The sequence below is a fragment of the Gymnogyps californianus genome, chromosome 3, assembly GCF_018139145.2.
Source record: "Gymnogyps californianus isolate 813 chromosome 3, ASM1813914v2, whole genome shotgun sequence".
NCBI classification, from domain to species: Eukaryota; Metazoa; Chordata; class Aves; order Accipitriformes; family Cathartidae; genus Gymnogyps; species Gymnogyps californianus.
Window position 1 is genome coordinate 30,582,047 of NC_059473.1, and position 144,179 is coordinate 30,726,225.

At 42.0% G+C, this 144,179-nt stretch overlaps 1 protein-coding gene across 2 annotated transcripts; it reads left to right on the plus strand.

Moving 5' to 3' along the window:
• The first annotated feature begins 410 nt into the window (after nucleotides 1-410).
• Nucleotides 411-82,036, plus strand: EPAS1 (endothelial PAS domain protein 1). 2 transcript variants are annotated; one of them, XM_050893901.1, is made up of 17 exons: nucleotides 411-548; nucleotides 43,953-44,143; nucleotides 55,199-55,350; nucleotides 55,953-56,037; nucleotides 56,364-56,426; nucleotides 56,538-56,656; nucleotides 56,763-56,965; nucleotides 66,982-67,088; nucleotides 72,300-72,447; nucleotides 73,216-73,424; nucleotides 73,749-73,936; nucleotides 74,471-74,581; nucleotides 76,288-76,772; nucleotides 77,906-78,029; nucleotides 78,119-78,236; nucleotides 78,763-78,948; nucleotides 79,689-82,036. In XM_050893901.1, exons 1-17 carry the CDS (start codon nucleotides 523-525, stop codon nucleotides 79,838-79,840), a joined length of 2,667 nt encoding a protein of 888 aa, XP_050749858.1. In that variant the 5' UTR covers nucleotides 411-522; the 3' UTR covers nucleotides 79,841-82,036. The 2 variants fall into 2 exon arrangements, with proteins under 2 accessions (XP_050749858.1, XP_050749859.1); XM_050893902.1 differs by lacking the exon at nucleotides 56,364-56,426.
• The last annotated feature ends 62,143 nt before the right edge of the window (nucleotides 82,037-144,179 follow it).

Genomic DNA, 144,179 nt, shown 5'->3' on the forward strand with positions numbered 1-144,179 from the left:
CCCGCCCGCGGGCGGGTGCCCCCGCCGCAGCCGGAGCGGTGCCGGTGGGGCGGGGGCGTCCCCGCTGACCCCCCGCGGCGCCGCCGGGCAGGCCGGTGACGGGGGCGGGGAGGCCGGGGCGCGGCGGCGGCGCCCCGCCGGCCCCCATTGGCGGGCGCGGCGGTGGCGGCGGGGCCGGGCCGGGCCGGGGCCGGGGCCGGGGCGGAGGGGCCGGCCCTGCCCCCGCGGCCGGCGGCGGCCCAAGGTTTAAAGTGAGAACTTTCTGCGGGCGGCGCCCAGCCGCACAGCCCGCCGCCGCGCCGCTCCTGCCCCGCAGCAGCAGCAGCAGCAGCCGCCGCCTTCCCCCCCGGGCGGGCCGTACAATCCTCGGCAGTGTCCTGAGACTGTACGCCCGCCTCGGGGGCGACCCGGCCGAACCGGACTCCCGCCCGCCGCCGCCGCCCGCGGAGCCCCCGCGTCCCGCGGGCAGGTGCTGAGCCCGCCCCGGCCCGAGAGGCGGCGCAGGAGCCGGCAGCCGCCGCGATGACAGCTGACAAGGAGAAGAAAAGGTGAGGGGGCCGCGGGCGAGGCTCCGGGCTGCTCGGGCCGCTTCATCCTTCTCCTCCGGCTCCCCGTTTCGCCCGCGGCAGCGCCGTCCCGCGTGGGGCCGCGGCGGGACTCCCCGCGGGCTGGGGCCGAGGGCGGCACCGCCGGGGGGACGGCGCGGCCTCGCCTCCCACCGCCGCGGCTCCTTGGCGAGGGCTCCGGACCGGGAGCCTTTGCAGGGTCCAGCAGCTTTTGCAGGGACCAGCAGCGGCCGCGGCGGGAGTTAGTTCGCCCAGCCCAGGCTGGGGCTGGTGGGGAGAGGAGCCGGGGAGCAGCGCCGGGCTCCTTCGGGGCAGCCCGCGCTCCGCCGGAGGAAGACCGGCGCCCGTCCCGGCTGCTGCCGAGCCGGGGAGCGCCTGCCCGGGGAGCTGCCCCCGCCGGGCGGCAGCGCGGCGAGCAGCGCCTGGGAGCCGCCGCTGCCGCGGCGGGAAGCGGCCCCTGCCCCGGCTGACACGTCCCGAGTGGCCGCCGTCACCCGGAGCGAAGGCGGCCGCCCGGCCCCGGCTGCGGCTGTGGCCGGCGGGGGCTGCAGGTGGGCAGGTGCACCTGGCGGGCACGGCCGGCTGCGGCCCCCGGGCAGCCTGCCGGTGCGGGTCCGCCGCTCTTGCGGCATGACTTAAATGCACGTCATGGTAGGGCTTACTCGCTTAGTATCAGTTAGGAGCTGGTTATTAGGAAATTATTTTTCAGTTGAGGACGGGGGTTTTAAAGGTGGCACCCTTAGCAAAACATGTTTCATAATTAAAATCGTGTGGATGTAAAAAATACAGGCTATGTAAACGCTTACTGATTGTAGAAAACTAACACGTTTCGACACGTTCTCGGTCCAGCCCAAGAAGCTGGCCGCGTTATGCGGGGGACTTGCATCTCGTGCGGTTCGTGAAGTTCCTCAACTGTCAGCAAGTTTTCCTAGAGGGCTGAGAGCTCGAGGAGCGCCTCACAGGGCGCTGCGCTTTGCCAGTTACTGCTGTTCAAAGAGGATGTAAAGCTAGACATTTCCATATTGCCATAACGAACCTTCCAAAGGGAACAGAAGTAACTTAATAGTTTTTTGTAGTTGCATCAGAGAGTATGTTTTCCTGTTGGTTCTTGAGATTGAACGTCAACATAAAACTTGCGATCCCTAATACAGAAGTTACAGGTGGAGATTAAGAAAAGAAGCATCTAGTTGTGGCTCCAAGCCTATAAACAATTCCCGTGGATGAGCGAGGGTGCTGACATGGTGAAGACTAAGCAAGTGAATAAAGGTCCACGAAGTCTCGTAACAGAGTATTTATTCAGTCTGTTTTATACAGCAGGCAGTCACAAGGCTGAGTCTATTATTGGCTCAGGTTGGTGTTCTGACTGTAGATTGTGTTCATAAACGATGTGATTTACAGACTAAGAATTTTATCTCGTTATTTGTCATGTGTACTTTCCAGCTGATGATGCACTAAACTTTAAACACTGTTTTTTGGTTTGTATAATAGCTCCTTTTTTATTGAGTCACCCTATGACGATGTAATAGGGGAAGCATTGTAGTAGTATAAACCATATATTTTCAATGTAGCTAGTCTCAGTTTATCAAACACTAATGTATTAAGGTTAAACAATTGCATCATGTATTTTGTTCTAGGTATCGATCTTCTGTGCAGGGAATAAAATATGGGTACATTTTGTGTCTTCTTGTGTTGAGCAAGAGAGTTAAAAAATTATAGTACAGTAAGATGTAGTTATAAAAATGTGTTATAGTAGTTTATAAGAATGAGAAGAATGAAATAGTGTACATATTGAAGATACACTGCATTCATTGTATCATCTCTTTTTAATGAGGCACTCAATCTCTTCAGTTTTAACTTCTTATTTTCAAACACAGTGAGGGATTGAGCGCTGTCTAATCTTGCAGGGCAGCATGCTGAAGTGCTTTGTGGAAATGCTCTTCAGATACAACATAGAAACTTCACAGGACTAAAGTTTGAACGCTAATCCCGGCTCTGTCACTGATCTTACATAAATCTCGTGACATTCCAGTGACAATTTTCTGTCTCTCTCAGAAGTAGGCTAATTGTTATCTGGCTCATGGGATTGTTGTGTAAATTAATGTTTGTGGAAGAACTGGGAGAGTATCAGATGAGGGATTTAAGATAGCTTGCTTGTGCCTCCCTGTCTGCGCGCGTACATACGTCCCTACTGGGGATGTACCCTATGTAGCCTACTGAAGCAAGATTTTTTTTTTTTTTTTTTTTAATTTTCCAGTACTATTATAGAATAGATTTACTGCCTCGAGTTCAACAGTTGTATTATTTGCTTGATTTCTATCCAGATATGCAGCTAGGAACTCTAACCTGACTGGCTAATAGCATTTATAAATCAATTTCAGGGAGAAAAGGTGGTGGGGGTAATCTGGTTTACTAGATTTGCAGGCAGCTCTGGAACATATGTTTAGAGGAGCAGTTCTTTTACTGTTAAACAGATGATCTATGGAAGATAATCTTTGATTCTTTTCATGGTCAATTTAAGTTGAAGAGCATCCTCAGGTTCTCATTTGAAGCTTTGTCTGTCAATAGAGAAGAGCAGTTGCTTCCTTTGGAACAAATGTTCTAACACTTTCAATAGGCTGATTTCCCACATTTAAAGTTAGTCCAAGATACTGAGTTGAGATTAATATGATTATTATTTTAACTTAATAAAAAATAAAAATCATCATCTACACAGTCTTAAAGACAAAGTCTGATGTTTCCTAGAATGCTAGTAATTAGAAACTGGGGAAAAGGAGGAGTAAAAGGGTAAAACACATTTTAACAAAATAATAAAAGCTAAGGAAAAAATGTCTGTGATCATTGTGCAGTACAATGACAATTAGTAGATAGGTCCCAATTTAACTAAGGCAGTCTTGTAGAATATCTTGGTGTGTTTTCTAATTGTTTAGTCATCTTGTGGTTTTGAATTGTTTGAGGGACATAGTTATTTTATTAGGAATGGATGGTGCGTTAAATGGACTGTTCTGGATGGACAGCAGCGTATGTCTGAGAAAAGTTTGAAACCAGGCTCAGGACAAATCAGGTACCGCTGAGTAGGATGCATCGTTTGGCTTCACCTTTTCATTTGTGTTGTTTGGGGATTTTTGTGTTTGTTTTCCAGTTGTATGAAAAATAAATCAATTTTGCAGCTCAGGGGTGATTCTCTACTAGTGGTCCCTGTATAATTATACAGTACTGTTTTGTGACCCTAACAAGGTAATGTTACATAAGTCTGTTTAACATCTTCTGGTCCAGATAGTAAACAAACGGGATTCCTCCCAGTTATTGACTAGGTAACTGACTGCTTTCAATTATCCTTTCACTTTGGGCTTTATTAGATGTTGAGCCCCTCTGAGACACTTTGTGCCTCAGTTTTCACTGACCTCTACTTCAGGAGAGTGATTCTGCCAAGCTGAGGTCACTCTTGGCCGCTCCTCCTCAGGAGGAGGAAACGATCCTGACGGCACTGCTCTCCAGCGCTCAGGTGGTCGCTTGCTCTTAATGGATGTAGTTCGGATGCCAGGAAATGTGAGCGTTTGGATGTGCCAAGGTGTTAAACTGCAGATTTCAGGAAACATAGTCTCAGTTTTGTTCTACCCAGTATGCTTTTTGTTTTAAGGTATGTCACTTTTGTCAGGTATACCACTTCTTGCCCGTTACTCTGTGATGGTGGTGAATTAGATGATCTTGTCCATCTACTTGCCAATGTAGGTTGTTCCTTATATTCTTGTAAACATCATTTTATGTACTTCAGCTGATGGAGCTTCGAATGCTTTCCTTTGCAGACTATTGCATAGATTACTTGACTTCTTAAAAAAAATTGTTCAAGTTTTGTTATTGCTCAACATCTCCCCACACATAGCCCACATATTTAATTTACTCCTGTTTGCTTCTATGTTAACATCTGCCCTTACAATTTTTCTTATTTGGAGTTATCAAAAGGAAATGTAATCTCCTGAATTCATGACGAACAATCTGTTGAAATTGGCTGTTTAGCACATGTTTATGGTATGTTAACATTAAGCAGCTTGGACTTAGGTTCAGCACCAAAAATACAGGCACTTCATAGCTTGCAGGTCTTCTTGCATGACTCTGGCCGCTCGTACTCATCGTACTTTGGTTTCGCCCCTTCTGGTTTCTGCATTCGCTGCCCTTTCTGTATTTCTACAGATGTGGAAAGGGCTTTTCTACCAGAGGGTGGCCCAAGGGCACAGGAATGAGGAACGACAGGCTGCACGCGTGCCTTGATGTCTCCCTTTGCCTGCAATGGCATGTAGCAGAGGTTGAGCTGAGCTCTGACTTGATGTCCTGGCCTACTTGGGAAAGCTTGACTTCTGCTGCCCAGCTGCTGTGGCTTCACCTCTATACAGCCAAAGCATTTGAGCTTAATGAGGGCTGAATGGCTTTCACTGTGGGAGTGGTGTGTGCCGTCCCCCGAAGTTACCTGGGCTTCTGAGGATTTGTGCTTTGCAGGGGTGCCACAAGGGCTGGCTCTGCTTGCCTTTAGCACTCAGCCCAAGAGCCAGGTAAAAATCTAACACCCCTTAGTATGCAGCACCTTTCTGTGTCATGTCCTTTTCACTTCATCTTCTGATGTCGGTCATCTTCTGTCATGATTATCCTGCGTGGGTCATTGGGAATATCTTGCATGGTGGAGGTACTCTGCTAATAGGAGTTTTGGGATCATGCTGCTAATTTAGGAGACGCATCATGAGTATCAAAAATGGATCTCTCTGCCTTTCTGTAATGTTTTTTATTATGGTGGATTCATAAACATTAAGTATTTTTGTTTTCAGGTTCCAAGTAGGAGCTGCTGTTAGGTGTGGTGGGGGCAGAACTCTTCAAGTATTGAACTTTTTGCTATTATTTTCAAATGGATAATCTTTTTATAACTGAGAATTAGGATAAACATTAGAGTAAGGAAATGAGCAATACAAAGATAGGTTGTATTTAAAAATAGTTTGGATATATGGAATGGTTTTATTCCTCTAAAGCTATCTGTGAAATGCTATTCTGTTAATTACTCCAATATTCAACTCCAATTCAAATACTCAATGTCATGTATACCTTAGTAGTTATAAATACTTTTACTCCTAGTAGCTGGCACAAGGTTGATAGAACCCTTCTCTTAAATTAAGCGAAAGTGCAAGTATGGTTATTATGCAGCTGGCAATTTTTTTCTCATTTATCATTCTTGTGCTCCATTTGCTTAAAAGGCAATATAATAAAGTAGTTATCTGCTGAGGATAAAATCTTGACTGCTCATGTAAGAAAAAATAATTGTTTTCTTAAATTTGAAGGCTACTTTTCATGGAGACTCTTTCTGAAGTATGTAAAATGGGAAACTGTATTTTACTGTGCATTTGGAAAGTAGATTAATGAAGTACAGTAGGCCAACTGGCTGATAAATAACTAATGTTCCAAAGTAACTCTCATTTAATTATGCTCTTTACTTCTTGAGCTCAAATCTAATTATGATTTTGATTCTTTCCTCTGTGACTTTATTTAGGTCTAGAAAATTTAGCTGAAACAAAGTACCATAATAAATTCTGATTAAATGGGCATATTTGGGTCTTAAAACAGTTAGACTTGTAACTTAATTTACTCGACTGTTATTACAAAGAGTTTGGAATTGGGTAATGTATCCATTATGCTTCTCTGTCCATTGCATTACATGACACAGCAAATATTCAATATTCCGTTCTATAGAAACTCATCAGATGTTTTGCCAGACAAGAAGCAAAGTTGCTTTAGCTGAATTTTTATGTCTGATCTTTAGTCAAAGAGGTGCCCTGGTCTTGACCCTTCCTCTGTGTGCGAATATGTGGGATCAGCAGTTTTCTTTGATTGGGGGAATGTTTAGGGTGTTGCCTCCAAAAAGGTTGTCTGAAAAATTCAGAAACTTTACAAATGCTTTATGTTAGCCTGTGGGTGTGCGATTAATACTGGCTTATTGCAGCTTTATGAACAAGTTCTATGCATCTGGGCAGGAGGAAAAAACACCACCTTATTTTGTTTCTGCTCTCAAGTGGGACAAAACCAGGATAATACAGCTCCTTAGCGTTTTTCATTCCTAATGCGAATATGTTGAACCATCCCCCAAGTTACAAATGCTTCTTCATTCTGCTGTGTATGTATTCATATAGTGATCTGCTTTCAAGCAAACATTAAATAGCATATGTTTTAATCTCACATATTTGTGGAGTATCTGTAGAACCAAACTGACTATTTTCCAAAAAGATCTCAACAACTTCTTGGTGTTTCCAACAAGATACAGGAGAAGTAAATGCATCTCTAAAAATGTGTCTTGGCCGTGCCTGGCTGCCCCTCCAGCCCCTACTGCTCGAGGCCTGTCCCTAAGTCCCAGCTGTGACCTACATGAATGACAACCCCAGGCCAGAATGCGGACAGGCTGTAAAGCAGGATTGTGATGGAGAGAACAACCGGGCTGTGGCCATTTACGGGATTTGTCTGGGATGTGTTTGTTTGTTTTTTTACTATATCATCAGTAATCTTAAGAGTTATTGCCCTGCTGTGATCTTAAGATAACTCACAGTAACTAATACGTCTCTTCAGCTATTTTTTCCCAACTAGGAGTAGTGGCGATTAGGTCAGCATTTGCTCTATAAACGCAGTGCTCATTTTACAGCATACCAAGATGAAGGTGAGGTTAACAGAATGATGATTCCGCCACGAGTATCTGCTTCAGTCCTTCAGATCTGTAAAATGAAGGATGTATTTATGAAATAGGTGGTGGGCAGATGATGCTATTTCTTATTGATCTGGGCTGATGTCAAACCTACCTTAAGTTTCTCTGAATTGAAAAAAAAAGACTTTCTGCTGGGCGCTCTCGCTGGTGTGGCTGTTAGCTCTTTCCTCCTGCGGGGAGGGTTGCACTGATGACAAATATATCCTGGGAGACGCCGTTTCTCACCTTCCATGCTGCCGTGCCCATGACCAGTTTAACGTCTTAGCTGTCTTGTTACTTTTGGCATGGGAGCTGTCCCTGGAAGCCAGAGGCATAGAGGTGGGGGACGTAGGGTGATGGTGGACACCTGGCCTTGGGTCCCGTGCTCTAGTGGGTTGCCCTACTCTCTTTTTCTACAGAAAAGCCGTGAGTGCTGAGTCCTACAGTGTGTTCTGTTGTCTACCTCAATTTTTTTCCAAAAATCACTCATTCCCTGGTGCTTTCACCTCCTTCTCTGCAGCCCCAGCAACAGAAAGCTGGAGCGCTGCAGCATCCCTTTATATTTGGATATGAAATACTGTGTACGTTCAACTACTTTTACAAATAACATTTTGGAGCTAGAAGAGTGTAAGAAGTCTGACCCTCTCTTTTTGTTTCAGGAAATTGTGTTATCTAAGGAGAGGCTAAAATTAGAAGGGATATGGGGAGGGTTGTGTGTTTTGTTTTTTTGTTTGTTTTTTTTTTTTTTTAAACTGAGCAGTTCTCCTAATGGATGAATCATGTGGGTGTAACTTATGGCAGTTGATAGCAAGCAGTCTGTCTGAAGGTGTATGTGTAATAAGATTACCAGGATCATTTAGAAACTACTTGGAACTACTGAAATGTGAACTTAATCTATTGTAAATATTTGTTACTCATTATCTAATATATCAAAATACGTTTGGTTAGAGTTAGGCAAATGAAGGTAAGATATAAGGTGCAAGTTTTGAACAATGGGTTACTGAGCATTGGAAGAGCTGCAGATGTAGTTGGTGGAGTGAATATTTTCTGTAAAAATAAATATTTTCTTGAAAAATAATTTTCCAGAGCACAAGGGAAACAAGAGCTAGTGTTAGACTAAAATGAAGGGATGGGATTGAGAAATTGTCAAAACATTTGGAGACTGCTGAAACATTTTAGATTTGGCTTCATTTTAATATACTTTCTGAATTCCTGTGTTGCACTACATTGTTAATCTAAAACTGGATGTTTTAAATCTCCTTTGAATGAGACTTAAGTAACTTTTAGCCTCTTTTCAATTTAAAGAAATCCCCCCCCCCCCCCTTTCGTTTCTGGTCTTTGACTCAGTTGGTTTGTTTTTTTTTTCCCCAGATCATCTTTGTTTTACTGAAAGCCACGAGACACATACATGAACCTGGTTTGGTGGCTTGACCTCAATCAGGTTCCTGTCTTCCTTTCAGGAAGACTCTTTAAGTTTATCTGCTAAACCAAAATATTAGGTATTCCTTTTACACTACTCGTGAAGCCCTTGTCACTTGAGGCCTTGAACTCAAAACAGTCCCAGTCTTTCAAAAACTGCAATTGCTTAAACAAGTTAGCAGGTCTGATGAAAATACTTAGTCGTCTTTGGATTGTTTAGGCAGGAAGCGTGACTCGGTGATGACAAAGGCCTTCTCTAGCTTTGGTTATGTGAACAGCTTTTTAAAGACAGTAGTATAATTGAAAACATAGCAATAAAGGCCCTCCTACCCCCTGGCCCACATCACTGGCTCCTGATACGACAAACAAGAAAGTCAGAATGTGGGAGAGATGAAAACAGCATGTTGCAGAATTTCTAACTTGGTTGTTCTCGAAGGACTGATAATTTCAGAGTCACGTTCTTGAAAACCTGCCTACGTATGGTGAGAAAGAGAAATGTTTGCCTTTCCCAGGAAAGCTATTACTTTAAGTAACAGATACAATAAAATCTTGAAATATAGTGATCCCAGGTGATATCCACCTTTGGCCTAGTGCATGCGTTTTCTTTAGATAGTCAGCTTCTGAGTCCCTTAGTATATATTATTTAATACACAGAAGGTGATTTGCTGAGTGACTTCAGTTTAAGAAGCCAATACAATGGCCTCAATAAGTTGCATGAAAACTAAAAAATGTGCCCTATTGCTCTTTTCTTGAAAGGGAAAGCTGTTGATGATTTATAGTGTCAGAGGCCTTATGAACTTCTAAAAATCTTAGCACGGGGAAAAATCCATTCAGAGGTAAAATTTTGGTCCAAGTTGTCTAATAGTGTTAAAAGTTACTGTATAGTATTTTTCCTTTAACATACATTCATGTGCTTATAAGATAAATATTTGCTTAGGTAATAAAGTGAAGGAAGTATGAAGTGGGATGGTTATTAGGCAGTTTTTATAAAGGTAGTGGAAGTGCTTTAAAGAACATTCCTTGTATTTTGTTTCAACCATTAGCATATCTAAGGTCTTTACTGCCATAAAAAGGTGCTTAAACTCTTGGTATCACAGTTGTCGTTTGCACTTGCATTTGTATGATAAACTACAAAGCAACCCTATTCAGTCATTGTGTAGGGGACATTCTTGTGGCTGGTGTTGGTCTTCGAGCCCTGTCCATTCATTCACAATTGTATCACCCTCTCTGCCGGTAAATTCTTGGTGTTATTGGGTACTTGTCACAATACTTCAAAGATCTTTGTGACGTTAACGAACACTAAAAAACCTGCCACCTCTGTCTGTATTTCTACATTTGTAAATGGGGAATGTTGCTAGGAAAGTGCCAAACTTTTAGCTGTCATGCAATTTGTATCCAAAACTTGTTGCAAATACCAGAATATCTTCTGAGATTGTATGCGTTGTTGTGCCCGGTTAGATTTTTGTATGTTGTTATTATGAAATAACATAGTTGTCAGCTAATGGCAATGACAGTATCTTCAGACTCTTAGGTAATTATGGAGAGTATTGACTTAAAGCTGATATGAAGCTTGCTTAGAACAAAAATGGTTTTTGAATGATCTATGGAATGACAGCATTGTACATACACATGTGAGAAGAAATTCAACTTTAAGTGGCTTTATCGTGCCATGACTCCTTAGGCAGTATTTCTCTGGAATACAAACCTAGTGACCAAATATAGCTATACTCCACTCCAGGATTTTTTTCTAAAGACTTGGTTGCCTCCAGTGTGTTTCATAACCTGTGAGAGAAGACTGGAAATTGGTAGAAATGCTTCTGGTATTTTTCCTGTGGAGCTTTTGCTGGGTGATTCTTCTGGGAAGGCTGCATTTGCCTAGTTCTCTGAAGGGAAGAGCCTTTGGGAAGGGGTGAGCCTTTGGGAATGGCCTCTGCATGTTGCCCTCACTAGGAGGGAAGAGCTGTCTTTGGAGGAGCAGCGGGGCTTTGCTTACTGCTAGCTCCACCTGTCCCAGGGTCTTCCCATGCCTCCTTAAAGGGAACTCTGTTGCAAAGGAAATCCATGACTAACGTAGCTCTTGGTTTACTTCTTCCAGTGTATCCCCATATTGACCCAGGCGACCCATTTCCCATCGTCCTTTAAGCTGACTCGTGTACATTGGGGAATGCAGAGAGTTGGAATTTGCCAACTTTTGCACATGAGATAGGTGACCTTCGCTTGCAGAGGAGGAAATCAATACCCCATCTAGCCAAGATGATGATGCCTGGTCTTAACAAAATAGCATTACTTTTTTAAGAAAAGGTAGACATTTGGGGGCAGTGACCCCCTTTATTGCTTAACGCAGCACTTTTACGTGCGTGATTTGGAGGAAGATTTCTCATTTGACTGATTGGAATGTAGCTTGGTTCAGCTGTGGATGGACTGTTTACGTGCTGCAGCTGTAAGATTATCAGTTACTGTTAATAACTCCAGTTCTTGTTTTTTCTCTGAAAATGACTTGAAGTATGTGTTTATTGCCATTACTAATCAGGGGGACGTTTTTATGGGAACATCCTTTCTGTGCTCAAGTTGTCTTAATGCTGCTACTGGCTTTTACATAACAGCAAAGCCATATTTATGTTCCCAATGATTCACAGAAGGGGACTATCCCATTCGTTTAGGCATGTGCTGGCTTGAAACTGAAATAGAAGCAAGTGCAGATATCTTGAGGGAAACTTAATGCTGGTGTTTCGAAACACCCATTATTTCCCATTTAAGAAACACAACCCCCCCAACGCTACTTTTGTTTGTTAACTGCACAGCTGGCCTGAACAAAGCCTCTTTGGCATGGGGACCTGGGCCAAAGCGCAGCGAAGCTGAATAAAATCATGTTTTGGATTCTGTCTCTTGAGCTTGTTCACTGCTCTTGGTAGAGCTGGCTGTGAAAGCCGCGTCTGGTTGCTGACCTGGCCGCTGAACAGCAGCTTCAGCAAGTGGTTCTGGCCTCTGCAGCTGCTTCTCCCGTTGCCTTTCCCCTCCACACCCTCTCCGAAAGCCCTTCTCGCTCAGCCCTGGCTCTTTGTCCTGCTGGGGAGTGGGGGCATTGGGTTGGTAATGTAGCCTGGACGGGGTGGCTGATCTCCATCAGTATCCTCGCTCCCCAGTCTGGAAAACTGGGATGGTAGTATATCCTTCCTTCCACCCTTTGTGTGTCTTATTTATTTAGACTGTAAACTTTTTAAAGTAGAGACTTTCTATGCCTAACAATGCTGTAGCGATGTTGGCAAGAAGCTTGTGTGGTAAATCTAACTTGAAAATGCTTAAAGAGGGGGTTGTCAAATGGAAGGAGTTTCATTATCTCTTGCTCTTCTTACATCGCCTCGTTAATTGTTTTCTTTACTGCACCACTCCGTATTATCCCTCAATATGTAGGTTACACCCATGTGCTGATGGGTGACCTACGCCTTCGTTTGCTTCACCTTTGAATTTGGCCTTCGTGTCATATAAGAGCCATGTGCAATTTAGACGCCCCAAGCAATTGAGGAGATGGGGTGGTGGTGGCAGGGGATTGCAGTGCCCTGAAAGTGTCTGAGAGATGATAAAACCTCTTATTCTTTCAGATTCATCACAAAGCAGGCAGGTGAGCAACCCGTGGGGCAGTAAGAATGAAAAGGAGGGTTTGACCGTCACACCAAAACCAGTCTGTTCTGCAGATGGGGAGTTCAGTAGGGTTTCAGCTGGCAATCATTTGCTCTCAGTTTCTTTGAACTGAGAGCTGTAAGAAAGCAAAGCAGCGCTGAATTACAGGGTTAATCTGACATGAGTTTAGAGGTTAGCGTACACAAGCTCCTTCACATACACTGCATAGACTGAAGCCTGTGGATCTTCATGTTAAGACTTCTCCTGCGTATGGGTGGCAGGGCAGGCCTGAAGAGGGAGCAGGCATGTTCTTCAGCGTAAGGAAAAGACATTGAGAAAAGCCTGACGTTTTATACAGGCTTTTACTGGCAGCTTTGCATGCTGTATACGCAGGCCCTGAAGAAGATAATGCAAGAAGCCGTGTTATCTGTATAGCACTGCTCCTTTCCCTTTGCCTGCCAAATCTTAGGACAATGTTCCCCACCCCCCAAACCTAAACGCCACCATAAACACGATGTAACTAAATTCCAGCTTCCCTAAAGGCAAGCACGAAGCAACGAACCACAGTGACCAGCACTATTGCTTTCTGACTTGCTTTTTTTTTTTTTAATTTATTTTAAAGGAGGCAGATGACAGCAAATGGTGCTTATTCAAAAAGTAGTGACTTTTCAGTGCTCTTCCAACCTAGGGAATATAATGAGCAGGGAGCAAAGTCTGCATTGCAGGTCACAGTAAGGATTTCAGGTGCAGTGATGGCTAATGTGGAGCAGAGGTCCACCTAAAGACAGAGCTGAAAGAGCGAGGGTGTCTGCAGCCTGACCTGTTAAAACCTTTAAGAAGGAATCATGCCAATATGAAGTCATTACAGAGCGTTCTTTCGGAGGGAGTCGATGTGATGAATACAGTGCAAGCATAAAATGAGTTCATGTTGTATTGCATTTTGAGTAGGTTACAGCTGTGGAATGAGCCTACTGAGTCATTTGTACATTGAGCTGTGTGCTCCTGTTGGTCAGGTTTCTTAGTTTCTATTTGTACCTTACTTAACAGATTGAGTGCTCTGGCTTTTGTACCAAAATAACTCCAGCTCCAAAATCTTTGAAGTCTGATAATATGTCTAGAACTTTTATCAAAATGGCATTCAGTTCCTGCCTGAGACCTCTGGGTACTGCTTTATGAAAATACCTTTGAGGAAAATACGATATGGACACTGCGTAGTGTGAACCTTTATCCCTCTTAAAAGGGAATTTCATGATCGTTCCACTTGGGTTCTACTTCTGTTAGCTGGTGGTTTAAGCAAATGAAATGGTCAAATACTGAGTAAGGTATGAGGAAAGCAGAGCAAGCATCTGTTCTTATACTGTTATTTGTGTAGGAAGTCAGTTCTGATTTACAAAGTTATAAGAAGGAAATATTTGGTGGGCAAATCTATTTCGGTACACTCTGTTTTGAAAGTATTTCGTTTGCTCGCATACCAGGAGTTGTAGGACATACAGTGAAGCTATGGAATATGAAATTACTGTACTGCAACAAAATAAAGAGAAGGCCCCAACCTAGAGATATGCTAGCTAATGAGAGTCAAAACATCTCCCCCTCCACCCCAGAGAAAGTAAATGCTTTATTGCTTGTGGTGGTAGCTATATTATAGTTTGTTGTAGCTGAATATGAATTGCATACAGGAAGTTTGGAGAAGGATTTTGGCTGGGTGAGCTACTGGGAAATGCAGTCATCAAAAGAAATTTTAATAGATTTACTTTTAATAGAAGATGAGACAGTGATTAGAAGAACTATCCTCTTCTAGCTTGTTTTCTTAAAGAATCAAGGCTTACACTGTTACAGGGGGTGTCTGTCTCCATTCCTAGCAGAGCTGTAAAGATCTCAAGGATATTAAATTCCTGGGAATAGCTGTTCAGAAACAGTGTTGTAATCGCTTCAGGAAAGGCTGCAGCACAAGCGCATTCCCCTGTAGAGACCAGAGACTTCCTGTGGCTGAAGAAGTCTCAGGTGTCCCCGCAGGGGCAGGAACTCCAGCCAGCTCCATGCTCGCAGCTCGCTGTGCCACAGGTACCAGGGTCCAACAGGAGTCTGCAGAGCCTGGAGAAACGTGGTTTTGCTAGTGCCCTTGTTCACGCAACAGCTCATTGCTTTTGTAGCATGGTTCACTAGTTAACCCTTGTGGCATTTTAAAAACTCACCGTGAGATATTTGCCTTGCTATTTGGTAGAAATAGATAGAGATAAAATGTTTTTCCTTACTCCGGGCATTTCCGAGTGTTTCGGTGTGCTTAGACCTTACTGGTTTTGGATGAAGAAACTGCTGTGCAACTATGATTAATACTAACACTTGATACTGCGAGATGTTTTAGACTGGCCACATTAAAACCACCGGTGTATGCTTGACTCAGGCCCCGAGAAGTGCAGCTGGACTTCTTTCTGCTGGACAGGAATTGCTGTCTTCAGCTGGAGAAACAACTGCACTTCTGAACAGCTATAACTCTGGATCCGGCTGTAGAAAGGTCTGTTTTGGCTGGAGAGGTCCAACTGTGTGTGCGTTTGGTGTTGGTTGTCAGTTCGTGATTAATTTTAGGCATTGTTATACCGGCGGTAACAATGAAGGCATTGTCACCACTAACATTTTCACTTTCCTGTGTTGCTGCGGTGCTCGTTTAATTATTTTTGCAAAAGCAGTAGGTTATGGGAACCTTTTCATGTGCAAACTGTGGGGAAGATGGGAATTTCTTGTTAAGAGTTGCGTATGTTTGTCGTTCCCGTAAGTGATGGTACTGATGAAAACTTTTAAAATTGGTTCATTGGCATTGACAATTTGTATCTACCAGAGATCACACTTCTCAGAATCACTTCCCCCAATCGAGGTAGTACTACTGTTTGGTTTTTGTTTGTATTATGTATTTTCTGGAAGGAGAGCACTATTGTGTGTTTTTTGAGGACGATTACAAACATAAAATAGATTCTCTTGAGAATGCTTTGTCTACACTCGTCACAATTGGTAATTGTTTTGTGTTGTGTAACACTTTGCATGCTGTGCTGCTTATTTGGCAGCTTGTGTGTGTGAACCTCAAAATGGATTCCCACCTCCAACCTTTTATCATTGATGTTTTAAAGGTGAATCCTAGAACAAAGCATAAAACTTCTCTGAACTCAAGTATTGCTAGATGGTGAACGTTTGCCAGATTAAGGCCAATTTTTTCAGCCATTTTAGAAACAAAGTTTGCTCCATTTTAATGGATGTCTTCTCCAAGTAGGACCTGGATGAGGTAGTTCTCAAAAATGCAAAAAAATCCAATTACTATCTACATGGAAGCGGATTAAAATAGTATAGTTGTGTGCGAGGTGGGTGTCATCTTTCTGTGCCAAGTCCACTTGCAGTGGTCATTCCAAAATGCCAAGGAAAAAGGAATCCATAACCCTCACATATCCTATTAGCAGAGTGCCTTGAGGTAGAGATGGGCAAGATGCGTGGAAAAAATGAGGCTTCTGCCAAACGTTTTCTTTGTAGGTCACTTATTGTAGTTGAAATTACAGGGAGCGTAAGAACAAGCGGTCTATTAGCAAAGCCATGAAAACAAACCGTTTGCCACTTCTAACAAATGTTGGACAAAAATATGCTCCAAATTTTAAAAATAAGTGAAGACTTGGCAAAAAATAAGACCTGGGTTTATCTGCATTTCATCAGGTACATGGCGTCCTGGAACGTAGCCCACTGGCAGAAACATGGGGAGTGTTATCCTTTGCAGCACTGGGAATGTTCTCTGCTGAATTTGGCGCCAATGACCGAGCTTTGCTTGTTAGCTGAAGTTCACACAGACTCCTTGCCAGGCCTGCCCAGAATGCTGTCTCCTCTGACTTCCTGTGGTCTTGCATAATATTTCCTTGCTTCTTGTATAACGGCGGCTTGATCTGGTCACTGCCCAGTTTATACGGTTGACTTTTTAAAAGGCCAGTCCTGCAAACGTGCGGCTGAGCCATGTCAGTGGCAGGAGGCGTCCCGGTGGTGACGCCGATGGAAGCACCCTTCCATGGGGAAACTGCCAGCGCCGGCGGCGGGGGCGTATGGCGATGCTGACATGTCTGAAGGCAATAAAGTTGACTGCCGCAGCCTCGTGACGAGATAAGCGTGAGGCACGACTTTGGATTGCCTGCGCCTTTGAAATATGCACCACTGTTGCTCTAATTTCTGTAACAAATACAGATGTTAATTAAACGGGGGGGGGGGGGGGCAGGGAGGCAGCACTGCGGGCAACGTATCAATGAATGAGCATGTTTTCAGAGCACTGTGAAATTCTCATTATTGCTAGTAGTCACTCAGTTAAAAGTCCTTACATTTGCCTTGAAAATGTGCTCCAGGTATCCTGAGTATTAATTTTAAGACAAGGATAGCAAGTCAAGGTATTTAAGAAAATAGTCTTTTTATTCGGCTGATTTTTTTTAATGCTTCCACACAAGTTGTTTCTGCAATTATCTGCTGTTAAAATATGCATTAATTTTGCATTACTGTTGAAGCAAGTGTATTTATTAACGTTTACCATTTATTAGCCTGGATTATTTGTATATATGTTTTGAAAGTGAATTTCATAGCAGTTTGTGCCACGTAACTGCATTTATACTGATTATTTTTCAAATATTTGTGTTTGCGCATGTATTTATACATAGAACACTGTGTGTAATTACAGAGCTTTGTCAGTAACTCATTTTCAGAAAGACGCTTGTCTAACATGACACTTTCTAGGACCCCCTTTTAAATGTATTTTTCGAACTGTTACTTGTGTTCTTTGGCAACCCCATTCCTGGCATGGTTTTGAAAAGCTGAAGAGTAGAGATTACAAAACAGTCGCTTCAGTATGTTCGTAAACTTACTCAATAGACTGTGCTGATTTGTCTGTTATGGTTCTCAGATCTTGTATGATCTTCCAGTTAAATGCTATCTGTTGTGAAGAAACAGAATCGTTTTAAGGGAAAGCATTAGAATTGACTTAGTCATCACGGTTACGCGACATTTTGTTTAAATCATCTCATACCGTCATCTCTTCCATGAATCCAGGTTATCCAGTTGTCATAGTAACTTTGACATCGAAAGGTTCATGCTGCCTACACATGACTTCTTGCAACACTGTCTATTAACCTGATTAATTTAATGGAAAATACACTTTTATGGCTTAACATGTGTTATGAGGCAGCTTTTCTGGTCATTTAAAAGTGGTTTATTACCTTGTATTCTTCGGATCAACATTTTAATGACTACAGTCTAGCTAATATAATGCTTGGAGAATTGTCAAAGTAATATAGTGGCGATACTACTGACATGTAGCAGACCATTTTATAGTATTGTGAACGCTAACACTTCTGGGGGTTGTGTATTAAATAGACTGCACTTTTGGTAGACGGATGCAAAGGCAGAGTTCCTAGGGCAGCTTGACTGTACAGCTCTAGCAGCATGGATGCCAAATAAGCCAGGTTCACCTCAGTGTGATTTTGCTGGTGATGGAGAAGCCACTTTATGTGCCATACCAAGCTTGCTTCTTACTGATGGGTTTGGAGTCCTGGATAAGCCATACAAATATGAATTGCATGGTAGAAGTAGACATGCTGAATTGGCACTAAGATTAAGGAAGAAGTGTAAGAATTACTAAAGGTGTTGGGTTGAGCATCATTGCTTAGCCAGCTAGAGAACACATTTCATGGTCAATAAAGAGGGATTTCCCCGCTAAATGGAAGCAGTTAGAGAAAAATTTTAGGACCCGACAGTCTGGTTCTTTTAAAAAGTATTTGTCTGTCCGATGTAAATCATCTGAGCAGTTTGAAAAGATTTCAGAAAAAATGTTTTGGCTTATAAAGTTACAGAGCTGGAAATTTACTCAGCATATAGAATTAACAAGGTTTAGAAACTCCTGTTCAAAATAGATGAGCTGAACCTTAGTACATGTATCAGCAATGTTAGAGAGGCACACACGCTCTCTGAATCCAAATGTAGCCGAGTGTCGGAGAGGTCCACAGTCACATGGGCATGTTTTTCCTGCTTTTCTTTTTGCTTTTCTTTTTTCTTTGATTATTTAGAAATGTGCAAATGGGTGCTGCAGAAGATTTAAGGGTTTAATCCTCAGCTGCTTAGGCAGACACATACCCACTGCGTTCAGTGGGAGTTTTTTCTGAATAAACAGCTCGGGATTGTGCGCTTGTATACATGTCTAAATATGGATCTCGGTCAAGTAAACAAGCGTGTAGCTGTATGCAGTAATCTACTTTAGAAGCTGGGGAACACCCTGCGTCGCTTGTGTGGCTGAGTACGTGGCCACGTCTCGAGCTTCATGCGAGCTCATGTTAAGGACGCTGATCGCCAATCCACATGTGTCTCACCACAGGAGGGGAGCGATAGATTTCTCTGAGGGGTATAGCAGCCTCCGTCACTCGGCTTTTGGTGCGATGAGATACCGCTCTCCTTTGAAGGACGTGTTAGGGCAGATACGCACTTTCAAAATGCCTGTGCTCACAGATAAAGGCAGAAGGGAGCAGCTTGCCTAATGCTGGGTGTTTTCAGCCCTACATGCCTGCCCCTTCCTGAAGCTGAAGATCTTGCTCAGTGTTTCTCAGGCTGAACTTTTACAGGAGCAAGAATAAACTTCTTATCTAAGGAAGAGACTGTGTAAAGACTAACTGGAAACACCAGAAACAGGGTTATGCTTATGGTGCCAAAGAGCATTAGAGTGTTTTTCATGAACGGCATTCTGCAGCTGGCAAAGTGGGCGACATCTGTAAACCTCTTCGTAGGTGTTGTGCAGAGGGGAATGGGACATGCTCCTGACTTTATTGAGATACTCCTTATATGGGTATCACAGCTGAGAAAGAGTTGCTGGTATTTATTTTATTTTCTTCTTATCATTTTAATTTTTTCAATGAAACTTGCCCAGAGGCTGTAGTCTTGTCAGCAGGAAAAGCCGAACTTGTGACATCACCATGAAATGCGCCACGTCTTATGCAATATTGTGACTTGCATGCTGTAATTAGGGAGCTGTGCACATGAGGGAATGCTGTAGGTGTGTAATAACAATTTTATTGTCTACTATAAAATCCGGTCTCGCTAAGTACCGAGGACCTCGGGAGTTTTGGAACAGCTTTTCCTCCTGTCTGAAGTAGTAATTCAGTAGACTTAGCCTCTTAGAGGATAGGTCTAATGACAATGATTAGTGCATTTGTATGTTTAAGTATGCTTAAAAAGCTTAAATGGATGCGGTTTGAAAAAGTGAAATGAAAGAACTGTAAAATTAACATTAAAACCCAGCATATGCTATGGTGAGGAAGTGTAGTCTTAGCCATACTACAAAAAATAGAGATCTGAAAAGCTCTCTGGTTGTCAGATCTGCCAGACCAAGCAGAAGTGAATAGTAAACGTTACCATTGCTTATGGTGCATTGGTTTTAGTTTGTGTTTTTCAAAGCATTAGGGAATGATGCGGGGGGAGGGGGAATAAAAAATATGAAAACGCACCTTTTCAAAATGTCAACAAAAAAGTCCCAGAAAGAACGATGACGTCTGACACAGTTTTCACACTTCAGTTTCTCTAAACAGCAAAAAAAAAAAGGAATTTCTCTTTCCTTGAATAAGTAAGGATGGGAACATTTTTGAAAAAAAGGCAAAGCAAAGCTTAATGCAATGGGAGCTTTAACAGAGGAGAAGTAGTACACTTTTCTTTTGCTGGTGCTAGCGCTCCTGCAGGCTTGGTGAGGTTGTCTTCTGGGTGGAGGCGGCGTATGCAGCACCAATGCTGCGTGGGGGCTGGGAAGGGACAAGGGGGCTCTGCCCTTTCTGCAGAGCCCTGTTCACCAGCATGAGTTTCTCCTGAGGAGACTGCTGTAGGTTACCTGCTACATGGGAGGGCTGGCAGGACAGGACCATGAGCTGTGAAGAAAGCTGATGAGCAGCTTCAGCTCTGAGTGTCATGCTGGCCTACCACAGCATGCAGTCTCAAAGGGTTTTGCTGAGGCTTGGGTATATGCTAGACTTCAGTCATCAAAAGCATTTGTAGCCACTAGAGGTTTGACTGAACCAGCTTTCTTGGGGATGGTGCTCAGGGGACGGTCTATGGGCAAACACATGGAGGCTGGGAGAGTGTTTTGGGGAAGCATCAGTCTGCTTTCTGTGTCCTTCTCTAGGTGTCTGCTGATCAAAGTAGGCTGATGGGAAGATGCTGGGCTACATCAACCTCTCACCTGGCCCACCAGGGCTATTCCTGTGTATTCCTCTGTAGACGAGGATACCCCAAGAGGGCAGAAAGGATTGAAGAAGGGGCAAACCAGCTTTACTTTCATTCTATCCAAATAGTCAGCAAAAACCCCTCCGGCTGATTTCAGTAGCCATACATGCTTTTTGAGCAGACATCCTCATCATTGTATATCTATCGTTAATATGTGTACGAATCAACTTTTGTCTGATGATTAGTAAGGGCTCTTACAAAATAAGTATTTTTGTTGCTTCTGCTTTGCTTGTTTTGCAGAAAAATAAACATTTGCTACTAGCAACCATAATTATTCCATACCAGTTATTCCGCCTTTTCTCCAAATGACATGTATTTTTTCCCCACAGCAAAGCACATTTTACATACCCTTAGCACAACTCTAGCCTTGGCCTAACACTGGGGGATTACAGAGATAAGATACTAGCCATGGCTAGCATCATCTCCTGATAAAGTGGAGCATCGTAGAGTGCAGAGTTACAGCCTTGGAAGGCAGAGAAAACAGCATTTAGAGCTCTTTGAAAGTCTTGGTTTAGGGAATGAATAGGAATCATGAACAAACAGATTTTTGCAAGGATTATGGGGACCCTGTTAACTTTTGCAGTAATTATTGAACTACTTTCTTGTTGCTTAAAAATTGGTGCTCTCATTTGTTTGTCACTGTTCAATCAATGGAGTGAAATACTTGGTAACAAATTGCAGCATGGGGAAATAGTAACATGGTGTGTTTCAAGAAACATTTGAATACTGGAAACATAGGTAAAATGAAAGGTGAAGGTTAATGATATAATAACAAGGTCCCCAGGACCGTGCCTTATGTATGGAGGGCAGAAATTTGCATTTGCTTCCTGTAGGGTGACTTTACTGAGGACCTGAGGGCATTTAGCATATGCTGATGCTGAGACTCTTCTATACATCTGTTGTTACTTGGAAAGTGTAAAGTCTGTGGTGGAGACTTGTAAGATGTTGCAGAGGAGGAGTGAGGCACTGACAGACAGGAGAGCACTGGTGTAGGCAGGGAGTGATGAGGAGAGGAGATGGTGATGTGTGCTCCAAAAAGCTGGGGGGGCACCAGGATAGCTAATGCGGGGAAATAGGCTCTGTTTAGGAGAGGGATGTTTATGTGCTAGATAGAATTGCATATACAGCAAAGCAAATAGCCTTAAATATATTTTGTGGTTACTACTACTTATATACAAAGCAAAACCATAATTACAATGCTGTTCTTGTTTTTGAAACATCATCGTGTGCCAAACAAGTTGTGGATATTTGTAGGGCACAGTAATGTCAAAGATCACCTGAGTGCGAAAAGGATAGGTTTACGGCTACCAACTATATTCACAAAACCAGCTGAAGCTATATTCTCATTTGCATCATGTTGTGAAGACTTTAACCTTCAAGTGTTTGACAACGGCTTCTGCAGCACCTGCGTGCCCACAGCAAATGTTGCAGGTGGCGGGTGGCTGGAGATGGGGCGGCTGGTGGAGCAAGAGACTTGCGTCCTCAGGCCCTTCAACTCTTTCCTGATCCTGGTCGGGCTGTGCAGTACGTGCAACGGCATCATTAATGTCCCTTTGTTCTTCCCCAATGCTGTATGAACAGCTTGGGGCAGAAAAATCTCCTTAAATTGAGTTTGCTGATGATGACAGTGTCTCATGAAACTCAATAGTTTCTCTTTGCCTTTTTGATCGTGCTGGTAGCTCCTTCTGGAACAATCTCCAGTATATTGGCTCTTTTATTTTTTTGAAGTGTTTCAAAAAGTTCAAGGAAAAGTTTGGTTGGTTTGTTTTGTTGTTTTTTTTTTTGTTTGTTTTTTTTTTAATTTTATTGGTCGATCAGAGACAGATTTAGAAGAATGAGTCCTAACTGCAGTTGGAATGATGATTTCCTAGACAGTTCAGCACACTCATTCAACAGCCCTCCCTTCCTACCAATTTCCCTGCTGTTGTTTTAAGATAAATTACAGATATGGAATAGCATACAGGTCAGATGCCTGGAGTAAGAGCCAAAGGCTTCAGCTTTGGCAGAGTGGCCGAGCTCCCACCGACTGTATGTCCCCAGGATTCCCCCAGGTTAGCCGTAGGGTATTGAACTTGCTTCTCCAATCCAGCTTGCAGAGCTCACGATCTCAAATTACTCAAATTATTCATTGGACCTCTGCTCAAAACAAAAAAAGAATGGGAGCACCCCCAAGTCCCTTTGTAACGCTTAATAATAGATCAGTAATCATTTTAATACATTAGAAAAAAATACACTATTGATGACAAAATGTTTCTATGTTTGCAGTAAAGGATTTGTTTTGTCATCCTTTCGTAGCACGTTTTAAAGAGTGTAAGAAACACTAACTTTTGCAGGCACAAGTAAAGAAACTAATTGAAAATGTGGAGATTTCATGCTCTCGCCGGCCCTGCTTATGCCCTGTTCAACACTAATGGGACTCTATGGGATGTAAATGGCCACAGCACTTTTGCTGTTATATATAAACTAAATTTGGGGAACTTTTAGTGTTTGTTATGCACAGTGAACCTCTGGGAAAGCTTCAACCTTTGACCTCTGTAGTGGGTTATGACAGGGAAGAATCGTAAGAGCTTGATTTAGACTCATCTGTGGAAAGCTGGTTAAAAATATTCAACTACCATGTTCTTCCTCCTCCCCCATCTCAGTAAAGGTCCTCTTGAAATACATTCTCTGTGACTTCATTTTTATCATTACTTTGGGAGCTCTGTAGCCAAGCCTGCTTGTAAGGAAATGATTGAATTATATTCATGTTTGTGCTTTGAATTGCCTTGGTCGTAGTCCAAGAAGTATTTTCTTGCTCTTCCAAATTTCCATGTGCTTTAATTTTAATCTATTTTCATCAGTGACCTGCCCCAGCAGTAAAATTTGTTTGTAATTGGTCATGTAATGATTGCTGAAGGGACACAAAAACTAAACTAAATTTATCTCAGGCTTTTAAAAACCTTATTCTAAGAAAAATAAAGTTTTTATTAGAAAATGAAATGGCATTTGACAGTATCAGTGGGTAATTTGTCACAAAACTGAATAGTCATTAAAGAAATTATGGTAGCAGAACTCTTTAATTTTGCTTTTACAAAGTAGAATATTCTTTCTTTGAAATACTTTGTCACTAGCTATTAATTTTGCATTATATGTTAATAAATGTTTATGCTTGGGTTGTGGTGGCAATTTCAGACTGAACAACCAGTAATGACATTATTTGTTGCCTTTGGGAAAGAACCCTTTTATGTGGTCTGTGTATCACAAATCAAAACTATACCAAATATCTAGAATTAAAGAATCTTTTTTTTTAATGATAGCACAAACGGTCATCGAAGCAAGCCAGCACATCTGGCTGTCAGTTCAGACTTTGAAATTCTAGTTTGCTAATATGGCTTTTTTTGTTAAGTAAAGGTGAAAGGATATTTCATGCAAGAACAGAAGTGACTTTATTACTTAGGAGAATGGCTATTACTAATGACTATTAGTTGCATTTTTAGAGCAGTCGATAACATTTTGTTGTTTTTCTTGCAAAATTGTTTGTAATCAAAGCCATTATACTATCACTTAAATGGAGAGGCCACTGTTTGCCCAGAACAGCTGTGTAGTTATATTAGCTTCTATAAATAAGTTATTATTTTAGATGAAAGTTATAAAGCAATGTGTTTACCTCTACTGAAGTAAGTAGAATAGCTGAAAACATGCCTAAAAAAAGGATAAAGAGGAGCATTGGAACAACATAACACCCTCCAAGGGTTCTTTATGCATATTTAATATTTTAATCAAACACAACTTCTCTGTGGTTTTGTGGTCTTAAGAAAACTGGAAGGAAGGGAAGTGCTATTTCACTCTTCAGCTGACTGAAATGTAGTAATTTCCTTGTTTAAAATATTGATTCTCCCCGATTGCCCTGAGATGTTTTTGGAGGCAGATAGAACTGAATGGGGAAAAAATATGAAATATGGAAATACGAAAACTTCCATTAACTGTGTGTAAAGAATAAAAGCATTAGCATGCACTCTGTTCTCCTTTAGAAACACATATTGGTTAGAAACAGAGGTTTCAGTACCACGTATGCTGAAAATGTGGTCTAAGAGCTTTAATTTACCTTCGTCTGTCAATGTTAATGGACGGAGCAAGTGCTGGAGCTGCTGTGAAACAAATCTGTTTTCCTTTTGTCTGCTGTGCCAGATAATGAAATAAAAGCTAAATTATCACTGATAAAAGTAATTTGCAGAAAAGCAATGATAAAAATATAACAGCAGAGCTTGCCATTAGCAGTTTAAATGGATAATGTTTCCTAGCGCTTGTAACCTACTTCTGTCCTCTGGTTTTTATTGTCTTCTCCCCCTACTTATGCTAGCAAGGGCCCTTTCGTAGAGGCTTAGAGCAATAAAATTATGGGTATACTAAATCCCAGCAGGGGTAACTTTCTGAGGGATACCTACAATTTTTTTTTTCCTTCTTTTTCTGTAGTACAGTATTGCCAAGTGAAAGCATGTACACAGTTTGAAGTGCGGTTATCAGTATAATTTTATCCATCCCAACTTGAGGAATGTATCTGCTAATGACAAAAACTGAGAAAATGGTTTATCTCATTGCAGCGCTGGTAACTCTTGTAAACTTATCACGAGTTATTACGATATTTACCGTGAAAGCCTTAGTTCTTGGAGTCGTGTGTTTAGGTGAGACTCATATTTTCCTTTCTGTCTGTCTGTATGTCTGCGTCTTTCTCTTTTCTTTTTTTTAATTTAATTTTTATACTCTAAGATACAGAAGTCTGAAGTCATGTCCCAGTTGCTCACAAAAACTCAGAAATGGGAAGGCAAATGTACAGACTTCTGAGCCCTGTGTGTTTGTGTATGTGAACGATGATTCTACTGTGTGCATATGTAAATGTACACACACGCACAAGCATTTAAATCTTATAATTTCCTTGTAAACCAGCCTTATCTCTCTTGAAATTGAGTCATCATTTTTTAAATGCTTGGAATTCAGATTACTTTTATGACGGGAAGCCAGTGTCCAGGGTAAAACATTAGCCATAGGGTACTTGAATGGTGATTGGTTTCTTCTAAGAGCTGAACATGCTCATTGGTACATTTGTAGTTCGTAAAAGTATTTATTTAAAGACATTCAGTTGTGAATGACTAAATAGGGAACAGCTGCTAAACTCTAGCTGCAGTACCTAAAAGTATTCTATGTTTGCAGCCTGGACGCTGCTGTACAGCGCTTGCCAGTTTGCAAATGTCAAGGACAGTTACCCTCTCACATTCCTAAATGGTTTGCCTCTGACCATCCTTCAAAAAACCTACCCTTTCTCCAGCACTCCTCCTCCAGCTATTGCTGCCATTTGCTGTTTTGCTGTGTGGCTGCAATGGCTGTAATCCTTGGGAACCCCGGGCCTTGTTGGTCCAGGCAATCTGGGAAGGCACATGAACTCCCTCTCCTTGCCCCCAAAAATAAGACAAGGGCACCTTGAAAGCTGGGGAAACTTTTCGTGTGTGTGGCTGTGCAGAGTATTAGCTAGAGCACACGGTCTTGCTGCTGCTGGTCAGACAATTCCTTATAGGCGCAGGCTTATACGATGTGCAAAGCTACTGTTGTTTTAATATTTTATTGTGCATTAATATCTCGATTTTTTCATGTGTAACATAAGAGAAAATATCACATGTTCAAACTTTCTAAAGTACTTTTATCTGACAAAAACCTTTGTGTTAATCTTGTAAGTGATATGGGTCTGTATTGTTCTGAAGTGCTTTACTATTTATTGTGGCGGAACACTGTTGTTATAAATTTATAATATTATAATACTTTGAGCTTTGCTTCTGTATTATGTCCATTCTGTGTGTGATGCTTTATTCCCTCTGCAGCTTCAAAGTGTTTAGGAAAAAAAGTGTGCTATTAAAAACGTATTTATAGCAGAACAGATAATTAAGTTCTTCTTTTGCAATACTGTTCAAATAGGTGAAAGTTGCCTTCAAAGATGCATTTAGTGGCATAATAATTAGATATCATTATAATGGAATAATAATAATGCCATATTGGAAGAAAACCTAAATTTTGGTTTAGTGATATAAATGCAAATTTATGGCAGTAACCTGGAAGCATGGAGGTCTGCTTGCCAGTGTAGAGTAGCAGCTGTACTCTGGCTTTTAACAGGCAGGCAGGATGTGATGCACAAGCTGGTTCTGTTCATGGTGTGTTAAACACAACTTCAATGAAGTAAAACTTTGATGAGTAATATCAAAGCTGTATCACCATAGCTGGATAGCAAAGCAGTGTAATGCGTTGGCACCATGTTTACGGACTGGTTAACAAAAACCTCAGAGAACAAAATGGAATAGCAAAACTGATGCTCGTTTAGAAAAAAAGGCCAGAGTGTGAACGCCAATGTACAAGCAGAAATAGGAGTAGCTCTGCTGTTTGTCATATTTACAGACATATTTGTGATCTTGTAGGTATGAATAGATGTTGGACAAAACAATTGCGCTGCAGAAAATGGTCCCCTGCTCCCTGATGACAGAATGAAATGGAGAGATAGACCACAAAACTACTGAAAACCACAGCATGAAGCACTGAGAGCTTTAGGGAAATGGTGTCTCTCTTGAAAGCTCAGTGTAAGATACATATGGAGATGCACACTACTGCAGAATTAAATCCTGAGAATGGCTGGTCTTAGGCTAAACTCTTGTTTGAACTTTCCATCCATCTTCAGGGAGGAGGTTGCAAGTGCTCAACACCTCCTGGCCTGCCATGTGAGTGTCAGAAGCATACGGGAAAGTTAGCCATTTTAGGTAGTTTAGGTGAGCAGTCAGACCAGAGATGAAGCATGTAAGACCTGAGATGTTTGGACAGACAGCCATGAAAAGAAGTTTATTCAGGCCAAAATGGGAAAAGACGGTGCAAAAGGCTTTTCGGTAAATGAAATTGTCTCTGCTTCAAGTGAGAGTTGTCCTCATTAGGAGAGCATGTACCTTTCTGAGAAGGGCTGGGAGTGGTCTTGAATGTGCAAGTGCTAGCATGGGGCTCACTGAGCATACAGTCGTGGGAGCTTCGCATGGGTGAGGACGGTGCAAGTTGGTGGGCAGCAGCATGGGGAAAAATATTTGAGTGAACAGAAGATAGATCCTGATGTAAGGTTTATTCTGGACTTTTTTTTTTTTTTGGAGGACTGAGTTGTGTCTGCACGGTTGTAGTCATGTATGTTTATATGAAGGTACTGCTTAATAGAAGGTATATTTTTGTCCTGTATATAAAGTTTTTATGCAGTAAGTTTTCTTCTTTACAGTATCCTTGTGGGGATGAGAAGTGGCTCCTTTAAGACCATTTCTGATCTACTAAGTCTTGATACATCAGGCTGATGAAGCTACTGGGCGGGCTGGGCCCTTTTGTCCTTAAAAGTATTATTCATGGAGTTAAAGAGAATTAATCTTTGTCCTTCTGACTGTTCTCAAAGCTTGTTTAATTAAGATGATCAGTGCTTGCATAACTGGGGCTTAACAGAGTCCAGATGTTCCTGTATTTCAGCCACACCTGCACCTTTTACCCTGTGTGAAGCAAGACACTTAAGGTGAAAAGTTCTCCCCTTCTCTCTTTATCTAATTCTAGGTCTGCATTTGGAAATATTTTCTATGCTCTTGGAAGTCTTTTACACCCATGGGATTTTTTTTTTTGGTTGTCTGCTTTCCCTTTCCTCTCCCTAAATCTGCTGACGGCACTCCCAAATCTTTCTCCCATTTTCTGAATTGTGATATCTACTTCCTCCAGAGATGGTTTGATAAAAATCTGGTTTCCAGTTCTCTCCATGCTTTGGGCCTCTGTGTGGTAGAGAACATCATTTAGTGAAGCTCTGTTAGTGGCCCTTCTTGCTTTCCTTAAAGTGGTATCCATTTCAAATGCTCCTCAATAATTTTATTAATTTTTCTATAATGAAATGGACTTGTATTGAGACGTTGGAAATTCTATATCATAGACCAGCTAGACATTCATTCTTTCTTGGCCTATGGAATTATGTGAAACTTTCATTGTTTTTTATAATAGACTTGTAGAAAGAGTTACTTTTTCCATGAAGACCCCTTGTTTTGTTTAAACTTCCCCCAAAACTTCCCCCAAAATTGTTGTTTCTACCTACTTTCTTTTTTAAATCTTTATGCTTCTTTCTTGGTAGCCAAGTAACAGAGCTGATGTGGAAATTTGGATGTTCTTTCCCATGCCGAACAGTCACTGCATACTAGTAGCTGGTCTGGTGTAAGCAGTGTGACATGTCCCAGGAGGATCTGAGAGCAAAGTATTTCCTGTTTATTGGCATTGACACAAGACAAGAAAACATAAAATAAAACTTATTTTGAAGAGCTGTCTTCTGATCTCCTATCCATGCAAGTCAGGATAACTCCATTTAAGTTGACGTGGTGAGGTGAGAATTGGTCCCGGGGATAGGTGTGATGTGGTCCCCATCTTTGTAGTGTTGCAGGCTAGTCCTTCATCCTGGACTCTGTTGTGTCCCCAGTGTGTCCTCTTCCTTTGTACCGCAAGTACCATTGTTTGGATGGAGTTTCAGATGTTTTTTGCTGCCCTTCATGTGCTTGGGTTCCCTGTTTGTGTGTGTGGTGATTAGTCTCAGTACTGGATCCCTGCTCTGAGTTGGAGTCTGATGGGTCAGGCATGGGACAACCCACTCCCCACATCAAGGCTGTTTTTCCCAGTCATTTTGTTGCTGTTTTGGTTTTAATGCTAAAATGAGGAAGTGAGGAGTTTAACTTTTCAAGATGATAATTTAAATAGCTGCAGCTCCCAAAAACATGGGAAGGATGTTTTGAGACTGGCTTTGCAAAGCTTTTTTGAGTCAACCCTAAATCGGAGGGTATGCTCCATGGCATTCAGTCTTTCCCATGTAAACACTGGAGAGAGGTCACACAGCAGCAGGCTTTGCAGCCGCTGCCTGTAGCCACCCTTTGATTTTTACTGTCCAGAGCAACTCGTCTGTAGAAATGTTCATGCCCAGCAAAGTTGTGTGATGGTGAGTGCTAGTGAACGGTCTAGTTCTGAAAGCACCCAAGTGATGACGTGCTGTGGCTGGTACATTCATAAGGCAGAAGGAGAAATAGCGTTCACCAGAGTAGATGCAAACACTGTATTTTCTGGGAACTGGGGTTGGAGAGTGGGGGTGTTTGTGTGGGGAGTTTTTTCTCCCCAAACCCCATAGCTTATCTTGCTTGTTTCTCTGTCTTTCCTTTCCCCTCTGGCCAGACTCCAGTTTGTAGTTCTGCATTCTTTCCTGCTCAGCGTGAAGTTTTCTCATGTTAAATGTTTGTTTTGAATTTGCACCGTGTTTCTGCACAGAACATATCAGTGATGCAAGACCTGCTGGTTAGGAGATTTTTTGGTATATAAAACAGAGGCTGAAAGTTAAGTGGTATTGGGTTGGCACGCCTATGTGCCCAAAATAACTTCAGACCTATGAAAATAGGCAGTAAGAAATAAATTCTTATGGAGAGAAAATAAAATCTGTGCAAATATTTTGGCAGTGAAGGTGACTGACCAGTAGAGCAACCTACTAAATGTTACAGTGGGTTGGTTCTCCATCCCTGAAAGTTGCTTAAATTGACCAGGTTGTCCTTTTAAAGAAATACTCAGATTCAAATTGTATTAATTCAAGCGAATCCTGCAACCTCTGATCTACAGGTTAGACAAGTTGTTGGCATTCTTCCTTTCTGGGTTGATGAGGTTTGACGCTGTCATTCATCCTTCTCCCAGAGCTGTTAGTAAGCCAGAGCTTCAGGGAAACATGTCTTCATTCAGGATTTTAATAAAACATGCTATAATCATAGTGAATAAAATCCCTGCATCTGCAGAGGCACAGGCCTACGCCCTACCTCCACTCTGATTCGAAGCTTAATTGAAAATAGAGTAGATCAGTGCACTTTCCTATTTCTTGTCCCACTGTGAGTCAATTCTACTCACTGTGCTTTCAGAAAGGTTTTTTCCAGCTTTTGTTGGTTAAAGCTAAACATCCTCTTCTCAGCTGTGGTAAACATGTATTGGTAGATAATAAAGCTTTATTTAGTATCATTCATGAAAATCACCTATTGATTCTTAGTCAATGATCTGAGATATTGGACCCCTCTAAGTGGAGAAAGTGTGGTTGAAATGTTCACCCATGTGGGTTTGTTCTGTTAATGACTGTTGTTCTTTGAGAGCCCTTGGAGATTTTTTCCCAATGTTTTCAAGTTTTCTTCGAAAGACTAGTGGGAGGGTCAACAGAAATTGGTGGAAGTCCATTACCTGCATGAGGAAATGATAATAAGAACACTAGGAAAAATTGATATTGGTGATCGTTACATACAATCGTGAATAAGATTTTTTAAAAAAATCGGGAATAAAATGAATAGGATGTACATAAAATGTATTCCTCTAAGGCTAGTTATTTTGTAAATGTAGTATTGACTAAAAACTATGTTAAATCAAGTTAAATCATATTTGTACAATTTAGATTGACTCCATTAGGTGTGCTATGCCTTGCTCTTTAATTATTACTGTTGTTTTCCGTACACATTGCATTATAAAGGTTTCTTAGTCTTAAATATATTTCACAGTAGCATATGGCTGTTGCAGTAAGAGAGTTAAATATTTATTCATGTTCTGTATTCTGTATGAAAGGACTTTTATACAGGACTTTTTTTTTTCTGTCTATGAAGGGATAAAAATCTTTTTATAACTACTCTTAGCCATAGCAGCATGTTTTGTACAAATGTAGCTACCTGTACTAGCATACAAATACAATTCAAAAGAAAACGTTAATGCAAGGAGCAAAGTTACCTTTTGGATTCAGCTTGTATCAACATGGGTACATGGTGCTCTCTCTGCGCCTGCCTCATCCCTCTTCTGCACTAGTGTTTGGGGTAGGGTTGTGGTACGATTGTTTCTCAGAATATCTCATCTTTGGCCTCTGTACCATCCCAGTTGTGTTTTCTGATAACAAAATCATCAGTTTTGGCAGTGAGTGCAGCTTCTTTTCTTTTTTACCTTTTTCTCCTTCTCCTGAGAAAGCAGTCATTTTTGGAACAATTGTGCAGCTCGGTTGATTAAGTTATTTAATTTAGGAAAGGACAAGAAGAATAAAAATTGCATTTTCCAAGAACTGCTGTAAGGAGGCACAAGGTGTGTTTACAAAACAGAGTTGATAGTTACTGACACTCTGCTCCAAACAGATGAGAGCACCCTCGCCCCTGCCTTGGGAAATACCATCTGTTTTGTGTAGCTCTTGTGACCCCTTATGCACGTCCTGATACAGTTGCATGCGTTTCAGCGCGCGTATCTTGGGCTTTCTTGTTAGAAATTTGGCTGCTATACAGTTAGAAACAAAATAGTGAAATATTGAGGTACCACACCCTGACAGATGCAAAGTTTTGATAGATGTCCAAGACCTGCCTGGTTGTAACGTGTTTCTTGTTAAGTAAGCTGACAATTGTGAATTGTATCAAATTAAACAAAAAAGTCTAGCTTCTTTTCTGGAAGAACTGAGTTTTACCTACCTACCTTTGTCATAAACAGAATTTATTACAGTTATTAGACTCTTACCCCCTGCCCTCTTGGGGTGATGGGACCATGATGGAGATGAGAATCAGGCCCAATATACACATTTGTGCCTTGTTTGCTTAACTTCAAGAAGAATAAAAGCTCCAGCAGGAACAATGGCAAAATGCCGATATGTTAATTCATAGTTCTGAAGTAAAAGCCAGAAAATGCGAAGAAATGTGGGCATGTGAATTTACCTTTATATACACACTGAATGCTTCCTAGCTTTGCTGCTTCCCATTTATCATCATCTTTTATTTTTGTCTAGAGTAACCATCCTTTGTAGATACATGGAAGTTTAAGGAGTTAGTAGGCAGTAAGAGGAAAGGAAACGATAAAGCAAGAAACACCAAAAGAGAAAGACTGCATCCAGTTATTTACTTTGTATTACAACACAGACTGCCCTTATATCAGTTCCCTTTGAAAATTTGTGTTTAATGAGTAATTATTCAGGGCGATGCATCGGAAGAGCTAGTGGCCATTTCCTGACAGAACCAAGCCTTAATTTTTAAAATATTTGAAATATTGCAGTTGAGTGTGGAGAGGACGCAGTTGTTTCCTCCTCGAGTACCGGAGTTTTGACGTCCCTCTGGCTTCTGCCACAGCAGTGGGTGCCGAGAGGCAGGTCAGCAGCGAGAAGGCTCCTCAGGGCTTTGCCAGGAGCCGAAGGAGTCTTTGCCAGGAGCTGAAGGGGGTGTGTGTGGGTGGACAGAGAAGGCACTGATTGCTCCCAAGTTACATCACTCCAGCCTCTGATTTTCGCTGTAAATTTAGAGGAATTGTCTAACTTTGCTGAAGTGACTGCTGGTTTTCTGGCCAGATAACTGAAGTAGCCTGACCCTTTGGTTCAATCCTTTTCACTTGTAGTAAGAGGAGAATACAGTTTACCCCAGCTCAAGGTACTAATCTTCGATTTTTATCGACTTAAACTAGTGACACACTTGAATCCTAATGAGAGATCAAAATCACAGCATGCAAAGTTATCACTATTCCAGTTTACCTGATGACTTAATTAAGAGAAGACAGACAATTATAGAGCTACTGTAAAAAACAACAGCCCCCTGAAAAGAAAGCAGGAACTAAGAATGAGCTGTGTCCCAGGATGTTTGTACAGACAAAACTCTCGCCCCAGAGGGCAAAAAATGTAGCCTGGCTCTCAGGATCTGCACTTGATCATTGTTGCAGGAAGTGGAGGAAACTGTGTTACATGGAACGGTCAAAATTTAGAGCGTCTGTATTGTTATTCTCCAGAATTATTATTCCCTGCTTGCCAAAGAAATGGCTGTTTAATCTGTCTTTCTGGACATCCATCTTCTTACTGTGAATGGCTACAAGTCACCAAGAGGTAGAGACGGAGAAACCATTAACTTCCATCATAACCGAGTGCACATTAAAATGATTAAGGTCCAAAAAGTAAAGAAGGGTTGGCATTATTTCATAAAGATTTTATTGCAAGAGCTGTTTTTCTTAACTTTATTATTAGAAGATTTGACACTTTGGATGGACAAGGCATGGCTTAACAGGCAATGGCGCAAAGTAATTTTAATGATCGTTTCGAGCGTTCTCTGAAGGAGACAAAACATTTTCATTTCGAGCTGGTGTGTGCCACCACTGCAATCTTTAGAGCATCCAACACAGAGACCCTGTGCTTGAAACAAAGTGACACGAAGGGGCCAAATTTCCTTTGTAGATGCTCTGCTGTCTTTATATACTTAACTTGGGAGTAAGGGTGCTGTAGAGAGGGCATCATCACAGAGCAGCCCAAAGCCTTAGGAGAAGAAGGAGCTTTCTTTGTGTTCCCAAGGCTGGTGGGTTCACCTGCTCGGTCTTTGCTCTGTTGGTAACCTCGCTGACTGTTATGGAGACAAGCCTGTGTGAGAGCATGGCCTCCATACCATCAAAGACTGGCCTCCAGTCTTTGACTATCTGCTGATTTCAGAGACCCATTTCATTATGGATTGGCTTTATTGCTCCTTTTCTGTCTTGTAGCTGTTTTATCTTAAATATTTTATTAGTTCTAGCTACAGTTTTAATGGGCAGAATTAGCAAAAAAAAAAAAAAATCACAGCTGAAATGCATTGTGGAGGGCCGTTGACTTATATAGCAATTTTTTAAACTGTGGCAATATATTTACTTTATGTTCTGTATAAATGCTCACTATTATTTATTTACCAGCCAATGCAGTTCTAAATTTTGATTACTTTACTCTGGAAATAAAGATGTCTAATTGAGTCAGCTTACACAGAGAGCCTGGAGATGCATGAGAGAAGAAAGGTGGTGGAGGAGGTTTCAGTGGATACTTGCAGACCTCTTACATGGCTCCCTTTGGTGAAGATTTCTGCGTCTTTATGGCTTGCTGATCTCTTTTCAGGGGTTGGAGAACCTATAACATACTGAAGGGTGGGCTGTTTATTTTCCCTGTGTTGTTTTTATGGACTGAAATATTGTAGTGAAAATAGCTGGGTGGGGTGTAATGAATGTTTTCAAAGACCTTCCTTTGAAAGAGGCTTTTTTCCAGCCCTTGGTGGTCACCACCCATTTTCCTGTGCTGTGCGCGCCTCTCTCATTGTTCCTACCCACAAAGGCCCCTTGTGTGAACCTGTCAGCAAATGTGCCAGCGCCACGAGATAAAATGTCGTGGGATATTGGTCCGAGCCTGCCGAAGCACCAGGGTTTTCACCCGCAAATGTCGGTGGGTATTGCCCAAGGTGTAACACAGCGTTAGATCGTAAAACTCGGGATTTGTCAACAATGTTTGGTGTGACTCTCTCAACTGTTTACGGTTGAGTGGGTTTGAGGCTGAAGCATAGGTATGCATACCGCTGATAGTAAAGTCATGTGGTGGCAATGTTTGTCCCTTAGGCTTGAAATAAAGCCTAATTGAAAAATTGTTCTTGTTTACCTGCAGTTGCGCCGTCTTGATAAATAATGCTGGTTGTGGTGTGGTATGGGCTGGGATATGATCAGTGCCCCATCTGAAAAATGAGGCTGGTTTTGAGTTTAACTTCTGGGTCTCCCCCTGGCCTGCGAATTGCACTTCGTTCACCTTTAGCTTTAACCCGCTGGTGACGAGATAAAGCACATCCTTTGGTATGTGTTTTTTAGAGTAGGTAAATAGTTGGGTTATCTGAAAACAGATCTTAGCAATACCTGCTGAGCTTCTGAGCAACAATATGTATGCACCTCTAGATTAGCTGTCAAAATTGACTGATTACTACAAGTAATGCCACAAGATAAGGATCTGTAATCTCTCAAACACAAATCGTTGATAGAGATCTCGGGTTGTGCATTGTCATAACCTTATCCCCACTGCTGCAGTGCGAGTCCAGCTCTAGCTGTGCTGCAGGGACTCTTGAATGTGTAAGTGGAAACTATGGAGAAAAGCAGAATGGTACATTTATCACCCCCAAGAATTTGCTGATTTGAAAGCAAGTTTGGTTGTGGCCAACGTTGAAACAGTCCTTTCTGTTGTATTGTTTAGTGGGTTTGGTGATGGGCTTTTTTAGTCTGCAGGTTATCTCTGAAGCTTGCCATGTCTTGGCTGGTATCAAAGAGTTCATTGTGACAGGGAAGGAATCCATGATCCCATATCTTGATGGAGCAGAGCAGTGCAAAACCAGTCTGGGGAGAGAAGACTGAGTTTAGATGACTTTGTGCTCCTCTGTTTGAGACTTGACCATATGCTGGGCTGCTTATTTCTCTCCAAATTTCCTTATTATTTGAGAAGACGGAGGAGGTGTTTCACTGACGTGTTTTAAGTGTGGGCTGCAGTAGCTTTACAAGGGTGATCCAGAGCTGTCCTGATCCTTTCTGTGACTAGCACTGGGGCTTGCTGAGCATGCAGTGACTTGGAGCAGGAAACAGCTCTACTTGAAAACTAAGCTGCAAGAAAAATCTCTCTGCTATCTAGCCCTAAAACAGGGAATGGGTTGAAAAGGCAAAGAGGCAATGCCTCTGTCGGCTCTAACTGCTGATCAAACAGCAGCCTGGCATCTTCTCTGCATGCCGTGGGCCTCGCGCCGTTCCGTGGGGCTGTGCCTTGCCCCAGGAGCAATGTGTTCAGCACGTCCTCTGAGGTACCAGGCTCGTGCTGGTGTGGCAACTGCAGGATGGGCTGCACTCACAGCATTGTAAAATAATCCAGGACCAGATTAATGGCTGCTGAAATCCTAATACTTATCTGGTTCAAGGTACTCATAAAACTAGAGAAAAAATGGTAGAACCTAAATCCTGTAGACATTGTTTTGCTTACTGTGATTAAATTTATCAGACTCTCGTGACATATTGTGAACCTAAATGCTTTAAAAAAAAGTAAGTGCTCCTGCAGCCTCAGTAAGGTTTTCAACATTAAACTCCCGAAGTACTGTTTAGTTGCTGTGACAACTTCAGTATTCACAATGATATTTTAAATTGCAAGTGCAAAGTGTTTTTCTTTTAGTAGCTGCATTAAATGCAGCTAGTGGTATAAGCATTTTAAAACTGTATAGGTGTAATGCTTTTTGTCTCAGTACCACCTTTTTTTCAGAAATAAATGCCAGGAATGTTCATGAAAATCAATAAAATACAAATCCAGTATAGCTTAATTAGTAGGACTAACAGTACCATCAGAGCTTCAGAGACTGGAGAAGTTAGTCTTACATGTAGTTTTAAAGTTCATATGGAATCTATCCTGTCTAAAGAGCTGATGTGTTTCCCATTCAAGAAAACATATTCCTGGCTGTGTTACTGTCAGCTGTGGTGGTCCTAGGGTGACATGGACTTAGTGAATCATGAATATGCTCAAAGACACCAAAAGTTTGGTATTCACTTAGGCGTCATCTCTTGATACTCTAATCGTACTAGCCAAGTCCCCTATCGTTGTGCCAAGCATCCTTTGAAAAGGCCTAATGAGAATGGAAATTAGTTCCTTGCCCTTAACACGAACTCTTCCCTCATCTGTCCCTGAGACACTCCTATTTCTCATTTTCCTGACTCTCATCTAGCCTTTGGTTTTAAACTTAGAGGAAAGGATTGCATCACATACTGATATGGCAGTGGGTGCCAAGCTTTACTGAACTAGCAGTGATTTGTTATTTAGTGGGTATGTACAGAAACACAAGAAATCCTCCAATCAAACCAAGGAGTTGTTGGTAAGTTACTGTAAGTTAGGGCAGCTTTAAAGGAAGGGTGGAAGGTATTTCATTTCCTTATTTTTGTAATAACCCTTTCTGTTAGTAGCTTTTCTTGTTACCTTCGAACTCTCATTTCCTCTATTAACGAATTCCCCATTTTGGCGTCGTTTGTATTTGTTTCGTCTGTACTGGGTACCATATCCCAGTGTGCAGCAACGCTGCTTTAGCACTTTCCCACCATGAGCACTTCACATATTTTCAAGCCTTTGTGGTTTTTTTTTTTTTCTCCTTCTGAGAATAACTCTGCATCCTTCTCCTTCGTATTACTCTTGCTGGTGTGCTGAACCTGGGCATCTGGTGTCTTCCCAGACTTCAGAAATAATTATTTTCACTGGAAAGAGGTATAAGGAGGGATCTGTATGGCACCGTGTATGGGTTTCATTCACAGCTTTCATAGTTTGGCCCAAGTTCCTGGTGAGCAAGTAAATTGCTGTTTGTAGCACTTTTTATTTACTGATGGTGACTTTTATTACTCTAACGGAGGGGCCTTTCAAAAGCACAGCATGCCATCCAGAATAAACTGCTTGTCAGGTAGAATGGTTACAAATACTTCTTAAAGGAATTTTAAGGCTAAGTAAGCATGACCGCTGGCTGCTTGGTGTCTGTGCAAGCACATCTCTGGGGCCGTCAAGGGGTGTGGTTCTGAGATACCTGTGGAGTACCTCACAGTCAGCAAAACTCCTTTTTAGATATCCTGGTTCAAATCACCTAGGGATTTGCTGAGCAGAAGGTAAAGCAAAATATAAACATGCAGCAAAAAATGGATTTGCTAGTTCGAAATAAATCTTTGTTGTTATCTAAGATAGTACTGCCTGTTGAAATATTTTTATTGAGTTTTTACAGGTTTGAATGGGAAAATCTTTTTTATGCTAAGCATCTGATGTTTTTTTCATTTATCTGTACTATAAAATATTTTCTTATCTTTGCATCCTTAGAATGTATTTTTCTTGTTCTGCAAGTTAGCATTTGAAGCTTTAACTCTAAACCATTTGAAATGAGCATTTACTACAGAAATTTCATGTGGCAGCTTAATTAACTGTGGATTCTTGACCTTTAAAGTGCTGGAGCTAGAAACATTTAATAACCAGCCATTGGATATAAAGTAATATGCTTGTTGTTTTACTAGCTTGCATACATGGCAGTTTCAAGCAAAGTCCAAGGGTCACCAAAATCATGAAGTAAACGAGTCAATCTGAACTATGTATTTCAAAGCTTTGTACGAATGTGTCACGCAGTATGTATGTACGAGTGAAGGCTACCAGGTTACATATAAGGTATTTTTATGCAAGGTGTGGATTACAATTTCTCTAAAAGCTTCTGTGATCTAGAGCCTACAAGGTGGGAGTGTAATTCAGTGCAATTACTGTGCTGTCTAGTCTTAAACAAGCAAGTGTGTGTGTACACAATCGAAATATCGACCCACATGGACTTGTTGAGAGCGGCGAAACCCGGAGCAGAAGTTTGCTATCTTGGCAAGTCCCCTCTGTCGGCTTAAAGGAGGCCATCGATGTCCTTGGCGGAAGGGAGGATCGCTGAAGCTGACTGCCCGGCACCGTCGTCAGCTGAGTGGGTACCACGGGCTTTGAGGGGGTAACTGCATGCAGGAAGGACCAGGGAGATGTATGGGTGGAGGGCAGGGATTACTGGTGGAGATGAAGTACTGGTAGGATTGAGACTGCAGAGAGCGAGTACAGTCACGGTCAGTGGAAACGGGACCAAAACCTCAGGTCAGTCCCTGTCTGCTGAGCCGAGGAGGGTTGTGTGGTTGCCTGACCCTACTTCAGACCAGTGAGTGATGCCGTACGCGCGTGCGTAAGCTCCCATGTGTGGGGTGGTCTGTTTGCCCCAGTGTTTGTGGGGCTGATCCGCACTGTGTCTGGGTCACAGGTACCTTCTGTGGTGCCCAGGCAGGGCAGTGGCAGCAGCAGCAGTGCAGCCCTCAGCCCCGGCTGGTTGCCCCAGCATTTCTCCCAGCTGCCGGAGTCCAGAGCCGTCACAGCAGTGAGCACTGGGAAGACAGTCCCTAAGCTGACATGATAGTTTTGCAAGGTTATTTAAGCCAGATTGGTTACGTGGGGCTTCAGGTTTTGCCAATAAGTTGCCGTGCCTGGAGTTTCCAGTCCTGCAGTAAGAGAGGCTTTGGAAAGCCAGATTATGATCTTCACCCTGGGTGTGCAAGACATTGCACGTGCCTGCAGGCATTCCCGCTGATTTCAGTGAAGCTGTGTTGCAAGGGGCTGTCGGAGGTGAGCGAGGGGATAGGAGTCTGGCTCCCGCGATCCGTGCAGGGCATAGCTCCACCCCTTTGGATGCTTCCAGCGTGTGGGATCGCGTGCTCTGTTCCTGTGCATGGGTGTACCCTTGGAACTGGTTTGTTTTTTGGGTTCTTGGGAGAAGCATGGAGAGCTTTTGCTCCTGAAAACTCAGGAGCTTCACCTGAGAGGGCAAATACTTGCCAGTTGTTTGTCATCTTCGCTCACATGCGTCGGCCCATAAATTCTATTTTCAGAGCGCAAACTAAATGCGCCAGGAGGGAGTGGGAAATCACGTAAACAGCTATCCTGGGGGTAAAGTGACTTGTGTTCTGTGGTGGGGAACTGCCTGCGCCACGTTAACTCTTCCATTCCCTACGGCTTGTGCACGCGTAAGCACTGCGTTCCCGGAGCATCATCCGGCAGCCCTGGGAAAGTCCTTGCTGGGAAGTGGCACCTTCCTTTTCCTTCTCCTCAAGCCTCCCGACCACCCTCTGTGTAGCTGAGTCCTGGATGGAGTCCCCAGGCCTGTTCCTCAGCTCGGTCTCCCCGTTTCCAACGGAGATTTGAGCTTTTCCATTCCTTTCTTGTCATTTTATTGGGAACGGTCATGCTGCGATTGCAGTGTGAGGGGGCGTGTGTGGTCGAGTGGGGTCTTATCCTGCTGGATCCTGGGACTCTTGAAGGAGTGACTGTCAGGGAGCTCCCAGGAAGCTTCCCCTGCAGTACCTCCGGGCCTTGCACCAGCGTACGGGTGGCTTGATTTGTGGTGGCTTTCTCCTCTCTTTCCCCTCTGCATTTTTAAAAATCTGACACAGGTTTGGGTGAGTGAGGTTTCTGCTTCTGCTTGCGTCACTTTCTCCAAGCAGTGACGCACACATGTGCTCTTTTCTTGCCATGTAAGTGGGTGGTTTATGTGCTGGGAGGGAATGATTCATAAATTAGCTAGAGCCTGGGCCTTTTCCCTATTGCCCTAATGATGTGTGAAGAGGATTCGTGTCAGCCTTTCTTCCCGGCCTTCAAATGGGCAGGTCGTCGAGCGATTACATTTTCACTCTCTAGCTGTGGGTAGTCCGGCCTCGCGCTGGGTAAAATGCTAATCCCGGGCATAAAATGGGGGTAACTGCAGAGAGATTTAATGGCCTGCCGTCTGCAAACAAAAACTGTGAAAATACTGCTTTTTGCAGAATTCTATCACTCGACTGCAATTTTTGGAGTCTTTTGCAACCAGGACAAGTAAGCACAGAATGACTGTCTTTGACACAGGGGTGTCTGGGAGGGACAGCAAGCAAGTGTAGATGTTTGTCTGCAGGGCAGGGGGGGAAGCTGCATGGGGGTGTTTTGGGCCTTGCCGTGCTTGTGCTGGGCTGGCTACAATAACAACACAACATGAGGGTGTGCTGAATGAGGGAAGAAGGGGAGGAAAATTGAGGTGCAGGGAGCGACAGGGGGAAATGCTTAACAAGCAAATTGTTTGTTTATTTAAAATGATAATGGGTGAGCAAGAAAGTCTTTTGAAAGCAACAAGGCAGACTGATTCCTCCCCTTGTTTTCTGACGTGAGAAAGCTCTCGTGCAGCATGTAATGAACGATGATGTCTCTCTGCAGAGAAACCGAGCACGACAGTCAGAAGCAGTGTTGAGAGAAAGCATCTGCGGCACAGAGGAAAAAAATCATTCTCTGCTCATAGCATTAGTTATTAGAAAACTTGAGCAACCTATGGTTAATGAAACTAGCTTGTTTCATTAGCCACACTTCAAAATTATATTTACGGAGGTTAGCAAAACTAAATATTTTTCTTTGTGGCTGGAGTGGCGTCATGAGAGACCCTGTCTCATACAACCCGTTTTTACTGCACAAATTGCAACACGGCTTTGGCCTTGGTTCCCAAAGTTTCATATTGAAACGAGGAGGGATTGAATCTTGTTTTGCCCAAGTCGGTTCTAAGGTGAAAATTGTGGGCTCTAGATTTAGAGCAGAGCTTGAACCTTTATGGGTCAAGTTAAATTTTCCAAGCTGCAATTGGAAATTCTCGCAAACATTGCCACGTAGTTTTTGTTCTGTTTGGTTTTGTTTTGTTTCTACTCTTTTATTTTGTTGGTAGAATTAGAAACTGAGAAGATTTGTTCCTAGTCTGGCATCTTTATAGGCACAGTGTAGACATGTTTTTCTTTAGAGAGCAAGACGTACCTATGAAAGAAGCATCAGTGTAAGTAGTTCACATGGCTCTCCCGTTCCCAGCACCCATGCTGGGAGGACACGGGGTGTTTTCTGTTGTACCTTCTCAGACAGCTGTACGAAGGGACTTTTTTTTATGTGGATGTAGTATGATTCTTACTTGGCAAGTACAAAAGTAAGGAGTTAGCGTCACCTTGTGAATAAAACTTGGGTGAGTCGGTGTTCGCTCCAGCAATGCCCCTGAAGTCATTATCAAAGTTGGATCCTGCTATTATGTACTGAAACATGTGTAGGTCTCATCCTGTGCATACCTCCTGTAACAGATGCCATGTTAGAAAATATTCCCCTCAGGCAAAATAATTGTGAAAGGGATTTGCCGAGGGCTGATCATGGATCTTGAGAAGATACCGTAAGCATTTATGAGGCCCCTTGCCCTGTTAGCACACCCACTGGTTGAGCACCTATCAGATCCCTAAGCGTATGCCTAACTTCACGTGTTTTGCAGCACGAGGGCCCTACTGATGTGTTGTGAGCACATTTCTGCTTTGGATGATGATGTTGAATGCCCAGCCTTGCCTGGGCCCCAGCAAACACCTTACTGTAACTTTACTCTTAGCATTTAACACACACTCTGACTATTTTTCCTTCTTTCTAATTTACGAAGCCACCTGCGGTGTCCATGCTAGAAGCTTTTGCAGGCAGTCTAGCTCTTCTAGAAATGGTCATCTTCTTTAGAATACATTACCATGTATTAATACTCTTTTTCTATTTTATGCAGTTTTATATGAGACCAGCCATGATTGGAACAGTTTCTAGGATTAAGTAATGCAATTAATATTTGTTTTCCTCATCGTCTTCACACAAGAGAATATATTTATTGAAATATCCTGTTTTGATAAGAATTTTTTTTTGGTTGATCCATTTTTAGTTTATAGGCTCATTATTTAATACTGACATTGGAAAAAGCAGGTTATAAGATGCTTCATTTTTAGGCGGCCTTGCAAATGGACAGCTGCCACTAGTGATTCTAGAAATGAATGTGCAGCCACAACAGCAAAAACGGTGGGGCTGATCTTCTCTGCACCCTGTTCTGTGCTCATCCAAGCTGTGCTGTTTGCACTGGTACAGCATTACAGGAGTCTGCCTGAAAAGTATTCTGTGTTGGCGTGACTAAGGTGGAAAACCTCAACTCGTGCAAGTGAAGGAAACTTGTAATATCAGCAGAGCTACATGGGGTTGAAATAGCTGATGGTTTAGAATGGATTCAGGTTCTTCATGTTCTGAAACAAGAATTGTACTTTATAAAAGAACCTTAGAGTCAGTGAAGTTCCCTTTTAAACTGTCCTATCCCAGATCCATTATACGTATAGCTCTTGTGTTTCTCGCATGTTAAATTTAGCTTTTTGTCCCTCTGTGGCTTAATATTGCATACTTGCTTCATAAAATGCCTTCCCCTTCGTTATTTCCTGCTCTTCTGCTCTCTATGGAGTTTGAAGGAGGCTGGCTCTATCAGTCATGTTATTTTACTCAAGAAGGAATCTGTTTTCATACACAATGGAGATATGGTGATTTAATTAGAATAGCTTCTATGAAGGAGGGGTTTCTTGCAAGCAACAGTATTTTCTTTCCCATTTTATATCCTTCATGGTCAAGGAAAGGTGGTTTTCTACAGCAGTGTTAAGATTATGAGCCGAGACAGTTGTATATACAAATGCAGTTTGATACCTTATTATTACTTTTATTTTAATGCGGGGTACAGCCATTGAAACTTGATGACATTGAAATATCTATGACACAGCCACATGCACTGTAATTGTTCCGGCTTTAAACTGGGATCACCTCATCCCAGAGTATTTTTCAAGTAAATTAATTTAGGTTGAACAAACAAAATTTTTATTTTTAACATTTCCTGAATCCCAGGAATAATAGTTTGCTATTTCATTTCTAATCTCTCGCCTAAGGCAGGTCTTGATCCTGTTACACTCAACAGGGATTCAGGGTGTCCAAAGACTGACTTATGTAGAATCAGAGCCCTTTCCAGATGTGGCAGTACTCTCCTAATTCCCATTTTAAAAGGAGCAAATAGATATTAAAGTCTGGTCAGTTGATTTAAACCAGTTGACAGAATGGATTCATTGCTGAGAAGATTTACTCTTGTAAATGCCTCTCTCAGGTCATGAATTGCATTTGAAGAAATGCTTTTTCTTTTCTCTCCTTTACCTACCAGGAGCAGTTCTGAACGGAGGAAGGAGAAATCAAGAGATGCAGCAAGATGCAGAAGAAGCAAAGAGACCGAAGTTTTCTATGAACTGGCACATGAGCTGCCCCTGCCCCACAACATCAGCTCCCACCTGGACAAGGCATCCATAATGCGCCTGGCAATCAGTTTCCTACGCACTCACAAGCTTCTGTCTTCAGGTAAGATCTAAAAAGCTAAAAGAAGTTGTCAATGCTAGGTGATGGCAGCTTGGTAAGACTGTGCATGTTCTTCTCCGAGTACTGGGTACTAAAGTGAGAACAGGACACAACTGCTTGTGTTGTGAGAATACAACTAGATTTAAAGATAGGTTGGTGGGTTTTTTTTAATCAGAATTGCATATATTTTAATTGGGATAGAAAAATCTGAGTAATATTAGTCATGTAAGGTCTTCATTACCAAAGTAACAACTGATGCAGTTTTGCCTCTCTCAAAAAAAAAAAAAAGTCTCAAAACTCTTGAATGTGGTTTATTAAGCTTAGTTACAAGATTTTAAGCTTTTAAGAGTTTAATCGGAATTCAAACATACATCTTAAGCTTCCATGCTGAAACAAGTAAATTTTGATTTGGCGTGGCCAGCATGTTTGCCAGTGCATTCAAAAGGCAGCCGGGAAATTCTGAAGGTCCAGTACTTCGTCTGAAAGGACTAACTGTGCTATATGCTGGTAACGACTAGTAGGTAGATTGTTTATGACGAGGTAGACTAAGATAGCTAAAGCAAACAACTTTTAAATACTTAACATGGATGGATTCTATGTAATCAGAATCTTGCTCATGTTGGACTGTAGGAAATGTGAACGAGCATCATTTTCATAGCCTGTGAAAACTGGTAAAATTAACAGTATCCTTATTTTGCACCTATATTTGAATAATCACTTCGATGGAAATCTGTGGTTTGAGTAGCCTGTAAGATCAATGAAAACAACTGATGTTTCTGGGGGAACTTTCGCACAGTGACCTATAAGTGTCAAGAATACATTAACAAAACAATGCCTGCATTGTTTGTGAAAGGTAAACCCAAAATTTCATCTTTTCATTCATTAATGGCAAAACTCCCAATAAGGTCACGATTGCACTTCTTCTCTTTAGAAAAGTTGAGTCATACCATAACAATTACTTTAATAAATGTTATTAGGAAGTATCTCATTTTGTGGAAGAGTATGCTGTTGGTTTGTTGTTGGTTAGTCTGAAAGATAAGACAAATTCAATTCTGCTTCTTGGTGCTCTGTAATTTTTGTAGCTTTTTTTTGGTTCTGCTAAGACTGTTGTATAAAATGTGGGTATTTTCATCTTAGCGTATAGAACCTGATTTTAACATTTACTTCCATGACAAGAAAAGTTTATTTGCTGCACAATGTTTGGAAATCATCTCTGATTTCGTCATGTAGTTAATACTTGAAGTTGTTGCGTAAATAGGTAAATGTTCTTAAACATACCATACACCAAGCCAATTTGTTAGTAACTTTGTCATCAAAACTCAGCTTCAGCTTTTCAAATATTTATATGGCATGAACTAGAGACTGGCACAGAGTAGGAAAAGCAAGCTTCTGAAGGTCTGTAACAGATGATATACATGTGCATCTGTGAAACTTGACATGAAATAGTTTGATGCTGTCATCATGAGAAAAGATATTTGCTCACCTGGAAACTACTAAGTTTAAAGTTAACTTTTTCAAATAAAGTTAAATTTCTTGGTGAGGAAAAAATCTACAGATAAAACATTTGGTTTAGTGCTTCTGTAGTGTTAAGGCTCAGGCTCATATAATTTGATAGTGATGACAATTCTATATGCATATAATATTCAAACATGCACATACATATACGATTTTTCTGTGACAGTGTTTGAAAAACAATGTGATTCATGTAGCTGATTTACATTCTCTTGAAGTACCACCAGGACCCAGCAGTTAGAAAGGAATCTGGAAATGAAATGTTACAGTAGTGACAGGCTGTGATTTAATATTCCAGGCTTTCTGTATGTTAGTTATTTTCTTAGCCTTAAATCTGATGCACTTCCCCAGTCTAAATATTGACTTGGAGTAAGTCCTCTCATTAAAATTTGTGTGTTAGTCAAATGCAGATTTGTCTGTCGCTGCATCTTTAGACACTGGAGATATAGATAAAGGTTTTAAAAATCTTTAGTGCTTCTATTCTGAGGAACTGAACTTAAGGTACTTTAAAGGGACTGATTTTCTGGCAGAGCTGGGTATTATGTTCTGACAATGAGAATACACTGAAATGAAAGAACTCAGGCCAGAAAACCACTGTTTGCTTGTAAAGGGCTTGTCTGCTACTTATATTCTTTTGAGTATAGCTAACATTTAAATTAGCCAAGCTAAACAAGAAGGCTGAAAATCTAAGCCTGGAATATTTGAAAGGTAAAGTTTATCAGGCATTGGAATAAAGTGGCATCAGAGAGAGAACTTTCATTATCGTTATCAGGATAATGACTTCAGAGCACTATTTCTTCCTCATGCGACTGCCCAACAGTTTACACTTGCTGAGACTCCTGAGATTCACAGATGCAGAGTACTGCTCTGGCCAAAGTAAATCTTTCAGTTTGAGAACTGTTTCTTGCTCTCAGGGGACGAGGCTGTAAAATTGAATATAGGTGTTTCTGGTAGGTGAGCTTTGTTGAAAAAATACTGCCTTTCAGGACTGATTAACACCATTGCTGTACAATAGCTGCTTAATATAAGTAATGTTTGATGGGTGCTGTTTTTCTCATCTGTTCCTGTGAAAGCAGAATTTAAGTCTTTGATGGTGGGCTTCTGAATAATGTCAGTCTTTATAAGGATACTGGCTTTCACTGGAAGGCCATCTGATTTAATTCAAAGCGATAGGTTTTCGATACCGCTTTTGGCTCACAGATGAAGAGGTTTGCTGCTCCTCACATTTGACAAGAGTGTGGAGCAAAATGGACACTGAGCTTGTGTGATGCCTGTCCATGCCCCATTCTCGCTTGTGCTCTAGATCCTTTCTGAGCCCCAAGCAAAGCTGCCCCTGTTTCACACGCATGTTTAGCAGATTGGAATTTGGCCATTAATTCTGCGTTGCATTTGAGGAGCCTAATTTGACTGGCAGCGAGCATGGGGGTTACTGTGTTGGTGTCTCTGACAGGTGAACTGGGAAATAAGGAGGTGGAGAACTGCAGTGTGCATTAGAAGCAAACGCCTGCCCCAGCCCACAGACCCCCTCTTTGCTTTATGTTGTCTTCATGGAAATAGTTTTATTTGGGGTAGACACTTAGTGTAAACTGGAGTTAAGTGGGAGTATTTGTTCTGTCATTAATTAGGACATTAAAATAACATTTACTGCATTTATATATATATATATATACACATATATACACAAGGTCACTAAAATAAGCTTGCAGTGCAGCTTGAAAAATGCTTCAAAAGGTAGTAAAGAAGAAAGTACTGCTTAATTAGCAAAAAAATTAGCATTTTTTGCTATTTATTATTTATTCTATCGAAAACTACTGGTACACCAAATTTGATTTTATATCACTGTTTGTGGGCACGATTCTCAAACGCGAACACATCTCTTCGTTTCACGGCAGTTTTGCTGGGAGCGGAGAGAGCAAGGCCCTTCCCAGGACTGCATCCTCATCTTTCTGCAAGCTGATGCTCCAGATGGGATCTCAGAGATGGCTGTAGGCAGCTTGCCAGCCTCAGTCCGCTGGCATTGAGTGTCTCATGCCCTTTCCTATTATTTCTTGACTCGGAATAGGGCTTTTCACTTGTGTAACTCGGGCTGTTTTACTAGCTGTGTCTGCATAATGATTATTTATCTGTCAGGAAGCCAAGACCTAGGGAAATCTATGCCCACATTCTTCCAGCAGGTGAATGGCAGAGCCCATGAATCTGAGCCCTCATTGAGAGCTCTCCTGCTACGTGCCTCCGAAAATCCCGGCTTCTGGATTGCAGGGTGCACGTCTCCTGCAGGCATTGCAGGGCCTGAGCTTGGCCCTTGTATCCTATCATAATAGGAAATAGCTGGTTGTATATCTCAGAGTTCAAAAGGGTAAAAAATACCAGGTTTTGCTTTATAAAAGTTGCTGCTTTACTTAGTAACACGTTTCCCTTTGATTTTCACAGTAGGCAATTCTGCGTGGGAATGTTGGAGAGGAAGCCTTTAACATTTAGAAATGCAGGCTGTTCGTCTGACGGCCTGATTGAGATTAGTATCACAGGAAGCAAACTGAAACAATAGCTTTATAATACTGTTTCCATGTTGTGCACAGAACAGTACAAGGTATAATTGGAATGCTAAGTAGAAATATCGTTTAATTATGATAATCTTAAATGTTTTTCAAGATGTCTCCTAATTCTGTTGGCATGATACATTTTTGCCATCGTGACATTCAGATGTTTGGGATAAATTTAGAACTGATCTTTGTTCATTTCAAGTGAAGGTTTTGATCCCATAAAGTTGCTGCTGAAAATAGACGGTTTGATGCTTATCGGTAGTGGAGCTTTTGGATTTGGGATCTTATGTCCTTCAGTATAGTCAGAAAAATTGATAGCAGTACTTGTCCCCTGTTATTCTCTAGTATAGCTAGTAAATTAGCCTAATGCTTTTTGGGGGGTTAATAGATGGCAAAAGAGAAATAACTGTCTTTTGCTAAAGAATGGCTGTCTTGGTTAACAGCTAACATCATGATAGTTGCTAAGGCTGCCTCAGTCTCTTTTTGTCTGAATATAAGGAAGAGAATCCACTTTAGGAAGCCTGTGTAGGCATTAGCATGCAGTGCCAGTATTTGGACCACCCTGATGCTAAAGGCATTACAGGAACCAGAACTCTTTGGTACCAGTGAGTTTCTGTGTGCCAGGACTACAGACTTTTTAGTCAGGCTAATCAGGCAAACACAATTTTACCAGCTTTCTTTAATCCCATCCCAATTGTGTGGTCACCCGGGTGTCTTTTCTGTGCAGAGATCCAGGAAAGGAAACTGGATGGGAGTTGCTCCTGTGCAGGCAGACAGCAGCAGAAATGGGGAGGGAACAGGGAAGCAGACGGGAAGTTGTTTGGGAGAAGGGAGGCCACGAGGAAGCCAGTGTGAAGTTGTTTCAAGGGAGGGAGACAACAGAGCCGGAAAGCCAGCAGGGAGCAGAAGGGAAAAAATAGCTTTTTCTCTAGGCTTTTAAGGGAGAGGACAGACTGTAGGGAGAAGTGATGTGGGCATTGTTTTTGAATGTCTGGACAAGCTGCATCTAATCTCAGACCATTGTGGCATAAAACAGTGCTTTAAAAATAGCATGGCTACTTGTTTGCTTTTATTAAATTGGAAAAATAGTTTTGTGCCAGCCATGCTGCTAGGAATGAGAGCGGAGCCGGGTGCCAAGTGCTTCAGCTGCTTGAAGTGACATCCCTTTTCTGGGAAGGTGCACCAGAAGGTTCCATGGGGCTCAGGAAGCCTGGTCTGATGGGGTGCTGCATGCCGTCGTTCAACACCGATGGCTGCAGGACTCGAAGCAGCTTCCTGGGAGCAGCATCTGAACGATTTGGCTAGATACAAACTCTGCAATCAAAACAACGCTAACATAAGTGTTTTCTTTATCAAAGTTGCTTGTGCACTTGGAGATAAGAGCCCTTCAGGAAGCTTCAAGTTTAAGAGTAGCTTTTTCTTGATGTATCTAAATTGAAAGCTTTTATTGAACACATTGAAAATATCCCCTTGAACAGGATGTACTGCCCTGTCAAGACAGAAAAAAAGAAAAAGGAAAAAAAAAATCAGTCGCTTTCCTTTGATGGAAAACAAGAAACCAGGAAGAGACAAGTCTGTCTCAGAGCTGCTCTCAAAGCTGATTCAGGATGGAGCTGCTGTTAGATCTTCCCTAACTTTTGCCTACTGGTGTCAGGCAGTTTTTACAACCCTCCTCTGGAGTGGCAGCTATAGCCTGGTGTCTATTATGCACAATATCCAAGGAACTTTCTGGTACTTGTAGGATCCAGGATGAGAGACAAAGCCATGAAAATTCTGTGGAGGTGACAATGTGACCTCCAGCAGAAACCCTTTTTATCACTCTCTACCTCTGAACGGACCAAAAAAGCCCCTTTCAGTTAGATCAAAGGTGTTGAGAGGAGTATAGGCTGTTTGCTAGGAGGTTGTTTATACCTGAGCAGTTATTTCTTGTAAGGAGAGCCTGATTTTTGAGCCTTCAGACTTGTTCCAAGAGGTTGGACTGAAGGAAATGAGCAAGCATCTACGGAAAAAGTGTTCTTAAACTTAGGAACAGTGCACATCCTGACAGTGGGAATTAATCAAAGCTTGTTTACAAGAGCTATTTTTAGCATAAAAGGTTATCATAAACACTGCAATAAGCATTTGCCATTACAGTTCAAAGTTTCTTATTGATGAATAAATTCTACTTTGGTGGTTAGAAAACTTCAAAATAGAGCTGATTAAAAAATACTTATCAAAATTTAATACAGACTGAGACATGGACTGAAAAATACTGTATCAAAATTTGATGCAAACTAAGAAATACTGCCTTGGGGCAATATGAACAGCAGATGACTCATCAGACTGGGACATGGGACACAGGACATGGTTGCTCTGTTCGTGGTTCTGCTGTAGCTCTGACAGTCACCCCAGGGAGGCCACTGCACTTTTCTGAGGCTCTCTGACATGTTTCAACATCTCCCGATCTCACCTAGACAGGGATTCTCCCTCCTTCATAGGCTTCCCAGTGCTACGTGAGCACAATCTTGGCCAGAATCCATAAATGTTAAATATAATATGAACAATAATATTACAGCACTTCATTCTACTGAACGTGCTATTAATTTATAGTTAAACTGGCATATTTGCAGTTCAATCTCCCTGCTATACTGTCATGGTGCATGAACTGAGATACTCCCATTAGTAGAGGGGAGATGGAAAAAGTTGTAGGAAAAAAAACAAGAAACGCATCCTTATTTCCAAATTTAGTTAGCAGCTATTTTGAAAAGCAATGCTGACGAAAAAAACCCTAAAAATCAAAGTAAACTAAGTCCACGGTTACCTTTCTTTAAGACCTGGAAAATTCTGGCAAGTCTACATGGGGTGCTGCTACCTGGATAAAGTGACCTCAGACCTACTGGAAACCAAAGGCTGAAGTTCTGCCCCCACCTCCTCATGCTAACCTCCTGCTTCCACTTGGTCCCAGCTTTCTCAAATGTTTTCCATCTGAAGCTGAATTGTCTTATGCTAATGCTCCAGTCCAGCCCGGAGGTAAATCAATGAAGAAACTTTATAGCGAAGTGAAAGACAGTAGGGATTTCTGGAAGCAGCTTGCAGTAGCCATGGCTTTAGTTGTTTTTCTTTTGCAAAATAGATTCTTTCTAAAGCAAAACTGATTTTTGCTAGTGGCAATAACTGAATTGCTTCTGATGTATCAGTCTCCTAATGTGTGTATATCCTCTGTATATTAGTAGCTAGTGATTTTCACGGGAGAAAGGGAACAAGCTATAATGCTGTAAGTGCAGCCATGTGAGGGACTGTTATTTATTATTGACATTACTGTAATTATACTAAGTTACCTCATACAGGGCATACTAGGGCTGCCACAGTGATGCCCAGCATATTCTTTGCTGCGGACTAAGGATCTTCAGGTAGCTAATATGCTTCAGGGGTTTAGCACAGATGACATCTTCTGGGACTGTGTGTTTGCAACCACCACAAAAAACCTGGACACAGTAGAAGAGGTGAGCACCTTTGGTGCATCCCCCAGTGCATGGGCTTCCCTGGGCAGGCTGCCAGGGGATGCTCATGGGGGACAGGCAAGGAATAGACGGGCAGCAGCAGCACAGTGGCCGTTGGAGGTACTTGCCACCTACCTTTATGTGCCTGATAGTGCCTACAGTTTCCTCGATACCACTCCTCCATCTTTGAAACGTGAGCATGCCCTATTAAGTACTACAAGAAACCCGTATCTGCCAGCTCCCCTTGCCTGCTGCGGCCGGGGCTGCTAAGGGGGAAGGAGGGGATGCAGCAGGGTTTATTCAGTTACCAGGGAAGCTGGAGCATGTCTGCAAAACACCTTGGTCATGCTTTTGGGTTATGTGAGAGAGAGTGCACAGTAGCACAAACCCTCTTCCCTCCTTCCTCCTAGTCCACATGACAGAAGCCTCCAGCTGGATGAAGCTAATTTTAATATAAAAAGTTGAACTCTGATCCCACAAAACCCTGTAACCGTGTACTTTAAAGCTGACTATATCTTTAAGTGCTGTGCTCAGCTAGGATGTTAAGGGTTTGAACCTGCAGCCCTGATGTGAGTGATCCTATGTCCTCTGTGTGTGTTTGTATAAGTAATATAATTTATATACATGGAAAAGCAAACTTAATCATCTGATAATAGAAGTAAAGTGTTTGTCTTTCACTGTTGGAGGCATTTAAGAATACAAATGCTTTGAATAGCCTTCCTGCCTTTGAATGGTCATGTTTTGTTAATGCAAACTTAATGAGCTGGGAAAAAAAATGGAAAGGAGGGTCTGGGGTTAGAGCTGAAAAGTCATTTTTTTCACTGAACCCACACTTGGCTGATTGTCTTGGGCTATAGCCATGATCCCTGCTGAATAAACCATTTGTTTGCTTCCGGAAAAGTAAAAAAAGACCCTTGACATTCTTTACACAGCAGAAACAAGCTTGGGAGCAGATGGTCACTTACCTCTTTTTTTTTTTTTTTTTTTCCTTCCCTAAATGTCATTATGGTCAAAGTGCATACTATTCAAATATATTATTGTGTATTTTCTGTATTTTAAATGCTAGCCCTGATGTAATTTCCTGAAGTCAGTTGCTTTGTACTGAGGAGGAACTGGCCCCTGCGTGTGTAGTTAGAATTGCAGTGCAGGGACATGAAATGATAAATCCCCAGCCTGTGCTGGCCATCCCCAGAGAGCGTCTTCTCTTCCCTGCTACCAAACGATCATGTTGAGAAGCAAAGGGTAATAAACCAAGTGCTCCCAACAGCTCTGGGGCTGAGTCTGTTTGTTCCCTTGTTTGCATGATGGGTAATGGGCTGCTGCCAGGGAGGGATGGTGAGGAGCAGGAGGAGAATGCAGCAGCAGCAGCCAGCATCATTTTTGTCACCACTCATCTGTTCCCAACAGCAGCTCGGTGGGCTCTGCATTGCAAATGCTCATCCCTCTGCATTTGCTCGCTGTCCATCCTTAGGCACTAGCAGATGCAGTTGCAGGAGGTGTATAGATTGAACTCATCCTTTAATCATAAATCATTAATACTTCAAAGTAAAAACTGCATTAGTTTGGCTCAGCCTCTTCCCTATCCAAAAAAGTACCAAACCCAAACCACTTCTAATAATGTCTCACAAAGCAATACCCCATTCCTGCTTCTAGACTTCTTCCAAAATGAGTATTTTGACAAGAAACATGAAGGGAAATGATGAATGTGCTGTTTCAGGGAGGAAAAGAACAAAAATTAAATACTTGTTCTCTAGTACACATACTGTTAGCACTTGAGAAAAAAACTGTGTTGCTGAAATTGCAACATTAAAGCAACAAAGAGGAGCAACTTCTCCAAGAAACTCATTTAAGAGTCCCACTGTTCTTGCGAATAAGGCGGATGCAATTACGGCTGGAGCCTCTGGCCAGCAAAATCAGTGGTGGACCCAGCCTGGGGCACTCTTGTGCCACCAGGGAGGGGCACAGAGAGCAGCATCGCTGCAGCTCCTCTCATATCATCCTTGCTGCCTCAGACTATGGAGCATCTTTGATCTAGATGGGACTTACCCATGGCCTTGTATCTTCAGCAGTGTATGATTGGAGTTGGTTATTCTTTATTCTGAGACGATTAGGGGTTTGTTTGTTTACACCCCCCCCCCCCCCCCCAAAGTTAGAGCCTTACCACTACACATATTTACAATGACTGATTGCAAATGTGCAGGCTAACTGACAAAACTATAAAGATAAGCTCACCACAGCATGTCTGAGGTACACAGACCAGATGTGATATCTCTAAATAGTTTTGTTAAAAAATAATCACAAAAGTTTCACGTAAAACATGGCAAGAAATTAATGGGCCAGCTCCTACACAGAAAGTTTTCGATACTAGTCATCTACAAATCATCTCCTGCAGGCTGCTTATTCATGGAGCTGAAACATGCTTAAAAGTGTAGAAGGGAAGGCAAGAGTGCTGAGTGGACACTGGGTGACTGGCATTAGGAGGAGCAGCGTCTCTCCCTCCCTGCCTGCGGCTTTGCCTACTTGCTGCCTCCCATCGCAGGAGATGAGCAATGTGGAGCACACACAATGAGGGCATCACAGTGCCATCAGTTGTCTCTACAGCACAGCCAAAAAGCAACAGGAAAACGCGTAACCAAAGAAAATGCTTTAATAAGCATTCTAGCATGGCCTTAGATTTCAGCACAACAGTGGCATGTCTTTAAAAAATGGGTAAGATGCACTGGGTTCGTGAATCTGCATGGGCAAACATATGGGATGTAAGTGGGGTCTGAGGCTCTCCTCCTTGCAGGACAGGAGAAGCATAGGTGGGTGGTGAAGCTTGTCAGAGTTTGGTGGAGTGGTGCATAGGGAGTTCTGATGTCTGCAGATGATAAAGCAGGTATCGGTGGGATGGATCTGTGTTTTTCCAAGTAATACTGAGATTTGTGGGATGAAAGAGAGATTCCCCCAAAAGGACTTCAAGGGAGTGGTTTCCTACTTTTTCTACTAAAGGTAGTGTTAGCAGATATCTCCATACTGAGTGGAGAGGTCTTTTTAGGCACACTTTGTAGGAACAGTGTTTGAACTTCTTAGAAAACTTGACCTGATGGAAAAGTCTTTTGTTAGACGTTTGTTAGGAATGCACAAATTTACTTACCTTCTGTAAGATATATTAGCCCTATGCCTTGTGCCTGTTAGGAGATACAAAGGTTGCGTGTGGCCAAAAGAATGTGCATGAAGAAGATGCGCTTCAGTGTCTAGGTATGTAGGTGTTATGTACTGAAAACACGTCTTACAGAAACACACTAAAGGTGAATAGAGGGTCTATTGCATTTGCCAAAAAGTTTAGAAAAATATCTCCTGCGTTTCTAGTGATAAGGACATCCCTTTCATACACTGTTCAGAAGGCCCTACCAGAAGGGGTTTGTGGAAAGGAAATTCTAACAGCAGAAGAATATTTTGTTGCCTTGTGACTGGATATGCTTGCATTGAAAAAGGCTGCCTAGGGTGATGAAGGCTTTACATGCTTTTTTTTCTTTTTTTCTCAGTATGTGCTGACAACGAGAATGAACTAGAGGCAGACCAGCAGATGGACAACTTGTACCTGAAAGCTTTGGAGGGATTTATTGCCGTGGTGACACAGGATGGAGACATGATCTTTTTGTCAGAGAATGTCAACAAATACATGGGTCTTACCCAGGTAACTTGTTCCCTAACACTTTCCTGTCTTTGTAATACAATTCCTAGAAACGAATCCTATGCCTAAATGCAGAAAAACAGCTGCGTGTCACTGCAAAAAAAGACTGGAAATAAAATGTCTAATTTCTCAGGCAGGTACCCTGCACACCAGACAACAGTGGGGGGTTTCCCCTCTCCCTTTCTATCAAAGTTGTAGTGTCTTTGGTGACTGCAAACTTGCCTTCCTAGATATTACCGTGGAGAGAATAGGCATTCATTCAACTTGTGCCTTAGACTATGGGACAGAGGGGATAGAACTGCTCTTTTGGGTCCCACCTTTTCTGCTTTGTGGATTGGGGGTTTTCTCCTTCTGTGTTGAAAATAATCAGTGGTGTTGACTGTTAACTGTACTGTGCAAATCCAAAGATAGGGAATTGTTCTGGGGAGAAAATGAGAAGTTATACATAGGATAAACAAAGGGAGGTCACAGGATTTGTGTCTGTGAGCATCCTGTCGATGCACTTGGTTCTAGTGACCAGGTTCATCTGAATAGGTGGTATTTAAAAAGAGATAAATACTATTAGTTGCTTTTATTTGGCTAAGTGTAGTTCTTATTCTGCACAGGTGGAATTAACTGGACACAGCATTTTTGACTTCACTCATCCATGTGACCACGAAGAAATTAAAGAGAATCTGAGTCTGAAAAATGGTAATAATGAAAATAAAAGAGAGTCACTGTTTTGTTTTTAAATAACCAAATGAAATAATTGACTGAGAGTAGAGATCTGTTAGTCGTGGTAAAGGGAATTTTAATTCCTAGAGTAATCATTAACTGTTATTCAATACTTTGCAGATTTGTTTTGCCAAATATTGCTTATATATGATAGCACTAAGAACTGTTTGTTTAGTGTTTTCCTTTTGTCAAGTTAAGACAGGCGTAATGTTTTCATTTGCACTTTGCTTTGCAAAGACTTATGTGCTGCAAGCTAAAACATAGGTTTAAATGCACAAAGTCCCATTTAAGTTCCACTTAAGTTTTAGGTCTGAGCTCTACAAACTGCTCTTCAATGGTCCATGCATCTTTGGTGGTCTCTGCAGGTAAATTATCTGAGAATTAGTCTGTTATTTCTATTGAATCTTTCATGCTTATAAATAGAAGAAATCAAGAAGCAAAACTGAGAAAACTCATTTGCTATTTTCCTTATACAGGCCCAGGCTTTGGAAAGAAAAGCAAAGAGATGTCAACTGAGCGTGACTTCTTCATGAGAATGAAATGCACCGTTACCAACAGAGGCAGAACTGTTAACCTCAAGTCTGCCACATGGAAGGTACCATATTTTAGCCATAATAAGTGTTTTTGATGTAAAGAGACATTTTGGCATGTACAGAAAGTACATTCTAAGTTTGTTTCTCATTCAAAAATCATTATTTCAGGTTTTGCACTGCACTGGACAAGTTAAAGTGTATAACACTTGCCCTCCTCACACTCTGTGTGGGTATAAAGAGCCTCTTCTCACCTGCCTTATAATAATGTGTGAGCCTATTCAGCATCCTTCAAACATCGATATCCCCCTGGACAGCAAGACCTTCCTGAGTCGCCATAGCATGGACATGAAATTTACCTACTGTGATGACAGGTAAACTCTACTGATTTTTCCTTTCCATGGGTGTTTCTATTTTCTTGAACAAAACAAGCGGTCCTTCCAGATGTCCTCCTGTGTGGACCTGCTAAGCAAGGATGAGAAGTACAGTCTATTACCAAGACAGCTATTCAGTGGCTCGCTTAATCCATCTCAAATCTCAGTTTAGGCAAAATGGTACTCCTGCTATATTTCCTCCTCCTGCTGAGTGAGGAATTCAAGTTCACTGGCAGAAGATGAGGCAATTTAGAGCCATAAGCATTAGCTTCTTGGGTTTTAACAAACTGAAGAGTACACAGGATTTCTGTTCTTGTTTTTTAGAGAACGTCTCAAATTACATGCCTTGTGGACCTTAGTCAAGGACTGTTTTACGGTTCATTTGGCCTAGGATGCTATTATTGGTTAGCTGGAAAGTACTTTATGCTCTAGATTAACTAAGGATTGCTAAGGCATCCAGAGCATCTGCAGCTCTGAAATGGGGTTGCAGCCTCTTGCTCAATGAAAAGCAAACAATCTTTGCTGGTTGTCTATGTGCTCCTTTTAGTGGCAAAATGAAGGGGAGAGGAAGATCTTGGGTCAAGCAAGGGCCTGTGTCCTCCACTCCCTACACTTCCCTCTTGAGTGGCAAAAATGGAGATCTCTCGAGTCTCCACCTGCCTGATTTCCCCTGGGATCTCCATGGTATTTCATACCATCTACCTCTTCTCCCTGTCAACATATTGTGGTAACCGTCTTCCCTGTGTGTGAGTGAGCCAGAGATCCCTTCCCATGAAGTGTCTTCCTGTTCCCTGTTCCCCGTTTCCCCAGAAAGTCCTGTCTGTACTACTGTGAGTTTGGTGTTTGTTTTGGTGTTTTAAGTTTATGAGGTCATCCCTGAATTTAATATGAAGTTTTCTGTCTAATGAAACTGGTCTCCTGAAATTCAGAGATGCTAGCAACTGCTGAGGTCTGTAGGGTTATCAGTGGGATTATATGTATGCTCGCATCTTATGCAAAAACTCACAGGATTGAAATTGTGGTTATTTTTTTCATCCTTCGAAGGTTTTTTAAAACCTGTGCTAAGCAAGATTATTATTTTAAAAAATGTGATGAAGCAACCGTATAAACTAGCAGTGTTAGCATCTGTGGATGAAAGCAAGATTACAAGTGTGAAACTTGTGACTGACCTTCTTCTGACCTCTCTGAGAATTTAGCAGCAAGTGTGCTCTAACTAGAAATGTCCTCTGTTGTAACCCCAATAAAACAGACTTTCTTTTTTTTTTTTTTCTTATTAATACTTTCAGGATGAAAATATTGAGATATCAATAGGATTTTACTGCTGGGGGGGAGGGGAAGCAACGATATGTTAGTGACTCATTATTAAAAGCAATGTACCTCTGAATTACTGGGGCTGTTCAGCGGCAGGCTAGAGGAGAGTTACAGAGGATTTTGCTGTATTGCAGCATTCACATGTCTCTGGCAGACTTAATGTATAAGCAGTTATAAATGAGAATTAGAGGGACTGCTGCTATCCCATTAAAGATACACATGCTTATTTTAAAAAGAATGACCTATTACGCCCTGTCTTAAATAGTGGGAGTTGATTTACGGGGAAAAATTTTCACATGGCAGTGAAATACAACAGCTTCCTCTGGAGGATTTAACTTGTAGGGAATTTCAGAGATTTTTCTTTAAAACCAGGCAACAACACAGCACGTCTTTTACTAGATAGTTTTGGTTGGATGTTTCATGCATGTTTTATTGAGATTTTGATAAAGCTGTAAAAAGCCAGCCAGGCCAGAGAAGGAAGAGACCTCACAAACCTTTCAGGTTCTTCCCAGCAGATCCTCCTGGCTCTCGTTTCCCCCCGAGAGAGATGTTGATTTCTCTCCAACAGGCGACACATCACTAGACACATAAAAATGCAAAACACTCAGCTGTTCTTATCAAATTCGGTGCTGCTAGACAAATTGCATTGAAGGAGCATCTTATGCCAAGAATGTAAATCCAGGCTGAGGAGTGGAGGAGGAAAAGCAGCGTGTGCCAGTCAGATGCCTGAACCCTCTTCAACGTACTCTGGCCTTTCTGCAGCGCCGCAGCAGGACTGACACAGCTCATTTCTCCATAAGAGACTGTGTCTTTCCAGTTCAGGGTTGATATCCTTGAGGGCAGTGTGCCTCCTCTAGCAGGCTTCTGCAGTGATCTGAGTACCCCCTTTGCAGTTCATCTGGTGTGGGATGAACTTCCAGGGAGCATTAAGTTTCTATTTTTGAAGCATTCAGTTAAAGAAACTCTAGGATTTCTGAGGAGGTACCTTAATGAGTGGCAGCTGTGCAGGACCTTACTAATGGAAGTATCCACCTTCAGCGTGAAGCTTCAGTGGGTACAGAAGAGAGCTGCCCTTGTACATGAAGCTGAAATTTATCCTTGCGGAAAATGAGGATCACATCTGTCATCTCCTTAGGAAAGCTCATAGTCTCTGTCTGTCACAAAGCAACACACAAAATATAGGCTGGCTACCTTTCAACACTTTGTAACAAAAACTAGTTGGCTGATGTGAAGTGCCTTCATTCTTTTGGCTTTTCCTCAGGAGGGTACAGGACAGATGTGATATGAAGGAGGCAAGACTGGCCATCTCTCATTTAAAATGTGTGAGACACTAGCCCATATATTTTGCCTTCCAAAAATAATTTATATATGTGGGCCTGTGAGTTGCCAGTGGTTAGGTGGGATATGTTTGTATTCTTAAAACAGCTTTTGCAAGGTGATAAGCCTGTAAAGAAAGGTTTGTGAGCTATAAATAATAAAAATAGGTTGTTCTGTTAAATGCCTGCTTCAGCCATTCCTGGAGAGCAATTTAAAAATGTTCCCTTGCTCCACTTATCTTGGCTAAGTGGTTTACAGGAAGGATTATTTTAGCTGTAACACGGAAATGCTGATCAGTGGTACAATTCAATAATCCAAGTGAGGATTTAGTTCAGCTGCACAATGCTTTTGTGTCGGGCAAGACCGCCAATGAGTGTGTTTTATTCAGAAGAAAGGCAAGTCTTTGTACGAAGGCCATTTTCTTACCTTGGTGGCATAGCTGATGCTCGGCGTATCTTCCCATGCAGGGCCATGGGGGCGATAGGTAGATAGAAATAGTGGCAGTATGTTTGTGGTGGAAAAATCCACAAAACAAAAGTGAAAACTGTATCTGAATTTGATAGAAAACCCCAAAACTACTTCAGGTGCCCCCGCGCAGGCAGTCTCAGCCTTTATGGTTTATGCATAACAAAGGAAAACCATATGCTGTGTTTTGGAGGGGACCAGGGATTTGAAAACAGGGAGGGTAATGTGGCATTGTAGGTGATGTTGGCTTTTCAGCGTCATCCCTGTGACCTCTCTGGGGTGCTGGGGAGGGGAGAGGGAAGCGCTCTTTGCCCGTAATTGCTGTGGGCGGCATGCGTGAGGAGAGAGAAGGATAAGGAAACAAATCTATTCTGCTCGGGGCGAGATGTGCAGGCGGCAACTCCAGAGGCTGCGTCACAAACCAGTTCCCTGGCACCAGCACACTGAAAAGCGTATGTTCTCCATTACTTTGAAGGCATGGCTTGCTTTGGGGAATTGTATGTTCCTGGTTACAAGAAACCCAATTAGTTATACTCTTTTTTGCTTTATTTTCATTGGAACATTTTAATGGAAGAGCTGAAGAAGAAAAAGGAGCGATGGAGGATGTATGGTGATTCAGAATAGGATGGTCCAGCAAGATGCAATGCCAATAGTGTTGGTCCCAGTTAGGTTTCTCCTAATGTGAGTGTACATGTGGGATCCAGGCTGTGCCCAACTGAGAGGAAACTGAGTTGTATTGTGCTTCCAGTTATGTCCCTGTAAAACAGAAATATGCAGGCACAGGACCTTATATGAGGATTTAAGTCAGTTTGCCATTTGAGCTATATTTGGGGAATATTTTTAAATTAGGTGAGAATGCAAATAAGCATTTGAAAGGACCTCCTGTCCCTTCATCCCTGCTCAGGGGGAAAATGCAATATGGAGACAACAGTGAAGTGATGATATCTGAAGCCAAAGATCCACATTTGGCAAAACTGGCTTTTGGTATGCATGATATTTAAGAGAAAAAGGTGACCAACTTTTTTCCTTAATAACAAAACTTTGATTTAGATAGACCAAATGAGTAGGAGAGACCGAGTCCTGCTGAAGTTTTTCATGTATCCATCTAGTTTTTTGGCCTAGCAGGGCAGATACGCCTGACCAGGCCAGCCGTCCCTCTGAGGCGTGGACAGGGGTCCCAGGGTTTTGCATTTTATTTTTTTCGTTGGCCTGGGTTAGAGTAGAAGCAGCCATGAATATTTTTGAGAGGAAATGTGGATACTTGGCAGGTCTGCCACACTGCCCTGCCCCCTGCTCTAGCAGGCTGGCAGAGTGCTTTACCCCAGGCTAGTGGCTGTGTTGAGCTTCCCCCCCCCCCCCCTTTTTTTTTTTAACTCATTCTGCTTTAAGTATAACTTTGTTTGTTTGTTCCTGTCAAGACCAATTTAACTTCAATGACTTGGTAACAGTTTGAATACAGAAAGACTTTGTTAAGAGATCCACACCCTCACACACAGAGTCCACACACAGCCGACGAATATACACCCAGCTATTTTTTATGAGCAGTAAACATTACAGCAGTCTTTGACAAAGAGCCTGACTTCTCAGTCCTGATGGTTATTACCATACTATTTTAACTCAAGAAATGGTATACAATAAAAAGCTTTGTGCTCCTCCTATAAAGAGACAGAAAAGCACAATTTTAAGAAAAACCAAAACACTTGAAATAGCTCATCTCATAGGAGATGTAGCCTTTGAAGCAGTGAGCTTTGTTTGCTTTGCCATGTCTCAAAGAGATAACGTAGGGCAAAGTTGTACAAATCTAGAAAAAGGATTCAGATCACTTGCTTCTCCATTGTGTACCTGAAGCACAAAACTTTGCCTTTACTCCATGTAGTGGGTTGACCCTGGCTGGACACCAGGTGCCCACCAAAGCCGCTCTATCACTCCCCCTCCTCAACTGGACAGGGGGAGAAAATAAAACGAAAGGCTCGTGGGTCAAGATAAGGACAGGGAGATCACTCACCAATTATCGTCACGGGCAAAACAGACTCGACTTGGGGAAAAATTAGTTTAATTTATTACTAGTCAAATCAGAGCAGGATAATGAGAAATAAAACCAAATCTTAAAACACCTTCCCCCCACCCCTCCCTTCTTCCCAGGCTTAACTTTACTCCTGATTTTCTCTACCTCCTCCCCGCCCCGAGCGGCGCAGGGGGACGGGGAATGGGGGTTTGGGTCAGTTCATCACACATTGTCTCTGCTACTCCTTCCTCCTCAGGGGGAGGACTCCTCACACTCTTCCCCTGCTCCAGCGTGGGGTCCCTCCCACGGGAGACAGTCCTTCACGAACTCCTCCAACGTGAGTCCTTCCCACAGGCTGCAGTTCTTCATGAACTGCTCCAGCATGGGTCCCATCCACGGGGTGCAGTCCTTCAGGAACAGACTGCTCCAGCGTGGGTCCCCCGCAGGGTCACAAGTCCTGCCAGCAAACCTGCTCCAGCGTGGGCTCCTCTCTCCACGGGGCCACGGGTCCGCAGGTCCTGCCAGGAGCCTGCTCCAGCACGGGCTTCCCACGGGGTCACAGCCTCCTTCGGGCATCCACCTGTTCCGGTGTGGGGTCCTCCACGGGCTGCAGGTGGAGATCTGCTCCACCGTGGACCTCCATGGGCTGCAGGGGGACAGCCTGCCTCACCGTGGTCTTCCCCACAGGCTGCAGGGGAATCTCTGCTCCGGCGCCTGGAGCACCTCCTCCCCCTCCTTCTTCACTGACCTTGGTGTCTGCGGAGTTGTTCCTCTCACGTCTTCTCACTCCACGCTCTCTGGCTGCAACTCCTACTCCCCTGGAACTTCTTTTCCCTTTCTTAAATATGTTATCACAGAGGCGCTACCACTGTTGCTGACGGGCTCGGCCTTGGCCAGCGGCGGGTCCGTCCTGGAACCCGCTGGCATTAACTTTATTGGACATAGGGGAAGCTTCTAGCAGCTTCTCACAGAAGCCACCCCTATAGCCCCCCCCGCGCTACCAAAACCTTGCCACGCAAACCCAATACACTCCACATCTCAAGAAATGGGTATATTAAGAGAAACCGAAGTAGTGCTCAAAAAGCATTTAAGTAGCAGCAGTTGGGACAGATCCGTTACTGTGGAGGGCTACTGCCCACCTCTTTACTGTGTTTTGTGAGATTTTGACCTCAGTACGTCATGGTGACAAGTTTAGCTCAGAAAACTGAAGTGCCAGTCTGGCAAAATTAAGATTCCCCCAAAGGTATTTGTGTTTTCAGAAACGAGTGGTTAATGGGAGAATAAACAGCCTCTCAGCCCACCTGTCCTCTTCAACAAAAATTGTTATTATCCTTCTAATTAGCACCAATTCAGCTTTTACAAATGCAAAGGAAACACAAAGCCTACCATGGCAGGAATGCCATCCAAAACCACCATACAGTTTGTTTTCCAATTTTGTCATTCCACAGCTTGCACAAAAAGCAATTTTCTGTCTGGCGTCTAAGCAAAAGTAGATGTCTTGTGTTCTGGACTCAGTTTTGTAAATGACCCTTTGGTCCCATGGGGCATATACATTTCTGTGACTCTGTTAGTTATGTACTCCTCCTCCTCATAGGTCCGTAGGATGCTGTTTCCTTTGCACTTAGTCCTCTGTGTGTTCACTTGGCATTTTGTATTGCTAAGAGGCTCCTGTGGAAAGCACGTGGAGTTTGGAGGGTGTACCTCACTGGTGAACCTCAAAGCGACGCTCAAGTGAGGTCAGTGCAGGGACCTTTGCTGAAGCACTCACTGCCTCCTGGCCCAGGTGCTGTTCAGGCTCTCAGCTGCAGCCAGTCTTCTTCCAAAAAAGTCTCAGGAGAGTTAAAGGACAGGTGTGATGGAGATGGGGATAGCTGCCCACCTTGGCCCTGGTGTGTAACGTGGCATGGAATTTGCTAATCTGATCTCCAGCTCTGCACTGCCTGCAGCCCGCGAGATTTTTCTTTAAGCTTTTCAGAGTCAGCAGCACCAGAGGAGGAATAAAGGAAGGTGTGATCTGCCACCCAAAACCAATACTGCTAACAATTCTTGGAGAGAGGGTGTTTGTTATAAAATAGTGATATTTAAAAATGTATCTAGGAAACATTGTCAGCCAGTTTTAGGGTTTTGGGGGGATGGGAGAAAGAAACATTCTATAATTTTTTTTAAAAATCATTTCACTTCCAGGAATGTTTAAAGAGAAATGTAATGAATCTGAATAGTGGTAACAGATCAGTTAACAAAGGTATAGAGGCTGCTTAGCCATTATTTTTTTAAAAAGTAACTATTTTAAAACAATTACTCTTGATTAGTATTTCACTGTTACCAGGTGTGGGTTTAGAATTTGGCCAATGTTGTGGGGTTTGTGGGTAATTCTTTGATATCTTTCTGTATACTTTTTAGTTGGTTGTAGTAAAAATATCAACCCACCACTTGCTAACTTTAATCCAAGATTACGTTAGATCTAATTAAGTTTGACATTGTCACAGCAGGACCGTACCACAAGTCGTTCTGTGCCATGGAATGACAAGAATTTTATAGGGCGGGCGCTCGTTATGAACAGTGAGGAGCAATTTGAGAGGGGAATCACAGGATTGGAATAGACAATTTTGCATAGAGATTGCAATTCCTTGATGGTAAGAGTTAAGAGTCCCTCAGCCTGCTGTAACACGTATTTTTTGCTTGCTATCTCAGTTCCACTGTTGACACCCATGAAGGCTGTAATGTGGCTTTGGATTTGCATTGGTGCTGCTGGGTTCATGCTGCTTCTTTTTTTTCCATTATCTTTATTTCCTTTTCCTGCTCCCCACTCAACCCCCACTTGGCTCTCAGCTCCCAATAACTGGATTAAGAGTAAATCCTCAACTTCCTGAATTTTAAAAGCCTTCCCCTTGTGATGAGCTCCAAACTAACAGGGATGGTTTTGTGATACTGTGCCATTATATAACCAAAGGCCATAGTTTCTGTTTTTAAAGACCGTGTATTTACACTGATCCTGGCAAAAGCCTCTGGCCACTTACACCAGTGTGTCCCAGCTGACTGTAAAGGCAAGCAGCAACTGTATTTTGGGAGCCTTACTTTTATTAGGGCTCCTTCTGTATTTGTTTTCTCCTGATGGTTCAGCTCTGACGACCAACTCATTATGAGAACTTCTGCTTCTATTAAAATAAAGAAGCAATTGTGGTTTCAGAGAAAAGTTACAGATTTGACTGGGGTGCAATTTAAAAGTTCAGAAGCTTGTCAGTGAAGAGAGTCAAAAAAGCAACTCTTTGAAACCTGATTCAAGAATTTCCCCTTTGTCGGTCTAACTGTAAGCGTAAATAAAACTGTAAACATAAACAGAAGAGTAAGTCTTCAGGGGGAACCCAATAAAACCAACTACAGTCTTTGCTCAACTAAACCCTTATAAACCCAGGTTCGTTCCATGGAAATCAGGACAGAGAGTAGTTTTCAGAGTGACAAAACCAAGATGTCCCAGGGGTATGAGCTACACAGTTCTGTGGAGGTGAGGGAAAAGCTGACTCAATGCCTTGGCGTTCAAACCATACACAAAATAGCTCCATCTTATGTGTCTTTCTTGCTGGAGGGGGATCCAGGAGATGAATGCCATGCTCTTGCTCTGTTTGTTTTACAGTACTTGCATGTCTGTCTTGTACAGACGTGCTTGTGTCTGGAGGGCTGGGCCAAGGCTGTCCTTCCAGGGAGTACACAAACCTGAGGATGTGTCTCTTAAAAGTAGCAACGCCACTAATCAAATGTGGTGGTGGCGGCAGATAAAGCCTGTCTGAGGGAGTTTGTTACGAGGCATGAAACTTGGGCACTACCATTGACGGCAGTGACCTGCTGCAAGATGTGACCATTCCTTGCACACCTCCTGGCTTTTCAAGGTTTGTGACAGCTTAGCAGTCAGTTTGTCTGCTGTCTCAGCAGTCATTTCTGCTACTGCTCTCTGCTACATTACAGGTTGGTACTGCAGTTTAAAAGCTAGGAAAAGGCATCCAAGAGTGTTGTTGACTTGGAAAACAGTAATGTTTCCTTATTTTCTGAGAAGATATGGTATCTTTGCTTTTGAATTATTTTTTTACTAACTGTGTTTCCTGTAAAGTTGTGTGTGATGGTATTTCAAATTGAATTTAGGAAAGAAGAAACCTTTTCCTCCACTCCCTCATTAGAGAAAATCATCTGCACAGTTTGATGGCCTATTTTCATTTATTCAGGAACTTGTGAGAAATCCTGCTTTGCCCGAGTACTCAGAAAGGCTCTGAAAAAAGTCTAGTTTTTGAGATCATAGCTTTCTTTGTGTAAAATCCTACTTAGTCTGTGGATTAGTCACCGAAGTAACCAAATCCATATGCTAAAGTTCTCATATAATTGAGAAACACTAAGTAGAAGAGCGGATTTTTTTCTTTTAACTGCCCTTAATGTCTCACCTTGCATTTTTATTTTATTAAATGCAATACCCAAAGTAGTGATTTAACCCTTTTATGTATGTTTTTTTAAATGTACACATACTTTTAAACCTGATGGTGCCAACCACTACCCCCCTTACGTGCATTTGATTTTGAATGATGGTAGTTGGGAGTTTCTGCATGTAGTGGACAGCCTGAGACCTTTGTCAGCAATGGTTTTCCAGTTGAGACCTTCTAGAAGAGATACTGTGCAATAGGCCTGGGAGAATTTGCAACACACTTAATGACATCCCTAGGAATTTTTATTCCAGTACTAGTAAAAGGCAGTTTATTCTGAACATGGAAGTATTTCAGAATGTGATCAGAAGTCCTCTATAGCTCCTAATGTGTTCGGAAGTTCAGAATTTCTCATACTCTGGTTTTAATTCTGTTAGTTTAAGGACTAGAGCTGATAGCTGCCCTGCACATGTGAGCATAAGGCTAATATAATAAATGTTTTTTTCTTAACCAAGAATAACAGAATTGATTGGATACCATCCAGAGGAGCTGCTGGGCCGTTCGGCATACGAGTTCTACCATGCCTTGGACTCGGAGAGTATGACCAAGAGTCACCAGAACTGTAAGTCACATTCTTATTTTTCTTCATAGTTTGCACATAAAGCACAACTTGCAGGTACCTCAATAAGTAGCTGAAAATACACGTGCACCTTGTGTGTAGATATTCTGAGAACAGTATTTACGCTTTGCAAGAAAGCTTACAGGTTACTGTGCTTGTCTAGCTGAAACCTGTTGCTGATCTTTCCAGAGGGTCTGATTTTTGCCGTAATTAAAACTAAACTTGGATGGTAGAGAGGAGAATCGCTGTCTCTCTAAAGGATAATACAAGGATCAGCTGAAAATTTGAAAAGCTGAGTTAGGCAGTACTAGCCTGGCGAGAAGTGCGTTTACTGGTGGTATTATCCTTCTGGTGTGCCGTTGGGCTCAGCAGGAAGAGCAGCTGTAAAGGGTAATAGGAAGAGCTTTTCGCAGTGTATTTTTGAATATCTTTCTTCTGCTACCAAATAACAACTATCTTCCCCACCCAAAACAGATGTGCGAGGAGACTTTCTAAAAGGAATATTCATTATACAAATAACATATACTGCCAGGAACAGCTGCTTCTTGTTGTTCTTATGCCTATGTGAGCTGCCAGTTTTAGCTGTTTTTAATGTAAAGTAGTTGAATTATTCAGGGAGCAGAGATCAGATCCAAGATCTGCTCCCTCTCTTCAGCAGGCCACACAGTTACACTTCCTCTCTCTCTCACATAAGGTGTCTTAAAATTACGCGATTTAAATCTTCAGTCTCTGTCCTTAGAGTTGGCGCTATGGCTGGAGGCAGCATGGTGACATTTCCCACCCTTGGCTGTTACAGCCACTGAACTAGTGTATGGGAGAGTTCTCAGCAACACATCACTAAAACGTCTGCTGCTGCTCTTTTTATAAAAACAAAGCAAAGCTCCTAGACTGGAGTCCACAAGCTGAAAAAAAAAAACCATTTTGCAGTTACTATGATCAAGGTCTCTGTCCTCAGGAACAAGCCCGTGACTTAGGTCATGTCTGTAGGGAATTGCCCACCAAATAGACTCACAGAAAGTATTTCTGGACTTCCCAGAGAAAAGTAGCAGCAAAGAATAACTGTCTGATCTTAAGGGGAAAAGGGAATATGCGTTAGCTCCAATGGCAAGGATTCAGGACAGTTTTGAGTTGAAATGTTACTTGAAAGAATGTTTGGCAATGATTGAAGTTATGTGCTGTAAAACAGTGTTGGTATGAATCATCCTGTTTCCAGAGCTGCTTAAAAGAAAAAAAGAAATCAAACCATACTTACAGAGAGTTGTCTGGGAATGTATTTGTTAAATTTGTTTCTTAGATAATGTGTTTGTGTTTTTAACAGTGAAAAGGAATTAGTGACATTCATAGATAGGATGTCCGTATCCTATGCTGGGCTATCAAGAGTCATCCTGAGAAATCTGGGGGTATACTGCACTGTTGCTTTTGAGTCATTGAGTTGCATTTCTAAGAATGGGACAATGCCAGGGAGGGAATGAAATGAGAGCTGGCACTCTCTTTGGTAGCAGGAGAGAGAGCGAGCGCTTGTTAGTTATCCCTATCTAGTTAATTAAATGGGACCACTGAGTTGGGACTTGTCCACGTAAAGATTTCTGGAGAGTTTCTAGTACCCATCTTGACCAGGCATTGATTGAGGTTGCTCCTTACTCTAGCAATTCAATTCACCTCATGTAGTGCGGAGTGTGTGTCTAGATGCCATTTGTGCCTACTGAAAAGGGCCATGTTCTATAAACCGCTGCTGTTGAGCATGAGGACTGCTCAAGAAGCAGAATGAAGGCAAGGGGCTTGAGAAGCAGAATGAAGGCAAGGGAAAGTCTAGAGGGATGAGTTATACCAGCAAAAGTGCTCAAGGCACTGTGCACTGCACAGGTTATAAATATTTAGGATCAAACTGTTCCACAGTGTTTATGATAGCACAGGGTCAGCATGGATGATCTTTACTGTTGTTGGAAGCACAGGACCAAAGTCTGTGCTGTGATAAATGCTGTTGCCCACACCAGAGCCATCAGTTTACATCGCCAGCAAACTTGACCCCTTTAGTTTTTCTAAGATAAATACTTCCTGTGTCTTCTGGGACAGTCAGGCTTCTTACCAACTCAGAGAACAACCACAAAGGCAAACTGACAGCAAGCTGTGACTTGAGAAAACACACATAAGCCCTCTGAATAGGAAATCCCTAGGTTTCATAATGTGTGCCATTGAGAATGTTGCCTAATGCACAGGGTAACCAAGCAGGTATATGGCTTATACACAACTTACTAGTTCTTCCTAGCATGTAGCTATACAGATCTTACTAGATCTTCCTGGCCATGGTCATTTATACGTGGAAATATCCACCCCAAAATTCATGTTCAGCACACTTGTATTTATTAACCAATAATTTTTATTAGAAATATGTTATGTATATATTCATGCAATAATACAGTCATCAATTCTGACAGTGCCAACCATTTAGTGTTGTAAAGATGCATAGGAAATAGAGGAAGGAGACTAAAGTTTGAAGAGAGAGAGGGAGAAAAAACTCAAGTGAGTCTCTTGGATAGAAGCAGAACTCCCTCCCTTTCCTTCCTTCTAATTTAGTGATAAATCATGCTTATTGCAGTTTTACTGTACTGCAGGGTTGTTTTTTTTTTTCTTGAGGTGAAATAACAACCTCACATTGAAGCAAGCCACAATAGTGTTTGTGTTCTTGGCTGGAAGTATAGTTGCTTCTATCTATGCATGTATCGTACATCTGTGCATGCATAGAGTACGAAAGTCTTAATTAGCCACCATCAAAGGGAAGATTAGAGTGCATTTGGCAGTATTTAGCATACCCAGTTTTTCACATGTTATGCAAGTGAGATGAAAATCTCTGTCTTGTTGCATAAATCTACACAAAAGATTGACTGTAGAGCTATATTTTCCAATTCGGCAATTAATAATCTATAATAGTTTCCATTTAGAGTCTGGTCTTGTTGCCATTAAAGCCGATGGGAATTTTGCTCTTTACTTCAGTGGGGAGCTGAATGTCACCATCTGGGACCTGCCACTTGGTAGTACGTAGCAGAAGTTTGACAAGCCTTCCAAGTGAATCATAATTCTCAAGTGTCTCTCAGAAATTAAAAAACAAATTTTGTGTTCAATTAAATTCATCCCTGCCTTCCCCCTTTCTCCACCCAAAGATAAGACATATAATTGGAGCCTATTTCATTGAGATGTTACTAGTTCTGTAAAGATACAGGTAATGTATACTTAAAAAAAAAAAGAGAAGTGAGAAGTTCACTCTGAAGGCAAAACCTTAAATGTAGTGTTGATAACAAAGTCAGCAGTTATGAGTGTATTAGTAATTTATGAGATTACCCCATGGAGGGATTCTGCTGTACTTTATTATATCAGAACATGACATGCTTTGAATAATAATAATAAAAAAGATTAAAGCAGTAAAAAGCTTCTTTGTAATGTAACAGGCGCGTACACTGTGACTCTTATTGATGAGCTGATGATTAGGAAGCAGTGTAATTATGTTTCACAAGCAGAGCAGAACAGTCCAGTCACTAAAACACTTTGAAATGAAAGTCTTTTGATTTTGTTCCACCAGAAGTATTTAATCAATAAAAGTAATGTTCTACTTTGTCTAAATAAATTAAATGAAGGATGATTAAATACTGCTAGGAAGAAAACAAACAAACTTCAGAGATAGAAGGATAAACACAGCAACAATTATCTGCAAAACAGTTGTTGCATTTCACAGGCCTGGATTTGTACATTTGTATGGTGGCGATGTAGGAGAGACTGACAATAAATAGCTTCTGTTAATGGCCACGTTCACAAGGAATTTTTCTGTACAAAGACTGCAGAATCGAGTTTCCAGCCTTACTGAGTCAAATTGCATTATTTTTAGGGCATTAGTTTGATGGCATACTGTCTTCAGGAGCAAAAGCTGTTTAAAAGGAAAGGTTGCCAATGTGGTCAAAGGTTTAGTTGAGCCAGTTCCCACTTTTGCTACTCAGTGCGACTACGTCTGCTTACAAATACAAACTTCTATTTGTACGAGTACTGCTTGCGTACTCCAGCCCTAATTTTGTTGCCATTGGTCGACAGTATTTTTCCTCAACTGACAACTGTAAATTGTATGACAATATTAATTGCTTTTAGGAAAGGATTTACAACAGACAGGACATCATAAAACTTCACATCTCAGAAATCCAAAGCTCCATTCTGAAAACTCGTTCTCTTCAAACATTACAAAATATTGGGGGGGGGGGGGGGGGGGGGGGGGGGGGGGGGGGGGGCGGATTTTCACCCTTCAAACATCTAGGTGAAGCTTTAAACCCAAGTTGTACTATTGTCAGTTTATTGCTTGAGAAACACAGGCCAGTTAAAAAAAAACATTTCGAGTGAAATAAACATTGTTTGATTTGTCACATGTGTCTTGGTTCCTTCTAGGCTGCTAATTTCAAGCTATTGCAGAGGAACAACACAGTTCAAGCAGACAGAGGAATACAGTAGTTCAGCTTTATTTTTTTCTCCTAGGCAAAACAGTCCCATTTACCGTTCTTAATTTTGATACTTTTTTAAGAGTCATATTACTTCTTCAGCCTCTTAAGGCCAATGCTGTGCTAGTGACACCTTCACTTTATTTGTGGTGTTGATATCTCCAGCTCCTAACTCTAAGGTATAAAAAGAGATAGGTATAGATTTAAACCACGAGTTGTTTTTTGGTTTGGTTTGGTTTGGTTTGGTTTTTTTGTGAGTATAGCTTTTGAATCATCTGACTCTTGGGCTTATCCATCACCTAAATAAGGAAACTATTAAATAGTTTCCTAAATAAATTCACTTTTCTACAGATCAACTTGGGAGCCCAAACTGAGGCACTTCCAAGTGAGGGACTCTGCCACTCCAACTGAGGGACTCCCAAGAAACATGCAGTCAGCAGGCATTATTTTGGGGGCAGTTGGGATCTTATATTAAATTTAAAAAATCCCACACTCTGATCTGAATACTCAGACCATTTCAAGAACTCAAATTTCCAGTCTTGAGTGGAAACCTCAAAGGAACAGCCCCTTTTATATTTAAAATGGGTGAATTTTCCCCAAAGTTAAGCATCCTTGCTAACAAATGTCTTAGTGCAGTTTTGCATAGTGAAAACTCAGAAGTGGGTTTATTTAAAACAAGTGTTACGTAGTGTGCGTTCCTGTCCTGCTGCATTATTTATATCTCTCTGCCCCCTTTTCTCAGTGTGTACAAAAGGTCAAGTAGTGACGGGCCAGTACCGTATGCTTGCCAAGCATGGAGGATACGTATGGCTGGAGACTCAAGGGACGGTGATTTACAATACGCGCAACCTACAGCCTCAGTGTATCGTCTGCGTCAACTATGTGCTGAGGTAAGTAGTACGGGACAGAAAAACCGCGTATGGATTCATGTGCTGGAAGAAACGCAATAATCAGAGGAACTTTTGAAGGGTCTATTTATTCAGTGTTGTTATTCTGAAATCAGTTTAGTCATGTTTGTTCAGTCTTGTTTGTTTACTGATGTTAGACATCGATGAAAAATGTGGCATGTCTGTTCCCATACACACTGTTGAAATACACAACAGCCTTTCTCTTCTGCAGAGTGGCTGCTGTGCCGATACAACAGAGTATAAAGCCTGCACTGAAGGTTTTATTGCATAACACAACTGCTAATACGTTTTGTTTTTATAGTGCTGTGACAGAGAGATAAAATTAGGTAGTAATTGTATCTTACATTGCTAGGAGAAGCTGTTTACCACCTCAAAAATCAGGATCAATCGGGAGTTTTGCCTCTGCTTGGCAAAACTCAACTATTTTAGGTCCTAGATGGGGCCAAAATAGGAAATACTTATTTGAGTGATAGTCTGGGTCATTATAGCCTCGACTACATCCCTTTAAAAAGCAGAGCAACAAAGCCCCGAGTATTCCCACAGAAGTCCTGACCACACTCTCTGCGTCATCTGAGATGGTGGTGCTCAGCAACGCTGGAACTGTGCCTCGCCTGTCGAGAGCCTGGCACGTGACCGAGAGAGGCCAAAATGCTTGTACAGGCCCCAGCTTTAGACAGTTTGTACTGCCTACATTACCCTTATCTTTTTTTTTTTAGAGTGCAAAATGCCTAAAACCTATTTTCTTGTTAGTGAAATTGAGAAGAACGATGTTGTGTTCTCCATGGACCAAACAGAATCGCTCTTCAAGCCTCACCTGCTGACAACGAGCACCGCCTACGAGAGCGGCATCCCCGGGATAGAGAAGAGTGACTTCTTGTTTACTAAGTTGAAGGAAGAACCAGAGGAACTTGCTCAGCTGGCACCAACACCCGGCGATGCCATTATTTCCCTGGATTTTGGTTAGTATTTGTATAACTAATTTTTGTGCAACAAAGAACCACCTGTGAGCCTACATTTAGAAACTGAATAGACAAGGTCTGTTTGCTGTGTGTACAAATCGGGAGTAATAGCTGTAAGAGCCCACGTGCTCACACCAGTGGAAAATTTCTGTGAATGAGAGCAGAATCAGGCTTTCTTGCTGACTAAACAACTTGCATTAAGTCTATGCCAACTTATTGTCATGGCAACTAGGAGCAATGTTTACTTTTAATGAATAGCTGCAATTATATCATAACACAGCACAAGCTAAAAGCATTCATTAATATTGTTAAAACTCCGTCCAGGGACACAGAAGTTTGAGGAAGCCCCTGCCTTCACCAGTGCTGTTTTGACACCAAACAAAGGATGGCCAGTGGAAGTGAAAAGCCGCGCTGCTCAAGGTGAAACACTGACGGTACCATCCTTTACAATGCCTCAGATTGCACCTGGCAGCAGTACTCCAAGTGCAAGCAGCAACAGTAGCTGTTCCACGGTAAGAAGAGCTTTAAAGAAAAAAAAAAAGTATGTTATGTTTTGTATGTAAGTCCCATCAATATATGTAGATGACGTTTTCACGTTAGTAGTCCTGTCTCGTTGCTTATTAACAAGGCCCAGTGTATCTGTATCCCTCCTGTACTGCATATATCTTGAGCATCAATAGCAAAAACTTCTTAAGATGTCCAGTCTTAAGAAAGGCATTGACGTATTGGTAAGCATCTCCCTTCTTGACAAAAGTATTTAATAGTGTACATTTCATGTTCCTGGTCTGAGTTGCCAAAAACCATTTAAACTAAGACGACAACTAGGTTCCTGTGTTGGGTCCCTGTGTTTTGTAGTGACAAGTAATCTTGTGTTGGAGAAAAGCATATGATAGAAGCAGACAGTTTTGGTTCTGAGGACTCTATATATACAGTCTGGCCATTTGCTTTTCATAGGAAAGATCTGTTACTGAATAGATAAATGGCACGATGCTAAGCTAATACTGTGGTTGTCTTGCTGCTTATAGCAAATTCTTATTTCTGTGCAGCCAAGCAGCCCAGGAGATTATTACAGTTCTGTGGATGAAGATCTTAAGATTGAGGTGATTGAAAAACTTTTTGCCATGGACACAGAATCAAAAAGTCAGTGCACCTCCCAGGTAAGGAACTAATATCTCTTCCAAAAGCCATAAGAATCAGTCCCCTGCTAGTAGGCAGTACAGATGCATGCTGTATGTGCAGATACCAGGATACAACGTGCAAACTGGATTTGCACATATACACCAAAGCTTTGATGCACAACACTAACAAAAACATGCATTTTCAAAAGTTGGTGTGTAAATTTCTGTCCCTAACTCTCTGAAGCAAGTGCTTTAGGGTGTCAGTGTGGTGGCACTGCTAAGAAGAAAGAAGCAGTAGAGAGCTTTCAGAATTTGGAAGCTTCTGTAGACTGGAAAAGGAATATAAGCAGCAGCAATTATTATTTTTTTTTAATCTGGCCTAATGACTAGTAAGTAAACATCCTTTCTAGAACAGAATATAAATAAACTAATTCTTGCAGAATGTCAAAATGAGAAAGGAATGACCCTCATAGCACATACCTCCTTTAACTACAACATGAAAACTGTCATTTTGGATATATTCTTCTTGTCTTACCTCTTCGAGGATTTCAGAGAGATGTAACAATTACTTGCACATAAAGTAACATACAGTCTCCATCTCCTACATTCTAATCAGGGCATAAGTGTAGAAATTCCCTCTATAAATAACTCTCTTAATGCTGCACTATTGTAACATTATATCAAGTGAGCTAGTGAATAAAAGGTGTAGGCCTGATTCAGCCCACCTAACTTTAGATACTTAATTGAAATGCCTTTGTTAAGAGCTTTATAGTTCTTTATAGTTAAGAGAAAGGAACAGGCATTGCTGGCTCGCAGCTCAGGCCTTACACTCATCTCCTTCTATTAGTCCTGTGGAAAGTTTGGGGTGACTGGGGCCCAAATGAGGTGCCTCAATTTGCCAGTGCAATTGTGTAGACTTAGGTAGGCTGTAGGCCACGTCCTGAAGAAATTTGATCTAAGTCTGGATGTAGAAACAGCAACGAAAGCAATAGAAAGAGTGGACAGATAGGAGGAAAACGTGTATCAGGATCAAACTCAGTGCAAGACTTGACATGTGCAAACTTCAGTTTTGTCAGATTCAGCATCTGCTTGGTCAGGTGTGTCCCGCCACATCAGCAGCTTTGGTGGGAAGAATGAGTGTTAGAAAGTGCCCCTGTCATGAGCTGACTGGTGGGCCAACATAGATTTCCCTCTCTGTTCAGCTCTGGTCAAATGCCAAGAGAAAGTAATTTAAATATGACTAGTCCTCCAAGGAAAAAAAAAAAATACAAATTTAAGTGCAATAGTCTCCTTCCAACTACATTTTTTTTACAACTTTTGCATTTTTAGATGCATTTTTTTCATGTAGCTGGATATGAGAAAGCTGTGTTTTCTTTTTTAGCACAGAAAAGCCTGAGGTTGAACTACATGCCACATGTTGTAGAGTCTTGGCAAACAAGTTATTGAAAGCATAATGAAACACAAGATCTACTTCAGGTCACACTGATGATGTAGGCTGCATGCAAACTGCTTATCTGGGAGGTTTTTTTCTTCAGTTTGTTGTCTTTGCTGCTGATGGTATGGTGAACATGTATGCTAGTTATAGAAATGAGACATCTTTAAACAGGAGCTGGCCAGTTTCACGTAGGTAATTTGGCATACAGTGATTTTTCAGCTTCACATCTATTAGTATTCCACGTCACACTAACTGCCACAGCTATTATTAACTTCTAATTTCTCTATGAACTTACTTTATTTTTGCACAGACTGACTTCAATGAACTGGACCTTGAAACCTTGGCTCCTTACATTCCTATGGATGGAGAAGATTTCCAGCTCAGCCCAATCTGCCAAGAAGAACGTCCTCTCTCTGAAAGTGCACAAAATACCCAGCAGAGTCTAAGTAGCATGAGTACCATCTTTCAACCCCTTGCTTCTGCTTCACAGAATCAGTTCCTCCCAGAGAAATACTGCCCACAGCTATCAAATAAAAACATTAACCCTGGTCATGGGTCCCTGTCATCGGTGTTCTTCAACAATGTGAGTAGGTCGTCACTGCCACCATACCATGACCAAGCCAGCACTCCCCTGTCTTCGATGGGAGGAAGACCAAACACCCAGTGGCCACCTGATCCCCCATTAGAATATGTTCCTGCTAAATGGAGACTCATGGATAAATACTCAGGATCCCTATCAAGGTCCCCCTCAGGGCCACCAGTACATTCTCCGAGCGTGCCCATATATAAAAAAAGGTAAGTTTTTTTGTGGTATAACTATGTATTTTACTCAGAAAAGATTTTGAGGGATGAAGGGGTCATAATCTTGAAAAATTCTTTTTCTCAGTTCAGCTGGACTAAGTTGTTTTGATAGGCGTCAGACTGCACCTCTGAGGAAATTAGTGTGGTGCTCTCCCAGTGGCAGTCAGTCTGGCGGAAGCCGAAGTGGGCTCTTTTTTCATTGCCTGTAAGGATGCATGAATGGATTTCCTGCTGGTCAGGTAAAAGTTACCCCAGTAATTTTGCAAAGCCTGCTTGACTTTATGCAGTTTAAGAAAAGTCCTGAAAAGGCTTACTGGTCCAGCAGTAAGCTGGGACCCATGCATACTTTCTTACCTTGCATATATTTTTTGCACAACAGAAAATAGGGGAGAGGGAGGGATGACAGTACATTTATTGTTGGCATGTGTAAATACTACAACTAAGATTTAAAATTACAGGCTTTTTTCCTACAACCCTTCCTCACCTCGTTCACTTTCTTACACACGTGAACAGTATGCGATGAGATGTAGGTCAGAGGCTACAGTCCTAGAAGTTTCCTGTCATAGCTAGAAGTTTCTCTGTAGCTCTTGGGTCTTCAGTGTTGGTCACGCTAAAACGTTCAGGAAGTACATAAAATAGCAATGGTCATTTTAAAACGTGAAGCTGTGCAGTTTGCCTGCAGTTTGCTTTCTGAGATTTCTTGTTGGCAGAAATACCAGTGTCTGAATACGCATCTGGAAAGAGAGGGTTTGTCCCCAAACAGCAGCCTGTGCCTTCATATTTAGTAGGCAAAGCAAGGGGACAGGCGTGGCTCTCAAAATCCTGTCCTTAAAAATCACATTACTTTACTTTCTTTTCCACAGCATTTTTATGTCTGCCTGGAGATCCCTAGAGGCTGTTTATGCTAGACTTTCATTAATCTTTGATCCCAAAAGTCAAAAGTTTCCAAAGCTTGTGGGATGACTAACAAAAGGAAATAAAAACACTTGATGTTTGAGGTCTGTCCACTGTCATGTGTCAAAGACACCTTAAATGTCTTTAAATGAAAGAAGAATCTGTATTAATGAACAAGACTGTTTAGATTTGCCTCCCTGCACACTCACCCAGAGATCTTTTTTTCTCCACAGGCCCCTGGATGCTTTTGGGCAACGAGGCATAGATGTAAACCCGGCAAGAATTGCTCTGTCTAACAGTTTGAAACTGAAGCGACAACTGGATTATGAAGAACAAGCGTTGCAACAGCTGAGTGGGGTAATCATAAGAAATGCATCCCCTTCACGACTTTGGACTCACCACGGTCATCGGTGTAATTATTTGTTTTGCTTTTCTTCACATTGTAGGGAGATCCATCTGTCATTAGCCCATCTCACCTAATGTGGAAGAGAATGAAATTTCTCAAAGGGGAAAACTGTTCCTTGGTTACAGAAAAGAAGTCTCTCAGCACAAGTGTTCTTACTGGTAAGACGAAAGACAGTGGTTTTGCAATGTTATGTATTGAAACACAATTTTAAGACAGGTTGAATAGAAACAAAGACTCTTTCAAAAGGAAATGTAAATAAGCTCTGTAAATATTACAGTGAGCTAAAATTAAAGATCAGGTTGTATCCCTAAGAGCTGAACAATTTAAGGTACATTTGATAACTACTAGGTAGATGGTTTCATGTATGTTCACACCCTTGCTTTGGAGGTAACAGAGATTAGCTTAATGGCGATGGGTTTTACCTTGTGCCGATCCAAGGTGCAGACACGTCAGAGCTAGAACCGATACTTTCTCTCTACAACATCGTGTTTCCTTACACAAGCATATCTTGGGTGCAGTACTACTTCTAGAGCTAGTGCTGTTTCTGGACTTCCTTTGTGACAAGATGTAGGTATGCCATGTGACCGTCATGCTGAGGATCACTTTGCTTTGCATTAGTATTATCTACTATAATTATTACACCGGCTTAGTTTAACTTTTTTTTTTCCTACTATGTAAAACCAGATGAATTTGTCTGTAACTCGAGAGGTCTGAGCCAACCAATGAATCAACTGCAGCAGCAGCAGCAACAGCAGCAGCAACCCACCTGTGGCAGTCCTGGTGAGAATTTGAAAGCAGGAGCATTTCCCCCTCTGTTTTACAGTTCCCATTGTCAGGACTATACTGTCCAGCCAGCTCATAAAGCATCAGGTAAGGGCTGTCAAATACAGAAATTGAAAGTGTTGGTATTTAGTTCCAATACTGATTCCATGAAAGAAAACACTTTAAAAAATACGGAGGAGGATGATAAACTAAGAACCAAATATGTATTGCATCATAGACTGAAAAATTAGTTCTGTTGTTTAGTGTGAAACTTTAATGTTTAGATTTGTAATATGAGGAAAAAATATTTTTGCCCTTCATGTCAATTAAACCTAATACCTTTTTACCTTGGAGGTCCAGTCATCCTCCATCCATACTCTTGTCTTGTGATGGAATTGCTTAAATTGTACTAAGCAACTTCACTGCAGCATTGGTACAGGAGGTTTGTAGGTTAGTCTTAACATATGCCTTCTAAAAGTTAAAATAAGTAATTAAAGGGGACATTTATATGTCCCTTTTAACATATAAGAGGAGTGGGTGTCAATTTAGAAACTGTGTTGTTTACTACAACTTTCCTCATCTGCACCAATATAATCTTTCTCAGAACAATCGAAATTGGGAGTGGAGGTGAAAAACTGCACGTGTCCGTGTGACACGCTTGCAACAGATTAAGGCAGAGCGATGCAGAGGTTTGCTCTGAAACCTGTAACTGCTGGTGGTTTGAGGCATATTGACATAAACGCAAAATGAAATTATAACTGGTATAAACAGAAGAGGGAGGAGAGGAAAGAAGTCCTCTCTGTCTCTCTGGTCTCAGCCCCATGACTTACTTCACTGATCTCTTCCAGGTATGACCAGTCGTCTGCTGGGGCCCTCCTTTGAACCCTACTTGTTGCCCGAGTTGACAAGATATGACTGTGAGGTGAACGTCCCTGTTTTGGGCAGCTCTACGCTTCTGCAGGGCAGCGAACTGCTCAGAGCGCTGGACCAGGCAACCTGAGCGATCCTGCAAGATTCTGTGGCCTATACTGTTCAAAACAGCTTCAGTTTTTAAATATATTTTTGCAAGTAGACAATTTCTAATACCAATACACTTTTACAGGATTTTACTTAGATACTGAACCTGTCCACGTTACCAAATAGTGGCCTTTTGAAGTTACTCACTTCATTATTCATATTAAAGAAATACATCTACTGTATTTTCTCTATTGCAATTAAAGTGATGTTTAGAGAGTTTGATTACCCTCCCCTTATCTCGTTACCTGTAATTTATATGCTGAAATTTTCTTCAAATTTCATGCTCCTAAAAAGCTGTGGTATAAATGCCTCATCACGTGATACTTTGGCTGCAGTCCTGCAAAGATTTATTTTTATTGCCAAAGATGAATGAAACAAATTTGATCTCCAACCACAGTGTTTTGTTGATCTGCCAAATTGAAATCCTTTGAGTCTTTCTGTTTTCCAGCATTTATTGTATTGTAACTTTAAAACTTTTGGAGAAGCATACTAAAGAAAAATCCCAGCCTTCTGCCTCCCCCCTTCCCTTCATTTTTATACACTTTGTTGAAAGAAATGTGAATGGTGAACTGCAATGTTTGTGGGTATCTGTGAAAGTTGCACGTTGTAAGCTTTTTTCCTCAGAAGCAAGCCACATTCTCAGCTGCCTTAACCTGGCTTAGCTCTACAGCCAAGGGAGTCCTACAGATTTACCCCAGTGGAGGACTTAGACCTGTGTTTTTGTTTGTGTTGAGGTTTCTTGTATTGTTCTTTGTTGTTTCCTTTTTTTAAACACAAAACAGATTTTTTTTTTTTTTAAGTTTCTCTCTGGGTCAGTTGTTAATCATCTCTTGGTACTTCTGCTATATCTAGGGCACAACAACTTTAAGAGCTGTTTCTGCTAGAACTAGTAGTATTTGTTATGGTGTTGCTGATATTTCAGGAATCTGACCAGCGGCCAGTACTAACACCTCTGATTAATGTTACCTTTTCATTTTATACGCTAGCTGGCAATATAATTGCAATACTGAATCGTTAAAACTAAAAGTTAAAGTAGTATTTCCCAGCGTATTAGGCTAACCCAGTTCTAAGTAGACAAAAAGAATTAAGGATTGTGTAGTGAGATGAATAGCTGGCAGGCAGGTCTCTCTCATTTTTACTTGCCTTACATTAATCAGTAGCTGAAATGTCATGAAAAGGCAGCTCCTTTCCAACTGTCATTAGCTGTCATGCACATGTTTTTAAAAAAATCAGGCTTTGAATGCTTTCAAAGGCAAAGGGACTTGAAAGTTTAAATTACAACAGTAAAAATATTGAAGTAATAAAAAGCAAGTGAGCAGTTCTGACTTTAAAATACATACAGACCTAGATATATGTTGGGATATATCATCTTGTTTCCTCCACTGGTATAAATCATCATAGCTTCATTGAAGAAAATGGAACAGTGGCAATGTACAAAAGGTAAAAGTCTGGCCCAGAAACTTAGAACAAAGATACATTATTTTGAGACTTCTGATTCCGCTGAAGCCTGGTTTATAAAATTGCTTTATATCATGCACTGACACTTGCAGAGAGGGAGCCTTGGGTTCACAGAGCACTTCAGAGTTGGCTGTGTTAAGTGAGTCTTAACCACACTTACTTAGAAAAGCTGAAGATCTTTTGTTATTGGTACATAATGTAAAAAAATATGATAGTCCCTACTGTAGGCAATCTTTCAAGAGTTTATAACCAAAAATAATCTGCTCCTAAAGTGAAGTTATTACCATGTGGAAAAAATACATTGTAAGCATCAAAATCTGATGAAAATTGGCAAGCCAGATTTGACAAATTTGCAGTGGCGAGGACTTAAAGGCTTCAAGGATTAAAGACACTTGAATACTGCTCTTCTGTTTCTTATTTGTGTAGTTTCAGCATTAAAAATGTTATACCCTAACAGTTTACTAAAACACTCTGAAAAGATATTCCATGTCTTAATATTAATCATACTTTTTATCATAATTATTTCATAATCTATATTGCTGAATTCTTATTGACAATATTATAACTGTATGGGAACTTTTAACTTGATAAGGAAATGTATTTTGACACTGATACCTTATTAAAGTATACTGATCCTAAATTCTTTGTGACTCGTTTGCTATGAATTTGTTATTTGTTGTATCATTGTAAAACAAAAGTATTTATTAAATTATTTATAGAAAATAAAGGTTTGCATTGATCTTTGAAGAACGAAAGAACAAACAAAAGTTACCCATATTTGAGAGCTGGGAAGTAGCCTGCCAAAACTCCGTACCACCAACCTTTTTGTAGAGTTTACCCAGCTTTCCTCAAATGGAGAATTAATGCCCTGGGGACTGCCCTTCTGAAACATGTCCTATGGTTCACACCACTGCTCCCATTTCAAAAGTGTGGAGCTGAAGGTGCCTCTTGTAATGCTGTCCTTTAAAAAAAAAAAAAAAGAAAGAAAATTAAGTTGACAAAATGAAATTTTAGAGGCCGAATTGCCACAGCTCCCCACTTCAGTTTTTGTGGCAGTACCATAAGCCATTGTATCATCCTCTGGCAGTCCTGACAAGCCCGTGCATAATGGGCTTACCTTCAAGCCTCTGCTTCACACCACCCAGTCCTTTATCCCAATGCTGCTGTTAAACATGCCAATCTTTTTCCATATAGAAATTGCCTGTTTTGCCTGTATAATAACCCTGATCACGCTGTGGGAGGACAGACACATTAAGAAATCAATTTCCAAACGTGCACTTAAGTTCAGACTAGACTGGGTGGAAGCTGTTGGTGCTTGACCCTTCTGATAACTGACTTTGAAACATACAGACACAGCTGAGCTGCTCAAACAGCAGCAAATCTTCTGAATAACCCATAAGAAGTGGGCTATCGTTGCTGCCTTTTCTAGACAGGATGCTCAGCAGGCATAGGAAGTAACTCCTTGCTTCTAAATCTGTTGTAATTAGCAGTAATCACACAACACCCAGCAGTGAAGAGCACATGGTGGTGGTGTGCCTGTTACCCTCCCTTTTAAAGCATCCCATTGATCTTCAGGGCACTTGGACACAGACTAACTCCACATGTCAGATCCTAATCCAACTGAGGGTTAAAAAAAAAAAAAGCCAATCTCTTAAGTAGAGATTAACCTGTTCAGATCAATATCTGTCTTCTTTTTTAAAGGCTGTAAACACTAACTGCTAATACAAAATAGTGCTGCCAGGCATTGGGTTTTTTGGGGTGTCCAAAGATAGCTTATTGCTAGCACTCTCATTCTGAAGAGCTTCCAGCATTCACCACTCTCATGTTCAAGTAGCTTAAGGAACATACTAGTAGTGCCTTGAGGTTTGGGGTTTTTTTTCCCCCCCTCTCCTTTCTACTACAGCTAAACACTTCTTACCTTAGTGAGTTTTAGTGTTTTTCCCTTACATATATGAACATCCTGGACAGCTAAGCTCTGACATTGCAATTTACGTACCCAAAAGACCCAAACCCTGGCCAGAAACATAATACATGGCTTGCATCAACAGCCCAAGTTTTGTTCTGCTGAACATGGATTTATTACGACTTTTTAAAAACTTTGATTCCCCCCCCCCCCAGTAGGCCAACAGAAGCACTGAAGTGTACGTCATCTTTCACTGCCTAAAAGCACCATTTCTTGGCATCAGATCTTGTATCTCTAACAGCATAACACTGATCCCAACTATGTTGTTCAACACTCACTACGTTCTGCTGAAAAATCGGGCAGTTTTGCCAAGCTCTCACGACTTGGGCTGGCCTCAGCCTCTGGCTGATATCAAGTCTATCATCATTTTAAAATGATCAAGCCAACATTTTTCCTAGACCGTAGATTTCATGCAGGTAAGATTCATGCTGTTTATCGAACAAATGGTTACAACAAAACACTATAGGAAATTCTCAACATCCTGGTATATATTGTGATTACTGATAAAACTACAAAAGCCCAGATAGATAACTTGGAGCAAAGTCCAACTATCTTTTCAGTCGAGAGACCAGCTCCTAAGCACTACTGAGATCTGCAGACAGTAGGTGATTTCATCACGCTTGCAACAGTAGGCAGAGCACAGGAAAACACTCGCTCTAATGCGCAAGTGCTCTGGTTCTAGATGGTGAAGTTTTCGTCTGTGACTTCTCCCTGAGGAGCTTTATAAAGCTATTCACAAACATGCCAAATATTTTGGTTTTCCTTTTTTTTTTTTTTCTTTTAAGAGCTGCAGTGGAGAACTGGAAATATTCACGTACATTTAAATAAACAGCATTATTTTCCTTCTTTCTTTTTTCCCCTCCAACTCTCTTATTATAGGCTTCCCAAGAGAGGAAGAAACAATTTCTAAGAAAAAAGAAAATCCTTAACAATATTTTCTTAGGACAAGAAAATCTGTCACACGTCCCTGTTGTGCTCCCTTAGCGCAAGCCAACACACAGCACAACAGCCGCCTTTCCGTTATCTGTGGCTGCCTGTGAGCTCACCCTTGCCCGCAGGGAAGGCAGGCATGGATTCCCACTCCCTGAGGGCTCTGTTCGTTGTGGTTGCTTTCCTTAGTCAACTGAAGCTACAAAAGCACCATAGGAAGGCTCTAGCAATTGGTATGTACCCCATTTTGGGGTGTTCACATTAAAAATGGCCTCAAATTAAAAAAAAAAAAAAAAAAGTGAGAAAAACCTTAGCTACTCCGTTCAGAAGCACCACGGACATTTCTTTTGTCTGAAAGCCAGCCTGCAGTTTTGGCAGCTTGTGGTGTGCTGCGGGTCTCACATGGAACATTTTCCTTGAAGAAGTCCTAAATTCCTGTAATCGAGGAGTTACTTAATTCTCTTCAGTCACGCCTCAGATAGTAATGTGGTTAAGATGTCTCATTGGGGAACAGAAGCACATGCATGAACCTGGCTTGCAAAGGCTACCTGCAAGCCAGCCGGCACCAGCTACTACTGCCTTTGACACCGGACAGTAACAGGCAGCTGAGGGCAACAGCAGCTGCGTCACCCCGCAGCGTGCCATCCGCTATGGAAATTGCTGCATCTTAACCGCAGCGGCTGGAAGGACTGCTGAGACTTGGGTCGCATCTCAAAAAACCCAACTCCCCTTAGCTTCACTAAAAAAAAGAAAAATAAGCAACCCCCCAAACACCCCACTTGAAAAGTCTGCGTTTAGATCTTGGAATTACAGACAAAGCTGGCAAGCTAGATCCTCAAAGGCACCAGCACCAGAAAACAAGAGTGAATCCCCCCCCAGGTATACTTTTAAAAATTATATGATTTTTAAGCTAATGATTTCAGGTCTGACTGTTGGTCTTCGAAGGACTGGCACTGGCTGGGTTTTGCAAGGAAAAGCCTTATACCAACAGCTCTAGTGACCAAAGCTTTGTCTCTCCACAGCACTGGCAAAGGCAAACCGACAGAAAGTCTCTTGTGGCAGAAGAAACCTATCATCTCAAGCGTTGCCTTCTCCAGGCATATTGGTGTCACCCTCCAGCACATAGTTCCAGAAGGACCAAAGGTTCTAGATAAACCACAGCAACACAGGACCAGCAGCTTGATGGCTTGTTCATCCATCAAACATGGGAAGTCGTCCAGCCTCTCAACAGCTGAACACGCTTCTTGGCTGCAGCAAGCAACTTGTATTGTTTAGTCTTGATCCCTGGCCTTTCCTCTAACCCCAAGCCCATTTCTCCCCCGAGCTCCCAGCCCTTACCTAGGTCTGTGGTTTCATCATTCTGGTTTCTGCCTCGTGCGGCCCTCCCCTTCCCCTCCTGACAAGCCTGCTCTAACCTGCCCCATCTCTACATGCCCCTTGTTGCAGGCAGCAGTTTTTAGCACAGATTCGGGGACTTCCAGTATAGGTTCTCTCTGGTCATGTCCTTGCCTTGGCTGTCTGTTTGATATGACTATCAGCCAGATCCCCAGCCCTTTTTGCCCAAACCCTCAGCTTCTGTTGTTCTCGATTTGAGCTGTTGAAAATGTCCAAACCCCATTCCCGCTCTAGCCGCTGGGCATGACAGACCACAATCCTTGCCCTGACAGGAAAGCAGATTTAATGCTCCAAGTCACAGGAAGCAAATGCATCCCCCTGAGAGCTGCAACACCACCACCAATTCATTTCAGACATTTTCCTCAGCTATTAGATGGCTGTTTCCATTTGCTACGCAAGCAAGAGATGGTGGGGTATGGATGAAAAAGGTTCTGCTGGCTCACAGACAGTATCTCTTTCGTTATCCCCTTGACACTGCGCTTCGAGGAAAATCCTAACACATTTCAGATGTACATATATAGTTTCTCCTGCAGTTCTGGAAATGAGAGCAGAGTTGAGCAATTTCCCCAGATGGCTGAACTCTGTCTGTAAAGCCAGAACAATTTCCCAGCCATAAGAAGAGCAGTATGGGTTTGCTCTTTTAGTCCTAACAGCACCATAGAGCTAACACTAGTGGGAAAAGAATTCGTATTTGTGGTTCCCCAAACCTTCTTCCCATACAAATAATTGCATGTTCAGGGCAAAAATTAAGCCGGAGATAGAAAGAGGCACATACACTTGTTAGAGCACTTCCAGATGCTGCTATGTGCTTGACGGATGCCAGCAAGTTCACTTAGGGTGCAATTTCCAAGTCCAGCTTATCCCTCGGTATTTTCAGCCCTGGGCAATCCTTATGCACTCACTCCAGAGTTTGGCTGTTCAGAACTTGGAGAACCCTGGGACGCCCCACAGGAGAGGGACTCGCAGGGATCTCTCTGTCCAATTATAACCCGTAAGTCAGAAAAATCACAGGTTAACACTCCTGCAGGCAAACTAAAGCCCACTCGTATGTCTGCCGGAGAGAGTGACAGTAAAGTGATTACAACGCCACTTCAGCAGAGTTTTCCAGAATAAAGCTCTTTCTCTTTCTAAAGACATCGGCAGGGACGCATTTTCCCAGTTACAACTGTTTATGCAACTGAATTTTATTTTAGGTTCTCTAGTGAAAAAAACAGCAGCTGGAAAGTCTTGCTCCCTTTTTCTCAAGATGTTGGTAAAAGCCAAATTTGAGACGGAAGGGGAAAGCACAAATCCAAAAAACCCACAACTACCAAAAACCCAGACCGAAGCCCACAGCTCCCTGGCATTATTTTGTAGCAGAAGTTGCACGAACTTCTAAGTAGCAAACCACAAAGGTTGCCTCATATGATGAGCCTTATGATCAATACAAATATATATAATTTTAATTTAGCCCCTCCTCCACACAGCAGCACCACAACAGTATTACACTGGATCAAACGGAGCATAAAATGGATGTCATCACTGTCCATTTTTAGATACGTCGCATGACATCTATTGGCTTTTTTCCTGGAAGAGCAGGCAATACTAATTGTGTCTATCGCCTTACTGCTAACGCAGATAGTGCTGTCCTTAACTGCAGCCCCCAAAACACACTGGAGTTCACAGAAAACTGGTTCACAGAAAGCAAACCAATGGAAGTTTACTGGGAAAACAGGTTGCTCTCCATTATTTTAACTTCAGCTGCAAAGATCAAGATGAGCTCTCCTGTGCCTTGCTCAACTACAGAGATGCTCGTATTTTTCAGCATGTTTACACCTTTTAACACAGGTTGTTGTTCACAACTTCTATTTGTTCAATCTTTAGTCAGTTTTCGGAGTGCACAGTATCATCTGTTTTAGGGCCAGTTTGATCACCACAGAAATCTCAAAGATAAAGGGGACACCAACACTGAATACTTTAATTTTTGGTCAACCTCCCTCTCGCCTCTCAAAACCTCTCTTCTGCAGAAGAGATTCTGTTTAATGATAGGCAACACCTTGAACAACTATGTGCTGGGTTTGCTCTCGTCTAGCACCCCTTTCTACCTTCGCCGGATCCACAGCAAGCATAGTCTGTGCAAAGCCACCCAAGCACTCTGAAAAGTGGACAAAAACCTGGCTTTTGTAACCATCAATTATATCTTAATATACCAAATAAACACTTCAACTTGTGCTTTCATTTTTAGAGTGACTTCTCCAACCTCCCCCCTTACACGTTCTCCCTCCCCCCATGCATAACCAAGAAGAAAGCATCTTTAGAAAAAAAAGAGAGTCACTAAATTACTTGTCTGGGTAACCAGCAGAGGAACCAGGAACCAATGAAATATCTGGGACTCATTTAAGTTCATTGGAAAGACAGGGAACGTTCAAGTCAACAGTGCTCTCATTCTTCTTTCTGCAACACAGTCCCTGCTGGGCAGGGTTTGTTTGCACTGAGGTTTTGTATTAGAAACACACGCACACACACTTAGCTAAATATGATTTTGTTTATCCAGGATTTCTTCTGTCCTGTTCAGTGCACAAGTTCCACAAACCTGTGCTGAAAATAATAAACAGGGTGAAAAGTGCCTGTGCCCAGCACTCAAGAACCACAACAGGTGCCTCTGAACGGCAGACTGCCATGCTGGGCATACTCAAAAGGCTTGTCCTGAAACCTGCTCAAAGCAGGTCCTCTTCTAAACCTACCAGGAGAATGCTTTCCTTAGTGGGTACACGTTGAGACTGGATCCCAAACGAGCCACCTTGGAGAGCAGGAAGTGCTCCCACTGGCTCCTGCTGAGCCATTCCCTAGGACATTTCCAAGAAAATAGAAGCGATCCTCCTTCCTCCCCTTCCCTTTTCCCGACCTTGCGCCTCCTTTCCATGGAAATCTCTCAAAGAGTATTTTGATTCTTATAGGCAAAATCATGTCCTGACTCATGCCAAGGAAATAAATCCCACATGTCTACAAAGCCTACGCTACAAACCCGTTGCTGAGGGGTGACTGTTCCCAAGCCCCCGAAAAATGGGTCTTCTGCAGCTTATGGCAGGAACTCATGCTCTCCATAGGGCACTCCTGACCCCGACATGGGAGCGCCCAGCGTGCTGCAGGACACGCTGCGGCTGTGCCCAGCAGACACTGCTGTTCCTCCAGTCGCAGGCCAGAAGTGCAGTGGCTGAACAAGCTGTTCATTTCATCTGCTGTCCCCAACATAGGTCACCTATACGAAACCCATCTACTTAGGTTTAACGCAGATAACGCACAATTCACTTACATACGGAGCAATAGGGTAAATAAGCCTGGCAATGCGTTACTTCCATGGTGCGTGGAAATACTTTGTGGCTGTGCATTACAGAGCAACACCATGCATGGCAAAAGCTGCTTATCAGGAAATTGCCCCAGGAAGCTTTCCAAAAACCATACTGTCCACTTTCACACTAGACCCCCAAGCTTCACTGCCCGAAGGGCAACAGCATAGTACACCCACTACGCTAGTGTCCTACCCTGCTCTTCCCAGTGAGCCAAACCGTAATGGCAGCAGCTTGCTAGGACCAAAAGCAGCATCGCAGGGTCCCCCAAGCACACTTGTGCTCAGCAGCCCTCGCTCACAACAGCTAATTTCACAGCAATCGGACACTTCCCCAATTTGCTGCACCCTCCAGCCATACCCTCCCTTTCCTTACTACCAAGATGCCAAATTCTTCTGAGTGAACATCTCCAGCTCACTTTTTCACAACATGCAACAGCATTTAGAAATCCTTTTCCAGATGCTCTTATTGGAAATGCAGACCACACAATTACAAAAGGAGTTCTGGGATCTTATCTGTACCACCGTGACTCATCTTTGAAACAAGTATTGCAGCAGCACCGAAACGTACATTCAAATTATTTGGGTTTGGTTTTTTTGTTGTTTTTTTGTTTTGTTTTTTTTAAAGTGAGCTACAGAAGAAAAAGGACATGGACAGTCGCACAGTCACGTGCAGCACACACTGCAGTTGGACAGGCCTAGTTTTGACAGTATGAGACATGCTTAGAACTAAATTGGTCCATACCCAAAGAGATACGGGCTTGTGGGACTAAGCTCTGTTAAGAAAACTAGGCATTCAAACCCAAATTTTAAAGATAGTATGTTGTGGTTGCACAGCTAACGCTAGATACAGGAGACTGTGTTGCACCTGCACCACACGGTGCCAGTAACTGAACTAATGCTGAAAGAGTAAACTCGCTCTCCTTTAGGATCTCCAGTCAAGATCCAACCAAACAAGTATTTTTGCAATAACCAAGGAAACAGGACAGAGTGCGTTTGAAGGCAGAAGTCAGCAGGATACAAAGAGGCCTTTTTGAAAATAATGCTGACTATTCTTACCATTTTTAAAATGGAAACAAGTAGACTGTCATCAATTTCTACCCAATCATAACTGTTCCTGCCCAACATTTCTTTCTGCTGATAATTTGTTACATCTTCAGATTTTTCTGCTCTATTTAAAAAAAAAAAAAAAACACACCTGACTCATTTGGATTTTTTAGCTTCTTAGTGTCCCCCCCTTAGCAGCTACAGAAATGTGATTTACAGGCTCTAAAAAATGAGCTACTTTGAAAACTTAACTTTTAAACAACTCAGAGAATATGGCTTCATTTCCAAGCAGCAGTTTGTGTAGAGCTTAGTACAATCAATTCATGTCTATGTCATGTTTCATTTTCATGCTTCATTTACAAGCCCACTAATCAGACTAATGAGGTTGAATGTGAAGAAATCCCTTTGTTTCAAGCTGAACAGCCTCTGAAACCACAGTGATAATGGTCTTTCTTTGCTTATTCAATTCCTGTTTGCAAGTAATAGCAAAAAAAAAAAATAGCATTACAGAATTTTTGTCCTGAACCTTAAAGGCAGAAAGCCATCTTATTACAACATCCCCTGTAATTTACAGGAGCTTGGGCCATACATTGATGTAAGGGAGTCACAGTGCCTCCCACTTTGTGAACATGCTTAAATGAAAATAAAATCTTATTAACTGCTTTGGTAGGGTCACAAATACATTCCGTATGTTCCAAATCGGTGGCTTAGGACGGTCCAGTGAGCAAATGCCTGTCTGCAGGCAGCAGGGAGTTTGTGCTGTGCTGACCACGCTCCCGCATGGAGGAGTCCATTCCCCCCGCGCCGCCCGTGTACAACGTGTCTAGGACCTGGGTAGGGACTGGGACCTTCCTTGTTCGTTAGCCCATCTAAACCATGAGCCACACGCATATAGATAATCCACGGCAGGAGACAGAAGCTAGAAGCGGAGATGGAAATTCCCACTCGGGGATTCATTACAGAGCCGTCCCAGGCTGCAGTACAAACTCGCCAGTGCTCCTCGGAGCTTTTTGTCACGAGTCAATAGGAGTACAGAGAGACACACAAAGAGACTTACAAGGGAATACACGCAATTACAGGACGGTGCCACAAAAGGCAACACTGTCAACCCCCACACAACTCTGATAAACTTGAAATCGTAATCTCAAAACAGTCTTGGCTTGAATTTGCTCATTCTTGGGTATTTTTTTTTGTTTAATATCACATACAAATCTCCATCCCACCCTTGCTTTGGCAAGCAAAGTAGTAGTCACAGTATATAATAGTAATCAGAGAAAGGCTTGTTTCTGATCCTCTAAATGCCTAAATAGCTGCCCAGACCATCTGTTGAACAAGCGACAACTACCTTGCAGAGTTAGGAGGTCACACAGCACTCCACCTTTACCATCAAGGTTACTATGGGTATCACTAGACCTGCTCAGTATGAATATATAAGGTTCAGCTGTGGTTCAGAGTTGTCTGAAAGATGCTGGACATATCTGTAAAAGGGCATGGAGATGGGGAGGGGGCGAGGTTATCTTTTTTTAGCCTGTAGCATGATGACAGCAACAACAAGCACAGTGCCATGGTTTAAATCGGGGAAAACGATAGCTCCCATTCAAAGCATAATGCATCTATAGACAAAATCCAGGCAACCTGTTTCCTCCTGAAGCCATAAGCCAAACATGAGAAATACACTCCTGCTACAATACATCCTAGGCTACGACAGAAGCTTTAAGTCCTTCACACATCACCTATAACATCCTCAGTTGAGAGTCAGTGGGGCTTTAGGGATTAGAGGTACCAATCACTAAACCTCCTGTCCCCAACCAGTCCATGGAGATGGGGTGAAGATTTATCATGCCACAGCAGGGGCCAACACTACCTCCACATGGGCTCTGCCTGGTTAACCTTCAGGACTTTCCTAGGGGGAAGAAGGAGCATCACTGGTGAGAAGACAGAAAAAGGCTGTTCACCTCCTGCCCTTTCCCACTCCTGGAACAAAGATGCCCTTTGTGTAGCAGCACCCTCCATATCAGGTGGGGCCTGGCTGCAGAGGCAGATGTGGGAGGACCGGGGCAGAGCACACGGTGGGTCACAGGACCAGTCTGATAGCTGCTTACCACCACAGCATGTGTGCATGACTATTAGCCAGAGCCTACATCCACCCACAGAAACCAGACATTTGAGAGTGTAGCGATAGGATGAGGGGTAACAGTTTTACACTGAAAGAGGGTAGATTTAGATTAGATGTAAGGAAGAAGTTCTTCACTGCGAGGGTGGTGAGGCGCTGGAACAGGTTGCCCAGAGAAGCTATGGATGCCCCTTCCCTGGAAGTGTTCAAGGCCATGTTGGATGGGGCTTTGAGCAACCTGGTCCAGTGGAAGGTGTCCCTGCCCATGGCAGGGGGGTTGGAACTAGATGATCTTTAAGGTCCCTTCCAACCCAAACCATTCTAAGATTCATAGGAAACAAGCCTAAGCCACTCATCAGCAGTACCATGGCAGGTAAATAACTGAGAGCTGATGGATCTGAAGAGTTCTGTGTAGAAAAAGCATTTTAGCTTTCAACTATCTCAAGTGATCCTGTGATGTTTAATTAGGAATAATTAAAGAACAAACAAAAAGCCTGAATCCTTTCATGAATACTTCATAGGTATACGCTACTTATTTCAAACAGGAGCTTGGTTCCCGGGTGGTAGACTCCCTTTGCACAGGAGCCGAGGAAAAGCAAACTAATCTGTTAAAGAAATAGAGCAAAAAGGTGTCAGATTTCTTCCAAAACAGAGATATTTTTTTACAACAAACTGGTTAGTAAGCTTAAACAAGATGACTGACTAATGACAGACAGCGATCCCCCACAATCAGCCTCAAGACACAGGTGTTATTAAAAATCAACATGTAGCTTTACTGAAGTCTTCAAACACTGTACTGCCTCCCAGACATGGGAAAAGAATAAAACTGCCTGAGCAGCTTGGGTTTGGCATAGAAAAAGAGAGTTAATTAAGGAATTGGGTTATTCCCAAACCATGCTGTTTAAGAAGCCCCATTATACCTGCTGCACAATAGGTGGGATCCATTTTCTTTCAGCAATGCTTATGTCAGATGTTAATTCAAGACTGTATTGCATTTAACAAATACTCCCCTAAGACAAACTACCTTCTGCCAAAAAGAGGTAAGTCACATTGCTGGGAGTACTGCAAGGGGAAGCTCGCTAACTAGAGCGTGTGGGTGAAAAGCAGGTGACATGGCAACACACATTCAAGCAAGTTTAAAGGCGGTAGATGGAATATCGTTTAGAGTCATCAGGGATACAGGAGGAGCAATGGAAAAGGATGATGGCGCTCCTCAAAACAAGGGAGCACAGCCTTTACCATCCTGCTACACCTCCCAACTTCTCTCTCTCGTTTTCGGCACAATCTGTGTTTCAGCCCTCCAGAGGCACGTGCCCTGACCTGAAGAATGTCCCCTCTGTGCTGCCGGCTGCAGCTCCCACGCTCGGCCGAGCGGGAGGTAGTCACCACCTCGCGAGCATCCCCCAGGCACGCTCATCCTCCCATGGGGGGGCACGGGGGGAGGACAGGACAGATCCCCACAGCTTTCACACAGCTGTAAGGGCAGCAAGCCACACGCGACTGGTAAATCAGCAGACACGTCGCCTCTCCGACAGATGTGGAAACAGCCCGCGGAGGCCTTCCTGCGTGAGGGTGCAGCTGGTACGGGGTCTGCCCTCGCCTCCTGCCCCCGCCATGCCAGCTGCAGGGCCCAGCTGGGCACTCCTCCGGCCAGGGGGGACCGGCACACACTGGCACAGGAGGGAGGGCGGGCGGGCGGGCACGGCAGAGAGGGCCAAAAAGCAGCACGGAGATAGCAGAGAAACGAACAACAGCACCCCCGCCACAACATCGCACCTCTTCTTAGAAAGCCCGTGCCCCAGGAGGCCACGGGGACTCGCCTTCCCCCTCCGTGGCCACAAGAGCCTGCTGGGTGCACCGAAGGGCACTGGGGCAAGAGGCAGGAGCGTCAGTTTCAGCAGAAGGACTAAGAAATGGAGACGGTGCCAGCCAACCCCCAGTGGCAGCTTTTGCCTCACTTTAGCACCAAAGGTCTGAAGACCTTCTGAGGGTGCTCAGGAAGGTCCTGAAGGTTAGTCTTGAGGTTGCATTTGGAAATTGAGAGGGTGCGTTTCACGGGGGACAGCAGGTTCCCGACTGCTGACCATGGGAAGGAAGGAGGCTCTGCAGCCGCACAGGGAGGAACCAAAGGTGTGGAAGGAGGATGGGGGTCGCACCCCTTTCTTCCTTGCCTCACTGGCCCATTTAGATTTGAAGCTCTCTGGTGCAGGGATTTTCTCTCCCTGCTGGTTTTCAAAGTACCTCCGAGGATGGAACCTCGAAGCCATTTGTGGCTCTACAAAATTTTAGATATAAATAATACAAAGCAAGAAAGAGGAATTTTAGTCACGCGATGACAATGTAGAGGAGGTATTTAAATCAGCCTCTACCTCTAAGCACTTACCACTCGCCAGTAATGCTTTCACACTACTGCTATGCACTTCTTTTTGGCTTAGCAATGCATTACATCAGCATTACATATGAATCCTCTAGGCAATTTTTGGTCACCTCTTCATGCCCAGCCCATCTTCCCTTGTATCAACAAAAACAGCATTTCACACAAAATAATCAATAGGCCTGCTAATTGGAGCACTTCCTAACTAGAGACAAAGCATCACAGCTTCATGTCGCTTTTCCCCTGCATTCCCAAGGGTGTAGCGCTCTCCCTATTTCATAGAGCAACGCTTTCTGTCTTCAGCATTTGTGTCACTGTAGCTAAGCAATCACTAATAGCTAAGCTCCCAAATTCTAATCATAAATAGTGGCAGGGTTGAGTCCATGAGCATCAGTTAACACATATTAATTTAAACCACACAAACTACAGCCTGATGTGCTGACCACCCTGGACACAATGAGATGCAGGGCAGTTGGCAGACCCCCTCATAGTAAGCTAACAGACCTGCCCCTGTGAAGATAAAATGCTGAATTTCATCTAGAGCTCTAGTCTTGCAGATGTTCCTTCACCATCTCCCAGCCCAGCTGCTATTCTTGCAGTTTTTAAATACTCTGGAGCAACAACCATATCTTTCTGAAGGAAGTTCAGCTGCACAAAGTGAGCAAAGACAAATAAAACTAAGTAACAGTGCCTCAATTCCATTTCAAAACTAACAACCATACATTTCTTGGACAAGCAAAACCAGTTGCAGAACAAATTATAGTCTACAGCCCACCAGCAGGAAAGGTCACATTATTGTTATGGTTATTTTTCATGCTTAACCCTTCCCATCTCATTCGCTCTTCTCTTCCATGTCCCTCAGATAGTGCAGTCTGATCTCAGTGTGGAGACTTCTGACTTAAACAGAAACACGTGAAAGAGTGGAAGCCTATTTCACAGATCTAAACACAGGATGGGGACCTTAAAACGGTCCTGGATTGTAAGGGGCCCAGTTGTTAACAGCCTTAGGAAAGCAAGAAATAAGAGATACTGCACTACTCTAGGATTTTGAGCTACAGCTGTTTAATAAATTTTTGAAGTTTATTCCACAAATTTTTCAAAATTTTCTGCAGAGAAGTTGTCAAGAAATGCTACAAACTATCATGAAGGGCACACACTTAGAAATATAAGAAAGATAAACACTGAAACTCCCAAAGTACCATCTCTCCCCTCAATTGCTTTAGTTCTAAAAGGATGAGTTTAAAGGCAGAATACTTATGCAGCAGGAAATACATAGGGTTATACACTTTAATGGTTAAAATCGGGGGGGGAGAAAAAAAGACAGGTTCCACCACCCCCACCCCCCCCCATATATTTCAGGCAAGATTTCAGACCTGAAGAAGGGTTTACACATCCTAAAGTTAGTTTTTGGGGAGTAGAGCTTAACACAAATATGTTATGAAACAGAACAATATAGTTTAACAACAACAATAAAAAAAGGAACGTCACAATATTATCTCATTTATTCTTGGAGCTTTTTGTTACATGTTCTCACCCATCCACCCTTCATACTTATTCCAGGGAAACACACAGCAATAATTCGTGTATATTTTACTCTACAATGTTTCCTCAATATAAAAACATTTTTTCTTGAGGTGTTCTTATTAGTTCCTAAAGGAAACATTAACATCAGCAGATCTGATCACAAAGTCTCCCCAATGGTTAGACAATGTTTATGCTTATGACAAAAAAACCATAACAGACTAAGCCCTCTGGGATGAGTAAGCAGAAAAGAACATCTAGACCAGCGCAAGTATCGTGCCATATGTTTCTTCATTAAAACAACTCCGCAACACTCAGTCGAAAAGCTGAACTTTCTTTATGCTTCTCCAGTAAGCAACGGGTAAAGTTACCTCATTTTTTCTGTACAGCTTGCCCTTTAGCAATATTCTTTTGGAGGACGGCAAATCACGGGCGAACGAACTCTATCATCCCCCAAGGACCCTGAAACAGTTTAGCCCTGATAAGAAGTTTATAATGGCTCTTCCCAGAAGCACGCATATATTCTCATAAGCATTTACCTAAGAAAAGTGAAGCAATGAAGCACACACATGCCTGTTTACGTAAGCTCATTCATGTGCAAACATGTGCACGAATACCAAAGGCTGAGACTTGGGATCGCATTCGAAGGTACTTTGAGTGAAAGTGTCACAACTTAGTGCAAACAAGATCTTAAAACCAGACGTTCTGGGTGCTGGAATTTAAAACTTCCATGGTGAGGAATCGGTCTTGGTCATGATGACACACAGTCGTGGTCAACATTGGGCTTCTGAAAGTTTCAAGTGTTTTGCATATATAAATGCTGACAATTCAGTTAAGTAAATCTCAGACATACATAAAGCTAAATTATATTGAATTTAGTTACAGATACGCCCCACAGTATGGAAAGCATGTCCACTTTCAGTTTTATATTTGTAAAAAAACATAAATACATATTTTCTTCTTTGTGCTACTCAGTTTTCCTATAGACTCCACAGAAAAGATGCATTTCATGGCCAGAGTGAATTGTTTACCCTTCTCAGGGATGACAAAACACAAATGGACTCTAGTCTGGAGACTGAATTATCTATGCAAATGTACAATTAAGACAATATGGCCTTTTGAGCATACTTACAGATGCAAAACCATCCCATTCAGAACATTTTCAAGCATGGTATAAAATGCAAAGAAAATAAAAACTCATTACATTTTGCTATCCATAAAGACAAGTTTTAAAAACTTGCTTCTGAATCTATTAGAGATAAAAGAGGACTAAAGCTTCTTCAGAATATTTCCCTGCATGGTCTACTTATCTATGGGAAACTCATAAAATCCTCATTGTGATAGCAAGTGATCAGCATTGCAACTCCTCCCACAATCGCTGAGATGCTTTCTGGGCTGTTTATGAAGGAGGGTCAGAGGAATTACACAAGTACATGAGTGTTCAAGAAATGTTAGGCCCAAGATTATCATGCATTTGCCCTCCACTGTGCCAGTGGTAAAGTACTTGTGACATTCCACCGTAACCTCGTATTTCCTTTCCTCACAAAACTTGCTAGCAAAGAAATCCCAAGTGCCTGAACTTCGAGTACCTGCGATGGAAGAAAAGCCTCCAGGTCATATTCCCACAATCCAGAGCTAGACTGTTTGAAACAGATCCAGATGCCACTCCTAATGGCCTTTTTTGATGAGCAGAAATCACTGACTAATGATGCCCAGGAGGTATTTTTCTACCCTCTGCAGAGCTGCCATTATTTTCAAGATTCTCCATTCCCCACTACTGATGTACATTTCTATCATCAGGGTATAATATTGCACCTTATATTCAGTGTAATTTCCGTTCAATTTTATGCCCTCTTCCTCTAGAAAGATGCCAAGAATCACTCCATCATACCATGGAACAACTAAGTTTGCCAACAGGCCGATAGCAGCTGCTCCTTAACATCTGGCTTAACCTGTTGCCAGGAGCATAATTATCACTTACAATGCTCAACTGCCTGAGATGTTGGCAAGAGTCACAATTTCTGGTATGCTCCTTTTTTACCCATATAATGGACAGCAATTATCAGAGATAAACTAGAGACTAGAAAAATCCCTCCCTTCTACACCTAAGTGGTAAGAGCTGTCTTCTCAAGATATGACTTCATATGCATTTTTGGCACAGTATTCATAACCCCCCCCCCCAAACTTTAGTCTTTGAATACCAGTCTTTCTCCCGGTTCTCTCTACTGGCAATGACAAGAGGTACATTATTACACAGGGCTACTCAGAGCCACCACTGAACTGCCCTGAGGAAGGGCCTGCCTTTGATCTTGGTGGTATGTACAAAGGCCTGATAAAACACACACAGTCATAATGAAAGAAGATGAAAGATCTTTGGACTAGCTAATTTATTGCTAATTTTGCCTATTTGGTTTCATGCTCTCATCCTTTGCATACCAGACAAAACCCAGACTAGACCTCCCTGATATCTCAAATTTTGCGTGCTCCACACAGGGTTGCCTTTGATAGTCCCATGGGTTTTGGGAGCACACTAGGACTGATATTCCTCCTGAAATCAGAATTTCTTCTGTCTGGAGTATGAGAGTGTGAACTGTTCCTAGTATAACATTTGATATGGTTTAGATCATCTCCTCAGCTGAAAGTAAGTTTATGACAGAGAAAGAAGCTGAGAAGGGAAAGGAGTAAGTGAACTTCTAATATTGCTAAGAAGCTGCTGGACAGGCAATAACCTTGCGTTACACGGTTTAACATTTATTGGCAAAGAAGCAAGCTGGAAATTATTCCCCTCTTTCACATGGCTTCCTGCCCAGTAAGAAGGTTTCCATCCAAGTTCTTCACATCTTTTCTGAACATGAGCTCTCCTTTGTCAAAAGTGATCTTATCATGCAAGCTCAAACGTCAATCCCAGTTCATGGCCAAAGGCATGCCTGTCTTGTATTTAATTCATGGGTACCTTGTCTCCATAAACTGTCTTTGTTTTTATTCATCAGGTCATCTACATAACCTTGTTATTGGGGGACAAAAGGATGTAAAAGCACTGCCAGAGCTATTCCTTTACCCCCGTCCCACCCCCTCAAATCAACTCTCTCCTACGTATCCTGTGAAAAACAAGCTCTAATGCAGTGTTGAGACCTACTAGCCCACTTTTAAAACTGCATTCTTTCTTATCAAGTATGAACATTAACTTCCTCTCTTAAATTTAGGGGATTTTGCAAGGTTGAAGTATTCACATCCTGCGGTTTTGGTTCTGTTCAAGATTTTTCAGGCTTGAATTCACAGACTAAGCATGGTTTGCTAGGAAGGGGGAGAGAGCATGCCTGAGAGTGATCTCATTCACTCCTATGCCCACTGGGGATTCTCATATCTTGCAAGGTATTTCAACATGATAAACCACTTGAATTAGTCTAGCTATTCTTTTGTTTACTGATCCTAGAGTGTCTCCATATGCAATGTCTTTTTGTAGGTATAAATGTCGCCAAACCATTGTGGAGACTTTGTTAGTAATCATATCTGCTTTGTCATAAGCATGGAAAAATTGAGTAAAGAATTATTCAGTTCTGGTCAGAGAAGCATTCAAGCAATTTTTTTATTATATTTAATTCACAGCTAAAATATAAGCTTAAACACAAAATGTAGTAATGCAGACTGCTGCTTGTGAGACTGAAATTTATCCCTTACACCAGCATGAAGCTCCAACGTAGCTCAGAGAGGAAATTACACAGGCTCTTTTTGCCTTAGTTTCTCTGGGAGTAAAGTGAAAATAAGCAATGGTCATTACTGAATATGACAAAATATTTAGAGACTAAAATGCTCTATGTAATATTCCTCATTATAAAGCGTACAAATGTTCTTCCATCTTTGATATTCACAGTGAGTGTTTAAAGGCCACGAATGTCAAGAGCACATTGTTAAACTCTTCTCCCAAATGCAGCTGTCAGGGTGGAATAAGAAAAATACTTCTCAAGCTGTTTTTATTGTGCATATCAACAGGACGTAGGTGAATACCTATGTGACCTGTTATTGCTTTAAACACAAAAGAAGTGTGGATGTGAGAACCACACCCAGATTCCAGTTTACAAGCAACTCCATAACCTCTTTCCAAGTCAGGTATTTCAGAGTGCTCTGTCTCTTTACCTGTTTAGTGTTTTCCTAATTATTTCCAAACATATAGCTCATCTCATGAAGTTCAGTATTTTGACAAGAAATGAAAAAACCTTTTTTTCCAGAAGATAAATATTTTACTGGGCAATGCCAACAAAATAGCAACTGAACAGGACCAAGGACATCAGATACTGATCTTGTAAATTTATGGCTTCCAATTCTGCCTCTAATTGTGGAATAGCGTGGATTCAGTAGAGCACAAAGGTATTTTCTTGTGTCAACAGAACCATAGCAATGTTCAAATACTTTTTGTACTTTGGCTTTAGTATCTTATGATACATCTGTTGCTTTTAGTAGTCATGTCTCAATCCTGATTCACATTCAGTGAACCAGATGAACTTGATTCATGCCTATGCAGATGGCCACATTCAGGCTCACTGGCTATCTCATACACCTGCGAGGTCACCTGTCCCAGGCCTCTTGGCTCACATATGTTGCCTAACCAAGCTGTATTGTGCACCTTGTAACAAAATATCTTCCCTCTTCCAGGAGGCCAAATACATTATCAGCCCTTCACTGTTTATACTGACTTTTCTATATTAGCACAGTGCCTCTGTTAGCAAGAGTAACAGGGACCTCAGCTCAGGGCGATCCAGACTTCCTGCACTGCGTTCAGGCAGGCAAGAGCACGAAGGGTGTGCTGGTTTTTAGCCTCCGACCTACCTCCAGGGTACTGCAGTCATTGCAGACAGACAGCTGCGTACAAATCTCCAAACACCTTTTGTTTGCATTGCAGAGGACAACCACAGCTGCATCTGTCCCTTCTCCACCCTCCAAGGGCTTCCTTTTCTCAAGAACAAAGATTAATACCACTGGTGGGATGATCCAAGCTGGGAGGAAAAGGAGAAGTACAGAAGCTGTATTTTCAGAAAATGCTGTTCAGTGCTCAGTTACTTGGTGAGAAGGCAGGAACGACAGATTGAGTGATACTAGGGGAGGAGAAAGTGGAAAAGAGAACGTTGCAAGTGAAAAGGAGTGCTGGGGTCTGCTACATCACCGGGGTGTGCTCCAATCCCACATCAAAAATACAATCTCTTTTCTTTCAGTCAGTTGAGTCCTGGATTTCTATCACGCTTGCTGGCAACCTGCATGCAAACTCCAGAAGTTTGTACTAGGTACTGCATCTGACAGAGATGTGTACTGGAGAGATAGGAATAGACGATCAAAGGCATCGACAGGCTACATGAGTGCTTCCAGGAAAACACAGCACAGATACTAACTCAGCAATAACAGCTCTGCACAGGCTTCCTGTGAATCCTCATAAGATGGACACGTATTTAGAAACTAAAGACTCTGGTTCAGTCCTCTGCAACTGACATATGTATGCTCTTCAATTTCTGTATTTTACATCAACAGGTCTTTTGGTAAAGCTGCCTTGAGATAGGTGCAGTATGATTGCCAGAGATTAGTGTTTTCTGGTGTGGCCAACCTCAAAACCACCCTCAAGCTGTTGACAAGAACTTTGTATCTCTAGGATGTAAGGAAGGGCTCTGCTACCCATATACCCAAAAGAGTTCCAGAAGAGGTGCCCAACGTTTGAACTCCGTCCCATACACGTTTCTGTAGTGGACAAAGCGGTATGCCTCTTTGGGCAAAGTTTAATACTATGCCAATCTTCCCCCTCCCTCATGTTAGTATTGACCTGGAAGGGTCACCCACCTTGTGCCACATTTGAGTCACGGTGTGAGCAGTGGGGACAACCATGACGTTTAGACTGGAGCACCAGACTCAGGTAGCAAAATACGATTGATACAAGTTTTGAGAAAGCTATCTGTTTCCTCATGCAAGGAATAGCATGAGGCTATGCAAGATGAGCAGCAGTAATGCCTACCTCCTCTCCAAATTCTCTCCTGAAGGAAGCTGTTTTAAAGCTGATATAAGAACAAAAGACAATATTGAAATGCAGACAAATGAAGTCTTTTTGCTCCCTCCAAGACTTGTCACTAACTAGAGAAGGTGGCTTCCTCCTCTCTAGGGAACAGATTTGATGTTGCTGCATCTGTTGTGGCTTTATTCAATACTGTGCTGAGCAGCAGAGAACTGTGTGGCCTTTTGCAATGCAAATACCTTTTTTTCCACCTCACATTTGCCTGGATCAGCCCTATTTCCAGCTCACGATATAATATTCTGATAACTCTGTTTCCACCCTTACTTTCCGCTAACAAAAACAACATCTACCATCATTGGTATAAATATGGCACAAAATACCGTTTATTTTTGCCTTTACTAAAAGGCAGAGCCCATACCTTCCAGGATACTTTCTCCAGTCAAATATGGTAATGGACTTGTGACATGAGAGACCACAGCAGATCAAGCTGTCATAGTATTAAGTCACCCTTCTGCCCCTTTCTCTACATTTCTCCTACAGCTGTACAATTGAAATATATGTAATCAGGAGTGGGCAGATCTGGGTGGGTGCTTTGCAACTTCAAGCAAAGACCACACGTAAGGTATGGAGAATCCAGAGAAGCAAATGTGTTACTCTAGTCTCCAGGGAATATTCAGAAGATACCTACCTTAGACATGTTTTCCACCTTAGGTAAATAACACAAGTATCAGACTGGAAAAGTGCTTAAAAATACTGAAATCTTAAAAATAATCAGGTAAGCAAACCAAGTTCATACAAATCAGAATGTTTAAACAACATAACAAAGGAATAGTTTAGGGAATAAAAATGATTGCTTACTAAAAAGAGTAATACAAAACTTTATACTCGCAAAAGCAGTTATATAATAAAGGGTTATCCTACACATAGATGAGTTCCTGAGATGTTAGTAGGTGACAAACCAGGTAGGAAGAACCACAGACTACTTGACTACAAGGCAGGAGTTTCTCGTATCATCCTTATCTTTTAAGATCGCTCGCCAGCCAAGGGGGATGTGCTCTAAAGCCAGATAGTCTAAGCAACATGTTGAAGGCTAAGAAGAGATTTGTAGCAGAACAAACAGAACTCAATCCCTTGATCACTGGATCATCACTCCTTACCAACATTGTTAGACAGTTGCAATTTAAAAATTCTTATGACAATTTAAAGAAGAAAACCAGTTAGCATATGAACAGAGGTTAGGTGTCTACTGCAGCATTATTGTGCTTGGGTTTTTACACCAAGGGAAACGGTTTATAATGAAAGATTGCAAGAGCTTTGTTGCATGTCTCTGGAACATTACAGAACTGCCATTCGCATGCTCCCACCTTGCAAGTAAGAAGCATCAGGTAGAAGCATCGAAATCTACAGATTTGGCACTTAAGTCTAGCTTTCGTATTTTCTAACTAATTTTACCTCACCATCAACTTTCCACCGTAATACTGAAAGGAGTAGCACAGTTACAATCTGAAGGGAAACACCCAACAACTTCTATCTGCTATACAGTTTCAAATGTGTGGACACAAGCTGACTAACTAAGCAAGACATTTGAACCGCAAATGCAGGTAGGTACCGAGATCCAAAAGGCACACTGCAGGCCAGTTTAGTCATTAGCAGGCAGAGGCTAGACAGGGATGAAGTCACCTCACCATGTCAGAGGGCATCTTGGAAAATAAAAATCTTGCTCTCCATGTTGCCTTGCCCTGCTGGGGATGAGGGAAGATGAGCACAGTAAGAGGCCTTCTAACCAGACGATTCACTTATCTTTTTCCATTTGCAGGACAGAATCACCTATATCTTGTTTGCTGCTGAAAGACTGGCCCTGCTGCACAGGCACAGTGTACCTAACCTCGGAGAAGCATTGCCTTTGCTGTAGACTGGGAGATGTGCTTCCTGCCCTGGAAAGGATAGACGCTGGAGAAGGCTGTTTGGGATTTTTCCCTAAACATCCTTAGGAAGTAGATTTCAAACAGAAATGTCACTATGCTCAGTCCCAGATGTGGTTACATGTTCCATAAACATGTTTTGATGATTCAAAATTAGGTACAGTGGCAAGATGGCACCAAGCAACTTCAAGGTAATTTATATAATCTAGAAGTCATGACTGGAGAGGAAACGAAAAAAAGTAAGAGTAAAATGGTAACCTGTGCATCAAAAATTCAACCAGCAAGCACATAAATATCACGGGTTTTGCTTTGGATCACAGCTAAGGGTGAATCACCAGGGTTCCCCTGCCTACAGAAATCTGTGATGCAGAAAGCCAACAGATTTTTACTCAGCTGCTAGAGAGCTTTGAGATGGGCTATATACACACTTATGTGCCCAGACTATAGACCTGATAGAATAGGTAGAAGAGGGCCCCTCCTTATTAAAGTTAAAATCTACTCCAAAGATTTTTTTGTGTGTGTACTCTCTCCTTAAAATGAGGAAGAAAAGTCCTAGCCCTAAAAAACCAAACCCAAATGGCCCCTCTAGGGCCAAAGGCAATCTAAGCAATAACTTAGACAGTAACTTGAGATTTTTCACAATATGTTTTCATGAGCTTTATTTTAGCAGTATGTAGAAAGTATTTGGAAGCTGTGACCTGAAACTTGAAAGAGCACAGAAGTTCATAATGAATGCTGACATGTGCTTAACCTCACACCTCTATTTCTGTTCCTACTACAGCTATGACTGTCCCTGATTTTAAATCAGGGTCACAACCTTTCATACTAACTCTAGAACATAGAAAACTTCAACTTCCAGCTGTAAGCACAGGCACTAGCAGGAAGAACTGAGGCAAAAAAAAAAAAAAAAAGAAATAAAAAGATATAGCAAAAAATTTGACTTTCTGTATTTAATTATCAGCGTGACCTGTCTTTAACCCAAACACTATGGTTAATAGGTTTCCTGTAGCCATCATGTGATTAGGCAGCTCTTGCACCTGTTAGCATATTTAGGCATATATTTTTGTGTTAACGGCCAGGGTCTCTTTCTAAATAAGCCACGACTACATTTTAAATTGCTTAAGTCAACTTCCTCAAGCAACCACAAAGTGAGAGGTTCTCGTGGGAAAAAAAAGAAAAGAAAAAAGTGCTAGGCATCAGTTTTCAGTTCAGAAAACCTCAATTAAATCTACAAGTTATTTTATCAGAAGGGAAAAGAAATTAGAAACTACCTGGTCAAAATACAGAATAATAAATGTAGAGTGGAATAATAGGGTCACAGGTGGAAAGATATCTTTATCTATGTTTTATCTTTGCTTTGAAGTGCTGTTGCTTTACCCAGATTATCATAGATAACAAATTCTCCAAGGGTAAACATGGTAGTATTCATCTACAACTGCTCAGAACAATATAACTAATTCCCATTTCGGGAGAGGACAGAAGGCTTCTGGCACAGGGCACCTCACAGAGTAGCTCTAACTGCTCTCTTAAGTGTTTGCACCTGGAGAATAATCTCAGTAAAAAAAATACAAGGGATTTACTTTTTTTAAGAAACAGCAGAGTGGTTTACCCCATTCCTCCTTTTCCTTGCGCCTCCAAGCGTTATTATTAATACAGTTTTCTTCTTCCGGGTTGTGCTTCAGGGCCAAATTTTGTGACCGTAATTTATGCTGCTGCCCAAGTAACCCATTTTGACCTCATCCTCATCTCCACTCATTTCTTTTTCAGAGCTCCTGGAAGAGGCAGAGCTGGATTTCCTCCAGCAGGCTCCCCACCCGCACAGCACAGCCGGCTCCTTTCGCACCGAAGGCGTAGAGGGATGACTGTGTCTGGGGTGGGTTTCACTTAAAGGCTTTGTACATACTGATGCACACACGCGTGCAAAGTGCCATCACGCAAGGTCCTCCCCAGTTACCAGGCAGTCACTGTGACAGTGCCTTTGTTTGAGACCATTGGTACAGTGACATAGAAACAGCTTTATTTAAGTACCTTCTACCAGCATCGTTCATGGTTTCATATACAGGAATGAATGGGAAAGATACTCTAGTATAAAATACCACAACACTGGCAGTACCAGTTCAACTGTATTTGTGGGCTGCATAAAACACAGTTCTCTGGAATAGTTAAGGCTGTGCAATTTTTTTTTTAGCATGGACAAGACCTGAGATACTATCTGATTATCTGATTCTGGCTTGCAGTCAACTAATCCCTTTTTATGTCCACACCGAGCTCTCGCACGAGCTCTGACCAGCCACAGCCCTGCGCTCAGCCTGCTCAAATCGGAGCAAGCGCTTCTTCATAGAGGGCTGCTCTGTGCTAAACACGCAACCACCGCCCAGCATCGCACGGAAGAGAAAGACTCACGATTTGTACCTTTCTTCCAGCTTGCTTTTTTATTTGCAAAAGAAGCCATTTCCGCAAAAGCTGAGGGTGGAGAGCAGACTTGTTTTCAGGTCTGACATTTGCCCAGGCTGGCAAGAAGCTTTGTAGCTTGTAGAAGAATTTGGTAACTAGATGATACAGGAGTGGAAAAGGGAACCTGCTAGCTTTCACCTTGCTACAGACAAGAGCCCAACAAATAACTAGCAGGATAAGCAACCTAACCCGCCACAAGGACAAAACCGGGAGGTTACCACCACCATCATCATCAGATAAAGCCCTTCAATTTTTGTGCAGAAATTGTGTTAACCTTCATAAATGCCTCTTATCTCATCTTCGCATGAAGCCGTACACGTCCATATATCATTATTGCCTCTATAACACGCTAGTGACAACCAAGATGTGGTTATGTTGCCTCAGGGTTTATTGCTTGATTTCCGTTTTTGAAGTTGCTGTATCTGCTCTGTGTACTAATTATGGTTTTGTACTTACGGTTTGAAGAATGATGTTTAAAAAAAAATAGCAAGCAAGAGATGAATCGCTAATATGGAAAAGTAGCTATGTTGTTTTGCCTTAGGTTTCACTACATGGTTTTGACAAGGATGATGCATGCGTTTCTCAGGCGCTAAGCATATTGGGTGGCCACGAATTAGCCAGCTACAGATTTGGGTTTTCCTGCTTACTCACATTTTCCCTAGCCATTTACGAAGCTAAAAAAAAACCTCGGGAGTGTTAGGTTATGTGATAAAAATTCATCTGCACATGCCCAAATGAGCACAGAGAGATAGTGGCAGGAGGGGAAGCCCAAGTAGTACCCTGCCCTGGCTATTCCCAAGCCCATCACAGGAGCCATCAGCCCACCACAGCCTGATCTCCACAATCCCAGAGGAGCATAGAGGCACAAGGGCAGGTGGGAACCCAAATTAAGGACTCAGAAGAAGGGACACCCTGCCTGGGCCCCTCCTGGGGCTGTCCCAGCAGGGCCTCAGCCCCAGTGTCCAGGCGTGAAACCCACCAAGACGGGTCAACAGACCACCTTTTGGATGGAGAGGGGTTGCTGCCCAAGGGTATGGAACACATTATGGGATGTGGGGAAAGAGCATTTTGGGATTGCACAAGACTTGTTACAGGATGTTTAGGGAAGGCACCAGAGGTGGTAAAAGGGATGGATTAAGGTGATTTTGGGATGAACAAGTGTGGGGAAAAGGGAAAGGTAAGGGGATATAAAAGGTTGGTCACATGTAACCAGTTGGCTGTTTGGTACACTTGTCTGGCTGCACCCTGCCCTATCTTCTTATTAAATTAATTTCTAACTCCTTTACTGGGGGAGGGACTCTCTATTCATTATGTGTCTGTGTGTATGGTGGTCTGAGTGCACCTACTGGAGTCAGACCACGGGTGGGAGGGCCCATGTGTCCATGGAGTGAGTGTGGGTGTGCAAAGGAGCATGTGAGTGCATGCAAAGAGCGAGCTGAACTAGCTGGTGAGGAGGTGAACTGGCCCAGGAGCCAGGGTTGTCTCTATGGGCAAGAATGCAGGGGAGTTGGCTACTGGAGACCAGGGACAAAAATATATATATTTTCCCCCATCCTTCACTAGAGGACCTCTGCCCTGCTCAGCCAGATAGGGGAGCAGCATGCAGCCTTTACTAATGCCTGGGAATACATTGTCAGCCTCGCTGCTGGTTGGACCTGGGGATGCAGCCACCTCACCTATCTCGGGCCACTGGTGATGTGTTTTCCCCAACAAAGTACTAATTTCTGATTATTACTCACACATAAATTGTTATCACTACTCCATAGCACAAGTATGTTTCATAACGTACTCTAATCAAGAGAGACTTATACGCAACAAATCATTGTTTCACCATCCTATCTTCTCAAGTCCATTCCGACTTAAAAAAACCCCACAGTGGCTATTATATTAATAGTTCTCTGGAACTTAGATCAAGGCAATTTAACTGGGGAAAAAGTAACTTAACAGTCATGACAGAAAGAACCATCTATTTTTCACAGGAAATAGCAGATGTGTTTGCTGTTCACCCGCAAATCTCTGACCGGGATCATGATGGACCTCCCCGTCTCTTAATTTATCCACCATCAGGTGTTAAGGGCCATAGCCCTTCGGAGATGAGAAGTAGCCATTGAACACTGAACACAGTCAGAGAAAACTCTGCCTGAAGAGTGTGCAGGCTATATAAACAGGAAAGGAAACACAGGCAGGGAGAGGCAGAGTGCCTTTCCCCAGCTCATACGCCAGGTCCTTGACAAAGCTAGAAATAGAGCTCTGGCTTCCTGAGCCCCCTCCATCCCACGGCACACCTGGTCTCCCACGCAGTTAGGCTGCGGCTCTCTTGTGTAGAGGAACCCCTTCAGACATCAGTGCATCTGGAGAACAGAGCAGCAGCAACCTCACAGGAGCAGCATCTTTACCCTTTTCAGGAACTGAAGTTTCAGCAGAAAGAATCGGGCCAGGAGGTACTACAGAACAATGACGACATTTTAATATTCTTCACTCAAAATCAGTTGTCTGTCCTTTTCTGGATAGCATTTAAGGGATTTGTTTTGCACTATAAATTCATAGTTTCTCCTCCCATGTTAAGATGCTATTTTTATCACCAGACAACATCACCGCAGAGTCTAGTTATACAGCTGCTAAGAAAAACTCCCATTTTAAACACAAATAAAACAAAAAACATAGCACAAGAAGAAATCACTCTACCGGACAAACATCAAACCAAATAAACAGCACTATTGTATTCCCTTGCCTCTGAAATGGAGGCATTTCACCCTGGAAGTGATTCTTAGTTAAGCAACTGATTCGAAGTACAGAAATATTAATTCTCTACATATTCAGTGTGATGACAACTGCAGTGTCTGAAATAAATGCTGGGGTCCCAAGCCCATTAACCCACCAGCAAAATTCATCAGGTGAGAATTAGATCTGAATTTGCTCTTCTGGGCCCTTTTCTACCAGATGCAGGGCAGCGCTTGGGTTCGTTAAGTAACTCACAAAATCGGAGTTGCAGGCGGTGGTGTCTCATTCAAGAGCAGCATTTGCGTCATTCCTACCCCGCAGCATACGTACTCAGTGCTCTACTTCATACCCCCAGGCCTGTTTGGCTGTGTTAATGCAATAATAAGTAGGTGGTTTGGTTTCAGTTTTCTTATTTTTACCATAGCAGAAGGATTTGGAGGAGGGTTTGAATTGTAACCTAAGGAAATTATATATACAGTTTGTTCTTAAGCCTCTGGGCTTCTTCCTCTTCCAGAAGGAGCACACTTCAGCTAAACAAAATGCCCCCTCCCTCTCTCCCAGTTTTGAGCTAATTACATGTATGTTATTCAGCAGTCACATGTTGTTACCTCTCTCTGCAGTAACAACAATCATTCAAGTACCAAAAAACATAACATTTGTGAGTGGACACTGCCTCGGTACATACAGACATACACCACGTCTGTATGTGTGTATGTATAGACATACACCAGTGTCATGAGTAGCATGTCCTGCCTCGTGCAATCCTGTGCCACTCTGCTTCTGCCTCTGCCTCCACGCCTGCTCATTCCCACCCCACGTGGGAGCCTCCAAGCTCTGGAGAAGGGAGGCCTGGGAGCAGACTGTGCTCCCGTCTGCTTCCCATGGCGTTTCAGCCCCTTCGTCCTCGAGGTTTAATTGTCAAAGTTGAAGCTTTCGCAAGGCGTGTAGCAGAAGTGGCGCAGCCCAGTCTACCATCTCCTGAGGACAGCGGGGCAGGGGGAGAGGACAGCAAAGCAAACTCCGTGCCCAGCCACAGCCTTGTGTCAGGTGAGGGAGCATGGCACCAGGCGTGCTGGGCGGGCTGCTGCCCGGGGAGGAGAAGGAAGGCTCCTTTCCCTGCCGTCTCTGCTCCTGCCCCTCCTGCAGGAGGCAGCTCCCCGCACACCACAAGGTAACGCATTAGAAAAAGTCTCTATTTTGAGATGCATTACTCTTATTTGGCAAAATCTTGCCATTCTCCTCAAACACCAGGCTACGCTGGGGCTGAAGAACGAAGGGCCGAATGTTTCAATGATGCACATACAGCCTGGAGTAAACCAAAAGTGAATTAATAACGCTACACCTGGGCAGTTAGTGCACACGCTGCCTATTACCAGGAGGCTGTGAGCCAAGTGCCATTAACCTCCAAGGCAGATCATTATTAGACCATAACACCCAACCTGTCATGTCTCATTGTTTCATTAACACAGTTCTGGAAAGCCTCTAATAAAGTCAGGGAAACTGTTGCCTCAAAATTAGCAGAGATTACAAGATTTTCCACATGGATACTGAAGAGAAGAAAAGGAAGTTTATTACAATAATTTTAAGGGCATTAGAGATAACTGATAATTTTGCTTCTGATCTAAAGCCCACTGCAGGCAGTAAACAGGCTCCTACTCTTTTCTTCTGAAACAGTGATTTTATTATTATAAATATGATTCTCCCCCACTCATTTCTTAAATTAAATTAGAAGTTGCCCAGCCCAAAAGAAACCTGTAATGCATGTACCAAAATATTTGCATGGCTGACAAGCTCTGTCTTTGAATCTTCATGAAAGGCATATAATTGTGTTTAATGCAATTTATTTGTCATTAAAGAAATAAGCTTTGATCCAAACATCTTTGCAACAGAGATCCAAAGAAACTAAAACTCCAGGTCTATTTTAAAGCAATGTGCACTTAACATTCATTCCTTTCCTTATCTGATTAGGAAATTTATTCCCTAGTAGATTATAGAAATATAACAAAGCAAAAAAGTTATACTTATGTAACTTTATGAATCCCTCATAATTTATGGCTGGGCTAGATTTTCGTTGGATTTTTTAATTTTTTTTTTTTTTTTTTTTTTTTTTTTTTAAAGAAGGGACATTCATCTAATCTAAACAAAAAATCTTTGGGACAAATATTATTGACTGTTCCACCACCCTAGAAAGCTTAGATAGCACCTAACCAAGTAGGTTTCCAGTGTTTCAATGGGTCTCGAATGCCAGCTGACAAAAATAAACAGAAATTTAACTGGGAAAGAAAGAAAAGGAGAGTTTTGAAAAACTTTAATGGAAACACTTCATGAATGATTTTAATGACAGTGGCAGCTTGTCTGCATTTAAGTAACTCTGCAATGTGTGCAGGCCAACACGGACGTTGTACTTCTATCCACAAGGGAGGAACCAGCTAGCTGGGTTTTTTGTTTGTTTGGGTTTTTTTCTTTTTTGGTTTAATGAAGACATGAACAAAACCAATGCTCCAGAATGTGATCAGTTTAAAAAAAAAAAGACAAAACAAAACCAAAGAAAAAAAACCCTCTCTAATAGAAAAAATTGTGTTTTTTCCTCTGCCAAATGCCTCCAGGAAACTTTCTGTGGGAGTTGGGACATTCATCTCCCAGAATCTGGCCCCTAGCAAGGAAGTGCAGTGTGCCAAGCCAAGAAGAGGGGGGAGGGTAAAAAAAGGGAAGCAAATTCTACACTGATTGTGAAATAATCCGGATCATCTAATTTCCTATTATGCATGCGAAATACTTCTTTAAAAGGAGGAAAGTTACTTAGAAGTCATGATTGCTTAAAAAGAAAGAGAAGGAAAACCTTTAAAGACCGTACTAATTTGACTTTCAAACTGGTTCTTATCCACATGAAAATTAGTTATTACGGCATTTAAAAATCACAACACCCATAGCAATGGGACCATCTTTCAGCCACATCAGTCTCTGCAGCCCTAGGTTAGCCTGTTTCCAACACTGGCAAATACCAGATGCTTGGGGAAAACCTTAAGACTAGCGCAAGCATGTGGTGACACCTCAGATTACTCTGCCGGGGTCAACACAATTCACAGGTCTCCTGTGAGACTCCTTAAACCCAGAACTCTTGAACCCACGTGAAGTTCTAGCACCTCTAGCCTCCGCTCAACAGCTTAGATGACATTACAAACCACCACCCTTTGCTTTAAACCCCAAACCCACTAAGATTTTTCACATCCCCTGGATCTCATATTATAAGCAGCAGCAAACAACTAATTCCTTTTCATCTTCTCTTTCCGTGTGGCATCAAAATACTTTTGTCCAGCCTTTTTCAGTAGCTTCTTTCCCAAGAAACAAAGTTCCAAGCCTATCTGCTGCTGGACAAAAGCTGTTCAGTGCCTTTGACAATTACCGCTGCTCTGATCCAAATCTTCTCTAGCTCTAATCTACCTTCTCTGATGTGGAGCTGCCCTTAGCCCTTTTCTGTGCTGTTGGCTTTTGACTACTTATCCCATTGTGTGAAGCCTCAACGCAGGCAACAGTGGAACCAAAGGCTCTTCCAAAAATCAGTAGTGAGGCAAGCATCTGGATTTTGCACTCATCAGTTCCTCAGGGTCTGGCAGACAAATGCATTCTTAAAACAAACAAACAAAATCCCACACATCAAACAAAATCCAGGTTTTCATTTATTTAATTTTTTCATATAATTTTTGAGTGAAGGTAAGTCAGATTTGTTAACCAATGAATATTTTTTTTAAAAAGACAAAGCAGTCCTAGAACAGACTCACTGATATAAACAGCTTAGTTAAATGAAGTTTCTAATGGTACCATGCTAGTCTGAATTATTATTCATATGAAGATCCTTTTATTCCAACCAGACTGACAGGGAAATTGTCATGCTGTAAAAACTACTTTAGAGTGCCTGCACAGTAGAAACAGCTCAGTCCCAGTGAATTTATCTCTAGAATACCCTTGTTAATTTAGCCCTACCTCAAAAAGGGCCTGAAATACAATTGTCAGGCTCCTGTTTTTCCATTTGTTTTTAAGCAACAACCAGCACATGCCTTTGAGTGTCCCAAGAGGTAAACTTGGGTTTCTGTCCCCAAATGGAAGGACAGAATTAGCTGCTTCTTCAGACACTTTCCACTCCTTTCCTTAGATTCATTGAGCTCTCCAGGGAGAAGACTACAGAAGTAGATGAGGAAATCATGTGTACAAGGATGTGATGGGGGTGGGGGGTGGAAACATCAGGGTATGAACTGCATTCCCTCTCGTCCCGTGATGACCACGGGCCGGATCTCGCAAGAGGATCCACAGGCTTGTTGCTGCTGTCAGACTCAGCAGCGGCTCAGGAAAAACTGTGCCTGTGGAGCTGTACAGTCCAGGCAGGGAGGTAAAATACAGCTCCACCAGAAAAACATCGGTAAGCAAAGAGTGCCAGCTCCACGGGGTCTGAATTATGACACAGGGACAGCTTCAGGTTCTTCAGATCTGACCCCAAACCAAACGAACACTGAAGTCAGGAAGCTTTCCTTATAACTGGAGAGTACAGGTCCAGGCCTTTGGCATGGTTTTTAGGGAATGGCTGTAGCTGTGACGACATTTTAAAAAGCTGTGGAAGTCCAGCCACAGATGCAGAGATGAAGCATTCATAGCATGCATTCTAATAATTTCTGTTTATACAGCTTAGGGAAAAAAAACCTAACTAAAACTAATTCCTTTTTGTGTGGGAATCTGCTCTGGTTTAACTCAAAGGTCATTTTTAAGCCTGTGTGCATTTACAGTGCTAGACAAATATTTGTCACATATACAGGCTGCTGGTCTTGTTTGAAAGATAAAGGTTATGGGGGAGGAGGGGAGGGAAAAACCCCCAACGAATGCAGAACATAGAACTAAATGAACCTTAAGGAAAAGCATCCATCTGCCAGAGAGACACATTCCTGCTAGCGGAGACTGCCACCTTTTGGGGAGCAGCTTCAGAGGCCGAGCAAAGAGGATGCTCCACCTTTCCCATCAATTTCCAGGCTTGGTTCTATATTTGCATGTATGTCAAATGGTTTTAATTTCTCAGCTAACTTCCAGTAGAAGAAAAAAGAATATTTACAAGAGGACCCCTGAGCTCTGCTAGGTTTTTTCTCTGTTTCTAAAAAAGCAAGGTATATTCTTTACAGTCTGTTAATCTTATCTGCTGCTACTATTTTTGAATCTGTTAGCCAATTTCAATAAAATTTGACACAGGGGAAATCTCAGATAACAAAATCCCAACTCGCTTCCTGAGAATTAGCAGCTGAGAAGATAAGCTACATTCAAATTCATGCCTCATTTGGGGAGAGCAAAGGAGGAACTCAGCTAGGACACTTCTTGGCTGGCAGCAGCCAGTCAACCAGTATGGATGTGGCTCTCCATTAGCCACTGCAAATACTCTTTCTTACCCCAGGCCCCAGTGCTGACCCCAGAAACGCAAGGATGGGACAAATGGGGGTCATTAAGGTAAGTAAGCCAGTAGTGAAACAGATCACAGGTCAATTGGATTAAAACATCATTGGCTCTGCTACTTTTCTGGTGGCTTGTCTTGCCAATACACAGGGACGGAGCCCACAGGGAGAAAACTAAATACTTTCTACTCTTTGGATGTGTTTTGTATGGATGCTTTTATATCATGTGTGAAACATGATTGTTAAAGATACTGGCTTAGGATTTTCACATATGTTTCGCCTGCAGTCTGATATCAGAATAGGTCATTGGGTTAAAAAAAAAAAAGCTCAATACAACAGCTCAGTTTTTTGCATTAAGAAAAATAATCTTACCACATCTGTTGAAGCAGAAGCAGCAAATTCAGTAATTTCTGCTGTCCTTCTTGCCTGTCTTACCAGAGGGGGTTTGGGTTTTATTTTCCCTTTTTAAATCTAGTTGCCCAATTTCAATCCCATTTTGACAGGGACAGAGGCCTCAGGGATATTAGGTTCTTGTAAGAGCCCTGACAATAGGTAAGGAAAGGAAAGGCACCCTCAATACCTCATGGAGGGACAGGCTGCAGCCAGAGCTCAGCCACACCATTAGACACAAGGGGCTGTGCAGGAAACCAGACATCACATTTTATCTCACAGCACAATCTGTAGCTGCGCCCCACTGAAATCCTTCTCCTGATCTGCTTTTTTCTGTTTTTATAAAAAATGGTCTTTGCACTAACACTGGATCTCCCTCACTTGCACTTTCGGACATGGAACCCTGCAGTTTCAAATCACAGCAGAAACCTTCTGTACAGCCCCTGGAGGCAGTGATGCCAAGGGGCACGTTTCACAGGAGCCTGCCTGTCACTGGCCAACTAATCTACCTTCCAACCCTGTAAGATGCTCTCTTCTGTCACCATAAAGGAGACTGCAAGGACATTGCCCTTGAGAAGGTCAAAAGCACCTACATACTGCCCTTGTACTGCAAAAGGGAATAAGGCAAAATACTGTCATCCGATGTGTCTCCCAGAGCAATCTTTCCCAGCAAGTCTTCCACTCCACCCAGCTGTTGTCCCTACTAGGCTGCTACCTCCTTGTCCTCTCCCTCTTGCACCTTGTCCCCATCTGCATTTATGTGAAATTGGATCTTGATGTGGAGGAACAGTGGAGACGGAGCTGTTAATAACCCTGAAGAGAGTTACTGGGGCTGTGAATGAAAAATGACACTGAGAGGGAGGAGCAATGAATGTCACACAAGAGGTTCAGAGCTGGAAGGGCCAAAGTAAAAAAGTTATTTGGACAGTATGAGAAATTTTGCTTGCAGGGGGCATGCCTCCTTCCTTCCTTCTCAGCTTATTTGAAAAGCAGGAGCAGCAGCATGTCAAGCTGCAGAAGGCATTGGAAAAAGAAGGACTTTGACACAGCCATATCAGATCCAGCACCTCAGTGGGGCAGGTGCTAAAAGACACCCTGGTCTTCCTGTGCTGCTAATTTTCCTCTCCAGCAAGAAAGAATAAGTTCAGCCTTGTGCCTCACCTGAAACATGCTGAGACATCACTGCTTAGAAGCCACAACCCTAGGATCTGAAAACATGAGAACACCAGATATCTCTATATAAGTCACTACAGGCTGTCCTAGTCTTTAAAATACAGTGAGATGCATTAAACACTACAGATAACTGACTAGCTAGTTATTTCCATTTTCTATGCTGAAATACCACGGTAGCTACAAGCAACTGAAGCCCACAAATTCAAAACCCAAGCCAAATCTTGCAGCAGCTATTCTAGATTGGATCCAATCAGAACAGCACTTATTACAATTCTGATGGTAGCCAGGGGTCAGGAGAACAACTGATCTTAGAAGATTTATTCCACCATAGCGTCAAGTCTAAAGCATCTTAGGGAAGGATGCTCTTAAAACTCCTGCTATTAGAGAGGCTACATAGTCAGCACCTCTGAATTAAGGTTTGAGGCCAAGATAATTTTCCACCCCCTACAGGCTCCAGAAAGAACATGCTCCCACCACCACAGGAGAACATTCTCAGACATCAGCTTGTGCAAAGAAAACAAAAGCCGGGCATTTTCTAGTCTTAATAGACAGAGGGATTGTTCACTGCACAGGAAGAACACAGAAGATAATTATTTCACCCTTGAAAGGCTAGTCTTGTCAGAGACAGAAATTCAGAATACCCTTTTTTCAGTTGGATATCTTTGAAGGATGCTACCACTTTGGTGAGCCAACAAGAGTTAATCAATTAATTTCCTTGTTCTCCTGGGAAAAGAAAAAGCATTTTCTCCATTGGAATTGCTGTAGCAGAACTGACAACAGATACCGATTCAGTGAGCTGAAGAACACTGTTGGGAACACGTGACAGCTAAAGGCTTGTCTGAATCCTTGTCCAGCACAGGCACTGACACAAGATCATGCTGGGGTGATTCCAAGTTTCCAGTATTCCATTAAGAAGTGACAAATAACATGACCCCAGACAAGCCAAAAAGTAATTTAGCCCTTTGCAGTTTTCAACCCAAAGGTAGGTAGGCTCACTCTGAGAAGATGTCCCCGAAAACAAGTTAAGCGAAAACAATTTAAGCTGTCAAAGTGCCTTACCGCACTGCTCTGGATTGTCTCCCTTCTGCAAGCCTTACTGTCTTCTGTCTGTTGGTTTACTATCAATGTAAAGGGCATATTTGGCTTGACCAGGAACATGGATCAGGGCAAGAATCTCTCCTACTGGCCTCAGGATATCCCATGAAACGGAGCAAAAATCAGGCTCCAGGGGAACGTTGCAGTAAAATAAAATGGATAAGCTCCTAGGCCAGCAGAAATGTTCAAATACGTTTTCTCCTTAAAACAAAAAATAAGCTACTCACCAAAAATCTATCAAGACAGGCTTTAACAGCAAGATAGGAAAGTGTTCTGCGAACCAACCACACCAAGTTTGTGTCACCTTAAATCACCTGGGAGAATTTTTTTTTTTAAACCTTGACAGATGAATAAAATAAACATTTTCTGTTCTAGGCACCAGAATGAGGCTGGATAAACAGGTCTACCAGCCTAACTTGCCAGTCTAGCTAAATCAAAACAAACATTTCAGTGTTATTTTAGCCAAAGACAACTTCTAGTCCATATACCTTCTTGTTGCCCTGGTCATATTACTAAAAAGATGTTACTTGAAACATTTAAGTAGAATACAATTCAAAATCATATATGGTCAGCTAGGAGATTTAGGACACTACATACTAACACAGGGCAAGATTTCTTATGGTGTTGAAGTACTTAGATGTTGAAATCCCTCAAGAAATTCAGCGAGGTTTGGTCATCCACATCCCTTTGGCTCCTTGGAATTCTACCCTTGCTACATTTAAGCAAATGTTTTGAAAGGTTGTTCTATCTCTCATCCTCTGTCAACCTCCCTTGTTTCTAAAGGAATTGAAAAAATAAAAAGAAGAAAAAATCACCTAGAAGACAGTTGTCTACCCTGGGGTGAACATAGCAGCAAGTGCCTTGAATTATTTTGAAACTTGCCAGCGTTTCCTCCAAAAGGACAACCAACATTTTAAAAAAAGATGTAAAAGCAAGGGTCAGTTACAAAGCAAGGATGCAAGGATGACTCTAGTGAGAAACCCCTCTGAGCCCAGTGCAGCCACTGATAATCTCCAAAAGAGGGCAGCCTTAGACTAGGGATAATTCACAGAGGGCATTATTGTTACACCTGTTTTCTGCCCCATTTTACCATATGTATCTAAGAAGCTTGATGTTTAAATAGCACCGTCCATCAAAAAATCTTGGATATATGTCAAATCTTACAAGCTATCCTCCTGCAAGCTTCAAAGGGGAGGGAAATATTTCCCTTTTACAGATGCTATAACATAAGGAACAGCATTCTGCACATGGATTTAGTCCAACAAAAAAAGTATACAGTTAAGCACATGAGTATCTTTAAACACACCATCAATTTTACAGCAGTCAGCAACACTTTTCCGTGCTTCCGAGTTCACCAGCAGTAAGACCATGGTGAGAGGCAATCACACAGATTCTACAAGACCAAATACTAGCACAGCAAAAATAATAATAAAAATATTTGCAATTTATGTAGCTTTTTCCCCCAAAGACAAAGGTTCTTCTGGACCTTTTTTTTTTTTTTTTAAAGTCACTATCAGCCAGCTAGACTATGCCAGCCCTGCTGTCTGCTTTTCCTTCTGAGCAGAGGCTTTACTACCTAAACAATTAGGGAGAGAAAACTATACCAGACCAGAGTCTTCTCTACCTTTCTTCAAATCCATAATGAAGGCCATCTGGAAAAGTCAGCCCCAAAATACAGTCCAGTACCTTCTTTCCTACCAGTGAGCAGACTGGATTCTAGAAAGAGGCAAAACTTTCCGCTAATTCCCACGGCTTCCAACCCCTCCATGCTTTAGACCCATCATTTTGATACTGGTACTTCCAGCCTAAGCACCAGCTGATTGATGGTGGTTCCCAGGCTCTGGAGAGACACCGGATTTTGTGTGGTTACCCTCAGCACTCAGAAGACAACCTGCTTGGAAATAACCCAAGTCCCATAAACCATTTATCTCTACTTACACCAATGCTGAAGGCAGAGCCGCCAGCTGATGTGCAGGAAGCAGCACTCAGAGCTCTGGGGACCAGGGGCAGCGGTGCCTGTATTGGAGTCGTGCAGAGCAGCAGTGCACTGGGGACAGACACAGGCTGTCCCTTCAGGAGCACTGGAGAAATGCTTACCAAACTAGGGATGGAGGAATGGCTGTGAGCATGGTACTACTTCAAATCATTTAAGTAACAAGATCCTGATTCATGTACATGAATGTCCTAAGGCCCTTAGTCCAGCTGCACACCATCACACTCAACACCTGCAAGATTCATCTGCTCTTGCCTTACAGGTGGCAAAGCCCGCATGTTCACCCTAGTCGGAGAAACTGGAGTCCAGTGGCTTCTGTTCCTTCAACCAGAATCACCCTCAGCATCTTAGAGATACACCTCATCCTTTTTCTCCATCTCCCTCTCCCCCAAGCATTCACATGAAGCCATCTTTGTTCACACTCGTGACCAATTTCATTGAAGTCCAATTTCATTAATTTTGCTGAGCTGGTGAAAGAGGTCACACACTCAATTTTTTGCTCCAGTAAGGTAAACTCACATGGATATCAGGAGTTTCACAACAGCAGTGAGACTTTTGGGGGCAGAACACACACACACAAAAAAGAGAATGCAGGGGGAGAGATTTCTTAATGGAAATTAAAGTTCTTTACTGTGATTTCAAGGCTGCAGAAGAAAGCAAACAAGGACCTATTTTCTTGCTTCCCTCACTGAAGTACTCAAAAATCCCCCAAACAAACAAACACTACACCATCTTCTGCTGCCAACAGAAGAACACCATGGGAAACATCAAACAACTCAGATCAAAGTTGCTGCCCAGTGTGCATATCTGGAAAGTTTTGTGGCTGTAATGAGACTTTTACAGCTATACTATCCCATTGGCCTCTACAGTGGTAATACTCTTGAGTACTTTTGCAAGTCAGAACAGCTAACCCAGCTACCATTGAGGTTAACAGAATGATTTTCACTGGTTTCAGTGAAAGTTGGACCAGGCTGTAGCATAAAGGCTATCTACCTGGTAAGGTTCTTCGACAAAAGCACCCAGGCAGGCTTTTAAAATTCTCTTCACAACAATAAAGCAACAACATATCTCAAGAGACCATGGTTTTTAAGAAGCCAAATTACCATTTCAGTAACACCCATCCAAGGTTGAGTATTTCAAGTAGTTTGAAAGGAGTTGAGTCCATGAAGTGCTAAGCACCTACAGTTCCCAATCTCCAAACAAGAAAAAAGGAATCTCAAAAGTGCAGAGTTAATTAACCTAGCCACAGCACTAGAAACACCTTATTTTTTAGAGAAAAGCCAAGAACACAAGTGTTTATGCAGACACAGTACATCTCTGCAGAGAGGTAAAGTGTCTTTCTTTTAAACATGCAACACATGTCAAAGCTAGCCCTTATACAACCAAGCACAGACAAAAGGATAATTCAAGAACATTACTGTAAGTTAGGCCAAATGGTTTGGGTCTTTGGAAATAAAATGGAAGATGATAAAGAGCACTGGGATTTAGGGCATGAGGCTCCTCTAAGGAGGCTGAGCCCACACCTGGCTGTGATCGGTGGCATCCCAGGTGCAAGCACTTACGCAGTCAGGCCTCACCTCCCACCACTGAGAGGAAGGACCAGCCACTTGCGTACACAAACACACACTTTTTACACCCTAAGTTTTGTACATCGGGGAGTCATCCCCCCAACTGTAATACAACTGGGAGCCTCCCTCATTCTGTAAGATCTACAAAGCAATTTATAAAGCTGAAGGCAGCAGGCAGGACCTAAAACATTTTTCTCCAGCAGAGCTTATGTTAATCTAAAAAGGGGTATCAGAAGACCCGAAAGTCTCTTTTCCCCACTTCCCCCAAACCCAGAGTACATACAGTATACCTGGAAGTTGGCTGCTCATGACTGCTAACAAGTGTAGTACTGGCCTTTAAACCAGTCCCAAAAAGACTTGGAGCAAAAGCATCCAATCTAGAGCAACAGCAACCCTTTATACGACTAGCAGAACTGCACCTAACTCTTTGCCACAGACAAATTGCTCCCTAAAACCAGGGGGGTAGGAGTCCCACCATCTGCCTTTACTGACACCCTCTTTCCCCACCCGTGCCTGCCAGGCTCAGAGTGGAAGGGAGCGCACCTGAGCACGCAGGTACTGCCGAGCAGCTGGGACACTGCTGCAGTTCAGCAAAACCAATTTCTTTTTCTCCTCCTATCCTACCTCACCCCTCATAACTGCAACTTGCAAATCATTCTTCACAAATTATTACAGGTTTTTTATCTGAGCAACATTTCTTCTGGGATTGCACAGGTGAAAATAAGTAAAATTAACATCACAGCCCTCAGAGCATGAACACCCACCCATAACACCCCCCCCCTTCCTCTTACAGAAGGGCTCGTACTACTCACCCCTGCATCGTACTGAAGCTCTCCAAGGTTTCTTCATCCCTTACTCCCAGGGCCAGCCAGTGATTTCCCTTCGGCTGTCGGTCCCCCCGCTCTCAACTTGCCCCGAAGAGCAGCCTGCCCTGCCCTGCCCTGCCCTGCCCTGCCCCGCCCTGCGGCGGCCGGGCGGGCGGGGCGGGGCGGGGCGGGGCTCCCGCCGCCGCGGTGCCGCCGAGCCGCTGCTCCCCGGGCGGTCGCGGCTGTCCTGGGGCAGTCCCGGAGGCACCCGGGGCTCGCTGGCAAGCCAAGGGAGCTGCTGAATCGGACGCGTGTTGAAAACGGCTTGCTGTCCGGCGTTCCGGCAACGCCAAGGGGCGCAAGGCTCCGTCTCGCTTGAGTTTTGCTCAGCTGGCACGGTGAGAGCAAAGGGTCTCACCGATGCACTGAGCCGCTTTCAGCTGGGGCTCGTTTGACCTGCTGAGCTTTGCAGCGATGGGATTGAAAGTAGCCGACGATCTTCCGGCAAGATCTTCCTTTCTGCTGCACTGCCTTTCTCCTCACCCCCTCTTCTTAGCCTTGCACTGCAGGAAAGAAAAAAAAAAAAGAGGAAGGTTTTGATCAGGTTTGTTAAGCCTGTATATAGGTAGGAGCTCATCTTGGGCTCAAAATATAAAGCTGAGGTCTGAAGTCACCAATTAACTGAAAAGAGCCTGTGCAAACTTTTGCAACAAGGCTGACCTTGCAGCCTTCTAAAAACCCCCAGCTTAGAGTTTAGAAAAATTTCCGGCTACAGGGCCCCAGAATGAAGTTGCTAAACACAAAACAAGTTTTGGTTGTCTAGTGGGTTTGTGCCTTCCTTTCGCTTCCAAGTTTGCCCTTTGATTTGGTGCAGCCAGCCTCCTTGTGGGAGAGTGATAAATAAATGCTGTGAAATGTAGTCTACACTACTAGGTGAATTAGCAAACATTTTGTTTTGTCAAGATCAGTAATGCCCAACTCAGGTACCGATAGATCACAGGTTAGCTGCCAAAACCCATGGGAATTATGACATCATTATTTTTAATCGTTAATTTGGGGCTCTTCATAGTGGCTTCTGAAACTTTAAATTAGCTTTATGCTACAATCCTGAGCTCTTTTTACTTGCTGTGGTTCTCTTGAAATCAAACCAGCTGTAAAATATTGCCTACTTTTAGGCTTAAAATAGCTGAAACCACCAAGTTTCCTGTGGTTTCACACAAACCATACACTTTGTGATAAGTGTGCCTACTGTCATAAAACAAGGGTATAGGGCACAGCCAGGCAACTCAAAGGGTGTTTTTGTCACCCCAGTGAAGGGCAAGAGCTGATCAAAGCTCAGAAAGACCTGAAGCAGTTAGGAAGGAGTTTGGATTTTTCTGTTCTTCGCTGTATTGCTACTGCTCATGACTTCATCAATGGATTCATGGTATTTCAACAATTTTTTGAGCTGCAGTTCCCAGAAGCTAGGCAGCTGCACAGAAACTGCCACTTAAAAAAAATCTAGCTCTCATCAATGTGGGAATAAGTTTAAAAGTACAGCATGGGTACCCACAATGGCTCAGAGAGCGCCTATCAGCGAAAGGCTAACCTATTTTTCTCCTTGATTTTATGATTTGGGGATGTGAGTGTGTTTGGAATACGTGTGTATGGTGAGGCAGCTGTCTTAAGACTATTTAGTATCACCTCCTATGTACAGTAAATAAAATGCAGAAGACTACCAACTCCTTCTGACCCTCCCCAAAAGTTGGCATTGAACGAGTATTAAAAATAATTCTTCCGTGCAGACTCTGTATTCTGGAACTTCCAGTGGTCTCACATCTGTGACTAATTCTAGTTGTCATTTGAATTAACAATATCAAATGTAGATCGATATCATCTCTCCTGTTGATTAAAACCCAAGACTTACCAACAAAGAAGAGAAGTATTCAAAGTCTCTTGTGCTATTGCAAACCATATTTATATACACATTATCTACAGGAAGCATTTTCAGATTCTGCAGAAAACAAAGGACAGGCTTGTCTCAGCTATCCGGGTGACATTCTTATGATTTCAGTGCAAGAAAAACACAGATTTGAAAGCAGCTTATTTACAGGTCTTATTCTTAAGTCATTTAAAAGTCAAATCACTGTCTTCCACAGAAATCCTAAAGCCGGTGAGGGGGCCTGGGATTTCAGTGAGAGCTAATGGTCACTTTTGCTGGAAAAAGAGGAACTGCAGCTGGGATAAAGCTTTTATTCACTTACTTATTTTTGATTGGTCTAGTTCTCTAAATCTGTATATGTAGGTCATACCTGTAGCAAGCAACCTCACTTTGGCTGGTTAAATTTCCTTTCAGGAAGATTGTGTCATCATTCATTTCAATCTTCTGCGGATTTTTCCGTATGTGTAAAGTGGGCCCTCCTTGTAACCTTCCACTGCTTCAGAAACGCAGAGGCTGTGGAAATGCGAGAAGGCCCTACACTCTGCACTCATTCTGCATTGTCAGGAAACGACCCAGTCACTACACCTGGATCTGAGATACTCTTTTCTCTACTGTCTTGATGCAGACAGCCTTGTACATATAGCATTGGTTTTGTAAACACATTGCCACTGGCATGCCCAAAGAATACCATCTTGACTGAGGTCAGACTTATCACGGATACAGTCCTGAGCAGGGTTAGACTACACCCATTTCACCCTGACCTGAACAGTTTTTTGCATATCCAGCCTGATTATCAAATACTCTTTAGGTTGTTTTTCTGTTAAGAACACAATGCAAAGAGAATGCAAACTGAGACAAGACTTACTTATGTAAAACAGAGTAAGACATGTGCATGGGGATATATGAGTGAATTATGCTCTGATTCTAGCAACGCTGGAAGGTTGATAAGATTATACTTACTCTAACCTGACATACCATACGGTAGATGACTCTTCACCTTTTCTCTGCCGGAAATATCCTCTATTGCATGACTGAAATAGTATTAAAAGGGTCTAGTCACATTCTCACCAGACAAAATGCCTTTTTATTGGGGCTACATTTGATACCTTTCCTTACCAGTGTGGATACTTCAGAAATGATGATACCTTAATTATAAAGGATGTATGCACTCGCCAGTGCTTGCTGGTCTCTTGCTGATAGAAACTGTGTGTAGCTACAGAAGATGGCACAGCACAGGAGGGAATGCTTCTGTCCCAGAGGCAGACGCAGCCCTGATGCAAAGCAAGGTGTCTGCCCAGCGCATGGTAGTGAACACATAACAGAATATTAAATTCTCCTGAGCGCCTCCCTCCATGCTAACAAACCCAACTCTGAAACCTCTCTGTGATAATTCATTATAGGTAATCCCAAGTCACTGTGTTAATCCAAGGAGGTGAGAGAAAACAGAAAGTACACATTCCAAAATGATTTCTTATTGCGTATAACTTTATTTGTATAGATGAATGCCCCTGAATGATGCCAAACATATTGGTGAGACAGCATGAAGACAAATGATGTCATTCAGTCGCAATTTTCTTGAGGAAATCACTTTTCCATAATTAGGCTACTGTGCATATAACAATAGCTGAAATCCTGCATGTATGATTGGTGTAGTGAGGAAAAGATAATAAAAAAGCAGCAAAAACAGGGGCAAAAAGAGTACAATACGCTGCTTTTTTTAAGAACATTTTTTCTTATTTTTGTAATCCTGGAAAATCTTTTTGAGAATGTAGAAGAGCACAATAGCAAAACAGAACAGGTAATGGGTTTGGAAAAAGTAGAAGGCCAGCTCCTTCACTGTATAAATAACATGGATAACAATGAAGCAGTACAGGAACAAGGCATACTGGTTCGGCGGCCGGAGTAGGTCTTGGAGTCCTTGGCTAAACTGTGGAAAAAGGAAAAGATACATATTATGTCACACGACTATGTTCCCACTCGCGCTCAGTCTATGTGCTTCTCTGAGCACACCTGGCCCTCTGGCACACATAGTTCATAAAAAGTTGCTGTGAGTTAAGCCAGCACATGAACTGAAAGCAAATCAGCTGTGCTGTGTTAAGTGATAGGTGTCACATTCCCACCCATATCCATAACATGAGCTAGGTTTTCTCTCTCTGAAATGAAGATAAGTGACCTCATGTTTACTGCAAGAACGAGCGTGCAGGTACACAAAGCAATTCATGTGAAGTAAGTGCACGCCTATGGTAAAGCTTTTGTGTATCCATCTCTCCATCTGTAGCACAAACTGTTGCCTGTGTTTTTTTCACTGCATGGTCATTTTCATACCTTTACATATGTTCATGGGCAAACTTTCAGGTCTTAATTTAATAAAAGAATTCAGTAGTTAATTTGCTTAGTCCAGATGCATGTCAGTCATTTAGCCAAATATGTATTGGACCTCATCCTCATCTGTTTTTCTCTGATATAACTTCATTGATTTCATTGGAACTTCATGTACTTCACATAATCGTGGGATCCTATCCAGGCCTATGGATTAGCTATATGGAAAAAAAAAAATGCATATGGAAAACTTCAGGGCTTCTGTGGTGCTTAGCCCAGTGCCATTATTGTGCGTGATCTGAGCTCCTATGCACAACCACAACGCACATGCTACAAATACTGTGTGAAACACATCCTTCTATGCTGTCCTGATTTAGAGCCCAGAACATGCAAGCCAAGACAAACATGCAAGTACCTCTAAAACATTGATGATTTAGACTCAGATACTCTGCTAACTCTCTAACCCAGTCCAATGATAAATTGTGTTAAATTGGAGAAGAGTCAGGCCCACAGACAGCCTATGTGATCAGGAAGAGCCCAGCCAACCAAGACTTGCAGCTGTCCCCTTTGCTAAACTCTGCCAAATTGAATGGTCTCTTCTGGGCTGGGCTACTGTTAACAACAGACTCATATGCCTGAACATACAATAACTTAATCTACTTCTGTAAAACACAGGCTTGCGAAATCTGACTAATTGTCTAGAAAATTCGCATTACTTTGGTAGATTCTTTCATCCACTTGTTTATTCAGGTATTTATTATCTGAGTCATCTAACTGTAACCTGGGAAATTGATCCCACTGTAGAAGCAGGAAACTGATCAAAGTGGCATTCAGAGCAATTCCTCTGATGCTCAGGGAGGGAAAATAAGGGGAAAAAAGGTTATTGGATCCTTACGTCATAAACTTAATTTGTGAGTTAACTGTTCTTTAACATATTTTATAGCAATGAATGTTACCATAGTTCATATTGTAGGGAGTAGAACAACTCCTTTCTCCTTAAGTATGTGTACAAGCTGTAAAGATCACCTAGTCGAGTCTAACTTTAAAAGAAGTCACAGTACTACTCAACACACAAAAGAATAAAACCTTACAAATTGCTTAACATAGAATGTAAACGTTTCAGTCTGTTGTGTTCAACCCTTTTTCCCTTCCCTACTTACTGATCTTTTTACTGCCTGTTGATGAATCTGCTCCATTCTCTCTTCATGAAGCCTTTGCTTTTCATTATCCTCATGTTCATATTTCAGTTTAGCCAGCACAAAATCCCACTTCATCCTCTCAAGCTCAATATCAGCTGCTGTGACCTGCTTGCCACAGAGCTGTTCCAGCTCCTCTGCACTGGTGGATACTTCTGACTGCAAAGCACTGGTTCCTCCCTTCATGTCCAAATATGCCATATGACACTTAGTATCCATGCTCCCCGTTTTACTGTCTGAGATGAAAGATGATGTTGTCATATCTCTGATGGCTCCCTGCTATAAATTGGAGAGAGGGAGGATAAATTCGTATTTAAGCTGATGATAGATGAAAATAGAATATATTCATCTAAAACCTGAATATTTGTTCAAGTGATTATTCACACATTTGTGTAATGACTCACTAGTTCTCTAATACCCATTATTTCCCTTTAAAAAGTTTGTTCCTAGAGTTGGAAAAGAGATCTTCCATTGAATGTTGTCTTACAAAATATGAAATATCCACCATCTAAAAATTTTCTGATTTGAAAATGTAAAGCAAATTCTAAAAAGATTTAATTAGGGCCTGGTTGATCAAAACCAACCCCTATGGCTCTTTTGACCAAATGGAAGGATTTCACATCTTGTGAATATGATTTTAACCCATTAAAATGGGAGCCACTGATGTTCTTTACCTCTGAGAAGTAACTCAAATATCTCACGATCCTCACTTTTCCTTTGCACACTCAATTTCCTGGCTGATCTACATGTTCCACGATACATTGTAGTTTTACATCTGGAAGAACTGTATCTTCCACTTACCATCTTTTCATGCTGCTGCTTCTTCTCATTATTCTGGGGTTCTCGTGAAGTAAGTTGAATATCTTTCTGATTTTCCTCAAGCTCTTTCATAGTTGTTTGGAATGAATATTCTGATCCCTCTAGATCACTGAGTTCTTCCAAATGTCCTTGTATTTCCTGGTCTTTAGCAAACAGAATTTCTGTCTCAACATGGGAGACCTCCACTGATGTTAAAGCATCTCCAGGAATGTTCTAGAACAGAATGGGGATATCTATGTGCTTACAACGAAGCAGGTGACCCATATATAAGAAAAGGAGTGACTCTGGAAATAATGTAGGCACATACACATAGGGCACAGTGGAGCCTATACAGAAGTGGCTAGGGGCTTAACTCTCATTTACGTTCCATTATGTTCCTTGTCTAGATATGAATTAAAAAAAAAAATTCACTGGATATAGGTCTGTAGGTACATCTTCTGAAAATCTCACTTGTAGGCTTTTTAAGATGAGAATTTGTCAGCAATTCCCTTTACAGTAACCCATGGATCTGGCTAGGGGCCCTCAGGAAGTAAGAATAGGATATCACTCTTCTTTAAAATGTAACATGATCAATATCCTTCTGCAGCTCAAAGAAGGATGGCTTTTCTTTCATGGAAATAAAACTTGACTGAAAATCTACCTCAGACTGGGGAGTTTCTTACTGCCTCCAGCATAGTCAGATCACAACTTGTAGGGTATGTCTAGTCATTAGCTAGAAGTCAATACTATCCTTTTAACTGACTGGAGCTCGGTAGACATTTCAGCATGTGAACTAAGAGTTCTCTTCTTTCCAGGCTCATAGTACTTGCTGCATTTTATAAAAGTGAAATAAAGCATAGATTTCACATCTAAGAAAAGATTTAGGCAAGTAAGACAATTAATTTTTGTTACTGAGTTTAAGGAAGAGGAGCAGAAAAGGAAGAAAGTAAAGCAAGCTGATTACCATGGGTAACTGATGTCCAAAGACAGGGCAGGTAGCAGACTAAACATAAGGCAACAGTCTCCTCTTCACAGGATTTCCATACAGAAAACCTGAAAGCAGCTGTCCCAGTTCAAAGGCCAGGACACAATGACTGCAGAAATTCTGCCCTTGGCTGACTTCATAACTGGCCGTTGCCACAACAAACTGATGCTTTTTGTTGGCAAGGTCACATTCTGTCACATTCCTTGTTCGACTGCTGGGACAGTATCCAGGCTCTTCAAGGGGGACTGAGCTTACCTCCTCCTCTGTCAGACCATCCTACTTGGTCACTGTTTTCGCCCTTGTAAATACATCTACACGTTGCAGTGAAGCTTTCTGCCAGAATTTGTGGACTCCCAGAATGTCTCTGTGCCCAAGCCAATTAGCTCTTTCTGGGAGGCAGGTTTATTGGATCAGATAAAGCACCATGATAATAGCTATCCCATTTCGGTGTTCCTGGATAGTTTCTCTTCAAAGTGTTGCACTGAATCTCATGGATGTAACTAGCCCAGGAATATCTGCACTGTCCTCTATTCCCTACTGTAGATATGCCAGCATTTCAGTTTCCCATCCATAAACTGGAATCCCTTGCAGGGACTGGTCACAAGCTCACAGTGACTTCATGATACAGTAAAGGATGTCCCTGTAGTAAGGTAATGTGAGCCCTTTAAGAATCTGAAAGAAAACTTTCTTCTTCTCTGTTATTCAGGAGTAGGGAGATAAAGTTCTTCTGCTGTTTCTAGTCTGTATAAAGCACCTTTTAGAAAAGGATCTATCAATTACAGATTATATCATGTAAATAAACACAGTGACCTCAATTGCTTCTTGCCCTGTTCCATATATCATATACACTAGTGCAAAGTCAGTATATTTGCTTGGTAGGTGATGTGTGGAGAGCTGGATGACAGATCCAGTGACAATAAGAAAGACTAATGAAGTTACTGAGACCACTTCCTGTTGCATCATTTATCAAGTGTTTTGTCAGTTTACAGCTGGATTTTAAAATCCCAAGGCACACTGAGACAGAATGATACACAGGGCTCTGGAATTCCATCATTAGTTTTGACTGAAAATATTAGAGAGTTTTTAATGCTTTTCATGCCAATGATCCAATTATCTAGTTAAACATAGGTCCTAGTTATTGAATAATCAGAATAAGAGCAAGAAGGGACATAGGATATTTGTGTGTACATGTTGTCCTGGTTTCGGCTGGGATAGAGTTAATTTTCTTCCTAGTAGCTGGTATAGTGTTTTGTTTTGGATTTAGTAGGAGAATAACGTTGATAATACACTGATGTTTTTAGTTGTTGCTAAGTAGTGTTTATACTAAGTCAAGGATTTTTCAGCTTCTCATACCCAGCCAGCAAGGGGGCTGGAGGGGCACAAGAAGTTGGGAGGGAACGCAGCCAGGACAGCTGACCCAAACTGGCCAAAGGAATATTCCATACCATATGACATCATGCCCAGTATATAAACTGGGGGGAGTTGGCCGGGAGGGGCAGATTGCTGCTCAGGAACTAACTAGGCATCAGTCGGTGAGTGGTGAGCAATTGCATTGTGCATCACTTGTTTTGTATATTCCAATTCTTTTAGTATTATTATTATTGTCATTTAATTATTATTATTATCATTATTATTGTTTTCTTCCTTTCTGTCCTATTAAACAGTCTTTATCTCAACCCACGAGGTTTTTTGTTTGTTTGTTTGTTTGTTTGTTTGTTTTCGATTCTCTCCCCCATCCCACTGGGTGGGGGGAGTGAGCGAGCGGCATGGTGTTTCGTTGCCAGCTGGGGTTAAACCATGACATGTGTATTTGCATATTTACCTTATGCTTTCCAAATGTGTATTTTCGAAGAAGACACTGAAATGGAACTGTGGCAGTCTTTGTGCTTTTATTGCAGTTAAGTTTCCTGAATTCCTGATGGACAATGCAGATATCATAATGCCTTAAATGCTTCTTAATGACATATTTGTTCAGTCAGTCTCAAGACATCCTCATGAATGTATTTCCCCATAAATCTTAAAGAACTATAAAAAGAATTTTCATCTCTGTCCAGGGATCATTGTAATGCAGTTAGGAAATCAATCTGGTTTTGCTGAATGACTTAATTGGCAAGTGGGAGGCATAGGATACTGTTTGGTAGGCATGAAAAATACAGTAAACCTCCTACAGTAAATAGGTACTTGCAAAATCATTCATTCTCCATGTACCAAACACCTTTCAATCTTTTGCAGCCAGATTCACTACAAGGTACTTCAGAGACTTGTAAAGTTCTGAGCATTTCACATGCTTTTGTCCTTGATTTATTGTATTACAATATTTGCTTTCACATTCAAACCAGAGAGGAAGCTAATGTCATTTCTCGTCGCACCCGAAGAAGTGGAGGCTGCTACTTCAATTTTCAAATGATGATCTCTTTTGCTTTGTTTTTCTTTCCTCTTATCTCTCCAAACTTGCTGTCACTTTGCCAGCAGAGCTGAAGTTAACGCATAGCAGGGAGGTATACTGTTGCCATCATATGTGCTGTAGTTGTTGCCATATATTGCAAAATTTTACTTTCATTTCCTTCTTGATATGATTTTTCCATGGTTGCAAGGACACAGTAGGGTATATAACAATTGAGATAACTGTATATATTTAGAGAGTTTAGAATGTTCATGCCTGAGTAGGAAGTCTCTCTTCACAATGTATTCCAATATCTGAAGATAATTTCTCTATAAAGCATAGTGCATCTCATATGGGCATCTATGTTGGAGGCCAAATTTAGAGCAGGATGTTAGTAATAAGGGATTGTAAGCAGGTGCAAAGAATTCCAAAGGAATTCCAAAGGTGGGTTTTTTTGGCACTCAGGCACTGCAAGTTCCTACATAATATTTAATAAATGGGAAGGTCAGCAAATGGAGTTGTATATAGACATTTACCAGCTGTTTCAATCCCCTCAGGTTAGATGACCTTCCAATACACTGGATCACAGTGCTGCTGTTTGGAAAAATGGGAGACAGCTGGCAAAATAGTTCCTTAGACTGCAGCTTTTAGGCTGTCAAAGTAGTCAGGTAGTCTTTCTTAGACACCTCTTAGGAAATAAAGGAGTACCTGCTTTGTGGCACACAAACTGTTGCTATAGATTTTTATGTACTTGCGTTAATTTGTGAATGAATGGTATGGTAAGAGGAGTTATCTCCTCTTTACATATGGGGAATTCAGTCACTGGCTAAAACAAATTACATACCCATGCCTGATCTTTAGTCTTACGCCTTATCTGTGCAATCATCCTTCTTTGCTCATATTTTCTCCCTCTGAATAGCGCAGCAGTAGACAAGATAAAATTCTTCTTAGAAAGGGAACAAGTATCACATTTCTCCTACATACATTGCCTTTTGAAAACAGACATAGTTATGAAGTTACTGATGTACAGAGGCATTCATACCAGAAAGAACAGCATGCATAGGAAAATCCTGAGTAGATACAACAACTAACACATGCACAATCATTCTCATGTTGTGATCACACTGGAGGTCTTGTGCATGCACTGGACAGCCAATCTGTGTATACTAGCAACATCACTAGGACTTCCAGGATGCCACACATTTAGAAATTCCAGACAAATGGCCGAATTCCTCTTTTTATGGTCAGACAAAACTTACATGCAGGAAAAGAGTACACGTTTCGGTGAAATTAAAATACACATAACCCTCGTCAAATATGATGGCCAAAAAAATGATGATCACCAACATTCCCAAGCTCTTTAAAGGCTAAGCTGCCTCCTCTATGTATTTTTGATTGATTGCAATGAACTATTTTAAATTATCCTAGCTAATTTTGCTTCACTGTTCCTTTTAGTGAATTTTGATGACCACTCAGAATATACATTTGAATTTCCTGAAAATAAGCACAAAACACATGGGCTGTACATACTGGATAACAAAGACAATACTACTTAAGATATACTGAGAGAAAGTGGTCTAATTTTACCGTAAAACTCATTATTTTGCTGTTTCTACAGCTTGCCTAATAAACTCAGGATCTGTTCCTGTGTCAACACTGGGATACTTCATTTTCATGGGCTGATTTATCATGGTTTCTTTTCTTTGTGCACCAAGAAAAGAGCTCTTCCATTTTGTTAAAACAGTGCAAAACTATTCGCCTGTAAGATTTAATTACCACATACAAACATACATGCATTCATACATATCTACATACATGGTTATTTTAAGATATTTGTATGTCATGAAGGACAGAACAGGAAATACAAATATTTCTGTGACCCATTAGGCAAATAAATTTTCTGAGTGATGGTTTGTTTGAAGGATATGGGTGTTACAGTAATTTATGATTATATGAAAACCCTCTAAAGATCAGATTATCATCTAGAATAGGTTAGCAAATCTCATTTTCTTCCATGACATTCTGCTATTTTTCATCAACTGAGAATTTGGCCTAGATTATTTCACAACAATTCTGAGGCACTACAGATAACGTTGTGTTCTTTTACCTGGCAAATAATACTGAGACCCCCCAAGTCCAGGTAACTTCTTACATCAGTGTTTCCTGGAACACCGACAGATTTGTTTCATTCGGCCTACATTTTGGAGCTTCCTTAATTTCAGACTTTACTCTGTACTCATTAAAATTCTAACTATACTCCAGCAAAGACAATTTCTTGAAGCCTGGGTCCAACCCACTCACTCTGGTGAAAAGGTGCAGCCTGGCTTCTCCCAGGGCAGGTATTAGAACAATGCTGTCAAGCTATCTAAGCTTGAAAGATAGTTGAAAGATGAGAGTAGAAGGCTGTGCATGTTGTGTCTGACTTCTCTGAGTAAGCAGAGAAAGCCAACAAGTACCAACAACCAGCGCAAAAGCACCACCAGTTTCATTTTCCTGATTTGTATACTCATTTTGCACAGCTGTAATTGACATCACAAGATTTGAGACAGCACAGTATTGTTGTCATGGTATTTAAAGGCAGCTTTTAGTCAGAAATAATTATATGGAACTTCAACAATATCCAGAGTTTCAGTAAGGAGTTGGTGGTTGGGTTTTGGTATAGGACCTTTAAGAACCATGAATGCATTTAAAATGGGAAAAGGCTTTTTTGAACACTTGACAGGAACTTCTGCAGTTATTCCAGGTATTAGAAATAAGCTCTGAACAAACATAAAATTATTTGCAAAACCTGAGCTACTTTTGCTGCTGGTTTCACTGCAGTCAGCATATCAATCACTGAAGAATGCATGAAATCTTTGCTTCCAAGTGAATTGCTCCACGTTCTAACCCCCTTGGATAGGTTCTGGATCATTGATGGAGTCTGAGCCAAGGAAAGGCCAGTCCTGAAAGATTAATTCAGGCTTTCTTCTGTTGGCTTTGGGCCATCACTATAGAAGATGGTTTCTCCCATTGCTTACGCCTACATGAGTTTCACAACTGCCTGCAGATCTGTTGGAATATAGGATCCCTTCAGAGAATGACAATCAACTGACAAAATGTCATTTCTTCCTGTGTAGATGTTGGTTGGGTGGTGTCTCATGCTCGAGGTAGTTCTACGTTCCTCTTTATAACCACAGTTTACTGCATTCAGTGCAGGGATAGGAGTACTTTCAATAGCTGGCAAATCTCATTTTTTTGAATATTCAGGATATCTGTGTTTAGATGAGATGATTCACTAAAATTAGTGTACCATATCTCTGCTTAGAAAACTTAGCATATACACTGAGAAAGGAAGGAGATGGAAACATAGCTATTTGAGAAGCCATCTCCAGTGCTCTGAGAAGAGAGAGGTACCACACATGCTGTTAGCAATCAGACCTGTGCTCAAGCCTGAGACGCCATCACAGACCTGACACCATGATTTATTTGGATACCTGCTCTTATTCTCCTCCTACCCTGGGAACCGGCTCACGATGACAGCTGTACTTAAAAGCACCCCCACACTAATACTACTCACATTAAACGTCAGCCTAGTTACTCAGCCTGCTCCATCTCATGCTATGTGGTCAGAACTGTCTCAGTATGACATTAGCATTTGAAATATGTTCCTCAGTTATCAGCAATCCTCCTCCAAAAAAAGATAGTTATTATTTCAAAGAGAAAAAATCAGTTCTCAAGCCATCAAGACTACATTTCTTCTTTTTTTTTTAAATTACACATCAGATATTTCTATAAACTTTTTGGGATGGTGCCTTCCTCTTTGTGACTAACTTTACTGAACACTAATAATATGTCTGTCTTGATATAAATATGTAGATAAGTCCCTTCTCCCAGGACATTACCATATAAACCAAGGTCAGATGATTCAGTTAAAAGCCCAAGTTGTTCCTGGCACAGCTCTACTTCTGTAAACGGAGCACATTACTTATTTACACTAGCTGATTTATTTTTTTTTCTCGAAAAGGAAGTACAATTACAGTAAGAGCAATGGAAGCACAACAGTGCTTCTTAGTCGGTGGGTGGAAGTTGATAATTCAGGACACACATATAAAGAGCAATTTGGGAGATGATGCTTGGTATTTTAGAGAAGCAAGGCAAAAAAGAAGCCATGAAAATCCTTACAGGACAAAGATACAAAAGAAGAAACAAGTCAAATACATGGACTGAATAAATAAAGGAAGCTAACAAATAGCTTTAAATAGCAATCACTCCCGAAAAACAAAGCAAATTAATATCACCAAGACTGAACTCCCTCATGGAGAAGCTCTAGGAACAAAGAACAATAGATGACTCAGAGAGGAGCAAAAGAGCACAGAAATATTAACTGAACATAGACACTCTTGATGTGAAAGGCAGTCTCTGTCTTCAATCTGCATTTGTGTGTATTGCATGGGGAGGAAGCCAACATTGCACCATCCCAGGGCACGCATCCCCTTGGCAGAGTGCAACCCTGCTAACACCATGTCTCTCAGCTCCCTTCACATTCTCCCAGCAAGTTAGACAAGTCCTAGAGAACATTTCCCTTTTGGGGATTTGCACTTACTGAAAAACTTAACAAGCAACACAAGAATATCCATCCAGCCTTCCCAGCTGGCTCCAGGTCTTCATACTTAGTCCTTAATATAAATCCTTCTGAGGTTTTCTACCAGCATGACTCATCTTCATCATCCAGGCTATCTGTCTCCTGTTCCCTGAAGGCAAATACTTACAGATTCTCTGTCAGCTAAAATCTCTAGAGAAACTGCCCAAGCACACCCTTTTTCCAAGAAGCGACTCCCAGAGTTTCCCCTTCAACACTTCTCTGAGGCACCTAATAGCTGTTCTTCCAATGTTAACTGGAAGGTCTCTAGCTGGTAAGGACTTGGCCCCATTCTCCAGCTTCTCTGTTGCTGCTCCAAGCAGCCAGCTCTTCAAACGGCAACATCATGCAATAGCAGGCAGGGGAAGAGGGGAAGGTCATACCACAGCCTATACAGCACAACTCAGGAACGATGCTGATCATCATAACACAGGCAAGCCTCCTTTACGCCCCAGTTTTAAAGACAATACTACAAGGAACGACAGTCTTATATAATGAAGAAGAAAAGTGCTGTATCACCCTAAAGTGACCTTCTGTAGTTGTCATTCTTGCTGCCAGATAAACTACTATGGCAACATAATAACAGCAAAGAAAATGCATCATTCTGACATAAGGCTTGGCAAACCATTCTGGAGTGAGTCCAGGAATGGCCAATGGGTTTGAACAGCCAGATGTAACAGTATGAAGACATTGGGCTATACAAAGACATAACAAACTTCAGGGAAGTGTCTATCACCCATACAGTTACAAATATTCGTAGCATTGGGAGATGGAGCACACACAACACTGAATAGTCTCATGGTCTGTGTCTCCAGTTAAATAGCAATTAGACCGCTCTGGAGTGGATATGTAACTGGACAGGAACAGCCTATAGGAGACTTCTCTCCATTACTGAGCTTTCTGCAAAAGCACTCTACATTCAAAAAGGTGTGTCTGGGGCTCTCCATCTGTGTGTGTGTGTGTGTGTGTGAATAGTATGCCTAATTATAGCCTATGTTGTCTAGGTGGCCACATAATATATTATCAGTATCCAGAACCAGGCAACAGCATCACTAGATGTGGGAAGCTCATAAACTTACTCTTAGACACAAATTGCACCCCCTTGCCCCACCCCCAATGGGGAAGCTAAAGGAGTAGTATCTCATCTAGAGCACGAAAAGGAAATGGAAAGCCAGAAAAACCAGTCTCGGTGAGAGAGCAGAGAACATCTGCTGCAGCACTGGGCTGCATGGCCACCAACTCACCAGGTGAACAGGATATTTGGTGTTTGCAGACAAGTTGAACATGAGTCAGCAATATGCCTTAATAGGGGATGAGGGTCAATGGCATACTAAGCTGCATTAGCAAAAGTGTAGACAGCAGGTCAAGGGAAATGCTTATCTTCTCTGTTCAGCACTTTTGAGATGACATCTGGAGTACTGTACCCAGTCTGAGCTCCCCAGTACACAAAAGACACTGTTAAACTGAAGGAAGTCCAGCAGACGTATCCTAAGATGACTAGGGGACTGCAATACATGAATGAGAGACCTGGGTTTGTTCAGCCTACAGAAGAATAGTCTATGGGGGGATCTACCTGCTGTATTAACTACCTAATGGGCAGTGGTAAAAAAGACCAAGCCAGATCCTTCTCAGAGGCACACAGGGAAAGGCTGAGAGGCAATGAGCACAGGGCACAGCCAGGGAAATTCTGATCAGATACTAGCAAAACTTCTTCACAGTGAAAATGGTCCAGCACTGGAGCTGGTGCCCAGAGAGGCCAAATGACCCTTGTGATCATGGGCTCAGAGTCACTTTCAGGTGGGAAGAGCAATTTCCAGCTCCTTGTGTGGGGAAGCATTTAGCTGAGCTGAGCTTTAACCATCACTCTACGAAGGGAGTTACCTTCAGCCCACCAATTAATAACAGCTTGTTTCTGTGTGTGCCAGTGGCTCCATGCTGACCGGATGCTTCACTTGCAGTGATCGCTGGAGGAGCTCAGTCTGATCCGGGAGCTGCACTTCTGGCTCAGGACGTGGCAGGGTGTGGGTTGCTGATGTGTGAATGAGAGGGAGAGAGAGGTGTGAGATTTGAGGGTGGTGCAGGTTTGCATACTGAGCTGAGATGCCAATTTGTAGGAGTGAAGAAATACAGTAGGCTATAAAAGAGGGCTGTCTTTTTCTGTGTAGATGCATTTTCTTGCATGGAAGGAGTCAAACATACCCAGAACTTAGTGTCTCGTAAATCAGATTTGAAAATCTCATGTTTTTCAATCACCTACCATGGAGAAAGGGGAAGAAGAATGTACATTTATGTTATTGTGAAAATCAGAGAACCCAAAGACTATTTTGTAAATATTAGAAAAATATCTTTATCAATAGTACTGTGGCTATCAACAATATGCACTTTCTTTTATGCAAATCACGGTATTCCCCAGAAGTCAACTAACTGGGAATGAGAATACATCTTTTGCACCCATAACAGCTCTTGATTTTATCACCATTTTGGTGATAAATGCCAGTTCAGATCATAGACACATGATGTGTTAGCATTGTGCTTGAGTTTTCAGAAAGTAGAGATGAGGTTAAAGGTTTCAAATCAATACATACCAGAACAATGAGATATAATAGCTACTAGTGTATGACCAGCAGGTTCTATGCTGGCAGTTGTAACAGGAGATAAAAAAGAAAATAGAAGGGAAGAGATTTTGAAGCAGTCACAGCTGTTTCACACTCAATATCTGAAGGAAGTTGAAATAGAAAAGAAATGATGCTCGAAGGAAATACCTATCAAAGAGAAAGGAACCTGTGCCAGCTCTTAAGAATGGATGATGGATTGTCTATTAGCTCAGATAAGCTTGTTGCTATGAACAGTGTCAGAGGCCTTTCAGTCTTTATCTGTATAGTCTGATATTTTCCAAAAAGGGGAAAAAGCAACGTGACTAAGTCATTGGATTTACCTGTAGGTAACCCATTAGGATAATGTATGGAAAAATATGTCTTAAATGAACATTTGCCAAAGCTGATTAGAGAGCTTTCGCTGCCAAACAATCTGGAAGACTTGGAACATCTTTGAAGTATGAAGATCACAGAAGATTATATACAGCTGGCAAGGATGTGGTGGGATTCAGAAACAAACAAAAAACGATAACTAAATGTAAAAGGTGTTTCAGGAGGAAATGGAGAAGGTATGTCAATAGTCAGCCCACAAATCAGTAAGCAAGGATGGGAAAAGGGAGGTTGGGCAGGACACAGAAGGAAGTATCATAGCTGGATCAGTTGTTAAAAGCTTCTGCATTTTGCTAACATCTCCTTCCTTCAGAAAACACTCTCCAGAAATCCTCTTAGCCTGTTTTAAATTAGATCGGGGAATATGCCAATAGTGCAAACGTATTCACAGACAAACCCAAAACACTCCTTCTTGGGAAGGTCAGGTAGACGAGGTAGGTTATTAAAGTATGATGAGTGCTGCCCTGAAGAAGGAAGGTTAAAAGTTCAGAAGAAAAAGCAATTAAAACTGAAAAATTATATTCAGACTGCTGAGAATAACTCACTTGATGGATGACTTCAGTGTTTTACCTACCTCCTAAGGAAAGTTAGCTCACCAAAGTGATCACCTGACATGGACTGTTCAAGGCCTTACACCATCAGGTCCTCATGTCCCTTTGCTTGACAGAGCATCCAAACTCTAACTCCTGCTGACATGGGCCTGTTATTTTGTCTATTTTGCACAAAATAGAGCCATAAGAGCTGCCTCTCTCTTTGACAATCCTAACATCTACTAATCCAGTGATTAGACTGCTCGCTTGGAGAGATGTGGAGATCTGAATTCATATCTCCACTCCAAATCAGATGAAGGATTCACACAAATCCGAATTCTATATTTCAATTTTCTGAAAAATGTCACAGCTTGAAGCCCTCATCTCCAGTAAATGTGAATCCTAAGGGGAGAGTGAAAAGCTACCTCTAAAGAAACACAAGACAAAGTCTATTCCTCCCCTTAGCATTTCCAGATGGGTATCCTGAAGTGTCAGGATACCAATCAGCAACTTTTAAACTCCATTGAGTTACTGTTGAATGCTATAGTTCATAAGTTCCTCTCTGGGTTTTGTCCTTCATATATCTGCCTCAAAAATTCAGGGGGCAGGCTTCTAAAAGTATCGGGGCACCTAATGACATCTCCATGATCATGTGAAGGTTTAGTCAGTATAATTTTGCAAGAGCAAGTAACCAGCTTAGGTGTTTGGCTCTCATTAGCTAAAACAAATAGAGATGCCAAAGTCATTAATTGGGTATTTGCATCAGTACAGCTAAAGATGACAAAAAACATGGATCCTGTAGAGCTAATGGGCAAGATTAAGAAGAAATACTATTAACTCAGTGTTTAACAGATGAAGATCTGACACAAAGCTCCCAGAATTCAATTGATTTTTGTGGGTTGTTAGGGTTGACCTTAGGTTGTCCAAGCTGAAGAGAAAGTCTGTGGAGGTCTGGACAATGAAACCAGCACAACTGAGTCTATTCTGGTTTTTAGCCACATGATCATCTAATGAGATCCACAACTGAGCTGACACAGTTCAGTTTTTAAAAATTAAAAAAAACCCCAAACAATACCACTGCTGTATTTAGCAGCCCTATGCAATTTACTGTCAGTCAAAAATGTAACACATGGTGGAGAGGCAAATAAGATTTATTTTTAAACCTTTTGAGAATGATTCAGTTACAGTAGGTCATTTCCCCCACAAAAGGCTACATTCTTCTTTCTCCATAGTGAATTCTGTAGAAACTTCTTTGAAATGCTTTCATGCAATTTATCAGATTCTTTTCAGGTAGTAAAGGTTATTGGGCATTTTCTTGTTCTTCAATACAGTATTGCATGACTTTCATATATATACACTTTGAGAAATTTTATCTAGGCTTTCCTCTATCATTGCTCATGACATTTTCATACGAATAGTTCTTAGCACCATTGTTAAAAATGGGAGATGTCTGCAGTCCCTTGTTTTGTTTGTTTGTCACACCAGGTCAACTGAAATTACCTCTTTCCAACTGCAATTTTCCTTGCCTGGACTCAATCCACTAGTGAAGCTCTTGGACATTCTAAAAAGCATTGCCAACGTTTTTTGAATACTGAGGTATTTTTCCACAAAGACTGATACACACTACTTTGAAGAGAAAGAATCAGCAGGTGAAAGTCTGATCCAGTGACCACTAAAGTAGAGAAAGGTTTCCACCAAAAGCAGTGTATTTTGGCAGAGATTCACTTAAGTAATTGTCCTAATTTTGTCCATATTACATGAGCTCTGTCCTACTAGTTCAGCTGATGTCTATAAGGATGTCATCAGTTCTGGTAAGATTTCACATTCTCATTCCGGCATAGCTCTAATGTAGGTGATAGATCAATGATACATTCCCTGGAAACACTGTTTTCCATCTTGTCCTGGTTTAGGCTGGAACAGAGTTAACTCTCTTCTTAGTAGCTGGTACAGTGCTGTGTTTTGGATTTAGTGTGAGAACGATGTTGATAACACTCTGATGTTTTGGTTGTTACTAAGTAGCGCTTATCCTAAGTCAAGGATTTTTCAGTTTCCCATGCTCTGCCAGCAAGCAGGTGTGCAAGAAGCTGGGAGGGAGCAGAGCCGGGGCAGCTGACCTGAACTAGCCAAAGGGGTATTCCATACCATGGAACGTCATGCCCAGTATATAAATGGGGGGGGGGTTGGCCAGGAGGCGCGGATCGCGGCTCTGGCATCGGTCAGCAGGTGGTGAGCAACTGCATTGTGCATCACCGTTTTTTTTTTTTCTTCCCCCCCCCTCCTTTTTTTTTTTTGTTATATTCCTTTTCATTACTATTATTATTATTATATTTCATTATTACTATTGTTAGTATTATATTTTACTTTAGTTATTAAACCATTCTTATCTCAACCCACAAGTTTTACCTTCTTTCCCAATTCTCCTCCCCATCCCACTGGGAGCAGGGGGGAGTGAGGGAGCGGCTGTGTGGTGCTTAGTTGCTGACTGTGGTTAAACCATGACACATGTGAGTCCTGAAAACAGACTCTTTGTCCGGCTTGGGACAGCAGTCATCTACACTGAGCATCTAACACCTGCTGTGTGCAGTGTGCAAACCAATGTCATCCAAACGGAGTAGGTAGCAGCAACCCCACATGATTGTTTCTGTCTGCTGTTCTGGACACCTCCCATGCACAGGCTTTTCTAGTACCTGCTTCTTGTAATAAACAGACAGTATAAATGATCTCTTCCTTTTATTTTCATTTGATTCCATTAAGTCTGGCCTACAGCCTTCACCTATGGATAAAAGGGTTGGCGTATTTTGCCCTGCAATGGTTCCTCCACTTTTTCTTTCATTCTCAAATATGCCAGATGTTGTAATTTATACTTCCTTAGGGTTCTTCCTCAACAGTGATTACTTCAGTGCACGCATGGCAGGCTCTGCATTTAGAGATTTCGGTGATGCAATGTCACAGGAGATACACTTCCAGAAACATTAAGGGAATGTTCCAAAAATGTCTTCCACTGTGCAATCCTCCGAATGACTCCGCTGTCATTGGGACCTAATCAGCTTTACAGACTCAAGGCCTTTCAGTACCATGCTTTTCGCTAGCACGCATTCATTACATAGAAACCTAAGTTTTGGTGTTTTTGTCTTTGCATACACCAGCTATATGGAATAAATATGTTCTGTATCCTGTAAGTCTTTCTGATACCGGTAATGTTAATGTTTTAGAATGGGCCATGCTTCCTTACATGCTATCTCACTTTATTTGTGCCTTACTATGGTACTTCTTCTGCATCCATTAAAAGAATTCCTCATACTTTGTCACTGTTTGATAAAAATATGACAGTATCACTGTTGCTGAGATTCTATCCCTTGAACTGTTCTCCAGTTATACACACTCTGTATCTTGTGTTTTTCTGCATACTTGTGAGGTGCATTTGTGAAACAGTGAAAAACATTTTGCACTCCATACATATTTTCCATATTTTCTCATGTACATGACATTGCTGTTCCTGTGCATGACGCAACTCACATCTACCGTAAGCCTTCTGTCTCTATGCCCTTACATGATTTTTATCTTATAATGATGGATATGGCTGGCACATACCATGGTGAGTCTGATTGCTGGTTATATTCACATTTCTATTATACGTACATTGTGATGGTGCTACTGAGTACTTTCATCTGGTCTTCTGAAATGGCTTTGACACTATTTTTGTTCCTCTTTTAACAGTTTTTTTCTGTGTTCCTTCTGGACATCCATGAAGTTATCCAACAACTACATCTGTCAAAGTCTAAGCTTTTATAGCTTTCCCTGTGGAAAACAACAGGCTTTGAGTAGTTTGAGCACCCTCATCAGTTCTTTCTATCTGCTTCTGTGCGCTTACCAGTGTAGACTCACGCTCTTCCAGGATTTCTTTTTGCCCAATGTCTATTACAAAAGAAAATTGCCTGCCTGTCAGATATTTTCCTGCCTCAGTTCCTGTGAAGATCAGTTCTCATAATTACTTCCTCTTTGTTCAGTTCTCAAAGTCTGTTTCACTTCATATTCTGCAAAAGGGAGCACAACTCATCTTTCCTGCTTTTGACATTCTCTGTTCTCTTGATTAAAACCGTTCATAAGAAATTGAGACTCTAGGATGAGGCAGAATAACCAGATATTTCAAAAGTACATTTGTGCTTAGCTGTTCAGTTCACAGGGAGGAGAGAAATGGCATTAAGGAATCGATACCTTAGAAACACTTTGTGAAACTCACTTAAAAACATTCACCATCTATCTAACCATGACAACACTTCAGTGTTTGCTGCAGGTCTGTTGTTTTAATCTGACTAAGACTCAAACTTTTTCCCATTTTCCCTTCTCTCTCCTCCTCTCATCAGGGATGACAGCGTCATCTTCCTACTCACTAAGCATAAGCAGGGCACCATCCTTCCTCATCCCCCTTCCCAGATTGCCTTATATCTTGGCTCTGTTTAAATCTTAGCACTCCCTCCTCCACAGCTTTGCAAAGACCACCATGTTTTGCCTGAGAGACTGCCAAAGTGTTTGTCGATGGGCTGATAATGTTGTTGCTTGACTACTGTCACCTCCACTTTTCCAGCTCTATTGCCTCCAGTCCTTTTGCCACTCATGTCTATGCCAAACACTACTGCTATTTTCTACTTTGCCTTTTGCTTATGTCTCCAGCTCCACCTTGCTTTCTTTTTACCATCTTACTACTTTAAACATAAGCTTTTTCTTAAGGCTTTAAATACTGCCACAAGGTAACATTGCTATGATAATTAGATCTGCTTTGATACAAAAATGACAATGCCAGTCCATGTTATTCTGCTAACAAACACCTCTGTGAATAACTTTCCTGCTCTCTTATGATTGATATGTGACATGATATGACAATCCCTATCAGAACCCAGGAAAACTTCACCGGTGCATTCTTCCAT

Coding starts and splice junctions, on each gene's coding strand:
- EPAS1 (XM_050893901.1), top strand. CDS start 523: ATGACAGCTGACAAGGAGAAGAAAAG. Junction 549..43,952: donor GCTGACAAGGAGAAGAAAAG/GTGAGGGGGCCG, acceptor TTTACCTACCAG/GAGCAGTTCTGAACGGAGGA. Junction 73,425..73,748: donor CATTATTTCCCTGGATTTTG/GTTAGTATTTGT, acceptor AACTCCGTCCAG/GGACACAGAAGTTTGAGGAA.